We start from the raw sequence: 144,179 nt of genomic DNA, 5'->3' as shown, positions 1-144,179 counted from the left end.
ATAACCTATGGACTATATCTAAAAGGACTTTTGGCAACTACAAGCTCATCTCTGCTATGTATCTGAACCTCAAGAATTGAATTCAAGTCTGTATGTATATTGATCTTTTAACCAACACTCTCTCTCTTTTCTTTTTAAATAAATTTTAGTTTAGTTAACAAGATTTAGCTATGATCGTGTATTTTGGTTAAGATCTAAGTTATAATTGGACCTGGGTGTGTGGCTGATCCTTTGGGATTGGAAGAACCTTTTCTTTTATATGATGAGATAAGATTTTCTGTAATCATCATCATATCTGACGTGTGTCTGGATGGAGGCCTGAGGCTGGGCATTTTAAGGGAACTGTGTTGTTTGGACTTCTGAGTAACCAGTGAGGTAATACAGGAGCTGTTTTGTGCTGGCTTGGTAAATCTAAGTATTGGAATATCCACCAGCTTTTGGGGTTTGTCTGCCCCGTTTTGTTTGCAGTTCACCCTAATAGAGTGACCTCAGCTGGCTCCCACAGGCAGCATCGTCACAGTCAGTAACTTCAGATACTAAAAATGGCAGCTATGCACATTATTCAATGAATTACACTTAAGTATCTTGGTCCTTGCCTTTCTGACTCCTCTCTGGCATGTCCTCTTGGCCCCATTCATATTTGCATAGTTCATTTCAAGCATTGAGGCTCACTCATATTGCTCTGCACGATGACTAAGCCTCGCTATGCAGATACTGTGTTTTGGATACTTCAATGCAAAGAGTTTCATACTCGGCTATAAAAGGAATCAAAAATCCTACTTGATACTGAGCTGTAACGTATAGTGAATATGTCCCAGATGTGGGAAAAAAATATGGCCACCTAATGTTCAGAGAGTGAAATCTCTCCACAGGAATAAAATTATCTTGCACCCAATCCGGGGTGACCAGATGTCCTGATTTTATAGGGACAGTCCCGATATTTGAGGCTTTGTCTTACATAGGTGCCTACACCTACCCCCCCCCCCGCCCCCCACCACCCTTGTCCCAATTTTTCACCACTTGCTATCTGGTCACCTAATCAGATGTGAAGTATAGTATAAATGCACTATGTAAAGCAATCTTTTTTCAGGAGTGTAATAATATGCCTTTGGAATTCACTCTCTATGGCAATAGACCAGAGTTTTCCTTGGGTAAATATAAGGAATCAATGCACAATTGACCTGTTTTGGCCAGGCCTTTATTTAGCTGATATCATCCCTGCTGCAAGGTATTTTAAATTTAGTACATTTTATTTTTGTTTTTAATTGCTGTAAGTTGTCCCCATGCCAGTGCAATAGGCAATGTTTGTAAATCTGTAAATAAAACTGTCTACCATCTGCCAGAAAAATTTGAAATTAGAACAGTGACCATTTTAGAACTACATTACAGTATATGGGGGGAGTAATTTAAGAGAGAAGATGAGTTTATAGTCCCTTGGAGGCACCATAGATCCATAGATGTATAAATAACAATCTTAGTAGAAACTCTTCTGGCTGCTTCTTAGGCTCTTCTTTTGTGAAGATGTTTTTCTTAGAGCTCTTCCTGAAAGACCAGAAGAGTGACAATAGCATGCTTGACGGGATGGAAGGAAACTGTGTGATTCACTATAGCTTTTTGTAAGTAATGTTATGTAGACATGCTGAAGGTAGATGGTCTTTACTTTTCACAAAGAATTACCACCTTCAGTGCCTGGTAACTTGCTCTATAAAGCTACCTCTACTTCCTCTTCTATAAGGATAATCATTTCAGCTTAGAGAAATACTGTTTCAACCAACATGTTGGAAAAATTAGACATAAAATACTGTAGGTCCAGCACTTCCTGGGTAGACTGAAGCATGGAAGGCTGATAAACTTGGAGGCCACATTCAGCTCTCAATGGTTACTTTCTGGCAAATGCCTTTTTCTTGAATTGTAACAAAGGCAACAAGATACCTGTTACATCACCACCCAGAAACCGTTATAGGACACTCCTGTTTAGTTCTTCCTCCTCCCCCAAATTATGCTTAATAAACCATATCCCTTTGAGGATCTGATCCATCATGCTGGTGAATACTCCAACTCCCACCGAAATCCATGCAAGGTAGGTACTTGAAGATCTCTCCATTTATGTTGCGTCCAGGAGCCTTTTTATTCTGTTACAAGAGCCCGATGTCTGTTTTTCTCTCTCATAGAGAAATTTAACTTTTTTTCACCTGTTTTCCATACTCTAAAATAGAAGTAATTTTAGACTAAAAGTACAAGGTGTGTTCTTTATGTATAGACACATCACGCACCAATGCTGCCAGTGATATTTATTTCACGTAATAGGCATCTTCCCTGGTTAGCAAGAGTAACAGCTGTCCCATTCCACCTCTCGGCATTAAAAAAAAATAAATAGAAAATTGCACAATTTCATAACACATGTTTAAACCACATGTCTTCAAACATGACAAAGGTACTTGCCCTTACTTTGTCCTAAATTCATGGCAAAGTAGAAATGTTTACTAGAAGCTGATGCAGAGTAGTTGAAATAAAATGCATACAATGTTTTTCACCAGTGGGGAAAAAATATATATATATGGACTTGCATATCTCAAAAAAGTGGAATAGAAACTTTCCAGAGCAGTCCTCGTTTGGGCTGAGAGCAAGCACCAAAAATTATCCAATGTGTTTTTTCCCTTTAAGGACATAAATCAGGACTGATTTGGCAGTGTTCGGCAAAGAAAAGGTTAAAACCCTAATTTGACAGCAAGAAATGAACAGGTGTCTCCCACTCTCACAGCACTGCAGAGGGATTCAGGAGATTGGGGTTGGACATAGCTGGGCATGCTTATGCCCTCAAGAATGAGAATTCTGTAAGAGGAGAGGAGGAAAAACGTATTGGTGTCCTGGCAGCGGAAGTCTCTCCCTGATATAGAAGGACACTTAGAAACTCTGGTTGCAAGAAGCCTTCTTCCTATATGCTTGCGCTCTAGCTGTAAGGAAACCATCTGCTTTGCATTTGACTTTAGCCACAGGAGTCTTCACTGGTGTTTGGAAGAAAGTAACTGAATGTGAGTCAATTAATTCCCACTGGGGGTACACTGTAGGCTACTGATCCTTGCAAAGACCTTAAGATGAAACTGTTTCCTAATGCAACAATAGCATGATGCTAATGTGATTAAATGAAGAACATCCTACAGTAAGTTATTTTTATGCTACATTTTTTGCACTGAAGTGATGGAAGTGTGTGTGTTTCTGATCATGCTTTTGAAGGCGGTTATGCCTTTGTTCCTAGCATCTCTAAAACTCTAGTTTGATCAGTGATAAGTTTCCCACCCCAGCCCTGAGTTCCCTAATGAATTTGCATTAAAACAAGAGTCCAGTCCTAACCATCACCTAAATAGTCCTCCCTGCTATAGCTTACTAATGGGTTTTTTTTTTTTTTAACATGAGTCCTGTCTTTTCCCATTTATTTATAGCAGCAAACTCCAAGGAGGGCGTAATTAAAGATGTTTGGTCAGAGTTCAAATAAAGGGCATTAAACTTCGTCAGTGTCAAATCTTGGGTTATTAAAATAACAGACTTTTGCAGAAATGTACTGCTTAGCAAGCATGTTTCTGTATCCTGTTGAGCTGTATCCTGTTGCTCCCTCCCTCTTTTTCAGGCTGGGGAGGTAGAAGTGCTCTTTGGTGGCCTCTGAGCAGAGGAGTGCAGTGGGGGTAGCAGCCTGGAACTCATCAGAAAGGCTAGCAGACTTGTAAGCACCGCATGTGCTGGTGGTCTGTAAGGGTTGATGAGCTTATGATCTACAGTGAAATTTCTCTTGGTGAAACAATCTTTCCCCTGACCACAAAGTCCCTCAAACCTGTACCTGGGGGAAGAGAGGGGAGCTGATTTATGCATGTATCCAGTTTATGCATATTTAGGGTGACCACCTTTTCAAAAGACAAAATCAGGACACATGCAGGAGCCCCGCTCCCTGGCCAGGTTGGAAGATGAAGCCAGTCCATAAGAGCCACCCAGGGAGACTGGGCTGCTGTGGAGAGCCCTGAACCCTCCAGCTGACCTTGGTGGGAGGTCAGGGGGCTTAAAAGCAGCCCCTGGCCTGTGTCCCTGCCCTCCCAGAGCATGCGCCCAGGGCAGGTGGAGGGTCTGGGGCTCCCCACAGTGGCCCAGTCTTTTACCATGGCCTGGCTCCAGGTTCCGGCCTGGCCAGAGAGCGGGGCCTCGGCGGGGAGTGGAGAAACAGAGGTCAGGGCCTTCTGGCAAGGGGGAGCTAAGGCCCACCTCAGCCCCCCACCTCCTCCAGCAGGAAGAGGCTGGCGCTGCCCCTGATCCTTGTGCGGACATGGAGTGATGTGGCAAGGAATCCGGGACAAATGCTGTTCTGGAATCATTGAGCCCTGGACCGGGACTTCAACTCTGCATTTTGGGACTATCCTGCCCAGTTTGAGACGGATGGTCAACCTAGGCATATTCCGTTACTTTAAGCATTAGAAATGATCCTGAGTTTCTTGAAGTGAGCAGAGATCCCTATATTCCAAGCTTAAAAAATTAAAAGATCTGATCAAAATACTGGTGAATTCTCTCTAGGTAACAAGACAAAGCAATACAGGGCCTACTGCTGTGAGACCAATCAATTTGGTGATCAGAGTCCAATCACAGCTAGACTGAGTGCTATGCTATAATCATAACCCAAGTTATAATCACCTTTTTTATTGGGTCACATCTGGTATTTTGCCAGGAGCAATACCACTGTTGTAGTTGAAAGTTCCCTTTGTCTGTTCCTCTATGTGGAACTATTCATAACTATTGTGTATTTTTTGTTTTGGGCTCTTTTTTGTTTTGTTTTTAATTTTGCTTGTAAGATATTTACAAGTAGCCTATCATGGAAGTAGCTGAATAAAGTTTTTAATTTTTAAACTTAAAAAATGCAAATTAGGAGCGCAGGGGGTGTGGTATGGAAATATAATGCATTTCCATTGTTTGGTGTTCATACAAGTTACCTAGTTACCACTGACTCTATATATGACTTTCTGTATTTTCCCTCTTTCTTGTAAGGGTTTCCATAGTGCCTTAAAATACCATGTTTGATTCTCCAAACTATGTATTAACTTTTTCAGGATCTATGTCCTTCATTAGAGTCAATGCCTCTTGTGGTTGACCTGAGAGTGTAGTATCTAAGAGGATTATTTTTATACCATTAAAGGGGTTGAAACAGATTTAATCTTTGCACATGGCATATTTAATGGCATTAAATAGTCTACCAGAATGCACAGGATACTCTGACTTTGGGAAGTGGTTCCTAGTTCAATAAACCTACAGCCATCCTCATAAGTATTCATTTATTAGAGAGAGCAGTTTGGAAAATGCCAGAGTTAATAAGGCTACAGATATCTCTTTCGTAGGAATTGCTGTGCCTGAACAGACCATTGGTCCATCTCTTGGCAATGGCCAGGACTGTATGCTTCAGCAGATGCTATTTAAAAGTCCGTCACAACATGTTTTCTGTAAAACTGTATTGTTAAGAATTTTCTTCTTGACCCAAACTAGTCAATACATGTCTGATAGCCAAGATAAAATTATAAGGGCTAAGTGTAAACTTGCATTCTATTTCCAGCTGAGTCAAATATTCCATGGAAAGAGCCTCTCTGTGTCTTTTGATTCTCATCAAAACTAGAAAATGCATAGATATGCAAATGTGAACAAATACTTATTGAACTATTTAAACCTCAGGAAAGGTGCATTGGTCTCACATAGGTATGAATCAGCTTTCTTATTTTATCTGAGTGGATTCTCCTACCCTTAGCCATTTCTGCTTAGAATTGGGTGTGTACCTGGCCAGGTCAGAACAACTCCTTAAAATGTCATCCTGGCCTAATGAATGAAGTGTTTTTTTTAAAAAAAACACACTAAATCTTTTATTGGGAGTGTCAGATTACACATTTCCCTAATTCCACTCAAGGAACAGTGGATGTAGGTGATGGGTACTCCCTTATCTGTAAAATAACTAAAATATAAATTGAAAATTGGATATATCAAAGATCAAGCTTTTTCTGTACTTGCCCTAATGCACACAGCATTTTGTAAAGTTCTGTGACTTTCCTCCTCACTTAATTGTCTTCTACCACATGTTTAAATGGGACATGGAAACTTGATCTGTTTCATAGCAATCTAGTAGAGTGGGCTGAGTTTTTCTACAAGACTCAGGCTCCTAAACACTGAAAGTCAAAAAGCAGCAATCAAATGATCACATGACTCTGAGACTTTCCAAAAACAATCATTTAAAAAAAACAAAATGGGGCTGGCACTTTTCTCCCTTATAAACTAGCAGCAGATTTTCATGCACAAGTCTTCCAGCTTTATCTTCAAATTCTTCTGTGTTAGGCTATGACTGCTTGTTATGTGAGATCTGTCCGCTTCTGAAGACTTTTTAAAAGGTGAGCAGCAGCTCCTTTTCCTCCTGCAAATTAAAAAAAAGAGAGTAATATTTATAGGGCATCCTTTACAAATATGTGCATGGGAAAATCTCAATCCCAAATCATGAATGGTTCGTGCTTGAAAGAGCTCAACTCTGCTGGTTTATCAGCAGCAGCACAAAGCAACTACTTCACTGGTCACTCTTTTGACAAATTCTTAGCACTAATGCAGCATACTTTGGGTTTATGCACCACATTCAAACTCAGATGGTCTGACTGGCCACACAGTGCATGGCAAGGATATCATTAAAATAAATCCTAGAGGTGTGATCAGACCACATTACAACCAGCAGTAGTGACTTGAGCAGAACAGTTAGCTAGCATTCTGCTAAAGTGCCATACTGCTTACTGGATTCGCTAGTTTTATTTGACTCTTCCAATCTTTAGTTCCAAACAGTTAGAAAATGGGAGTCCCATGATGGCACTTTTACCTGAATCCTTGTAGGTTTCAATTTTATAATCAGAAGAGAAGTTGCAGTTCAAAACTAATCCCTTGTCATTAGCACAGTGCTGCTTTGCTTTTAAAAAAAAAAAAAAAAAAAACCTTGGGCGAGTCCAGCAGCTTCAGATGGTTTCCTTCAGAAATTTGCCTCCCACAACATCTGTTTTAAACAAAGATTCAAATTACAGGCAAAGTTAGTAATTACTGCACTCCTGTTTTAGCTGTATTTATCCAACTATCCTTTCAAAGTTACAAAATTAATGGCTTTCTCAAGTTTACTCCGCTCACAATAGTCCTAGGGGATGGAGATCCCAGTAAACATAAAATAATTTCCTTAGATATGTGGATTTACAAAACTGCTATTTCAATTAGAGGCTCTAGTAATACTTTGCACTCCTGTGGGGCCTTCCACGCAAAACACGTTATAACTAATTAAACATGGTGTGCCCGTAATTCTCCCTACCGCTCCCTCAGTGAATTGTGGAGGCCAGCCGAGGATGTCTGGCTTGCAAAGGGCTTCAAAGTCCCCTTGCATGTTGTATCTGTTCCTTTTGCCACTCTGTGAGGCAGATGAACGGTTTGAGGCCAGCCTAAGGTGCCTGGGAGTGGGTGCTTCTTGAAGAGCAATAATATATTTAACAGTGTGAATATACACTTGACAAGTAAATAATCACACATTTGACAGTGGCACAAAAAATATCCCTTTCTGGCTGCACATAATGCCTTACTGTTGAGCCATAATGCTGCACTACTGATTATCCTCATCAAAACATGAGAGAATGCATTTTGTTTATATATGAAGAACAACATTTGATAAACTGATTCACCTCCGGGATGACGACAAGCATGAAAAATAGCAGCCCGAAAGGGATCTGTGTTGAGAAAACTGCGAGCAGTTGAAAAAGATGATTCTACTAGGAATTGCATTTCAGCCTTAACTCTAGAATGCACTGCTATGTCCACTATAGTAATACAATACATTTTTTTTCTTGACATGTGAATGAAAAGTTTTATCTTGGGAACTGTGATCATGAATTTAAAGACTGATGCATACATACTCCAGGGGACAGAGTTAAGGGTGTGCATTTATACTTTTCAACTCTTGATGTTAGACTACACCATTTGGCATTCAGACTGTTGCATTTAGTATAGTTTTGCATTTGATTAATGTGAGAGGAATGAAATGAGGCATAGTCAATAAGTGATTTGTCATACAGAGGTCAGAGGAGCCAGGAATTAGAACCCACGTTTTCTGATTTCCTCTGCCTCAGCACTAGAATGCTCTCTGGTGTCTTCTAGTCATTTTACTGGTTCTTATTTGAATATATTTGCCTCTAATCCCCTCTGGAATTTTTTTCCAGGAATTAATAGATATAGAGCAAGCAATAGGAATTGTGAAGAGGTTGAAGAGTAAGAGTCTTTAGGAGTAGCAAGGACTGTCTGTTTGCTGAGGAAAACACACTGTAGGAATTTTAAGTTTTTATATCTAATAGGGACCGAGCAGCCTGTACTCTGACTGCTATGCAGGATTACTTGAATTAAGATTAAGGTGATTAAAATGTATTTTATGGACTGACCGACAAACATTGGAGAGATGGTGTAAATTCTGGATTACAAAGAATACTTTGTGTTTCAACAACACACTCCACCCTCCATTTCTAAATGTTAATTATGGTTCCCTAGATCAATATGACTTTATGAAAAATGATTTGCATAGAAGGCAAATTATTCTAGAGACAGATGTCTATAAAACAAAGGCAGAGAGCTTTGATCGAACAACCTGATAAATCCAATATTTACATTCTGGTGTCGGTGATCTTAACAAACACAATCCGGCTATAAAAGGCTATGGTGTGTCTCTGTGTGCTGAGGGATGGAAAGGCCTAGTACTTATATATGTCTCTTGCATAACTTGAAGGGTCTGGCTGAGTCCCACAAAAGACAGGAAATGCAGCATTAAACTTAAAACTGTCTCCTGAGTTTTGCCAATCGTGCCAAGTTCTTTCAGCTCATAGCTCTTAAAGAGGACTCTGCCCTTCAATAACCAGACACCAAGGGAGTGAGTTGAGGAAGGAATCTTCCCTCTGCTTTTCCTGGCTCTTGAGTTAAAGCCAGATCCGTTGTGTGTCTTTTTATTTTTTCAGCGAGAAAGTGTGTGTGTGTTGGGTTCCTCTAGTATGAAAAAACTCTCAATGGATACATGAGCCAGGGAAAAATGAATAGCAAACAGATGTGAAGTGGTTGGGCCAAAGGCAATGTGCCTAATGGAAAATGCCATCAAGGTGATTAGGCGCAGGCAAGTCTAAACACTGTGAGTGTTACATGAATAAGTGGGCTCATGGTAGTCCTTTGCTTTCTCTGATCCTTTTGCATGTCTTTGTCTGTCACACGTTTCCTCTTTGTCTTTCTTCACCTTACTTTCTGGCTTTTGGCTGCCAGACTCCCAGTGGCAAGGCCTTTCTGCTCTTTCTCTGCTACGTGCATTCTCTCCTCCTGTAACATTTGAAACCAAAGAAAATATTTTTCCTGCCAAGCCTACCAATGTTAATTCAGCAGCAAAAGATATTTTTTAAATGGTTTACAGTGCACAGATCTTACTTAAATGCTGCTATGAGAGAAACCCTCCTTCTAGCCACTAAGTTCATTATATATTTTATTTTATAATGTTCGCTCTCTAGGGGTATGTCTACACTACGAGAGTAGTTCGATTTTAGTTAAATCGAATATGTGGAATTGATATTACAAAGTCGAACGTGTGTGTCCACACTAAGGACAGTAATTCGACTTTGTCAGTCCACACTAACGGGGCAAGCGTCGACATTGGAAGCGGTGCACTGTGGGCAGCTATCCCACAGTTCCCGCAGTCCCCGCTGCCCATTGGAATTCTGGGTCGAGCCGCCATTGCCTTCTGGGTAAAAAAATTTGTCGAGGGTGCTTTTGGGTAACTGTCCTCATCCGTCCGTCACTACAGCCCTCCCTCCCTCCCTGAAAGCGCCAGCGGGAAATCAGTTCGCGCACTTTTCTGGTCAGTGACAGTGCGGACGCCACAGCACTGCGAGCATGGATCCCGCTGCGACCATCGCTGCAGTTGTGGCCGTTGTCAACGCATCGCAGCTCATCATCGACCTTTCACTGAGGCAGATAGAGAGAAATCAGGTGAGGAGGCTACGGCAGCGGGGTGAGGACCTGAACTCCGAGAGTAGCACACGCCTGTCTGAAACTACGACACCCAGTGCCGAGGACATCACGGTGGCAATGGGTCTTGTGGATACAGTGGAACGGCGATTCTGGGCCCGTGAAACAAGCACGGACTGGTGGGACCGCATAGTGCTTCAGGTCTGGGATGAATCCCAGTGGCTGCGAAACTTTCGCATGCGGAAGGGGACTTTCCTCGAACTTTGTGAGTTGCTGTCCCCTGCCCTGAAGCGCAAGGACACCCGGATGCGAGCAGCCCTGACTGTCCAGAAGCGAGTGGCCATAGCCCTCTGGAAGCTTGCAACGCCGGACAGCTACCGGTCAGTCGCGAACCAGTTTGGCGTGGGCAAATCTACCGTTGGGGTTGTTGTCATGCAAGTAGCCAAGGCAATCGTGAAGGTACTGCTGTCAAAGGTAGTGACCCTGGGAAACGCGCAGGCCATCATAGATGGCTTCGCCGCGATGGGATTCCCAAACTGCGGTGGGGCTATAGATGGGACTCACATCCCTATCCTGGGACCGGACCACCAGGCCAGCCAGTACATCAACCAAAAGGGCTACTTTTCAATGGTGCTGCAAGCACTGGTGGACCATAAGGGACGTTTTACTAACATCAACATTGGATGGCCGGGCAAGGTTCATGACGCTCGCGTGTTCAGGAACTCTGGTCTGTTTAGACGGCTGCAGGAAGGTATTTACTTCCCGGACCACAAAATAACTCTTGGGGATGTGGAGATGCCTACAGTGATCCTCGGGGACCCAGCATACCCGCTACTGTCCTGGCTCATGAAGCCCTATACTGGCGCCCTGGACACAGAAAAAGAACTGTTCAACTACCAGCTGAGCAAGTGCAGAATGGTGGTGGAGTGTGCTTTTGGCCGTCTCAAGGGGAGATGGAGAAGCTTACTGACTCGCTGTGATCTCAGCGAAACCAATATCCCCATTGTTATTGCAGCTTGCTGTGTGCTCCACAATCTCTGTGAGAGCAAGGGGGAGACCTTTATGGCGGGGTGGGAGGTTGAGGCAAATCGCCTGGCTGCTGATTACTCCCAGCCAGACAGCCGGGAGATTAGAAGAGCCCAGCGGGACGCACTGTGCATCCGGGAGGCTTTGAAAGACAGTTTCCAGACTGAGCAGGGTCACCAGTGAAATTTAAGTTTGTGGACTCAGAACCTGAACTTGCCACCGTTTCTTTACCCAGTTACCGTTGACTATCCTCTCCAGTTACATACCCCCTTCCCAAAAAATAAAATCTGTTCTGTTTTGTTAATGAACACCGTTGTCTTTATTACTGTTTTCGCGGGAATGTTTTAAACCTGGGACGCAGACTGTGGCGGGGTGCGGGTTTAGTGTTGTGATGCAAATGATGCTTCTAAACTCCAGGAATGACAGGTTCCGCAGTGGTGGACTGGTTGTTTCAACAGAGCCTGCCAGCCCTCCTGGGCGGGACAGCGTGTATGTGTCTGCTGTGTGACTGTCTGGTAGGGGGAGGAGGGTTACAGCTCCCCTGCTGCGCGGCTCTGTGATGCATTAGATCTGTAACTGCCCTCCCCCGCCACAAAGTCACAGAGAAACCCCCCCCCCCCCGAACATGAAAACCACCTCCCAGATTGACCAGGGTCACTAGTCACTGCACTGGGTATGTGTCCTGATGCTGGACCTGACCCCGCCTCTGTACCCTGGTAAAGGTGACTGTCCTGTCCAATTACCAAGCCCCTTCCCCTCGTTCAGACAGACTCTCCTCCAAAATAAAATCATGGAAACAGTAATTAACAGAAACGAATATTTTATTATGAACCAGACATGAAACGTGGGGGTTGAAACTTGCACGGGGGCTTCTGTGAGGTGTGTAGGAAAGGACTTTTAAATTTTGGGGGAATGAGAGCCTTCTAGTGCTAGAGCAGTCTGCAGGGGTTGACTGAAAGTTTTAACGGCCCTTGCCGCCCTCCTTCTTTGTACTTTGGGTGAGGGGGGTGTGGGACTTGGTGGCGGGGGAGGGCGGTTAGAGATAGACTGCAGTGGGGCTCTGTCCTCCTGCCTCCGGTCTTGCAGAACATCCACAAGGCGCCGGAGCGTGTCCGTTTGCTCCCTCATTAGTCCAAGCAGCTTTTCAGTAGCCTGCTGGTCCTCCTGACGCCACCTCTCCTCCCGTTCCATGACTGCTCGGTGCATTTGTGACAAGTTCTCCCTCCACTGTGTCTGCTGGGCTGCCTGGGCTCGGGAGCAGCTCATTAGTTCTGAGAACATGTCCTCCCGCGTCTTCTTCTTCCTCCTCCTAATCTGCGCTAGCCTCTGGGAGTGTGCTGACAGGCTGGGTTGGGAGACAGTCGCAGATGTGTCTGTGTGAATGGGAAAAATGGAGTGAATTCCTGAGACAGATAAATGAAGTTGTGTACAAAGAACCTAGTCTTTCTCTGTGAACAAGACCATGCACTGCACCTCTCACATGCGCACTCAGGACAAGGTCGAATTTTCGGCCCTCGCCTTCAGTGCCTGGGGTCTTGCAGTGGTCTTGCAGTTATCTGAGAAGCGTGGCAGGACACCTGAACTTCTCTAGCGTGCAATCATGGTAAGCCGTAGACTTCTGGCTGCTTAAAACTGTACTAGTAGCACTGGCCTCCTTTCACATTGAAAGCAATGCCAGTCTCTGCTGCCAGCAATCAGGACAGCATGAACTATGCCCCTGTCCCACCCCCTCGCGGCTGTCCCAGGGATAGATCCCTGTATGCTGCCCATCTCCCTCCACCGCGTGGCTGTAAAGCAGTCCCAATACTAACATTCCCCTCCCTAATTCAAAGCAGGGCGTCATGAGCGACATCACCCTGCTGAGGATCTCGGAGTCCCAGAGGGAAAGGATGCTTCGAGAAAGCCTTCAGAAACCAGGGCCGTTTGCCGCCATGCTCTGCAGGGCAATGATACCAGAGTATCTGATGGTGTCGTGGCGCGGTAACGTGTCCTACCACGGAGGGCCCAATAAGATCACCCTACCCAGGAACCTGATGAACAGGCTGGAAATGTACCTTCATGAGACCTACGAGGAGTTCTCCTATGAGGATTTCGCCTCTATCCCCGGCCATATTGACCGGATTTTCGCGTAGGTGCACTGGGACTAAAGAGTGGAGCGTCTTGGGCAGCATAATCATGACTTACCGGACATTGTAAAAAAAATTTTAAATACTTGGGACTAAATTGTGAAGAGCCTAAGGCAGACAAATCATGGAAAACCCTTTGTTACTATTGTAAATATTCCAGTTTTTTTGCAGATAATTGTTTACATGTTTAAGCACTTTAGGAAACAGCCATTGTTAATATTATAAATATTTCAGTTCTTGTAAAAATAAATGTTTAGATATTTAAAGCACTTACTGCTTGATCCTTCCCCTGATTCTGTCTCCGGGGTAAGGGATGGGGACGGTTGGTAGGGGATCTCGGTAAGGGTGATGAAGAGCTCCTGGCTGTCGGGGAAATCAGCGGTGCCAGCGCTGTCGACTGCCTCGTCCTCCTCATCTCCTTCTTCATCTTCCCCGTCCGCTAACATGTCCGACAAGGAACCTGCCGCGAACAATATCCCATCCTCAGAGTCCACGGTCAGTGGTGGGGTAGTGGTGGCGGACGCACCTAGGATGGAATGCAGTGCCTCGTAGAAACGGGATGTGTGGGGATGGGATCCGGAGCGTCCGTTTGCCTCTTTGGTTTTTTGGTAGCCTTGTCTCAGCTCCTTGATTTTCACGCGGCACTGCGTTGCATCCCGGCTGTATCCTCTCTCTGCCATGGCTTTAGAGATCTTCTCGTAGATCTTTGCATTCCGTCTTTTGGAGCGCAGCTCTGAAAGCATGGACTCATCGCCCCACACAGCGATGAGATCCAAGACTTCCCGATCAGTCCATGCTGGGGCCCTCCTTCTATTAGATTGCACGGCCATCTCTGCTGGAGAGCTCTGCATCGTTGCCAGTGCTGCTGAGCTCGCCACGCTGTCCAAACAGGGAATGAGATTCAAACTGCCCAGACAGGAAAAGGAATTCAAATTTTCCCGGGGCTTTTCCTGTGTGGCAGATCAGAGCATCCGAGCTCGGACTGCTGTCCAGAGCGTCAACAGAGTGGTGCACTGTGGGATAGCTCCCGGAGCTATTAGCGTCGATTTCCATCCACACCTAGCCTAATTCGATATGGCCATTTCGAATTTAGCGCTACTCCTCTCGTTGGGGAGGAGTACAGAAGTCGAATTTAAGAGAGCTCTATGTCGAACTAAATAGCTTCATGGTGTGGACGGGTGCAGGGTTAATTCGATGTAACGGCGCTAAATTCGACATAAAAGCCTAGTGTAGACCAGGCCTAGGTCAGAGACAGTGTCTCGTGTTTTGCACAGTCTGTCATGGCACTTTTAGATCTCGCATCACTGGTGTCTGAAAATCTACACTGAGTATGGGGTAAGCCAGTGTCCTGGCCTGTAGACCCCTTTTCAAATATATCCAATATCTAAGGACTTGAGCATACGTATGCCAGCAATTCACTTGGTTCTATTTTTAAAACACTAGATGCAGCTACTATCTGACTGATTGCTTAATAAGATTCACTATAAAAAGTACAATTGAGCCACTTTCTAACTTCGAATTAGCTATCCTCCCATCCATTTTTAAAGAAAGCATGTTCTTTAAATGAGCAAGAACCTTAAAATGTCTGCTTTCATCAACAACCAAAAGTTAGACTGACATCGTTTGCGGAGGGTCAATCAAAGCAGGAGTTTCTTAAAGTGCCAAGAGGCTGCTGATCATATTTAAACATAGTCAGTGAACTGGTTCAAGTGTCTACACAGTAGAAAGTGAGAGGTCCACAGTTTGTTTTCCAGTCGTGGTATTTGGAAACATTCTTTAGTTTGAATTGTGTTTCTCTGCTTTTCCTCGGGTTGCCACCTATCTGTAATCTGAAGGGGTGTTGAAGTAGTTTGTCCAGATTTTTAAATGCAGCATTTTCTCCCATTCTCTCTGGGTGACATGGAATATCACTGACCTAATTAACTGTTTGTTTCTTAGGCTATGTTACACTGCATACCTTACAGCGGCACAGTTGTGCTGCTACAGCTGTGCCGCTGTAAAGTCTCATGCGTAGCTGCTCTTTGCTGGCAGGAGAGAGCTCTCTGCCGGCAAAATAAAACCACCCCCAACGAGCGGCATTAGCTGCGTCGGCAGGAGAGCCTCTCCCATCAACAAAGCGCTGTCCACACCGGTGCTTTTTGTCAGTAAAACTTTTGTTGGTCGGGGCGTGGTTTTTTTTCACACTCCTGACCGACAAAAGTTTTACCAACAAAAGTGCAGTGTAGACATAGCCTTAGTCAGCACTTACACAGTTTGGATAATGTGAATGTCTTTTAGTGAACCGAAAGGATCAGTAGTCAGAAAGCCATCAGCCTATTCCTGGACCGGGGAACCCGCTAAGGGAGAGAATCTCTGAAGGTAGAAAATTAGGTGTTGAAACAGAAGACAAGTGGGCAGATAGGCCCGGCAGGCAGAGCATAGAAGATAGTCCCAGAGTTAACCAGCCAGATGATAACTGTGAGATGAGCTCAGGTGCTGGAGACAAGGATGAGGTCTGATTTAGATGGGGCAGATCAGTGAAATGGACATGGGAGGAGAAGACCAGAGCAGCAGGGAAACTTGAACTGGAAAGTAATAGGTGAATGGTGATAAAATCATTTCCTCTTTGTTAGTGGTGTCTGTTCCCATTTGCTCGCTCTCAGACTGGGCACCAGCAGCAGGCACCACGGGTGTCCGTAACAGTTGCTCAGTGGCCTGGGAGCCTGCATGAAGGGAAATCATTTGTAGTGGCAGGAAAAGATCCTCCTTTACCTCCATGGCCTTGGAGAAGTAGAAGATGGAAATGTTTTTACATTAGCCAAAACATCGGGAATATTTTCAAAGCCAAGGGCAGGAGTCTTGTTTATCCATGAAAATTAGTCCCTGCATGAGCCTCCACCCATTCTAGTAGGCTATGATTTAGTAACCCTTAAAGAGGGGAACCTCCCCAAACTACCAGCTTTAACAGGGATGGGTGGGTCTGCGTTCTAGCTACTGTGTGAATAACCTTTGTAGCTTGTGCAGGTATTTCATGTTTGTAGAACTTCATTTATTGATCCTCTTGTTTGACTATATATGTAAATAAGTCTCTTAAACTGTCTGAAGAGATGGGCATTGTCATGAGATGAATTACTGCTGAGAAACCACACGGCTACAGTAGCCTTATAGTGTAGCAGACGATGCAAAGGGAGGACCATTTAGGGTGTGTATCACACACAATTTATGGTGCAAACTGAAGTGTCTTGAATTTCTAGATACCAAACCCTGATTTAACTTGTGTGAATGTCCTGGTACCTGGACAGTTATTGTAGCCACTAACCTGACTAATGCAGAACCTTGAGCATTGATTCATACTCTTTGCCTCCTCCATTGAGCACTGTATGGTTGCACGTGAAAATGAGTGACTGTTGGAGCAGTTTTATCTCCCCGGGCCCCTGAAAACATCCCGTTTATAGTCACAACTGGCATATTTAAAAGCTGAATTTTCAGTTCAGAAAGACATAGTTTTGTTTAGTTTTCCCATGTAGGACTCTCGGTCCCCTGATGTTGACACTTGCATAGGCCAGACAAGATGCTGGTGTTACACCCTGAGCAAACAAAAATACAATAACGTTAGCCCATTGGAGAGTTTAGTTCCTAAGCTGGCGCTGGAACGGAACAGTGTCAAAACATGTCCACAATCAAACTTGATCGCATTAAAAACCCCGGCAGTCTGAATACGCTTCATAGATTCCAACACCAGAAGGGACCATTGTGATCATCTAGTCTGAACTTCTATATAACACAGGCGAGAGAACCTCCCCACAATAATTCCTAGAGCATATATTTTAGAAAAACATCCAATCTTGATTTTAAAATTACCAGTGATGGAGAATTCACCATAATCCTTGGTAAATTGTTCAATGGTTAATTACTCTCACTGTTAAAAATGTATACCTTATTTCCAGTCTGAATTTGTCTAGCTTCAACTTCCAGCCATTGGATCTTGTTCTACCTTTCTCTGCTAGACTGAAGAGCACATTATCAAATATTTGTACCCCATGTAGATACTTATAGACTGTAATCAAGTTACCCCTTAACCTTCTCTTTCTTAAGTTAAATAGATTGAGCTCTTTGAGCAGGGCCGGCTCCAGGGTTTTGGCCACCCCAAGCAGCCAAAAAAAAAAAAAAAAAAAGCCGTGATCGCGATCTGCGGCGGCAATTCGGCGGGAGGTCCTTCGCTCCGAGGCGGAGTGAGGGACCATCCGCCGAATTGCCGCCGAATACCTGGACGTGCCGCCCCTCTCCGGAGCTGCCGCCCCAAGCACCTGCTTGCCAGGCTGGTGCCTGGAGCCGGCCCTGTCTTTGAGTCTATCACTATAAGGCATGTTTTCTAGTCCTTTAATCATTCCTATGGTTCTCTTCTGAAACCTCTCCAATTTATCAACATCCTCCTTGAATTGTGGGTGCCAAAAGTAGACACAGGATTCCAGCAGCACATGCACCAATGCCCAATACAGACATAAAATAACCTCTCTACACCTACTTGAGATTCCCCTGTTTATGCATTCCAGGATCGCATTAGCTGTTTTGGCCACAGGGTCACACTGGCAGTTGCTGCTCATGTTCTGTTGGTTATACACCATGACCCCAAATCCTTTTCAGATCACTGCTTCCCAGGATCGAGTCCCCCATCCTGTAAGTATGGTTTAGACTCTTTGTTACTATGTGTCCACATTTACATTTAACTGTATTAAAACGTATGGTGTTTGCTTGCGTCCAGTTTACCAAGCGATCCAGACCGAACTGAATCAGTGACCTCTCCTCTTCATTATTTACCACTCCCGCAATTTTTGTGTCATCTGAAAATTTTCTCAGTGAAGATTTTATATTTTCCGCCAGGTCGTTGATAAAAATGTTGAATAGCATAGGGCCACAAACTCAGGCAATATAAAATATCTTCGTACTTGGGAATAGTCCCACAAAGGAAATAATGGAAGCCATGTTGCCTGGACTGAGTAAAGCACTAGAAAATGGACTGTAAGGAGTAATCCTGGGCTGACAGGATGATAGCCTTGGTGACTGGATAGGTCTTCTCTATGTGTAACTCATATGCCATGATCCCAATAATCCTGCTTTTTCTTGCCTCAGCTCTTGAGGCAAGACCAGGAAGTGGGTCGCAATATGTTCTGCACCCTACTAGCTGAAGGAAGAAATATTGGCAATAGGTTGGGGCTTCCAGGACCCAGAAGGACTGATGGGGGGGGGCTCTTTCCCTTCCTTCCTCTCCCCTCCTCCTGCTGCTGCCTCTGTCCTGCTCAGTCCCAAAGCTGCTCTGTGCTCCTCCCTTCCACCTCCCTGAAGGAGTCCAGGGTCTCTGCAGCTGGATGTCTGGCCTTTTTTTAAAGCAGCCTCACCCAGAGGCGAATGCTTGGCAAAGGATGGGAGAAGGGAAGAAGCCCGCTCAGCGCCTGCAGCCCCATGTGTACACAAGCTCCTTGCCCTTGGCAACCAAAGCAGCCTTAGGGTTTTTTGCTGTAACCTCAATCCCAAAATTGTTTGTGGCTGCAAAGGACTGTGGCATTGGATGGGTTGTGGAAAAAAACTGTAGGTAGTTTTAGAGTGGGTGAGGGGAAAACACACAAATCCCCCAAAAGCCTTGGACTAAGGAGCCCCGGTAAAAGATTTGTTTTGTGCATAAGCTGATGCCTTTTCATAGATTCTAGGACTGGAAGGGACCTCGAGAGGTCATCGAGTCCAGTCCCCTGCCCTCATGGCAAGACCAAATACTGTCTAGACCATCCCTGATAGACATTTATCTAATAACCTACTCTTAAATATCTCCAGAGATGGAGATTCCACAACCTCCCTAGGCAGTTTATTCCAGTGTTTAACCACCCTGACAGTTAGGAACTTTTTCCTGATGTCCAACCTAAACCTCCCTTGCTGCAGTTTAAGCCCATTGCTTCTTGCTCTATCCTTAGAGGCTAAGGTGAACAAGTTTTCTCCCTCCTCCTTATGACACCCTTTTAGATACCTGAAAACTGCTATCATGTCCCCTCTCAGTCTTCTCTTTTCCAAACTAAACAAACCCAATTCTTTCAGCCTTCCTTCATAGGTCATGTTCTCAAGACCTTTAATCATTCTTGTTGCTCTTCTCTGGACCCAATCCAATTTCTCCACAATGCATTGCTTTTGTACAGCATTATCTAATTTTCTTACTTTGGAGTAAGCTGTTTTCTTCCCTATGTGTGAAGGAGTGACTTAAAGAAGGATTAATAATTTCTATTAAAGCTAAAAAAAAAAATGCTGAGGTTCCAAAGAGTTTGGAATCCCTCAGAGTCCTTTGAGCCTCCCTGGTATTGTGCACAGTCCACTTCTGGAAGTCTCAAGTGGTTTCCACTCTATCTTAGGGCTTGTCTACACTGGGAAGTTAGTGTATGGCAAGCTAGGGTGTGAAATTACAGGTCGCTGCCAGTGTTCCCTCTAATTTTCCCCACCCATGTGCGGAATGAATTTGTTATGTGCACCAATATGGAGGTGATGTGTGACAGGGCTGGGGCAGCGGGTTGAGGTACAAGGGTGTGAGGGCTCTGGCTGGGGGTGCGGGCTCTGGGGTGGGGCCAGGGATGAGGGGTTTGGGGTGCAGTGGGGCTCCCCAGGGCTATGGTTGGGAGACAGAGGACACTCCCCCCGAGCCCTCTCTCGCCACAGCAGCACCTGGACTGGGGGGGGAGAGGCACCTCTCCCCTGGACGCAGCAGGTTCAGGCCAGGCTGGGTCAGAGCAGGGGCTGGGCTGGGTCAGGGCTGGGGGCCAGCGGCCTGTCCCCCGGCTGTGTCAGGTTCAGGGCTGGGTCGGGGCCAGGAGAGGGGCACCATGGCAGATTCGGGGCTTAGGGAGAGGCATCTCTCCCTGCCGTAGCCCTGACTGCCTGCTCAGCTCTTAATAGGCAGCTACATGGCCACGCAGCTTAGAGGGAATTTAGGTCACTACCTATTCCAGACCAACTCCCCATGTGGACACTCTTGCTGTGCATTAAAAGTGCCATCTGGCTGTTTAGCTTTCTATCCTAAACTGTCTGATGGCACTTGCAGTGGCCAGTAAGAGCGTCCACATGGGGAGTTGGTCTGGAGGTAGATAGTGACCTGTAAGTTCACACTCTAGCTTGGTGCACGCTAACTTCCCAAGGTAGACAAACCCCTAAGTACATATATGGCCCCCATTACCATAGTATCTAAGTGCCTCAATCTTTCATGTATTGATTCTCTCAACACCTCCACGAAGTTGGGAAGTACTAGTATCCTGATTTTTCAGAGGGTGAACTTAGGCACAGAGGACAAAATGACTTGGCTAAATTCCCCCAGGAAGTCTGTGGCAGCGCAGGGAATTGAAACAGGGTGAGTCTCTCGAGTATTAAACTAACCATGGGACAATCCTTTCTCCCCCTTGAGAGGTTATTTTTAGTTCTCTTAGACCTAGTTGTCAGGAAGATTTTTTTTTTCCTCTTTTCTCTCACTGCCTATATGCCCATGTAACCACCTTAAATAATTTATCCAACCTTATTGACACCCTTCAAATACTCCTATGTACAGTTATCATGATATTATCCCTGCTGACATCTACCCAGTTCAGCCAATGTTTAGTCAACCCTCACATGTTTAGTCCTTTCCCCATAGCTTCACAAATTAATCCCTCCAGTCCCTAAAGGTTCTTGTTGTTCTCTGACATCCTTCCATTTGTCATTATCTTTCTAGTATTCAGAGGCCCTAAACCAAATATATTATCCCAGACTCAGAGCCGTGTGAGGGAGGATTGTTTCCTCTTTGCTCTGTATATCCTCTCAATGCCACCAAGAACGGGACTACTTTTGCTGATAAGCATATTGCAAATTTCTTTTTCAGTCCAACACTTTCCAGGCAGGGATTGTATTCTCCTTTCCTCTAGGTCTCAGTAGCTCGTGTTAAATAGTTCATGAGAACCCATTTACCTCTGTAGCTTTGCCACCTTTGTATAATTTCCCTCCTCTCCAAAATTTTGCAGATAATTTGCTGTCTGCCTATATGGATATCTAGCTTATTCAGTCATGTAAATAACCTCCACTTGAAAATTCAGCCTTATTTCTGATGTTAGCTCCAGTTATTGCCCATTTCAGACCCACAATTTTACATTGTCAAATGTAGATACTAGCAGTTGGCACCTCCACTTACACATGCCTAACTTTAAATATGTAAATATCTTAATGTGTTTGTGCACATTAAGTATTTATAGTGCTACAACTGTATATCATACCTCACCTTCCAGGCCAATAAAATATGGTGTCTCTCCCAAAAAGCTTGCAGTCAAGGTAAACCTGACAGAAAAAACACCCCCAAAAGTGATGGGTCGGGGTAATGGAGGACAAGGGTTACACAAAACAAGACCATGTGGTTGCTTTTGTTTATTATGCAGGTATTTTGGTAGGCTGGGTTTTAATATTAAAAATGTTCACAGAAATTCTGAAATAGATTTTTATTTTTTAAAAGCACCTAACTAGCCAATTATGCTTGCAGATGCCTGACTTGCATCAATGCATTGGATATTTTTCTGCAAGCTTTGAAAATTTGCAGGGTGAACAAGGATCAGTTTATAACAATAGACAATTTGTGGTGTTGGCTTGGACTAATTTATAGCCAGTGATATAACTTGCTTAAATCCGAAACTGAACAAGAGCACAATACATGGATAGCAGAGTAAATGCTCTGAGTCTCCCTTATTGTCCTATACCTATAGACTTATACAGTACTGTTATTACCAGATTGCAAAAATCACATGTTGAATGACTTGGAATAATCACAGCTAGAGCCTTTATCTTATTTATTTTATTTTATTTATTGCAATACACAAAATATTCTAATCTAAATAGTCTGGAATATCTGTCCATGATCTTTGTTTGCAATTGAGTCCTTAAATCTCAGAAATACTTACGATTTTTTCAGTTACTTCAAAAAATCGTTCTGCTTTAAGAACATGAAGTTTGCACAGTTAAGCACTGAAAAATGAACTACCAAAGTCAAGGTTGAATCGAATACGTTTGTTGACCCCCTGGGCTTTTGACAGCTTTGAATTACGGAGCACATTCTATGTCTCAAATTATTCATTTTCCCTACAACTTTAGTTACACGTGAGTTGCATCTACTCTTACGTTACTACTCTGTGTATGCCATCCACTTATATACATTATCCATGGTGAATGTAGGAACCATGCTACAGATACCTTACACAATGTGCCTGCTTCGAGAGGTACAGGACAAGGCTGTAGGAGTTTGCTCAATTTGTATCTGAGCAATAACGTGTCGATTAAAAGTTACCACAGGGAGACAGAATGAAAGTTACATGAGCTGCTGTATCTTTGCCAGTGTGACCTTCGAGCAATGAGCTGTGCAATCTTAACATTCTCTTAGTGTTTTGAGATTTTCTCGTTTCTTTTAAAAGAGAAATGGCAATCCGCCAGTGTTTGCCTGTCCTATGTATGAAGCACACTTAATGAAGCAGGGCTCCATGGGGGCTTTGTCTTTTTCTACGTGCAACTTTGACAGTAGCACCAAATGAGTCATGATTTGGCTCCCAGCTTCCTTTTTGCTGTTATCCCTCACAATGGCAGCCTGTTATAGAGGGTAAGGGTTTTCCTTGGTGTTTGAGGCTTTGTGATGTGTATGGAACCCTTCACTGCTGGGCAAATGGGATTAAAATTCCCCATTTTAGACAACTGAAAAGTCCTAAAGTAGTTGACCGTAATGAGGCCTGTCCCAGGATTAGGTCTTGATTTTAGGCTATTCTTGATGTCTTATAAATTTTATAAGCAGCACACAGGTAATTCCCCTGAAGGGCGGGATTTGAAACAGAAGCAGTGTGTGGGTGTGGGGGGCGGGGGGGCGAGCATTTTGGAAACTGGAGGAGGCCAGATGGGTGTGCACCTTTAAATTGCTCCAATAGCTGACCTTGAGCTTTTGGAAGGTCTCACTTTATTTGAATTCTGGTTTTTGCAAGCTTCCCCCTCCCCGTTGGTGGACCGCAGCCTTGACTTTAGGACGAAGCCTGTTTTGCAGATTCCTTTTGCGACTAGCTGCTGCAGAAAGGGGCCTGTCTCAGGCTCTCTCCTCTACCTTTTGTTTAGTAGGAATTAATGACACTGGAATTGCAGTTCTGCCGAAACAGCAGTACAACAAGGTGTATGCTGTGGATGAAGGAACTGGTTTACATTGAGCAATTCTTAAATTGTGCAGTTCCCTCCCTGGCTTGAAAACACATGTTCCCTAGACATGCTATTATTACCTGGACTGATTGCTCTTGTTTCAGGGGCAGTGTTCTAAAGTCACTTTTCCCCCCCTCCCTAAACCTGCCTGGCAGGTGAGAAACAGGTTTTTCTTTTGACAGTGTCTGCCGCTCTACCAGGTGCAAGGTGTGGCAGCATGGGAGCTGAACTGCTCTGTGCTCAGTTATTAATCTTTGCTTGGAAACCAGGATATACTTGGTTGTGGTTGGGAGCGGAGGCATTGCAGATTAGATTACAAGGAAGTTGAGACACCCTATAGATGGGGCAGCTCTATCAATTTCCATGGAGTTGCACCTGTTTCCACCAGAAATTTGACCCATTATTTAAGAATCTGAGTTTGTCCTTTTGGAATAAGCTTTTTATTTCTCCTAGTGGTAAATAACAGAAATCATATGCACCAGAACGATCACCCTTTCAGTAGCAGTACCATCATTTCATGTATTTCCCATATACTAACTGTACCTCTTGGCTGAATATTCAGACTTGAGATGTATTTGTGTTGAGGAGTGCTGCTTGAAGACCTCTCTTCATACATTGAAGAGCAACAGCATAGCATAACACAATGCAGTCAGGATATATAAATCCTATAGTCATGTAAAACCTTGCAATAGCACTAATATTGTGTCAGGAATTTGCATGTGCCAATAGTTACTTGTATGCAAACATTCTCCTTCATGCACTACCAGTGTTGGGTGTGAGTGAGTCTCCAGTTTTAGCAAATGTCATGTTGTGCTAATGGAGTCCAGAGAACAAACGCACCTAAATTTTGCCATTTCTTGTGATTTTTATCATGAGCCTCAGGGCTTCTGGTGTGCTCAGTTCCTGGAGACATGGGATTATGTGAGAATCTCAGCTTTTTTTTTTTTTTTTTTTTTTTTTTTAAGTTTTGGGACCTTATGGTTCTGGAGAGAAGCTTGAAAATCCAAACCCTAAAGACAAACCAGAAGGCAAATAAAAATGACCCTAAATTTAAAAAATATCACTGATGTCTTTCCAAGTCAATCTCATGATCGTTAGGGACTTAACTAGTTACTTTTGAATGCTTGGGGGTGGCAATTCTGACTTTCAGGTCCTAATCTTGCAATAGGATCCACATGGTGTGCTGAAGTCAGTAGGACTCTGACCGGACATAAATCCATGCTATTGGATCCCATATAGTATTTTATTATGCTATTTTTCCAGTTCATTAAGCTTATAGCTATGTACATTTTTCTCTTAATCCCCCTAATTGAAATCATGTGGTAGAGGATGTTCAAGATTTCAGTGCTGCCTGATACTTTCTGCGTTCCAAGAGAGATGCAATCTGCTGGAATCATTTTAGACTTGCTAGCAGGAGGACCTGCCAGCGTGCTCCTTTATGGATTTCACCATTTCCATTTTGCAGTTTTCCATAAGAAGTTGGAAAAGCCTGCTTGGATAAAAATAAGTCACACACTTGAATTGAAACCAAAGTTGAGGAGTATTAAAAGCTGACTGGAGCAGGAACGTCTGCTTTCAGTTTGGGTCAAGTTACATGATCGGAACCGGAAGAAACAAACTCAGTCTGCAGATAATAGTAATCCCACAAGTTGAGTATTGTATTTTAGCCATGTCTGCTAATAATGCTTTGGGGGAAGTTCTGCCAGTTTGTTTGTGTAAGCTGTGTAACTTAATTTGGGGATGAAATATGGCCCCCACGATCATAGTTTTTGTGTTAAAATGTTCTTCCACTTCTTGCTTGATACAGACACACACAAATTCACAAGTTTTAGAAGCTTTGACTGCACTGACACTCCAAAGTGACTTTTTAAAAAAAGTGTCATTAGTCCGAAAACATGTTTTTATCCAACTCTTTAAATATGTGCATTGATATTCATATTTTGGTTAGAACTGAGTGAATAACTTTCAGCACATAACTTAATAAATCTAGTTTTTCTTGCTCATACAATCCATGAACAGAACACAGTATCTTCAGATAGCAAAAATATCTGAATTTATTCGAAACACGTTAGGAACTTTTTATACTTTGTGCATTAAACGTGAACAGTTTTCTTATAAATATTTGCTCAATATTCCAAATTTAATCTGTGCTGACAGTGTCACAAATACCATGTTGCTATTTCTGTTCCTTGATTGGATGAGTACACCCCTTATAATCAGGAGAAAGATCTGAAGAAATCTCTGTGGCATGGAGAAGAGGAAAGCAAGATTTGGAAATGCCAGAAAATTTTAGACCTCTTATTTTTCGATCCACACAAACCTTGCCTGAAGGATCATTCCTAGGAAACGTAGCCTGCTGTTAAATTCGCTGAAAGCGTGGCAAGTTAATGTAACTTTCTATATTCGCCAAATGCAAATTCATTCAACCATAGTTATATGTTGATAACTTTGTTTGGTTCACTTTAACTTCTTCTGTGCCAGACTTTGGCAAGAGATTTGGGGAACCCTGAAATTTAGAGTGGAAGGTGAGCCTGTCCTTAACTTACTCTATTGTGCCTTCACTGAGGGCTAGTCTACACTAGAAGCACTACAGGACTGTGCCGATGGGGGAGAGCTTTCCCACTGGCATAATAAAACCACCTCTGCAAGAGGGGATAGCTCTCCCGCCAACATAGCGCTGTCCACACTGGTGCTTAGGTCGGTGTAACTTATGTCGCTCGGGAGGAGAGAGAGGGGGTGGCTTATTCACACCCCTGAGTGACATAAGTTATACCAATATAACTTGTAGTATAGACAAGCCCAAAGTCTTTCAAAATGGTGTGACTTACCAGGATAAGCTCACTTTTCAATAAGAAATCAAAGCCTGCCTTAGACCATACATTTAGATAAACCCAAGCCCCCATATTGCTGTAGGACAAGGAGAATGTTACACGAGTGCTACTTTTACTTTTAATCCATGTATTCAGTCAGCTACTGGACACACTCATCTGTCATGCATGGTAGTGCAGAGCATGTCATCTACGTTGGTCTCATATTAACATTTTAAAATACGTTAAAGCCAAATCCTATTCAGCCTTTCACCTCATGGAGCAACTGCCCGGGGGGGGGGGGGGGGGGGGGGAGGAGGCATGATTGGCTGGTTAGTTTGTTTGCTCCAACATACATATGCTGTTTGGTATCATGTATTCTGGGGCAGAGGGGCAAGGTGGTGGTCTGCTTCCAGGCTCTACCGCAGAAAAAGTGTCATCCAGGTAAGCTGCAAGAATCAGATACTGCTCACAGCAGATTATGCAGATGTTCAAAATATGATTATGCACATTCACTGAGCTCCTCAGGGCTCCTTCAGCTTGGCCCCCACCTCAGTGGTGCTCAAATGTGCCCATGGGTTCTGCTGTTCTCCTTGGGTTTGGCTTGTTGATTGTGTGTGTGTGTGTGTATGTGTATGTGTATGTGTATGTGTATGTAGGGGGGGGGGGGAGGAAATAAATAGCATCTCTAAATGTCACCCTCTTGTAGCACCAAAATAAGGTGTCACGGTACATTATGTAAATCTGTGACTCTCCCTCTCCTGTGAAACCTCTCAGAGCTATTGTTCCAGGCTCTCTGCTGACTCTGACATCTCTGCATCAGTTACACTTGGTTTATATTTTTGAAGTTTTTTGGAACCATCACAGCTAGAAACTGACTTTTTAAAACTGAAAGCTGAGGTTCTGGAGAACATGATGGGAGCATGAGAGGTGGTGGTTCACCATATCATCATATACCAGTGCCCTGTGTATTAGAGATGGTGCATGCTGTGCCTTTTCAAAGCAGCAGTAAATTCTACTCCAGAAAACCTCCCATTGGCCTCTGAAGCATCCTGCAGGAATAGGTCACTGATCCTCCATACAGTTAAGATTAGTCTGTGCTATTCAACTCACTTGTAGGGTCAGAATGCTGCCCTTAACTCACACTATGGTTTAGAGTAGGTCCAGCATTCTTATTGGTATTGTACAAGAACAGTAATCTGTGGTCTAACTGTGGGTTAGTCTGCTGCAGTATTGTAACACCAACTAATTGAGGGTATTACCAAGGCACATCACCTCTGTAAGCTTCCACTGTAACAGCTTTTGAATTGCACACTTTCCTTTTCCTTAATGAGAGTGAGTGGGTGAAGAAGAGGAGGCAGTCAAAATGAATATCCGTGGCACCAGGAGTTGTATGTCACTGTCTGTGAGGCAGATGTCTCAGGTAACTGCAGTGGTTTGGAGTTGTTGATTTTTTTTTTCTGAGTTCCAAAACCAAAATGTCAGAATTGCTGTTTGCATTTAGCTACTCTAAGGAAGAAAGAATAAGTGAAAGTCAAGTCTGTACAGCTCAATGGGTGGGCCTCATTGGGTCAGTTTCATATGGCTCTAATTCAGAGAGGATTTCAGTGGATCAGAGTTGTCCAGCAAAAAATTAGATTGGAAAAGACAAGTGAAAGAATAGGCATTTAGCTACAAGTATAAACACATTGCACAGTTTGATATTAATTCATAGCCCTTAATAACACCTACAAACCCTGCAGCTGTTTATTTTGCCAGATATTGTCATGTTGTTCTTTTATTGAAAAGCAGTGTGAATAATCAAAAGACAGACATAGGTATTGTTGGACAGAACTGTAGAATACAAATAAGCTGAATACTAAGAGCCTCTTACTCGGTTAATAGGTGTCTTTCTTGAGTAAGGTTGAGTGAAGATCTCTGAACTGGCCCATTGTTTAGAATAGTACAACTTAGAAAGCATCTCTGTCCTTTTCATTGATTAAGGGTAAGCTGGGTATCAGATGTTGGGGGGGGGGGGAAATCTTGCAGGTCAGTTTCCCGTTTGGAGGGTAAATCAGTGGTGTGGATTCTGGGTATATTCTTGTTTGTTTTTCCACTTTATGACCAGCTCTGTTCAAAGACAGCTCTAAGCAACGTGCATTCAATGCCATCTTTCAGAAACCTCATTCAAAGCCCCAATCCCCAGTTCTCAGGGAGCAACTCAGGCCCAAGAATTGTCTCGAGGTGGAATGATTAAAGCAAAGAATGAGCTCCCTGCTGCTTGCCACAGCTCTAAGACAACATATTCACAAAGTTAACACAGGCCATTGTTAAAAAAACTGCACGGTGCTTGTGCGCTAAGAAAAGGAACATAAGACCTGTAACAGTGTAATACCAACAGACCCCAGTTGTTGTTAGGGGGGATTGAACCTGGGATCTTTGGAGCTTAGTGCATGAGCCTCTACCACCTGAGCTAAAAGCTGTCTGGCTGTTAGCTAAGGCTGCAGAGCAGACTCATTTTATCTCTCTCTTTAAATGGTCTCTGTGCCAGTAGATGGGACAGAACACCACACCCAGAAGGTGTGTGGGTTACAACAGCACCACCTGGTGACCCCCACCATAACAGTATTGTGAAATCCTAGTTGGTTGGAAGTATTCACAGATTCCAAGGCCAGAAGGGACGATTGTGATCATCTAGTCTGACCACCTGCATAACACAGGCCATGGAACTAGGGTGCCCAGACAGCAAGTGTGAAAAATCGGGACAGAGTGTGGGGGGTAATAGGAGCCTATATAAGAAAAAGCCCCAAATATCGAGACTGTCCCTATAAAATCGGGACATCTGGTCACCCTACATGGAACATCCCCAAATAATTCCTACAGCGGATCTTTTAGAAAAACATCCAAATGTGATTTTAAAATTGTCGGTGATGGAGAATGCACCATGACCCTTGGTAACTTGTGATCGCCTAGTCTGACCTCCTGAAAGAAGACATAGCAGGACAGTATTTATTAGTTAAAAAGTAATATGTCATTGTTTCTGGAACAGTTTTAGAGGCTGATTCTTTTGAAGTCTGGCCTAACATGCCTTGTGTGGTTTTTTTTGTTTGTTTGTTTGTTTTGGTTTGTTTTCTCTCCTAGCTTTTCTTTTGTGCATGGCTTATTTGAAAATAAATGTTCAATATCCATACACCGCCAGTGGTTTCCCTTCTATTGATTGGCTTTTAAAATACAGATGGGCATACTAAAATGGAACCGGATTCTGACACCTTACTTAAGTTGAATATCACCTATTGAAATCAATAGGACTATTCATGAAAGAAAGTACTACTCATTCTGGCTTTTAAAATCTGGCCTCCAGTATTAAGTAAAACTAGACTTTTGGGGGTGTGGAGAAGTATTTAAAGTTGTCCAAAAGGTAGGTGTGGGAGAGGGGGCCAATCTATCATTTTCTGCAGAAATGAAAGTGACATCACATCTCCCTGTCCTTCTGCCCCTTCAGTCCCACATCAGTTCTGCCCCTGCAGCATTACCTCTGCTCCTCCAGCAGCTCCTGGGGTTTTCTATACCCCTCTCCCAGGCCAAGGGGTGGGCTGCAGCAGGGGCCCCTCTTCCCAGGCCCAGGATTGCAGGGAGGGAGAGGAACAGAAGACCATCCCACTGTTGACAGGAGGCTGGGAAGGTGGGCCCCTGGGTGCTTACACTGCAATAGATGGGGAAGCAGGGAAAGAAGCCAATTTGAGGGGTTTTTCCTCAGACAGGGATGAAAGCATGCCCCTTCGCAACCCAGCTCCAGGTTTAGAAATTTTATTTGCCAGATCTGTGACCTCTTTCAACTAGGCACTCTTTAAACACCGGTTCCAGGTTTGAGACAAGAAATTTTACCATGCCAGCAAGGAAAACCCTGCAAAGACTTTGAAGTTTAATTTAACTGCTATGCCAAAAAAAAGAAAAAGTTTAAGGTTACAAATTGCAACAATCTGCTAAGATTAATAAAATAACCTGAGAAAAAACAATCACTGTGTGCTTTCCTGCTGAGTGATGGTGGCTTCTAACTGGTTACGAATAGTTACTACAAGATTTGGACTTTGCTATTTAAAAAAAAAAAAGCCACAGGCAGATGCTGCTCTCAGTAACTGGAGTAAAAACAGGAGAAGCAGTAGAGAAAATCAGAGGAATTCCTCTGGATTTACACCAGTTTCATAGACCGCTTGAATCTGGCTCCATACTTCTTTATCAAGCAGGAAGTTCACCTCTGCAACTGGAGCCTCTGGGAACTGCATGTTTTTTCTAGATTCCCAAAGGAAACAATGTCAACCAAAGTTAGAAATGGCAGAAGGACAAAGAAAGCAAAACTGCACACCCACTGGGTTTGGCTTTACAGAGAATTCTGTGCTGCACTGTGATTTAGAGATGCTTATGAAATGTAAGATATGCAAAGACTCTCTTCCAGATGAGAATAGCTTACATGGCTCCGGCGGGTTCCCTCAAGGAGAGGCTCCTTTAGGCCCACCCAGTTAGACCTGCTGTCTATAATGTGCAAGGGTCTGCGTTTGAGTCTTGCATGCAGTGACGTGCAGACTATTCACCCATTTAGTCCAGCCACCACTTAGGGAGCTCTACTAATTGGATTTGTGGGATAAACTGATTGAATGTTGTAAATCTGTCATGAGTTGAAATCTTCAATCAATAGGGGTTTAAGCCATTAGAGTCCCAGCTCAATATCCGACTGAGTCTAATTGGCAAATGCGGCAAATGCTTAAAGATACTTTCAAGATAACACTTGTCTCTGAATCTGTTAAGGGCAAATTAGGTAGCAACTGCTTCAGTGCAGTAACTAAATTCCGTCATGACATAAGCACAGCTCTGAAGTAGAATTAAAGCTAATTATACCAGAGTTGCACCAGCTTATATCAGAGGGGTAGCCGTGTTAGTCTGAATCTGTAAAAAGCAACAGAGGGTCCTGTGGCACCTTTAAGACTAACAGAAGTATTGGGAGCATAAGCTTTCGTGGGTAAGAACCTCACTTCTTCAGATGCAAGAAGTGATGCATCTGAAGAAGTGAGGTTCTTACCCACGAAAGCTTATGCTCCCAATACTTCTGTTAGTCTTAAAGGTGCCACAGGACCCTCTGTTGCTTTTTACCAGCTTATATGAATTTGACTCATCAACTCCTATGGGAACAGACCATTTTGTTTACCAAGAAAACTTGAATTCCCCAGACATAAGTCCATCATGGATGCTCAATAATCTTGTGACATGCAGAGTGCACATACTCCGCATAAGAACTGGGGGGAAACGAGGATGTTTTCTTTTTACAGAGTGAACCAATACCTCCAGTCTGGATAACACTTGTTTTAGATTTTAAAAAGACCCAATGAGTAAAGAGTCATGGGAGAGCCTAGTATTTTCTACATCTGTCTGTGTAGAACACAAATTGGCAGCCCACTTCTGCAGAGAGCATAGACCTTGCAGGTGAAAGGGACAGTAAGCACATTTGTTAGTGATATAGGTGTTTATTATACACCACCCTTTAGTGTATTGTGGGAAGAGCTAAAGTAATTTTGTCCAAAACAAATGCTGTAGAGCAGTTGGAGCAGGGAACACAGGAAAAGCTGTGAGAGATCTGTCGGGATTGAAGCGATAGGTTGAAGAGTGCTCCAGGGAGCATCATCTTAAAATTCTGCCACCAAATTGCAGAGAAGGTTGGGATGACTCCACTACTGCTGATGGAGGTCCCCCCCACTCTCTGAAAATTGCTAAATCATCCATGCCAGCAATTCTTGGGAACATACCAAACAATTAAACTTTTAAAAGGCCCCTGTGGGTACTTCTACACAGAGATAAAAGACTCGTGGCATGGCTGCAACTGGCCCAGGTCAGCTGACTTGAGCTCATGTGCACAGGCTGCCAAGCTAAAAATTGCTGGGGTTTTGGCAATTTTTCACCCCGGAATCCTGCAAGCCACAGTCAGCTGACCCAGACCAGCCCTGGGGTTTTTATCCCTGTGTGGACGTACCCTATTAGTTTGCCACTCCCCATTCACGATATCTCTTTGTCTAACAGTTTTCTATAAGAATCCATTGCCATAGTAACTAAGCGCTTCCCATGTAAATTACAACTTCATGGTGAGCACTCCATGGAGTCTCCTCTTCTCCCTTTTCTGGTATAGGAGACTGTGCTTGAAATAATACCTGTAATTCCCCACCACCACCTCTGTCAATCTAGTTAGGGCAGGAAAGCTTTTTCAGAGAGGAGAGTCTACCGGCATGCCCCCAGTGTGACCTGCTCCTTTCAGAGTTCGTTTTATAGCCAGACCTCCGTGACAAAAAAATGCTTTATCACCAGCTGTGCCACAGTTCCTGCTTATAAGCTGCACCCTCCCAGTGAAGAGCAGCTCACTTGGGAAGTCATGGAGAGGTTTGCAGTTTCTGATACCACTGGATTCTGACTGTTCAGCGCTGTCTACGCTAGGGAAACTTTTGGAAAATGTTTGTGTTGCTAACACTGGAGCTCCACCAGTATAGGCAGCTTTCGGAGCTGTAGTGTAGATGGGCTGCTTGTTTCCACCAGCGTTTTTAGCCTACCTCATATCACCACTGTGTTAAAACATTGGAGGGCCACCTACTCTAGGGTTGTCAACGTTCCTAAAGCTGGTGAAGCTGAATCAGTTTTAGCAACACTGGGAATTTTTTTTAAGACGGTTTCATTAGTGTTGATGGGCATTTGGCCTAGAAGATCAGGGCCTTCAACTTGAAACAGAAGTGCATTGGGGGCCTGTGGAGGAATGGGAGTTCTTCCAATTCTGCAAATTAAGAGCCATTATGCTATGAATATACACCTCTGCCCTGCTATAATGCGGTCATGGGGAGCCAAAAATCCCTACCGCATTATAGCTGAAACCCTGTTATATCGGGGTAGCGGTGGCAGGGCTCCGGCGGTGATTTAAAGGGCCCTGGGATCCCCTCAGCAGCCCTTTAAATCGCCGGCAAGCCCCGCTGCCGCAGCCCCGGCGTAGGGGCGGCAGGGCTCCGGCGGTGATTTAAAGGGCCCGGGGCTCCCCGCAGCAGCCGGAGCCCCGGACCCTTTAAAGCGCCGCTGGAGCCCCACTGCTACCGCGCGAAGCCGTGTTATATCGGGTTGCGTTATAGTGGGGTAGAGGTGTATTTGAGTGTATTTTGTTAGAAACAAAAGTATAACACTTACAGGAAGTGCCCTTAATATAAGCCAGAGTGCTCAGTGGTGCTGCCTCCCTCCTTGGTTATGAGAGCAGTGGTCTAAATGAGAAAACAAATTAATAGATTTTCTAGTTCCTTACCCTCCTCTTTGCAAACACACATTCTTATGGTACATGATTTTTATGACCAGCTAAGGGGGGAAATGTTTTGGGAGCTCTTTGTTAAAATATTGGCACCACATCCCAGGCTTATTTCCAGGGTTAAATAAAAATGAAAAAACTATTTTTTCTTAAGTTTAAATGTACAGTGTAGGCAGAGATCCAGAGAGCTGGATCCTAGTAGGAGGTATCCTCCCAAAGTTATGGTAACCATCAGAGCTGGTTTGTTTTAATGCCGCAATAGCCGGTACCAATGGACACTAGACACCTCACTATATGAAAGGCAGCCAAGGCTAACTGGACTCACTGACTCAGTGGAATTTGGTCACTTGAAACCCTGTATTCGCTATAGCTTTGCTTGTATTCTCAAGAGGCAGCCACATCAAACAGTAATTGCATTTACATGTTTCATTTAGACCTAGAGTTACACAACTACCCCAGCTAGGATTCCTGGATGTCAGCTGGAAAACAGAGTAAACAAGAAATATGTGCTTTGAATGGCTCAAGGAGATCCAGAAGTACTAAAACAGCAAACGCAACTTTGCCAGCCTCCCAAAAGAAGATTGCTCCTGCACAGAGTCTGAAATCATGATTTATCGTTATGGTGCCCGTTCCATGCTTTGGTAGACAGCAGTCTTTGTCACTGCATTGCCACAGTGATGTTGGCTGTAAGTTGTTAGATTTGAGTGCGGTTTCTTGAGACTTTGTTGCCATTTGGACTAAATGTTCCGCACGTAGGGAACGTTAAGTGTATTTTGGAAAAGCCTACAGTTCCACACAAACTGCGGATGTTGGAGAATATTTTAACACTTTTAGCTTCTAATGCTAAATTTTCCTCTTAAATTTTTGCTTTGGTGTCCTCTTTGACATCATTGTGGACATGCAAGGGCAGAATTTGGCCATAATGCATATATGATAACGATATGAAATGATAGATGGCTAGGTCTTCCATGTATCCCCACCCCCCATTGTGGTGATGGAGATAAATGTTTACAACAGGCCTTAGAATAAATAAATTGCAGGCTGACATTATAAAGGGGGAAGGGGCCAATATAGGTAGCATGTTTACCACAGTGCTCTCAAGCAGCAAGTGACAGTCTATTTTTCACCTTCAGTGACAATGCTGTGGTATTGTATTAAACGGTGGCAGGGAGTCCTCTACCTCCCTTAGAGGTATAAATTATAATACGTTACTCTCCCAAGCACTTGACTTGTCTCATCCTGTCTCAGTTGAGCTGTGACTGGGCCTTAAAATCCTCTGGCTTTTCTCAGACTTTAGTTGGAAGATCCTACTTTCTTTTTACTAAGGTTTTAGTTAATGTCAATATCCCCAGAGGCTTACCAGGTTGGAGTTGTTTTTGAATTAAGAATTTCGGTGCCAGACAGGCTGTATTTTCCCAGGCTGATGTTGCTAAATGGTGAACTTTAAGTGTGTTTGCACTTAAAACTGGGAAATGCTCTACTGATGGTGTTATACAATTTAGTAGCTGAGTCTGTGAGGAGCAGTTTCATCATTAGTCATCCATTTAACGGGAACCACTTGAACTTTTGGCTGCAAGTCCAAAATAGTAGTTCCCAAGAACCCAACAGCCTTGAAAAGTTTTAACTTTAAAGCCCTGCTCTTCCTATCTACACTAGAAAAATGTATAACCGTATTTAATAGGTATATGCCTCAGGTACAGCTATAATGGTATTATCTTTTTTTTCAACTCTAGTGTAGGCAGGGTGCATCCCTTTAATACCACATCAGCTAATCAGTGTAACACTATCATAGCTGCACTTCTGTTTAGCAAGTATCTAGCCCCCCAATTTAAGTGTGGGGAGCCTCAAACTTTAAACTCTAAACATGCTTAGTCTTGTAATCTGTGCAAAGGGATTTAGAAACCCAATTCACTGCTTGTTAAGGCAGCCTACCCTAATTTCTTATATTGAAGGCAAGTGTCCTAACAGCAAACTGTCTTGATGATTCTGGGCTGTTTGCGGCAGCCATGAAGTGGGGAAGCAGAGGAAAAGAGGCAGGAGATACATGCACAGAATTATATAATACAGGGCTGTCTGAGGATCATTATTTTATTTGTATTACCGCAGTACCTAAGAGCCTCAGTCATGGACCAGGACCTATTGTGCTAGGTGCTGCCCCAAATAATTTACCATCTAATGAATTAAATGTTAAATTTTACATTAGACTTTTAGCATAAATGAATCTAGCTCCACAGCATCCATGAGATAGGTGTTAACTTACAGATGGGAAAATTGAGGCACAAAAAGTCCAACTGACTTGCTGAAGGTCACACAGTAAATCCACGATAGAGCTACTAAAAGAATGCAGATCATGTAGTCCAGTGTCTTAACCATAGGGGTATCTTTCCTTTGCAGGAGATAGTAACAGAATAACTTAAAATGGCATAAATATAGGTAAAATATAAAATAAACAACAAGAAATGGGCAGCTAAACAAGATGAATTAAAAGCACACAAGAACACACTCAGATTAAACACATTATTATCATGTGTGTATTCTACCAGGTATATCAGTGGGGTTGAGTCTCAGAGTACATTCATGATGTGGCCATAACGGCCACCAGAGTTATCATTTAAATCACCTCAATTCCCAATGTCCATGCCAGTTTTTCCACATCTGATTTTTTTTCTCCATTACCAGATTCAAGGAGCAATGTCGATCAGTTTAGAGCCAAAATTATTTTACTGCAGAAAGGGAGGTTTATAACATTTAATAGGAATTGTGTTTTTGTTTTGTCTTTTAATTAAAAAACTAAAATTTTAACCTTCCCCTGCAGGGCTAGAAACTACTAGTACATGAGAACCAGAAACAGAAACAGCTTAGCCATGCTGAGCGAAGCGCAAAAACGATTGTGACCGAATGCCCCCGTATTCACACCCTATACTTGATTGTAATAATCTTTGTACAAAATATGCCTACTAGAAAGCATTCTATCTTTATTTCTCTTGTAACCATTTCTGACTTTAATGCCTTATACACCTCTACCCCAATATAACGCGACCCGATATAACACGAATTCGGATATAACACGGTAAAGCTGTGCTCCGGGAGGGTGGGGCTGCGCACTCCGGCAGATCAAAGCAAGTTCAATATAACGCGGTTTCACCTATAACACGGTATGATTTTTTGGCTCCTGAGGACAGCGTTATATCGGGGTAGAGGTGTACTTGTACTCACTTAAAATCTCTCTTTTTAGTTTAATAAACTTGTTTTATTTTTTAATCAAAAACTAATCCAGTGTAGTTTAAACTGAACTGTTTAGTAACTCCAGTTAAAGGAGCAAACTGTTGGATATTGACCTCTTATGGTGCAACAAACCTCTATCTGAACTGCCCAGGAGAGGGCTGGACAGTGCAGAACACATGTTTTGGGGAAAATTCAATACTGGGAGTGTGCTGGGGTCACCCTGCAGATAGTAACCAAGGCTGGTGAAAGCCAGAGTGTGACTGGAGTGTTGCTGACAGGCTGCTGGGGTCAGAGTTGCTGGAGCAGGACTGCAGCTATATACAGACCCTCAGGGTGTGAGCTGCATGCTGTTTGGCTGCTTGTGAGCATCCCAGGTTGGCAGCAACAACAGCAAAGCATTGTCAGTCACCCAAGGTTGCAGGGCAGGTGGTGACACAACCCCTCACTGGTCTGTATTGCACCCCAGAATACGCTATTTGTGCACAGCATAAATGGTGAAAACTAAATTAGATTTTTAAAATTTTTAAAATTTAAAAGCTTTAATAATGTGAGGTGTTAGTAAAAACACTGTCAAGGAATTTGAATTGAATACATATTTTTGAATTTTTCTTTATATTTTTGTATGTATCATAAAATCTTCTGGAAAAGGTTTATTGGAGATTAATTTAACTGCTTTAAAACAATCTGTACCAATAAAACTCTTTGAGATTCCCAAATCATTAACAAAATGCATGTGTAGATTCAAATTGCAAATCCGGTTTAAAAGTTAACATTGGAGTGCATGATCAAGTACTGTGGATTCTGTGCTTCTCAGTAGCAGTTGATGTTCCAAATTGTGGGGGGTTTTTTTGTTTTTTGTTTTTTGTTTGTTTTTTTTTTAGCTACCTTTGGAAAAGGGGGAGAAATCTCCATGTATTTTTGTTACATTTAGGGGGAGAACATAAAAATAAGGGTGTTTTTTAAAAAGCTGGTTTGCATCCTGTTTTTGTGCAGGAGCGTTCTGACCAATGTGATGAGGTAAGTTTGGGATTTTTGATTGTTTGTTTGGTCTGGTCTTAATTGAGTAGTCTGAGTTTCTATTAACAGTTTGCTTGTTATCTCAAAGCACTGAAATTGTGAATGGTACAATTTTAAACATGTCTTAAGACAACAGGTAAGAGAGAGATGCTGCCTTGATTAGGGATACAATAGCAAAGTTACCTTCAATTTTTGAACTTGGAATCATGTTTCAGCTTGTTGCTGTAAGATGACCCACACAATGAATAGCTACGCTTCATTGAGCAGATTCATGTTGGATGTATGCTATGTGTTCAGAAACTGGATGGTATTCTTATAATGAAGCGTGAGAGTTTGTCAGGTCATTTCAGCCCTTGCCAGTGGGTAATCTTGTGAGAAATTCTATAAAAATCACTGGTACCTCACTACTCAAAGTGAATGTATTTTAGCTCCTAAGGCACTGATGTATGTCAAACCTTGATCCAAGTTCTTATTGATAGAAGGGAATGCCCCATCTAGAGCTAATAAGTTTAGAGATGGTTCAGTCTAGGCCCATCAGTAATGGTTAAGGCTATAATTCTGGCCTGGGTATTTTTATTGAAAGTCATGGACACGATGCGGGAAATAAACAATGAATCACGGAAATGAACACAAAACCGGTGTTAGGGGGTAGCAAGCAGGGCAATTGCCAGGGGCCCTGTGAAGCTAAGTTACTGGTGGTAGGGCTCTGGCTTCAGCCCTGCCTAGCAGGGTTTTGGCTTCAGCTCTGGGCAGCAGGGCTCGGACTCCCGCTTCAGCCGGGGGTGGCAGGGATCAGGCTGAGAAAGATGGGTCCTTCAACCAAAGGGGGATTGAAGTCTCTGGGAACTGAATACATCTTCAACAGAGGCTGTACCTTGCTAGATTGTTTTAAACTTTTAGATGTCTTTTCACTTTTATTTCCTTGTAACCCTTTCTAATTTTATTCCTTTTACTTGGCTTCACTTAACATCTGCTCTGTTGTTAATACATTTGTTTTATTTTTACTATAAACCAGCTCAATGCAGTGTTTAAATAGAAGGGTGTATTTACCCCAGTTAAGTTACTAGGCTGTGATGTGCTTGTGGGTCTTTAGGGGAATAAACAAATCTTATTACTCCTCTGGACTGTCCAGGAGGGGGCTGGATATTACAAAGCACCTGGTTTGGGGAAAATTCAGGACTGGGAGGATGTTGGAGTCACCTTGCAAGCAGTAACCAAAGCTGGTAGAGACCCAGGAGCGTGACTAGTATGTTGCTGGCAGGCTGCTGGGGTTGCAGTTGTTGGACCAGCACTGAAATTATACACAGACCCTCAGGGTGTGACCTGCATGTTTGTTGCTGACTTTGAACATCCCAGGCAGGGAGTTACAGTAGCAAAGCATTTGAGGCATCCAGGGTTACAGGGCAGGCTGTGACTCAACCCCTCGCTGGTCTGGGTTACACTCCGAATCCTGTAATGGCTAACCACCACTCTTGTCTGGAATGGGTCTCTCTCTCTCTCTCTCTCTCTCATTTGTCATGGAAAACATTTGCTAGATCTCCATTTTGTCCAAATGTGGAATAAGACTTTTTAGAATCTTGAAAGATTTCATGGAATGGGAAAACAGTTTTTTGTCCTGCTCTAGTATTCACATCCCAATGCCTAAGCAATCCATAAGGCTAAGGAGAGAAATATAGGATAAAGTCATTATAATTAAACTGTTGTGCCAGTCTCTGAGTCTGGTGTCATGCGAGGAGGTTTTGGAATTAATTGATAAACTCAACATTAACAAGTCACCGGGACCAGATGGCATTCACCCAAGAGTTCTGAAAGAACTCAAATGTGAAGTTGCGGAACTATTAACTAAGGTTTGTAACCTGTCCTTTAAATCGGCTTCGGTACCCAATGACTGGAAGTTAGCTAATGTAACGCCAATATTTAAAAAGGGCTCTAGGGGTGATCCCGGCAATTACAGACCGGTAAGTCTAACGTCGGTACCGGGCAAATTAGTTGAAACAATAGTAAAGAACAAAATTGTCAGACACATAGAAAAACATAAACTCTTCAGCAATAGTCAACATGGTTTCTGTAAAGGGAAATCGTGTCTTACTAATCTATTAGAGTTCTTTGAAGGGGTCAACAAACATGTGGACAAGGGGGATCTGGTGGACATAGTGTACTTAGATTTCCAGAAAGCCTTTGACAAGGTCCCTCACCAAAGGCTCTTACGTAAATTAAGCTGTCATGGGATAAAAGGGAAGGTCCTTTCATGGATTGAGAACTGGTTAAAGGACAGGGAACAAAGGGTAGGAATTAATGGTAAATTCTCAGAATGGAGAGGGGTAACTAGTGGTGTTCCCCAAGGGTCAGTCCTAGGACCAATCCTATTCAATTTATTCATAAATGATCTGGAGAAAGGGGTAAACAGTGAGGTGGCAAAGTTTGCAGATGATACTAAACTACTCAAGATAGTTAAGACCAAAGCAGATTGTGAAGAACTTCAAAAAGATCTCACAAAACTAAGTGATTGGGCAGCAAAATGGCAAATGAAATTTAATGTGGATAAATGTAAAGTAATGCGCATTGGAAAAAATAACCCCAACTATACATACAACATGATGGGGGCTAATTTAGCTACAACGAGTCAGGGAAAAGATCTTGGCGTCATCGTGGATAGTTCTCTAAAGATGTCCACGCAGTGTGCAGAGGCGGTCAAAAAAGCAAACAGGATGTTAGGAATCATTAAAAAGGGGATAGAGAATAAGACTGAGAATATATTATTGCCCTTATATAAATCCATGGTACGCCCACATCTCGAATACTGTGTACAGATGTGGTCTCCTCACCTCAAAAAAGATATTCTAGCACTAGAAAAGGTTCAGAAAAGAGCAACTAAAATGATTAAGGGTTTAGAGAGGGTCCCATATGAGGAAAGATTAAAGAGGCTAGGACTCTTCAGTTTGGAAAAGAGAAGACTAAGGGGGGACATGATAGAGATATATAAAATCATAAGTGATGTTGAGAAAGTGGATAAGGAAAAGTTATTTACTTATTCCCATAATACAAGAACTAGGGGTCACAAAATGAAATTAATAGGCAGCAGGTTTAAAACAAATAAAAGGAAGTTCTTCTTCACGCAGCGCACAGTCAACTTGTGGAACTCCTTACCTGAGGAGGTTGTGAAGGCTAGGACTATAACAATGTTTAAAAGGGGACTGGATAAATTCATGGTGGCTAAGTCCATAAATGGCTATTAGCCAGGATGGGTAAGAATGATGTCCCTAGCCTCTGTTCGTCAGAGGATGGCAGGAGAGAGATCACTTGATCATTGCCTGTTAGGTTCACTCCCTCTGGGGCACCTGGCATTGGCGACTGTCGGTAGACAGATACTGGGCTAGATGGACCTTTGGTCTGACCCAGTACGGCCTTTCTTATGTTCTTATGTTCTTATTCTGCAAGGAAAGCTTTGCATCTTGATGATTAAGAATGTAAAAATGCAGTTCAGTGTCACTGAAGGAAATAGATTTCTGGCGTCTTACTGTTAAGTGACTCCTGTATATTTTGCAATGAGGACTATATCTGGTGATCTGACTCTGGAGTTATGGTCACGTGTGCTGGGAAACACAAAGTGATGACATCGTAGCACAAACCTAGAAACCAGGAATGCACATTCCAAAGGTATCTTTTACAAGCTTGCCTGACAGGACTGAGAATTAGGCCTCCAGTTAAGAAGTTACATTCCAACTCGTGGGCGGGAGGGAGGGGACTTGACTGCCTAAAATTGTCTCTAGGGAAATGGGTGTGGACTACCATATTGCGCACACCTTTCTGGGATAGCATTAGAAGAGAAAATATGTAACCAGCCTCTCGGAGTGGTGATGGTTGGAGTATCCAGAAAAATAGTGTAGACCGAGTGGAGGAGGACAGCAGAACTTCAGGATGAAATAAGAGACTATTCATACCACTATACATAGCTTAATTTCAAATAAGGACCACAAAACCGTTGGAGATGCCACTTATCAATTTTACAGTAAGGCTTTTATTCTTTTGTGGTAAAACACTCAAAGGGAAAATGTAAATGGATATTCTGAGGTGAACTGCTTATGTTTCTGATGCTTTTGAACAGAGAAGCAGGGTATGTGATCCAGAAGCTGAAGATGTGAGTGTATGTTGTTGTTTCCAGTCCTTGTTTTTATTTTCTTCTCTGGAATCTTACACCACTTCAATTGTCTCTTTAGAAACCTCCTCTAGAAAGTGCCCCCCCTCCCCATTGCTTATACAACTTAAACTCTCTTCCACCTTTAGTGGCATTGCGTATTTAACCTCTGTAAACTCCGTGAAGTTCTACAGGTATGTGCAGGGAATGCCGAACCAATAGTCAACACAACTCACAGGCTGCTCACATTGTAAAATACATCATTAGGGGAAAAGTCAGTTTTAAAGCAGTCTGTCTGGAGGCTTCCATGGAATGAAAACCAAGTCTCAGGCTGATCTGGTGAGTGTAGTGCAGTGGCTATGTATTTCAAGGCTCATTTGTCCCTTGTAGGGCGAGAATAGTGGGTCAAACTGTTGACATTTGGAAATTATCCCTAATTCAACCAAAGACACATAAGGAGTGAGAGGAAATCTATTTTGTTTTTAGTTAGAGATGCGGTAATACTTAAAACCCAACATAATTTTGGTTGATTTTGTTCAGGAGAGCTGACTGGGAATTTTCAGTCAATGATTTTTGATGGAAAATGTAGTTTCCACAAAATAAAACTTTGCATGGGAAAATTGATTTTTTCCCCCACAAATCTTTTGATTTTCTGTCGGAAACATATAAACAAAATATTGACAAAGTATTTATTTTCAAGTCATTAACATTAAACTGCATCTGCCTGAGATGCCTTTGTGACTCCTGGGAGTTGTAGTGTGTCATCCCTCCCCCCCATTCTCTCCTATGAGCCAAGCTCCTTTGCTGGACTACATCTCCCATGAGGCACTGCAGTCTCTTCTCTGAACTCTGACATTTCTGAATGGAAACTCTCTGAACTTCTCATTCAGATAGTTGAATATGGCTGACTCTGAAGCATACTCAGTATTGTAAGATGCATCAAAGGAGATGGTCCTTAGCTCTGGATAATTTAACCACTTAAAGGATGTTTTTGAAGCAACGAAATCCTTACTTATTTCACCTTCCGTTGAAAAGACACACCAAATTACAACAAGATGCTGGCTGGCATCTTGTGATAGACGTCACCACAAGTGTAATACTTCACTGGAGCATCTGAGGATATAATCCTTATAAAAGGAAATAGAACTGTATTGTCTGCCTTAATATTTGTATTGCCTTCTTTCCACTGAGGGGAAACTATGATGGAATTAAAAATGTTAGCATCATATTATTAAACTAATCATTTTGATCACCAGTCATTACCCCAATGCTAAGTTTAGTCTATAAAATATTATTCTGATTACTAGAGTCTGCAAAATCCAAAGTTGTTTTTCTGTGGAAACATTCCAGAATCTACTAGTTCTGATACCCAAGATGATATAAGCCCTAAATGTTCCAGTCCCCTCCTCCCTCCCCCCCCCCCCCCCCCCCCGCCCATACAAAGTGAATTCTAACTCTGAAAAGCTATTTCTTTTTCTCAGTTTAGGAATTTTCCCTAAATAAAAGTTGGTGAGTTTATTTTTAGTTCTGGAAATACATTCCTAACAAAGCATTTCAACTGGGGAGATGGGAAGGAATATATTTACACTTTATTATTCTAGTCAGTTAGCACAAGACAATTACTTTTCATTTATGTCCCTTTTAAAGTAACACTGTTTAAAACCACAGTTTGAGGAGACACATATTTGAAATAAAGGCAGATCCACCCTTAATTTTGGTTCAACAACCAGTCAAAGTTAATGACATTTATTTATTAAACAGTAGTTTTTCCAGTATCTAAACCCCCCAGGGAATCTCTTAGAGACAGCTGACGTAATTGCTGTTCCAGTACCTCTGCCTGATTTCATTGCCACTAGCCTTGTATTGCTGTTGTCAAGCACAAATAAAAAGGAGAGTGATTTGGATACCAAACGCCTTGGAGAATAACAAAAGGGAGATCTTTCTGTTTGGAGTGTGACATTGTCCAAGGTTGGGGGCCAGAAGTGAAAAGCACTCCAAAAGCAACTGCGCTAGCAATTGAACACAATAAAGCCTAAAATAAATCTGTCAGTTTGCAAATTCAGCTGGACTTTTAACTGCAGTTCTTAATCTTCAGTGCTTTAAACACAAATGTACAAAATAATTTCCCTTTGTGATCAGTGTCAAAACTTGACCAGCATGTGGAAAAGGAAAAACTTGCCAACTCCTGATGGAAATAAATTCCATTGCAATGGAGGCAACAAGAATTTAGCTAAAACTTAAGTGTCCCCTTCCACCTCTGCCAATCCTTTTCATAAAGATTTATCTGTTGCACATTCAAAACCATCTGGGAGGAAGCCCCTCCACAGACTGACCACTAGACTTTTCACAGGCTCCAGAGACTGAATCCCACTTAAAAAGAATCAGTCTTAATTGACTTAGGCCAGGTCTACACTACCGCGGTAGTTCGACAGCTGGCAATCGAACTTCCGGGTTCAATTTATCGCGTCTGGTCTGGACGCGATAAATCGATCCCGGAAGCGCTCGCCGTCGACTGCGGTACTCCAGCTCGGCGAGAGGAGTACCGCGGAGTCGACGGGGAGCCTGCCTGCCGCGTGTGGACCGCGTCTGAAGTAAGTTCGAACTAAGGTATGTCGTTATTCACGTAGCTGAAGTTGCGTACCTTAGTTCGAATTTGGGGGTTAGTGTAGACCAGGCCTCAAATAGTGCTTTCTTATCTTGTTCATAACTGTAACCCACCCACTCTTACAAGAAGTTCTTTCCATGGACTCCAAGTGAGCTAGTCCCAACTAGCCTGCACACCCCACATTAAGGAAATGATGTCTCTCTTTACTGGCAATAGTTCTTGTATTATAACTGAGTAGCTGGATCTGCTATATACCATCATGTGTCTCTTATAATCTCTCAGCTCTAACTGAAGGTGGGATTTTTACTGTGGTGCAAACAGGCCTGATTCATCCCTATTACTTCAGTGTTATGTGAGGTTACACTGGTGTAAAACTGCAGGAACAGTGCTGAATCAGGCTCAGTAAATTAAACTTTTACTGGTATGTAAGCATATGGGGGGGGGTTGTGTGTACTTGGTTTTGTTTTGTTTTGTATTCACAAATTATCTAAATTATTAGGTATAAATCCCTTGGCAGACACGATACACCACCGTGTACAAAAGCACAAAAAAGTCTTCTATACCAGTCAGTTCAAGAAAATGTGTTTGGGAGTGAAGTTGTGACCACCAGCACTTTCTCCTCGGCTCTGGAGAGGAAGAACACTCAATTTAGCTTCTAAGAAACATACTCATTCTTAAGAAAGATCAGTTTCTTGTTCGCATTCAACAAACTATTAAAAATACCTGCACAATTACATCTCCTATAATCCAGTACCTTGCATTTATCTATTAAAACCTGGATTGTTTGACAATGTGTTTTTTATCACTGCAGGCTGATTTTTGCTCATGATTCCACTATCTACCTTCTTATGCCAACATTTTCCAACTTGGGTGCCTGCAATTAGACACCTCAATCCCTGTATAGGCACTTAAATAAAGGTAGCCTTACTTCCAAAGGTACTGCATGGCCACAAATAATTTGGCTAAAATTTGTCCGCTTAAGGTGCTCAAAAGGGCACCCACTGGAAAATAGTCTTTAGACTTTTTCCTCTTAATGTTTTTCCTGTTTTACTAGTTGTCTAGTAAGGGCGTGTGTGTGGAAGTGTGAATGAATGGCAGAGTTAAGATGACAGGGTATGGGGCTGTAGTGTACAGTAGCTGTAGCAATGGTAATGCATGTGCTCATGGGTGGAGGAGTAAAGGGTATCTACTAAATGGCTTACCCTATATTGTGGCAAATATAACTATTTCCCTGTGCAGTTTTTTGTATGTAAATATATAGGAGTGGCTTTCATCACCATTATAATGCAACCACGTTCACAGTGCAACTTGGCAGCTGTTTAAAAGCACAAAGCACCATGATGTGATTTGGGACAGGGAAGTGAAGAATATCCTATCAAGCTGAAACTACAGAGGATATTGATAAGCAGAATATTGTCCCTAAACTTGAGTTTGATCAAGGAGCTGCCATAAACTCTCAGGCACTTTATGCAAATATAATGTATTAAATAATGTCATATTAGACTGTCTACAGATAACCTCGTAAAACATTTGGAAACCTTTGGATAAGGTATTATGTAAATAAAGGTGCAGCTCGTGTAGTATGTATATTGTTATGTACTTAATGTTTCTATAAGTATCTACTCGGCTGAAATAAAACATGAACATATAAGAGACTGCATTCTGTTGTGTATTAGTGATGCTTCAGGACAAGGTAAAGCATAGGAACAGCCTGGGAGGCAAAGGGGGAAATTGAAAACTATGAAAAATAAATTGAACATGCTTTTTCTTATAGTTCAGTTCAGTGTTAGTCACCCTTGTAACTAAGCTGTTTGGTATGTCTAGTGGATAAAATCTCTGGTGTGGGAAGTAAACAAACAATATGCTTACTGTGCACTGCCCACAATCATGCACTGAACAATGCTTTTCATATCTGTCTAGGCACACAATTTTGTCTCCACTTATTCAAGTGCGCAGTGCCTAAACAACTATGTGTGGTCAGTCTGCTGGAATGAAAATCTTCACTATGTGTTGTGACGGTGGGTTTGATGTATCTCTGTGATGAAGACCAGTGTAGACAAGATGCAACTTGGCAGCTTTTTAAAAGCACCAAGCACCATGATGTGATTTAGGACAGGGAAGTGCAGTAGGTTTCGAGGACACATGGAAAACACATGAGAGTTTGAGTTGCAGCCAGCCACTATGAAGATTGATCATGTATGTTTGTTTTTTTCCTTGAGGCCCAGGTTAACCTAAACGGAGTTGGGTGGGAGGAGGAGAACTTATCTGTAAATCTAGGAGCACTTTTCTAAATATCTGGATAAGAAATAATTACTGCTCAGTAGAAAGCAGTTTGATTTTTAAACTACACAAAGGTTCTCAACGTATAGTGAAACAAATTACTCCCATACAGAAATTCTTAAACAAAAGCTTTCAAATATCAATTGAAAAATATCATTAAATCTATTTTTCCTATATTACATTTATATAGAGTATATTTAAAACAGAAAACAAACCTAGAGTATTCTGCAGTAATAGCTCAATTCACTACAATAATAATCTTAACTGTAGTATTTTGGATTTACTGTAGAAATTACTCTACTATACATATTATTGCTGTAGCTTTTTTAAAGGAAATTTTTTATAGCAGGTGAGCCTTAAATTTTTAACATTTTAAACATTTTATCTGAAGTGTGAATTTATACTTAACTATGAGAATAATTTTTACAATCATTAACTATAGATGGACTTTATTTGTACATGTTCTATTTCCTATTAGATACCATTGTCAGTTTCTGTAGTGTTGTATTTTCAGCCTAATTAGAACTAACAATGGCCCACATTACTCCTGCAACTACTGGTATCTCTCTCAACATCTCAGCCTGAGCCCTGTAACCTACAGGTTATTTCCAGACAATTGCATAGCTATCATACTGACTGATGATAGTAGTTCTGCTGTTTGGAGCATGAATTCATTGAGCTCTTCTGGCAGCTGGTCTTGCCCCTACCCTTAGTCATTTCAGCTTTTTCAAAGTAATAAAGAACTCTCTGCTAAAATACAGTATGCCAAGGGCTAAGCCCACAGATCCAAACACTTCCATATTTCAAGGTATTTGAAATCTGAACTTGGGTTCACACCCAAATTTTGCAAATGCTCAAAAGCCTCGGCTCCAAATACTTCCACACTGGATAGCTCATCCCTCCATTTCAAAGTTGTGGTCTGAGCCTGTCTCTTATTTGAGTAATTCTTGTCAGGTGAGGGCTGCATACCCATGAGATCCAGTGCACCTACACTCCAGTCACATTCTTCCAAGCTTTAAAGATATATCTTCTAAAATCTCCTCTATGCACTTGTTGTTCCATATATAAATAGGTTTCACTTCTAACAACACTGGGGTTCCTTAAGTCATGAACCTGGCAGTGGGGTTCCTGTGTAGGATCCTTAACTTGTCTTTTTCCCCCTTGGTTTGCCAGAGCCCAAGTTTTGCTTCCTGGCATGCTGCAAAGATGACACTTTCTTCAGGGAAGTTGGAAGAGGAGAGGGGTCATGTGATGAGCTAAGTGTAAGGGATGGATTTGGCTGTTCGGTTAAGATCAGATGACAATGGTGGGAGGTTTTCAGCCAGTGGAATCTCTTCCTCCATCAGTATATTAACATTTTTCTATGGAGACTGACAGATATTGCAGCGTCATAGTACCTCTTACGGCCAGGATGTAGGCAGCCCGGTCTAGTGGTTAGCGACCTGGTTCAGGAAAGCCACATTCAGGTTATCAGGCAGGAGCTAGTCAAACTAATCCAGGCAGCCATGACTACAACGTAAGTGTTCTTGAGTTGAGGAAGGAAAGTCAGACTATTCTAGGGTCTCATAGATATTTACTGTACATATGTATTTGATGTGGGAGAAGTGTATTTTTGAACTTTCTTTCAAAGTTAAGTTTGTAAGAATTGGATGAAAATGAGTTTCTAAATTTGGGTCAGTCTTGCAGTTCATGATTTAAAAGCTTCTGAAAACAGTCTAGCCAGTAAATGACATTGTTTTACTGGAAGATATAATAGGGCTCCCTCAATCTGTGACCATTTAAATGAGAACAATCCAAAAATATGGAGTCAGATTTTAAACTTCTCACTGTAAAATCCTTCATCAGAAGAGTGAGATACTTTAAAATTCTCTCAATTAATCCACAATGAGTAAAATGTGGCAGATCTGATATAATCTGTGGGACATGTTATATTAATGAAAATCTGTAGAATTTTATATTTACTGGAGTAAAACAAAAGAAGAAAGGCTTTTCTACAGTTAGTTTTTGTGTCTCACTCTCTGTAGCCAACAGAATATAACCAATGTTCAGGACTTTGTCTAGACTGTACTATAAGCTTTTCTACCAAACCAGTGCCTTGTCTGGTTAAGTTAATTGGAACAAGGGGCTGATCACACTCTTCTGGGTGTAATATAGTAACATGGCTGTTGCCCATTTGAAGTCCCTTAGAACTTGGTATTAATAATCAGACACAAAAGACAGAAGGAATAAAAAGATGGGGGTAAAAGGAATCTTTTACAAATTGGTTACACCTTTGCGTTTAATGGTAAACACATTCTGTGCAACAGGTGTATTCCCTTCCCTATAATCCTCTTAATCTGTGTCAACCAATTAAAAAATTCGGTGCATGATAGTGAACTATTTTTGAGGATAGAAAAGCAAACCAGGTCAATCTTCAATAAAAGCTACCTCTAGGAAAAATAAAGATGAGGAGGCGACGCAAGGTGAAAAGTTGGTGTAAACTGCTATTAAAATCTTTTTTAAAAAATACACGATAGTCATGCATAAGGAGAGAGATTAAATGGCTAAAATGGAATTTCCGTTGGCAAGAGCATGTGGCAGGATAGTCAGACTGCCTAACCCCATGTAGTATCATTAATGGACAGCTGCCACAAACTGCTGTGGGGCTCAGTTCTGCTTTAAGTAACTCATAAATCTCACATTAACTTCAGTGGAACCAGACTGGACCTTTACAAACCAAAATGTACTTTTTATGGGTCAAAAGTAAAAATCTGGGCAAGATTTTCTTTTGCATCCCAGCTGGGAGTTGGGAGCTTTAGAGTTCCTATACTTAAGCTGCTCACCAGTTGGGAGAGTTCTTAATGCTTTTTCCTTACACGGCACTGCTTTTCTTTTGGTGCTGAATACCATGAAGGCTATATACTGGCTGAGCTGTACAGAAGGCCCTCAGGGGACATGCATGAGCGCATAGACAGAGTAGGGGCCCTCAAGCTTCACCTATGAAACACGTACAGCCACCTGCAAGTAATACTGGCTGATATTTGGTGCCAGTTATGGATCATAAGATAGCCAAGAAAACATTCCAAAAACCTTTCCTCAATGTCTGACTCACTCGCAACACTGTCTTAACTTCTATAACGCATTTAAGCTAACTCTCAAAATTAGTTATCTGCCAAAGAATATTTCAATTATTTGCTTTCATTTAAAGCAGAACCAATTTTCCAAGTCAATCTGTTTTTGTAACTTGCACACAGATCCTACACATCTGGGGTGAAGAAGGAGGAGGGGGAAGATTTACTATGGTTGTATTATATAGGAAATGTCATTTGGGGTAATGACATTGTCCTTGCAACAAAGCAGATCTACACCGATGTCTGAAGCCAAATATTCAGAGAACTAAATTTGGGTGGGTGTTTTGTTATGCACAGAGTGGTAATTAAGCATTTCAGCCAGGATAGCACAATCACTTTTACAATGACAGAGGTTCTCAAAAGAGCCTAAAGGAGTTAGGTGCTCATATCCTATTTAATTTCAAGTTTCCAAATAAATTATAGTTATTTTTCCTGCAATGTTTAACTCATGTTAATGGGAAATTTGTACAAAATGTCCATATTCAGATATCTTGTAGGTAGCATACATAGAGAAATACTGCTGAAACTAGGATATTAGAAAATCGCTTTACATCCTTTTCCTAGTTGAGCAACATCTTGGAGGTTTAAAAATGGGCAAGCTTTAAGCATTGTAAATATTTTCATTTCTTTCCAATTTAATCTTCTCTCGAATAACCTTGCTGTTCAATTAGTACTGAGGTTTTTGGGGGGTTATTTTCATAATCTAATCTTGAAGTCAACACAAATGCACATGAGAGACATCACAGCTCATAATTTCCTCCTTGTCAGCCTGTCTTGAGTGAGCTTTAAATTCATGCTCAGGGAGAGAAACTTGTACTTTATTGTTCTTCCAGTGGCAGAGGGAGAGCTGCCAGGTTCGTCAGACTCATGACGTTAAAGTCCTGCTATTTCTTTGGAGGCTGCCGCCAGGGCTCTTTCTGGCTGCCTATAGTCAGATTATTCTTCGTTAACCAGGACATGAGCTACAATATCTGTGTTCAGCTTTGAGACTGAACAGATCTGCTGCTTTGTTGTTGCTAATCTTGAATTGTCTAATCAGAAAAGTTGGAAGGTTGACAAAACTCTTGGTTTGAGACTTACTCCTACTTTAAATATATTTTACAGTAATTTGGTAAATTGAGGGGGAAGGACACAACCTCACCCAACTAGTCTCAAAATTATGTTAAGAGAAAACTGTGTGTCCTGGAATTATTACTAAGATTGAGTTCTAGAGGATGGGGGAAATGTTGTATTATTGTTAGCAATATTTAAATAAATATCCTTAGGCTACATTGGCCGAAACATGTATGAAAGTTACAAGTATCCAGACTTGGAGTTGGCATATGCTCAAAATTCATTAAGTTGAATGAAATTTACTTTGTGATATTAACTGTATCTGTGATCTGTTGACGGCAGGGATGGGCCCAAACTTAAACCTCTGATTTTAGCAGTCCAAACTTTGGGTAGGTTTTGGATCCAGATCTGAACTTTACAGCTTGGGCTATTGTCTCATTGGCAGCAACAAGAGAAAACCCATCTTAGGTTGTAAGCTCTATGGGACAGGAACTGTCTTATGTGTTTGTACAGTGGCAGAATGGGGCCCTGGTCCATGACTGAGACTCTGAGATGCTACTACAATATGAAGAGTTTTTCTAGCAATGTAAACTGCTAATGAATTATGGTAGGAGAAGGGGACAAGCAAGGGCTAGCCAAGAATCTTGGGCAGGGTGAGTGAGTCCTAACAGAAATTCTGTGTACTGAAGAAGACATACAGAACAGCTACCTCTAAAAATATCACTACATAGTCTGGGATAATAGTAAGTCTTTGTCTTTCTGTAGCACCTTTCATCCAAGAAACTCGATTTTACAAATGTTAATTTCTAGCTTCTTAGTTATTTTTGGTCATAGGAAATATCACAACTGAGCACTGAACTAGTTAAACTGAATCAGAAATTAAAGGTGATCCTCGTGGAGAAAGAGGGATGAATCTGTTTCATTTTAGGTTGAATTGTGAAGCTTGCTAGACTTATGAGTGAGGCTAGAAAATGTGTGGTGGGTTGGTTTGGGGAGGAGGGGAGCTGTTAGTTTTCTCTGCATGTTCTTTTACTTGAGAAATTCAGATATTGTTTGTCCTGTCTGTTTCCAGGAGACTGTGGCCAAATGAAAAATTAGTATATACCTCTTACTGAACTTGCCTCCGCTTCTGGTAGTTCAGGAAGAGAATGAAGGAAAACTACAGTGGAGAGGACTTGTATGGGGAACTGTCTGATTGGTGTTAGAGTAAGCAGTCCACAAATCTGCAAGCTACAATATTTGTGTAACCCGGGTCTGCCTGCCAACTTTTGTCTAAACAACAGTCACAATCCAAAACTTTTTCCATCGATCATTTTTCAGTGACTGCACCACAGCTACAAAAGGATCTTCACTAGACACAGCGTAAAGCCCAGCTTCACTCTTGGATCCAGCCACATTTGCAGTAGACCTGCTCATATCAGATCAAAAACCTGCAAAGTGTGCAAACGCAGGACAGAGTAAATCTCCTTTCTCCCACCCCTCACCCTACAAAGCACAAACTTCAACATTACCAGCCATGTCCTTTTCTCCAGACAAGGGTTTTTTGGGGAGGGTTGTTTGGGGAGGGTTTGTTTGTTTGTTTGTTTGTTTGTTTGTTTGTTTGTTTGTTTGTAGAAACCAACGATAATGAATATGAATTTTATGGGCTCGTACATGCTAAATACTTTTCTTAAGTCAAAAGGGTAGATAAAAAGCTTTTTAAAATTATCAATAGATGTGTCTGCCAGATGCTTTCCAGATGGTACAGTGAGGGTAGAGAAACCAGGGCCTTTGGCTCAGCACAATCCCTTTAATTTTTTCATATTTCTTTCAAAACAAGTTTTTATTTTTAGGAATAGAAAAAAAGAACTTGGCAAGTAAGAGGCAAATATACAAACTAAATATAAATTATGCAATGAGTAGACTTGACTTTACAAATGAAATAAGATTTAATTTAGGTAGTATTGTATAGAAACACAAGGCAGTTAAGCATAGGAAAGCCAGAAAGTCCTTAAGGCTTGTTCAAAACCTCAGATGGATTTTTTTTAAATAGATGGGTGTTTGCTTTGCGAACGTTAAAGAATGTTCTGTATGTGAGAGATCTGAAAATAGTAAAATCGGCATTTTAATTACTTGATTTGTGTCTTTTTTTTTTCCATGTCCAGTTTGTAAAAGGCTCCTTGTTCAGTGAACTCTGGAAATTGAGAGGGGAACAAGCTACTACTTTGTTTTCTGTTTACACCCTGACATTTATAAACAAGAGAAAAATGCAGCCCACTTGTGGAATAGACAATATTCTCCTACTTGGCAAGAAATAACCCAGGTAAGTTTGAGTATGTCCCTGCTTTGCTTTGGTAATTATGTAGTTCACATAAGTCATTTGGAACAATTAGGAATGCTCTGAGAGTTAGACATTTTAAACTTCTCTACCAGGAACAAATAAATCCCAGATCTGTTTTTCCCAGGTCATGAATATCATTAAGGAATTTCTTTTTTATGTGCTGGACAAACAGTTGTATCAGTGCATGGACTAATAGTGAATCATGATGTCACATAAATCATAAGCATTAAACTGATTAAAAGAGGACCAATGCATGGGAGGGCAACCAGAGAAACAAATCCCTGACACTGTACTCCCCTAGAAGGGCATTATTGCATTCATAGTCTGTAAACTTGTTTCCATTCAGCAGTGGTCACAAGAATGGTCTCTGCAACCTTCACAAATGATATAATATGAAAAGAGCCTTTCTTCCTGGAATGATAGTATCATATCTCATTTCCAAAGTCAAAATTAAGTCTAAACACTACATTTCTCACAGCATTATTTCCTCATCCTCCCAGTATTGGGGAGAGATCACCACTGTCATGTCAACTAGCTGTGATTATATATCTGGCCTTGATACTGTACATATGCAGGAAGGCTGACTTCTATAAATACAGGCTGAAGTTTGATACAAAGCCTTATCAAAACCTGCTTGTGAGTGAATCTCTCCTTGTACAATTACTCATCAAGGTCATGCCTCTCAATTTCTGTCCACAAGAGAAATGGGGCGTGTTTCTTCTTTTGTAGACTGAACTACAGGCCTTCAGTATCTTCCTGGGATACATGATAGGGAAGATTCATATGTGTTTGTTCAGTACCCCTGACAGCCATTGCAATTCTTGCAGTTCATCCTGAAGACATGGTAATAACATGAGTCAAACTTCACTCAGACTGCCCTGAATGTTATACACCTGCAGCAGGATCTACCCTATAGACTTCAGTAGGATCTACATGTCGGCAGAAGTGGCTGCAAAGGGATGGGATTTTGATGGTAACCATAATTCAATCTATTAAATTTCCCAATTTATCCTTATCTATAGTATTAAAATCATTCTCCTGCCTCTCCAATTACTCTCTCCAAGCTCTCCACTTTGCCTCTCTCATGCAGACCCTGAGCCTATGCCTCATTCTCCACTCTTCTGTTTCAGACCCTGAGCTTCTCCCCAACCTTCTGCTGCAACTCTGTGTGCTCTGTCTCTTGGTACACTGATAGCTTCAAGCCTCTCCATTTTTACTGAGTATTCTCTACACTTCCTTCTCAGCCTCCAGGTTGCAGCCTCAGGGCTGGCCTTATCATGAGGTGAACTGAGGCAGCCGCCTCAGGTGCCAGACTGTGGGGGGGCGCCACTAGGACCCAGAGTGTAGAAAATTGTGTCTGCTGCTGGTGCATATGTATTCTCTCTGCTCTAGATGCACAGAGATGGTGGAGTGCTGTGCTGGAGGAAGGAGGGCATAAGAGACATAACAGGCAGGCAGGAGAAAAGGTGAGAGGGAATAACAGAAAACAGCAGAGCTGTAGGGAGAGAGAGGAGGAGGAGCCTCTTATGTACCTCTCTAGCACCCTCAGGTGCCTGGACTGATTAACACCAGCTTCTCAGGGAGCTTCCTGTTTCCTGCTGCTTCCCTGAACCCACTTGAGAAGAACAGGCAGTCAACTGAAGTAGTAGGAGCCAGTTAGGTCCTTAAGACGCTGATCTCTTCCCTCACTCAGGCCCTGCTACCAGCCTGCTTATTTGTCCCTTCAATTGAGTGTTGAGAGCCACTATAGCTGGCACAGAACAGCAGTCATGAGTGAAAGAAGAAAACGCTCCTCTGGGGCAGCATTCAGAAAAAGAAAGAAAGCAAAGGACGCTTTTCTATCTAAAGCAGGAAGGAGCTCTCCTGAGATGCATGGACACAAATGTTCACAGTGAACCTTCCGGCCCCAGTGAGGATGTGAGTGGCGAGGAGATGCCTGATCTTCCAGTTAGTCAGAGTGCAGGTGACCTGGCAGCTACTGCAGCATCCATATCTCCAACTCAAATGGATGTAACCATGCACATTGCTGAAGAAAAGTGTAGAGCAGAGAAGAGTGTGGTGGAGGCACAAGAAACCGCTGCTGCTGAGTTTAGTTCCTTAAGTTTAGATGATCCAGGACTGTGGGCCCACTTGAGCAGTAGCCTGAGCGATTTCCTTGTACTGCATGGGCCACAGCAAGTGAAAAACTTCATGTTCCCCAAAGACAATGAAAATAGAAGTTTCCATCCAACACATGGAGAGGCCATGGCTTATGTACTCAAAAACCCAGAATGCTGCATACTGTTTTTGTTGGAAACTCTTCCAGTCTAATGTTCCAGCCACATTGGGTTCTACTGGAACAAAGGACTGGAAAAATCTGGCTAGAAATCTGGCATGCCATGAGAAGGCAGCATTCCATAGGTGGAAAGAGCTTGAGAGGAGACTAAGGTTAAAGGCCACCATAGATGATCAGCATCAAGAGAAGATTGCATCGGAGTCTCTTTACTGGCAAAATGTTCTGAAAAGGCTTATTGCCATGGTGAAAATGCTTGCTACCTAAAACCTAGCACTGTGTGGCACTTCAGATCAGCTGTATGTGCCAAACAATGGAAACTTCCTTAAAATTGTGGAGCTGATGGCTGAGTTTGATGCTGTACTCCAGGAACATCTAAGAAGAGTCACCACCCAAGAAATGTATACACACCACTACCTTGGAAAACAATTCAAAATGAGATCATACAGTTACTGGCAACAAAAGTCAAACAGAAGATTGTGGCAGATCTGAAATCAGCAAGATATTACTCTGTTATTCTGGACTGCACACCTGACATCAGCCATACGGAACAAATGACTTTAATGGTGTGTTTTGTAACAACAACAGAACCTAGTGAAAATGTCCCTGCAATGGTGACTGTCAGAGAGCATTTTCTAGAATATATTGACATTGAGGATACTACAGGAGCTGGTATGGCAAATGTGCTTCTTAAAAAGCTGGAAGATATGGGAATTGCAATAGCTGACATGAGAGGTCAGGGCTATGATAATGGTGCCAACATGAGGGGAAAGAACAGAGGAGTGCAGACACGGATCCAAGAGTTAAACCCTCGAGCTTTTTTTGTCCCATGCAGTTCTCATTCATTGAACTTGGTGGTCAAAGTCAGCTTCTAGTGAGGCTGTTGAATTTTTTAATGTAATTCAAAGCATCTATGTATTTTTCTCTGCATCAACTCATCGATGGCAAATTTTGAAGCAACATCTGGGAACATCCTCTCTGACACTGAAACCACTGAGTGCCACACGATGGGAAAGTCGAGTGGAGGCGATAAAGCCTATCAAACACAAATTGGGAAGATAGATGATGCCACAGTTGCCATTATGGGGGATAATGCTATGAAAGGAACTGTTCATGGTAGAACAGTGACGGGGGAAATGGAATCACCAGAAACATACATAACTTCAAATTTCTGTGTGGCTTAGTGTTGTGGCATGACATACTGTTTGAAATAAATGTTGTAAGCAAGAGACTTCAAGGTGTGGACCTTGATATATCTGGAGCAATGGAACAACTGGACAAAGCAAAGTCATACCTACAGTCTTACCGGTCAGATGAGGGATTTCAAAACGTTCTGAAGAGTGCACAGATGTTGGCAGAGGAACTTCACACTGAAGCTATTTTCCTTCCCATTCAAGAATACAGGAGTCACAGAAGACGACATTTTGATTATGAGGCACAGGACAATCCTATAAGAGACCCCAAACAACAATTCAAAGTTGAATTCTTTAACCAGGTGCTGGATTGTGCAATACATTCAGTTGAAGAACATTTCATGCAGCTCAAGGAACACAGCAGTATATTTGGGATGTTGTATGATATTCCAAAACTCCTGACTATACCTGAAGAAGACCTACACCAGCAATGCACGGCACTAGAGACAGTGTTGACACATGATGACATGCATGATATTGATGCGAGTGATTTAGGTGATGAACTGAAAGCCCTTTCAAGATGCATTTCACCAGGATCAACTCCAAAGGCTGTTCTGGAATATATGTGCACAAATAAGATGACCACCCTCTTTCCAAATGCTTTTGCTGCTCTGCGCATACATCTAACACTTCCTGTAACAGTTGCCAATGGAGAACGCAGCTTCTCCAAGCTGAAGTTAATAAAAACACACCTACGCTCCACAATGACACAGGAGAGGCTGGTCGGCCTTGCAACCATCCCAATAGAGCATGAGTTGGCCCAGACTGTGGACCTTCAGCAGGAAGCAGTTCAAATCTTTGCAACCAAGAAGGCGCGGAAAGCACCACTTTGATTATTCAAACAGATAAAAATGCCAGTGTTTACTATGCAGACAAGAAACGTTACATTTGCTGTTCAGGCGTTTGAAAAGTTAAGTGTTACTTTAAATTTTTGAACAAGGCATTTTAAGTTGTTAGTTCTCCTTTATTGGGGTAGGTAGCAGAGCAGTAACATGAGAGGAGTAGAACAGGAAGAAGGCAGAATTGAGACCTTCAAAGTTTTGGCCCAAGCGAGGGAGCATGGGGGCATCATTTGAGCTCCCTGCCTCAGGTGCCAAAATGTTGTGGGCCGGCCCTGCCACTGCTAGCTAGCTGATCATATACTCGGGTTTTAGTCCATATGAGGGACTAACTAATATGAGGCTCTTTTTCCATCAGCTCTAGAAAGTGAGGCCAGGAGAGTTTGAAATAGGGAAACAGTCACTTTCTTTGGAAAGCGAGAACCTTTTTTTTAATGGCTAGATTTGTGATTTTTAACTCATAACTCCAGCTCTGCCTTTAAATACCTAATATAGCTAGGTAGTTGTGTAATGAAAGGCCTTTCCCTGTTCCTTGTGAATTTTTTCCTGTTCTGTAGAAGGAAATTTTTTGTTGAATGAGCATGGTGCTGCTTTGGTTGTAGATAATGTAGTACGTACTTTTGGTTGTAGATAATGTAGCCAGCTCAGGCTATTTTTTCCACCAAGTACAAAGACATGTTGATGTCAGTGGCATGTATGATGAAACAGGAAAGTTGTGCAATAAAACCAGGAACTGTCTAAGATTAAAATTCAGTTTGTATTATAATATGTAACATGCCTGGGTTGCTATTTTAAGATTTGTACTCATCTGCTGCTAATGAAACTGCAGCAGGAAAAAAAAACCTTCTAGGCTTCAGGCGAGGGCTAAGGCACAGAAGCTTACTCAGCAAATAAAGAAGACTTTAAAATATTTTAATCAACCTCTGGTGATGGTCATGTTGCCTCGCCGCCTGGGTTCCAAGCTATTTCAGGAAATCTCCGTTTCACCTATTTTTGGAGTGTTTTGAAATCCAGCCACGGTTTGTCCCTCCTCTCTGCTGGTACTGGAAGCTGGTCAGAAAGTCAGACCTGTCAGTCACAACTTGTAGCAAAGCTCCTCCCCTCTTCACTATTTGCCAGAGTTTTTTTCTGCTTCCCCCAAGAAAATAACACATTGCTCCTGACGTCCTATTTCCAGAAATTGAGAGAACTAGAATTGTGCATATTTGTGTCCAGCTAATCAGCGAATTTTACTAATGTGTAGTAATTTAAAAATCAATTGTGCTAGTGAATGTGCTGAATGGTGAGGTTTCTAAACAAGAGCATTTCCCCTCAGGGGTATTTCAGATTCTGCTTCCGCACTCTCACTCAGCCTGTATCTTAAGATTCTGTCAAGGGCACTTGTACAGAACAGGAAGCGTACCGCCTGCAGCATCCCCTCATCCAGCCACGTCATGAGGGGGTTGCGCCGTTCTTTGTCTGCCTCCAACACACTCTAGTCTCATGTTTCCCCAGCTCTGTTTTGACAGAAGCAGGAGAGGAGAGTAAAGGTCCCCATGCAGTGAGGCAGACAAAGCCGTCACTTACCTCAGCCAGCAAGATGGTCAGGTCCTGGCTTGGCAGCCTGGAAAGCAACACTGGCTGCTGTAAGGGTTCCAGAGACTCAGCTCAGCTGTTTGGGATGCACCTAATCGACTTCAGGAACCTTGTGTCAGGATCCTGACAAGAGCATTCAGGACCAAGGGCGAGAGCAGAGTGAAACCTGAGGCTGAGAATAGCAGAGGAGTTTGCAGTCAAGTTCTAAACCAGGGTCGATACCAAGGATTAGAGTCCCAGTCAGGTTTCAGGGTCTGGGTGAGTGGGCAAGGCCCAAATCAAGCCGAGGTCAAAGCCAGGAGTTCAAGAGCAGGAATGGTCATGGCAGCTACAGAAGATCCACACCATTGCCTGGACATTTCCTGAAATGCCCCTTAAATAAAATAAATAAAAAATAAATTAATGGAGATATCCTCTCTCCTAGAACTGGAAGGGACCTTGAAAGGTCATCAAGTCCAGCCCCCTGCCTTCACTAGCAGGACCAAGTACTGATTTTGTATAGGGTAGGGCACCAGTCAGGAGCCATGAGGTGCAGCCTGTTAGATTTCCTGTGGTCTGTGTACGCAGCGGGTCATGGTTACAGTATCCAGTATCCTCTCTGACAATGGCCAGCAATAGATGTTTCAGAGGAAAGGGCAAGAAATCTTGCAGATGTGGGATAATCACATTGTCTCCTCCTAATCTCTAATAAAGGCTGGTTTAAGCACTGAAGCATGAGGTTTAATCTGTTAGCAAGATTTGAAAACAGATTGGACATTTATACGGATAACAAGAATATACTGCAATATGTTAATGCTATACTTTTGGCTTTAATTACATCCTGTGGCAATGAATTGCACCTAATACTAGTACTTTATCCATTACTTTGACATGCTGAAAGAATACTAATAAGATAGTGAAAAACAGTTTTCCTTTGCCACATCTGTTAGGTAGCCCCTGCTAGTGTTGTGTCTCAGGGTTCTTTGTCATGGTCTCGAGGTCCAGCCTCTCAGTCACACATCATATTAACCCTTCTACTTTATGTGTGTGCAGGAAAAACCATCACAAGTTTCTTAACTGGAACTGGTGGGAAATTTTCCAGTTAAACAGATTTTCTTGTTTACAATCGACTCAGCATTTTCCATCGAAACGTTCTGCAGCAACATTTCGATTCCATCAAAATTTTCAATGGAAACTGAGAAGGCCGGGCTGGCCAATCAGCCTTCCTGCCTGGTTTCCTGTCAGCCTGTCCTGGCTGTCCATTAAAAATGTTGAGCGTTTGTCCTCTCATCCTGAATCGGGACGAAATTTTTAGTGGGAAGGAAATTCCATTTCCCAGCCAGCTCTATTCTTAACCATTGTCTTGAATGATGGAAATGCAAATGTTACAACCAAAAAGTTCTGTTCTTGCTTACAAAGTTGTGAGTTCTGTAAAGTCAGTTTCCTCCAACACAGAAGGTTTGCGAATAGGTGCTCTTTGTGGTCTGTGATAGAATCATAGAAATGGAGGAGTGGAAGGGACCTTGTTAGGTCATCTAATCCAGTCCCCTGTACTGAGGCAGGACTAAGTATTATAGACCATCCCTGACAGGTGTTTGTCTAATCTGTTCTTAAAAACCTCTGATGATGGAGATTCCACAACCTCCCTAGGTAATTTGTTCCAGGCTTAAGTGTTTAGGTTAGACATTAAGAAAAACTTCCTAAATCTCCCTTGCTGCAATTTAAACCCATTATTTCTTGCTCTGTCCTCCGTGATTAAGGAGAACAATTTATCACCCTCATCTTTATAACAACCTCTTATGCTCTCGAAGACTGTTATGATCCTCAATCTTCTCTTCTTCAGACTAAACAACCCCCATCCCCCCCCCCCCGTGCTTTTTTCAAACTTTCCTCTTAAGTCATGTTTCCCAAAATGTAGGGCCCAGAACTAGACACAGAACTCCAGTTGAGGACTTATCAGTGCTGAGTAGAATGGAAGAATTACTTCTCGTGTCTTGATTGCAGACAGAGAGACAGACAGACCCAGTGCAACCATGGGAAGGGGCATTGACCTGGTGAGCTATTCCCCAGAGTGACCAGGAGGAGGTGCCATCCTAGCCGTGAGTAGAGCACCCCCATGATACGGAGTTATGAATTTAAGTTCCGAAGCTTGTCTTTTGAAGGTGTTGTGCAGTTTTTCTTTGAGGACAAGGACTGATAGGCTCAGATATAGAGTGATCGCCTTTTGAAAAGTGTTCACCCATGGGTGATGGGAATTTTTGTCTTTTATCATTTTGCGGTGTGAGTTTGTTGAGAATGTAGAGATTGTCTGTCTGATTTCACCCACATAGTTGTTCTTGAGGCATTTGATGCACTGGATGAAGTACACTATATGTTGTGATGAGCATGTGTAGGAGTAGGACGCCTGGATCTTGAAAGGGGTGTTGGGTGGGGGGCGTTGTTGATTAAGACATCTCTACAGGTTTTGCATCTGTTGTCTTGGCAGTCTGGTGCCACTTTGAGTTGGTGTGTCCTGGTCTGTGTTGAGCTTGTTTCTGATGATAAGGTTGTGGGGGCGGGGGTGTTTGAAGGCCAGAAGAGGCGGTTTTGGAAATATTTCTTTCAGGATGTCACCTCTGTCTGGCTTGTCCTCATCTGTCCCTCCATGGACGCAAGTTGACACCACACCATTCTGTTTTGTTGCGAGCATGTTCTTTCCATTTCTGGCCAAAATGTTTGTCATAAGATCAGCCTAGCACGTTTTCGGTCTGCCCAGTGGTTGCTTGTGGTCTCTGGGGATCCAGTCACTGATGCGGGTGGTCCACCTATTGTCTTGCCTGCGGACTACATGACCCGCCCATCTCCACTTTGCGTCGTACATCGCCTGCACTACATCGGTCACCTCTGTACGCCTTTCAGGATGTGGTCCCCATCAAGTGTGGCTTGTAATTGTTTCATGATACCCTGTATGGGTTCCAGCATGGGGTGGTAGGTGACAACTAGGAGTGTGCAGTTGGTGGGGCGGGAGGTTTCCTTCTGTATTGAAGCCAGTTCTCTCGGTATTTGGTGGCGCATTCCATGATGCAATCTACTTCTCTGATGGAGTGTCCTTGTTTGCTGAAGGCAGTTTTCAGTGCGTGTGTACACTGGACTTTCTCCTTGAAACATATTATGTGGTATCTGGTTGCTTGGCACTAGATAACCGATTTCCTGATGGGTCTGGGGTGGTTACTGGATCTGTGGCGGTAAATGTGGTGATCGGTGGGTTTCTTGTGTATGTTCTTTTATGTTGTAAATATAATATGTTCAGAATGTTCTAACTGATGATGATAAATGTAATGAAAAATGCAACTAAAATATGATGCCATGGACATAGACGAGATACTGTTCTTTGCAGCACCATAGAAGCCAAACAAGCTGTTTGGAGGCAGGTGGACAGATGGACACATCTGTTGTGATTGCTTACTGTAGTTAGCACTTAACAGGAAATAATTCTTTCAGGTAAACAGAATAAGTCAAGACTGATAGTCACCTTATCTGGGACCTCATTGCCATAAAGAGCTTGATAATGCAAGCTAATATCACAATTTTTCTGTATTAAAGGATTTAGTGGAGGCAAAAGATAACAGATCTATAGCACTGGAAACACAGGTCCTTATTATAGCCATAGGCATACAGTAAGATGTTGAGGCTTACGCTCTCCCTGTGCTTATTCCTCACTTGTGACCTGGAGGGGATCGCCTGTAGGACTGAGAAGACAAATCCATCTCTCATTCAGTTTTTGGCTTTGTGAACAAGGGTATCTTAGATCTGTGTACTGCACTAGTGTGCTAAGAATGTACAATTCATTTCATAGGGACTTTCTGGGTAGTTGTGGTATCTTAAAGGTCATCAGATGATGACTTCTGGTATCCACTTACCTGAATTGGATTTGAATCAGTAACCTAAAGTTAGAATCCATATTTAATTACCATTCTCATTCCCCACCTACTATCTCAATGGATTCTCTTTAAGAAAAGACAATAACACATCACTCTGCTTCTAAGGTAATTCCAGACTCCTGAAATACTCTTCTTGTTTGTTCCCTTGACTGAAACTTGAGGGGCTTGATGGCTTGTCATTCTCATTGGAGGGACCTCCTCTCTGGAGCTTGCCCTTATTTAACCAAGCCCAAGTTGTACTGACTTTCAGGCATAGGACAATATGGCTTTTAATTAGCAGGGGTTTTATTTCAATAGAGGGTGTGCCTGGGAGGATAGTGAGGAGCTGTTTGATATGTGTGGCCACATTGGCCATTTGTAATTAAAAAAAAAGAAAATGTTTGTTCTCAGGCCTAGTTATATTTTGATTAGGCATGTTTTAAGTGTTCATATGGGTATAAATTAATAAAGAGCACCCCAGAAATAAACATTCAGGTTTATTGTTTTTCTACTAATATGTTTTCAATTACATCCCTAATTTTATAGCAGAATAGCAGTTTGGCTTATCTATATTTTTCTTTAGAGTTTTATTACCCTTTTTTCGCCTCCCCTCCCCAACTCTGAGTCCCTGTTGTGGTACTCAGCCTTTCAATAGTTCCTTCATAAACCGAAATGTCTGTAGCTCTTCATAGATTAGTCAGCAGAAGAGCTGTAAGTGCAGCCATATCTCACAGGATAGAACTTGGACCTTTGTTTGTTTGCTTCAATAGTACAAACCACTAATGCCTGAGGAAAGGAGACTTGCCTTTAGATGTCAGTATCATAAGGTATATGACATGCAGTCGAGCAGCTCTGATTCCCACTGGCAAAGATTAGTGGTACGTTAAATGCACTAGCCAGTTCATTACAATTAAATGATCAGTTAATTCTTCTGGGACAGATAATGAATTGGTGGTGACAGAACTTACATTGGTTTCATGAGAAGCTGTTAATCTCTCTACCACTGGCATCATTTCAAGAGAAAATGAAACCGTGAACTTGTCTAGCGGTCATGTTTTAATGTAAAGCTTAAAAAACAGAGAAGTTAAATATGACAAGAGACGAACCACAGAGGGACCTCTAAGATCTCTCACTATGACAGTTACAGGCCTTCAGGGGATTGCTGTTTCACTTCAAGGCCTGTCCTTGTCCTTGACTCGATTTGTGAAGAAAAAATTATACCACCGAACATGAGGGTTATCTTTCTCGTTTCCTCATATCGACGCTGAAAATTTCCCTTGCCTTTACAGAGTTACTGATCTTTGCAGTTATATGGCAGCCAAAATATTCCATGGCAAAGAACAAAGGAATAAACGTGTAATATCTGCAGTGCATGACTTCACTGCTTTTTGGTAGGCAATAAAAATAGGCTGTTAAATATCAGAACTCTCCTAACTGCAGCTAACCCAAATGTTCTCCATTGTGGGATGTCAGCCCTACGTTTTTGATATCAGTGCCAAGACTCTTGAGTTAACTTTAATTAAAATGTTTTTTTCTATATTAAACTTAAGATTTTTTAAAAAGCAGTCCCAGGTTATTCACTTAAATTCCATCTCAGTGCTACATAGCTTTTGAGAATGGGGCGTCTTTTACTGTTACATAAACTCAGATTCCAGATAACCTGTTTCTCACCATCTGTAAGAGTTGCAAACTAAGTCAGATGGGTTAAAGGCACTATGGCAGAATAGGGAGGGCAGGGAGATCATTCCACCCCTTAGCCACCTTCTCGCTGTTCAAAAGTCTCTGGAGTGACATATTACCAAGAAGCATGCTGTTCTGAAAAGATGCCAGTAAGACCACCTGGTCCCAGAGCACAAAATCAATCAACTACCTCACCATTTTATTATTAAAAATAAATTCATTGCTTTTAGGTTCCTTGTAAATCAGTCTTAGCAGTTTTTATTCCCTCCCAATAACTTTTTGGCATGTAAATTACTCTCACAGCATCCGGCAAGTGTTGCAATTGTTTTTATTTAAAGAATGAATTTCCCTCTTATAGCAAAGGTTTAGGATGCAGCATTTGCCAGTTGAAAAAAAACACAACAGTCCCTTTATCAGATTCCTTCTGTTTTTATCATCGATCTTTCAGCCTTCTTTGCTAGCCACTTATCTTCCCAGCCACTGGTAAGGGACCAAAGTATCTAATCAACTTCCCACACAAGTTGATAACTCACCTAAGGGCATCTTTATTATCAGTGAAAGGTAAAATATGCACAAAGTCAGCAACCATTGTTCCAGAGAATGAAGTCAGGCACTATTAAATCTCACCCTACCTAGCATGGGAGGACTTGACTGTTATGCTAGCTCCGATCATAGGAATTGCTATTCTGGATCAGACAAGTAGTTCATCTAGTCCGTATCTAGTCCCTCATGCTGACAAAGTACTTCAGGGGAACATGCAAGGAAACCTACAGGGTAGCCTGCTGGCAAATAACCTCACCAGAGGGTGGTTTTCTTCCCAATGCCCACTAGTTACAGGTTGGTTTATGCTCTGAAGCAGGAGGATTTATACTTCCTAAAACTCTTGGTTATATTTTGAGCCTTGTTATCATTCATACAGTGAGTGTGTTGGTACCATGCTACTGGTGGGCCAACATATTTTCAATGTAATAGCGCACATCAATGCTATACAGCAGGAAGCAATGATACAAAGTCAATATCTCCTGTAGCTGTGGGTTCAGAACAGGAGAATCTCCCATTAAATGCAGCCTTCCCCTTGCTGTCCCACCAATGTGTTACACCCTTGACCTGAAAAACACATTACAAGAGAAGAAATTTAGTTTGGGTTTCATGCCTGTTTGCTAAGACTGACAACCAATGAGTCCATTTTAGTGCTGGTTTGTGTGGCTTTAAACGTGAGCAGATGCATTGTATTGCAGTCAAGAGTAACAATTCTGATACAGTTGAATCAGTACACATCACACTGACAGATTTAAATGTTTCTGTTACCCAATTTAAAGTTAAAGGTACGGGTTGTAAAAATAGTTGGCTGTGGGATAGTGCTTAGATTATGATGTACTTATGTTAGTGTATTTGCCCAAATCAGGCACAACTTAAATCCTACATTGCTGAGGACTTGAGTGACCCTGCTAGTGAAAACTTGTGCAAGTGTCACAGTTCTAGGCGGATCCGTGAAGGTGGTAAGCCCCACATCTTTATGAATATGCTAGCTTAATGTACCGAGGCAAAACTGACTTCACTTTATTTTAAAGGCACTGAAATTAATCTCTGCTTTCCCAACATATAGTAGGGAAAAGGGAGAAAGTTGACCCATCAAAAGGCAGTGTCACCTAGAGGTTAGAGATCAGCACCCATGCCTGTTTCCAGCTTTGCTATGGACTCGGTTTACAAATTCCTTTAATTAAAAAAAAAAAAGACCTGTACTGCCCTCTCTCATTCTGATGTTGAGTATTACTTGATATTTGTGAAGTGCTTAGAAAGCCTTAGATGAAAGGTAAGCATGACGACTTGGGGAATATCTGTTAATTTATTAATTTCTTTGTGCTTCATGAATAGCATTTCTGATTGGGGCCACTCGTGAATTAGATCACCACTTGATGGCCAGCACCTGGCTCAGTGAGGAGGTATGTCTGCAAAAGGATGACAGGGCCATCCAAGGGGAATAGCTCTACCCTGGTAGAACAATGGGGTTGCAACTGGCAGAATCACTGGTGTTTAACAACTATTAGCCCAGCACTCCCAGAGGGGGATGGAAAACCCCCAGCAGAAGAAGAGAGACAGAAAACGGTGCAAGACCCTGCTTTTAAGAGCGACAAGTGCTCTAAGCAAGGACGCTAGTCCCTGGGGAGCAACAGAAAACATGGCTGGAGAAGTGAAAGCAAGAAGGACTTCTGAGGCCCCAGGGGAGGGGAGGGTTGCATTCACAAATTTATTTTGCATAGATCTGTAAATCTCTCATGTGCTTTCTAAAGGCTTGTCTACAGGGTGGGGTAATGCGCACTCTGGGGTGTCATTTCTAAAGCAGATTAACATGTTTTGGATTAAATGGTCAGTGTAGCCCCTGCTGGTGTGCATTAAAGGTTCCCCAGTGCATTTTAGCATAGTAAAGCACTATGTTAAAGTGCACGAGAGTGCACACCAGCAGGGTCTACATGGACAAATGAATGAGCAGCATTTTACTGTGCTTTAGAAATCACATACCCCTAGTGTGTGTAGCCGCAGTATGTAGACAAATCCTAAAAGGGGTGTGTGGGTGGAGAAGGATTGTTTAAGAAGTTGCTGGGAAAGCCTCAGTTCCTCACTTTACTTGCCAGGTGTCCCTGAAAACACCAGAGTGCTCACAGCGGTGGAGCTGTGGAGGAGCTTGCGTAAGCAACAGGGCAGGCTTGGAAGCGTCAGCATTGGTTTTGAAGCTCCAGGCAGTTGGGCTGCAGTGTCTTGCATCCCAAGGAAGGGTTGCAGACAGGGAGTGTGCACTTAGGTGTGTGCCCTGCAGAGCCAGAGACTCTGTGATGCCCAGATCCAGCTGTCGTGGGTTATCCATATGTACATTATCCGTATGTACATCTCACAATGATTGTGTCTTGGCAAGTTATGAGCTTTCTATAGATACCTCAGATAATATCCCTTATGGATAAATACCCTGCAAGCTATGTGTTTGGTGTAATGAGTTTGACAGGTCTGAAGTGAGAGCTATTTACAAAGAACAGGGGACTGTTTGTCAATGGGGTCGTTGTGTCACACCTCCCCTGTGATATTGACCCAGTAGGGCTACCCCGGCTATTCCACAGGGATCAGTTCTGGACTTTTGCTACCATGGATAGGGCTTTTGCTACCATGTTTTCTTTCCCTTTGATAAGCACAACCTTTATCTCATATTCCAGCAGCACTGTGCACCACCGCAACAGCCTATAACTGGTACCTTTGGTTCTGTGTAACCACATCAATGGAGAGTGATCTGTTAACACCCTAAATTTTCTGTTGACCACATAATGTTTTAACTGTTTGCCCACACAATTGCATAGCACTCTCACTCTGTCAGAGTAGTTTTGTTCACTGGAGGTTAGTTTTTCACTTAAGAATGCAATAGCGTGTTTCTTGTTGCTTTCCCCTGTTTGCATTACAACCGCCCCTTGCCCACCCACCCCATCCCTGTCCCCACCCCGCCCCATCCAATATTTGGCTGCAACACTGCACAGCTCAAACACTTTATTAAAATCAGGACTTGCAGAACTGGCTTTTCTGACAGGATCTTTTTCTTTTTTTTTTTTTTACTTTATCAAAACTCCTTTTGATGGGTTTCAGAGCAAATGACTTTTTCTGGTTTATTTGTTTTACAAACATCTGTGCTCACTGATACAATTATCACTAAACCCCTCTACAAACCTGTGATAATTAGCCAATCCTATGAAGGACTGTATTTGCTTTTAAGTTCAGGGTACAGGCCACTTGACAATAGATTCCACCTTTAGGGGACTAGGATGACTTTGGCCCCCTACCCAATGACCAAGATAAGGGATTTTAGCTGATCCTATTTTGCATTTTGACACCTTAACAGTCAAACCTTCACTTTGAGTTTTTGCAACACAATACCACATGATTTTTGTGGTCTTGCCAAGTGCTTCAAAAATGGTGATGTGATATCGATATATGCATGTGCGAAGTCCTGTAGCCCATATAACACCTGGTTAACAAGCCTCTGAAAGATAGCTCCTGCACTGATAGTCCAAATGGTAACACTGTAAATTCATAAAGCCCCAAATTCATTATGAAGTCAGACTTTTTTTTTCTGTGCCTCATTGCCTAATTAGTGCCATTACTTAGATATGCCTGGGCCCCAAAAGTCAGGTCGAGGTCTTGAACCATCCCAAAGTGTTCCCGTTGCATCTGGGGTCCTGTGTCAGGCCCAACTCTAACAGATGTATCGGTTATTTGTTGAAGTTTGCTAAGTATCTTTATTGTATATTCCTATTGCAGGAGACCAAAACAAGGCATATTCCGCAAACAGTACCATCGTCATGGCTTGGTTACAGGCTGGCTGTGGTTGCTAGTGAGGTTTAGGGGGTGTAGGATGGCTGTAGTATCCGTAATCATGAAGCACTTTTCAGTCAAATTGGCCTATAGAGCTCCCTTCTTCTACTACAGACTGCACTAGCTCAATTTAGATACAAAACATTAAGCAAACAGCTCAATGTGTTCTTAAACCAGAACTCTGGAGAACTAGCCAAAGAAACCACTGCCTCTGATAATACTCCACAATCTTTATACCACCTACCCTGACCACACTTGGCTTATAGAGCTAAATTCCCATTGATTTAGATAAGACTATTTTCACAGCTGCTTGTATTCATTTAAAAATTGGTTTTCACATGCTGAATTTGGTTGTGAATACGTATTTCATAATTGAGAGTTCCCATCAGAAATCCCCCTTGTTTGTTGTCTAAACATATTCCCTTGCTGACTTTCATCTTGAGATTCCACTCAGTTTAGAGACTGCCTGGATAGTAATACTACAGAGGATGCCTCTTTTCACCACTACAAGCCTTATTTGTTATGTAATATTTGTCTGCTTTGTTTGCTAAGGTTAAGAATGGGCATTGGAAATCTTAGGTGTGAGGATACATCATTATCGGCACTGATCTCCTTGCCCACAGCCAGCAAGTAAAATGCTGCAGGAGTGCTCATAAGTCCTAATTGAACATCAAAAGTTCAAACCAGTGCTTCGACCCACCTGGTTATTTGTCTGTTAGGAATGCAGGAATTGTATTTGGTCTTTTTTAACAAATAAGATCACAGGCGATTAAAGGAGATCACGTATGTGATGGACAAACATTATGGATCCAACACTCATCTGAGCTGAGGATTCCAAATAACTTTAAGGGAATCCCCATTCACCAAACGATTTTTTTTTTTCTGTGCTCTGACTTGTACATTATTCTCCTGACTAAATTCAAAGTGACAACTTAAGAGCAGAAAGCAATGCATGTATTAGGATTTTCCGCAGGCCTCAGGCCAGAGAACAGATCTGAACTGGCAATGCACATAATCAGGAGGCAGTAGTTATTGTTATGACTCTAAGAAAAAACAGGATGCATGTTCCTACATGCTGCGGGAACATAATTCAGCAGCAGTGAAACCGCTACCATTTCTTAGCACTTTGTCTCCTGTGGTTCTCATTTTAACTTTAGGCCCAGTGCTATCAGCACATGCCTACTTTTACTCATATGAGTGTTCTAATGGGACAGCTCATCACGTGAGTAACCTTAGTCACATGCCTATGGGTTTGCAGGATTGGGGCTTCAGGTGTGAGCTCTTTGGGGCAAGGAAGTCATCTTTATCATGATTGTCAGACGCACTTCCCCTCTGTCGTGCTAAATAAGGGCTTGTCTATATAAATCTACCCCTCAGTAGCCTGCCACACACTAAGTATGCACGTGGATCTGGCTAGCATGCACTAACAGTTCTGTAGTGCACTTTAATCTGCTTCTGTTTCAAAGCAGGGTGGATCAAAGCACACTAGGAAACTTTTAGTGTGCCTCAGAAAGGTCCATGTGAAGCCTGGATGTGCATCAGGCTAGTGTGGGGTAGATTTACACCCTAGCTTGCTGCAAGCTCAAGTGTTTGACTAGACAAACCCGAAATATCAAAAAAGCCAAGCTGCTGCTATGTTTGTCAGACTACGGTGCTCTTCACCCTAAATTACTCACCCTGTGGCCCAGCACTGAGGCAATCATTAATGAAGTTATTAAATCCTTTGTTTTCATGCTGTATGCTAATATTGAGTCCATTCACTTTTATGAGCTGTGGTTACATAATTTAAAGGAAATATCTTGCCTGAAACTAAAATAATCTCATTGTTTGACACAGGCAGGGGCAGGTTTTAGTCTTGCCTGTGTTAGCCAATTTGTTATAAGACAGATCTTATCTTCTGAGCACCAGCTCTGGGTGCTCATTAAACTTCTTTCATTAAACTTCATGAAAATGTGGTGGGCCTACTTATTGAAATCTGTTGTTTCATGTATGTAAATGAGGGCAAAATTTGGTTCATTAGCAGAGATTCCAAAAGTTAAAAAGCTGCACAGTTTTTATTTTGATTTTGATTTTATTGTATCTGAGAACCTCTCCAAAAGCCAGGAATGAGCATCTAGTTGTCCATTCGGAACTGGATCTATTTTACATAGACTAGTATCCACATCACAACTGGAATTCATTGGCACCACTCTTGGTAGTTGTGGAAGAAGTACCACAGGCTGAGTAAAAACGGAAACTGAACGTGGCACCGTCATAGCTAGAGACTCACTCCAGCTCAGGGTGGAGGAATGTGTGGGGTAGTGGAGGAGAACTGTTGATGCTGCCCATGCTGTATTTTTCCTGTGGACTGAGTTAGAGGACTTTGTTCTCCCAGACTCACGTTCTGGCATACTTCGTAATAGTACTTTGCTTTCATGGAGCACCTGCCCTCCACCAATCTCAGTGGTGTTCAGAGGTAGCGATGTATCATTATCCCTATTTCACAGAGGGGGTAAGTAAGACACAGAAGTGAAAAAACTTATGAAGAACACACAGAAAATCAATAGCAGAGCTGAGAATACAACCAAGGTGTAGCAGGGTGGTTACCTGCTCCTGCCCTGAGGAGCTTAAAACAGTCCTGGAGGAGGGCTGTGGAAGGGCAAGATGCCTGGGCTGATTGGGAGGAAGCAGGCTCAGCTGGGGCCACACCCCAATCAGGGCCCAGCTGGCCCTATAAAGGCTTGAGCCAGGAGCTCAAGCAGACAGACTGTCTCTCTGCTTTCAGAGAGAGAAGGGCCTGGCTGCAGGGAGCTAGAGACAGGGTACCTGAGTGGAGCAGGGCTGGGGAAAGGCAGAGGAGCTGGGGAGCTCCAGTCTGGAAAGCCCCAGGCTGCGGCCTAGCATTGGGCTAATAGGTACTGGGGGTTGCAGAGGGTAGCCCAGGGGTAGGCAAAGGCAGCAGGTCCAAACACAACCTTGCCTGTGATGAGTGGCTGATACTGCAGTCTGCCCCAGGGAGTGGGGCTAGATGGTGACTGGCAGTAACCTTACACTGAGGCGAGGTGGGGTTAGTGGGTGGGGGTTCCCCTGGGTGGGGAGACCCAGAGTGTGGGGGTACTGCCAGGGGGGCAGCAACATGGAGAAAGGGGCACCGGGGTCCTGGGAGGGACATGGGGGCCAGCAGCGGTAAAGCGGATCACTGGCCTGCAGAGGGTGCCCCAAGGCTGGCAGAGCTAATTCCCGGAGACGACCAGCAGGAGGTGCCGCAGGGGTGAGTCCCACACTATTACACAAGGTTTCCTGCCTTCCCCATCCATTGGCTCATGATACCCTACATTCATTTTTATGAAGCAAAAAGTGACTTGTCTTTTTCACCTAAACCTAGATACACATGCTTCAGGCATTCCTGTTTTTGTACAGGCGTGTGGTCTAAGCATATGGAAGTCTCTCTCTCTTTCCTCCCAGTTAGTCTGATGAGAACATATCCTGCCTGTACCCTTACTTTACAAAGAAGGTACTTGCATTCCTAAACTTGCTGTATCTCAAAATTACACTGATAGGAGCATTTTGTTGGCAGAATTGTCCTGGTAGGGTAACATCTAATGTCTTCAAGTCAACCCAAGTTTGCTGGGGAAGAGAGAGATTTTGTAAAGTGCTGTCATTTTTACAGTGCTCTGTATAGGTTTTTGTAATCTATTCTGGGGAGTAATACTCAAGGGATTTCTCCCACCCCCTCCCCAAGATGGTGGTCTTTAGGAAAGTTACCATCAGCCCCCCTCAGGGCACAGCAAATGCATATGACAGTCCCTTCTGCGAGAAGTTCACAGTTTCATTCAGACAAGGACAATGTTATTTAAACACAGATGGGGTACCAGGTGACAGCCCTATGTAGAAGCAGACCAGAGCCTTAGAGAGATCACTGTTGAAGAAGTGGAAGCACTGAGGAGTTTGATTAGCTTTAATTAGAAAGGAATTTGAACATATGATGGTTAGATCCAGTGTCTGAAATCCTCCTCCCCCCTCCCCACACACACATACACAGTTCAGAGTGTTCTAGGTTGACCAGATAGCAAGTGTGAAAAATTGGGACAGGAGGTGGGGAGGGTAATAGGTGCCTATATAAGAAAAAGCCCCGAATATCGGGACTGTCCCTATAAAATCAGGACATCTGGTCACCCTAGAGTGTTCAAATCTAGGGTTTTAGTTCAGGCCTACTTCTATTTTCATTGAAATGCACCTTTTCAGGCAAAGATAGAGTCCCCCTCCTCTCTTCTCCAGAGACAGAGATCAGAGCTCATCTCTTTTCAGAATGTCACCTTGTTTGCTACGTGTTTCAAAATAAGAGTTCTTGGCTTGAGAGAGAGAAACTATTTCTAGCCATTAGTAGTTGTATGAACTGGGGAAGCCTCCAATTTTCCTAAATTTATTTTAAGGCTTGAAATGGGACAAAATTTCTAAACAGTGTCTACTCTTTCACGTGGTCAACTGGCAATGTTTGGTAAATGGGATGGGATACTATCAGCATTTAATAGTTTAAGACAAACATCTCTCTCTCTCTCTCTCTCTAAAACAAGTGCCACCAAATTCTACTCTTTTATCCCCTAGTAAGATGGGCAGCAACAGAAGCAAGCAGTGAGATCCCCTCAACCTCAGAGCACAGGGAGAAAGCCGTGTCCATAGAATCAACTTCCCTTTCTGACACCCAACTCAAGGAGAGGAGCACAATGAGAATTCCGCATTCCCCCAACCCAAGGACATGTTGAAACAGGAGCCTTATGGTTAGGGGTGTGCTAGGGAGCGTTTCACAATAGGATACAGTGACATGCTACTACTAGCCCAGAGAGCAGGCTACTAGTAAGGACTCCAGGAACAGAACTTCTTTCAGATCTGGCTACAGATAGGGGCAAGAACCCAGAACTGTTCCCCATCCTCAAATCACAATCCAAGCAACAATGAGATGTTGCAGCCTCTCCCAAGGATGAGGGGGAAATCATCCTTAGGAGGCCACTGCAACCTGGTTAGCATCAGCTTGTTGGACTTGCCTACTGCTCACTCCACAATGGCGATGCAGATATTATCCTCATTTTAGAGATGGGAGAACTAAGGTACAAAGTCCTACAGTGTGTGTGTGCCAGAAGCTGAAACAGGAACAGACCCAAATCTCCTGGCTCCCAGTCCTGTGCGCCAATGATTCAGCCCTGCCCTCTTCATCTGTAAAGTGTTTTTTTTTTTCTTTCAGATTTTGAATCTTTGAAAATATAACATCCTATTTGAGTGCAAAGGGAGATTTAGTGACATGAATTCTCACAATGGCCACATGACACAGATAACTGTTTTTTATTTGAAGAAACTGAGGGGGACTTTGTGGCCTCGAACAAGCCACTTTAGAGTTAGAATCAGGATTAAACTTCAAGAGTTGCTTCCTGATTCAGTCCTGCCACTCGCAGACCATGTTACTTACTGCAATGGTTAGACTTAGACCACAGCTTAGAAGACAATACAGGGAATAAGGAGCAGAGCAGGTTTATACAGTAGTCTTCCAACTCTGGCTTTGGTCCCAAATTTGGCTTTGATACAAAGTAAAATGGATTTTGAATGTTCATGGAGAACTACTGTCCAACTATGCCATAAAACTCCTATTCCTCAGGTTACTCTGCAAAGAGGCATGAACAAACCCAATAACTGGAAAAAAAAAAAAAAAAAATTCCAGGGAAGAAATAATTATTCCAGTGGAGTGTTCTTTGATGCAGCTATTTCCATCCAAACCAATCGGGCTGCAATGTAATAGTCGAAGAAGAAAAGAGCTTCCCTTTGTCTAAGAAGAAAAGCGTGTGCCAGAGCTGCCCAGATAACCAGGAAACCTGTTTAGATTTGGCAAGCTTGTGACTTGCACATGCTTGGAGCAGTCCTCACCTTAATGAAATATGTAGTTCTATTTTTATTTTTTTTTGCAAAGGAAAGACAGTGTCTCTGCAGTGGTTGCCCTGAATATTAGCGCTCCGAATGAGGAATATAATTACAATTCCTAGTTGGTTTGCAATCACTGGAGTTACACCAGAAACAATTTTGTCTCCTTATCCGTAAGCTACAGTTTCTTTGGTTCTAAACAAACATGGTACTTATGGAGTCTACTTTCTAGGGTTGTCAGAAAAAAGTACACCACCCTATTCTTAATAATTAGATAAAAGGATAGGTTCCCTTGCCATTCTGGACTCCTAGCAATTATCTATGTAATGTAAATCCTTTAAATTGAACCCAAATTTGCAATCAGGGTGATCTATAGGTTTTGCATGGCCATGTATTAGGATTTTGTGGCCTCCTCCTGCTGTCTCCACACCAGTAACTGGGGCTATAGCAGTGTGTTTCTGGGCAGAGACGACCCTAATTATATCGTTTAGTATCAACAGTTAGCTTGGTGCTGATCAAGACAGTACCTACCCTAAGACCTTTACAATCTAATAACTACCCAGTGTGGCCACATAGGTAATGTAGGCCTATAGCCTCCTTGCTGGGAGGATGCGTACTCTGTCTTTAAAGCTGTAGTAAGAAGCCAGACCGGCAAGGGGTGTGGAGAAAGTCTGAGGCAGAAGTTCTCTAATGAACCAGCAGCTTTTTCCTTACTTTGACAAAGTCCTTTGTTTAAATAAACCAGCTCTTCCTGTGTTTCTTTACCATTGTCACAGGGCTTGAAAACTTGCTCACCGTCCAAGTCTATCTCAATGTAGCCCAGATAGTGGAATATAAATTCTGGGCTATACCTGGGTTTCAGTCAGGAAAGGAAAATGACTGCTTTTTGGCATTCCTCCTATACTTACAGGGAAGCCATTCCAGGAACAGTCAAATTATGCCTTAGAGATTAAGATGGAGCTCTGTGTTATTCTGTGCTTTCCCAGAGGATAGGGTACTCGACTGGAGATCCCAGACTGCCTGTACAGTACTTAGCACAGTGGGATCGCCAGGCACCACAGTAACATATATTAAAATGCACCACAATGGAAACAGCATTTGAGCCTCAGAAAAAGTTTTAGTCACAAAACAACTGTCTCTGAAGCTTCACTCTGAAAGCCACCAATTGCTGTTTGTTTGTAAGATCTGGATTCAAGGCTTGTATTGAGGATCATCACCATAGCAGTGGCCCAAAACATCACCAATACCCCTCCTACCAGAGGAGAATTGTTCCCTACAGGCCATTCATGATTGATGGCTTCCACCATTTCCCTTGGTGAACTATCCCATAGTTCAATGGCTCATAATTGGAACGTTTTCCTTTTAGTCTAAATGTTTTCTTAAATTCAACTATTCATAGTAGTTAGAACCATTTGTATAAGCTTAATTCGTCTCACACCGTGGCATTTATACTCTTTCGATACCTGTGGATAGTTATATCCCCTGCTAGTCATACTTTAGACAAGCTTAATGACCCATTAACTGTGCATAAACTTGATAACTACAGGAGTAAGATGCCTTGCTTTCTGCAGCAGGAAATTCTTAGGTATCTTCAGCTGATTTTAAAAAATGTAAGGCTTTTATTGAATTAAATAGAAAATAATTCCGTAAAAATAAAATCAAACAAATGGCTAAGCAGCAATGGCAGTGTCTGCCCACAAAGAGCTTACAATTTTACAGATTCATGTTCTGCTGCCCCTAAATTTTCAGCATGCCACAGAGTTCTATATTGAGAACACAAACTGCAATAGAGAAGTTGGCAAAGGGACGCTGAAGGCACAGGCAGCTTGGCAGAGGACAGTTGTGGCTTTTGGCCCTTGGGCAGTAGGAAGATAAGCACACTCAGGGCTTGTCAATATGAATGCTTAGTTCACAACAAGCTGTGTTACTAATCTGCGCTGCACTAGCCTGGTGCACGCTAAATGTCCTCCTGCTGTGTGCTAAAATGCCTTTTTCAAAGTGGGGTAAATCAAAGCGCACGGGAACTTTTAGTGCGTGGAGAGGGCCCGCGCAGGCACACAGTGCATGGCAATCTAGTGCAGAGTAGATTCATGCCCCAGCTTGCCGCAAACTGTTTGGTATAGACAAACCCTTAGATTATGTCTACACTGCACAGTTAATCTGGATGATTGGCAGCAAGGCTATCCTAGCCTGGTTGTGAGCATTCCCCCTGCAGTGCGCTCCCCCATGTTACTGTGTCTTCACTGTTTCTGCACTCCCCGTGTCTGTGGGTGTATCCGATGGTTCTTTGTGCTGAGATGCTCTAGGGCTCTCGCTGGAGAACATGTCTGTACTTTGGGGGAGGGGGAACTGTGGGAAGGCACAGGAGGACTTATCAATACTTGGGTGATTTTCCATGTACTCTCACTGCAAATGGGCGGGTTCCAGCCCGAGTTAAAGCAGAGCTTGGGTTCCAACCCATATCACCACCTTTGTAAACTAGCCTGGTCTTAAAGCACTTCCAAACCCAGGTCAGAGGTTTTTCTGTGTGGATGATAGGAGGATTAGGACTAAAACCTAGCTAAGAGCCTGGGTTACCTGGCTATTTGTTCCCAAAAGGATCAGCAATAGAGAGTCAATGTTGACATTTCATATGTTTTGTTTTGGAGTTAACGTTCTGAGCTGAATATGTACAGTTCATATTTCTGAATATTTATGCCACCTGCAGACTCAAACAGATATCACTGTATCAGTCACACTCAGTTCATATGTAAAATATTTTCTTCATATCCACGTGATCAAGAAACTTAATTTTAAAAATTAGGTTTAGATGGAGTCGGTTGGTTTTCACCTCTAGGTGACCAATTTCAGATTCCAAGGCCAGAAGGAACCATTGTGATCATCTAGGCTGACTTTCTATATAACCCAGTGTGATGGGTTGGACGCACCTGTCCGGGATGCCAGCTGATGTACTGGGGTTTCACTGAGCCTCTCCTGCTCCACCAGCCTGGATTCCCTCTCCCTGTTTTGCTGAATTAGGCCCTCCGGCCTCTTGCAGTACACACACAAGTAGGGCCACACCCAGCTGCAGACACAGACTGAACTCCACCTCTGTGTGAGAGGACTCACCCAGCACTCACGTGCACGCCCCTTTTGGGAGATAAATCCAAAATAATACCGTCTTACACTGTATAGAAAAACCTGCACAGCGCAAGCTCATAAAATTTCACCCTCTTCCTATAAAAGGCAGATTTTAAGTGGTCAAAGAGATTACTAAACAAATAAAACAAAACACGCAAAGTAAGTTTGATCGACTAAAGAAATTGGCTACAAATAGTAATTTCTCACCCTAAATATTGTCACAGGCAGATTACAGAGAGTCTTGAAAGTCAGCTGCTCTACCTTCAGCCTGAGACTTCAAGTATTATTACTCACAAGCTAGATGCCCTTCTAGCCTGGGTTCAACTCTTCTTCCCCCAGTTCAGTTCTTGCTTCCAGGTGTTTTTCAGAGTCTCTTTGGGTGGGGAGGCAGAGGAGAGCCACAATGATGTCACTCCCGTGCCTTATATAGCTTTTGTGTATGGCGTGATCCCTTTGTCTTCCAGTGGAAAAAACTGGCAGGGGGTCCAGTACCAGGTGACTCAAACCCATGTCTCTGCAGGGTTGTAGCAGCCATTACTCGCAGGCAGTCTGGTGTATCCACAGGAAGACTAATCTCTTTTTTACAGTCCATTGTCTTTGCTAATGGGCCATCAGCCCTGCCTGGCTTTGTCATTGTTGTACCTGAAAGGCTAGTTCTGGGTGACATCCGAAGTAGTACATTTGAAATACAGATACATGGTTAAAATTCCTAACTTCAGATACAGAAATGATACAGGCATACAAATTGGATAATCGCATTCAGTAAATCATAACCTTTCCATGATATCTTACACAAGCCATCTTGCATAAAGTATATCTGTTATGCCATATCCATATCATAAGCATATTTCCATAAAGAATATGGAGTGTAACGTCACACCCAAGCCATAAAAATTCCCCAAAATAAATTTCAATCCTGCCTAGGTGAGCAGTGACTTGGAGTCATTGCCTTCTAGCTGTTCTGCAACCTGTATGAATCAAGCTTGGTTCATCTGACTCTAGTTCCCAATTGACAGATGTTCACATCACTATAACACTAGATTTGGCAACCATCCGCACCTTTCACCACCAATACATTTACACGCAGATTTTTTTGGACTGTTTTCAAGTTTATCTGCTTCTGTCTGAAATGGTTTCTCATCCTACTACACAGACTGACTGCAGCTGCTGAGAACGAGTTGCTGTAAGGAACGCACTATGACAGTTTTGGTTTTGCTATGTTTATTTCTATTGGGTTGTGGTTTTGTTTTTGTTTTTTTTAAAAAACTAAATGAAAAGTATTTCCTTCATAATTTGCAACCTTTATGTCACATACTGAAAGGATGTAGGAAGACTCGGGCCCTTTCAAGTGTAGCCAACGAGCCGTGGGGTGCTGGGGAAGGTTTTGCGCATGTCCATGCACTTCTTGTCAATGAAGAGGGAATTGGCCTTCACAGAAAGGTCGTGCTCCAGTCTTGCTTTGTTAAGGACCAATAGCTGAAGAGTATCATGGGCCTCTCGCAGGCGCAGCTTCAGGGTCTGTAATGTGTCATCTATAGTAAACACTTCATTGACGAGTCTGAAAAGGGAAGAGGAGACAAGTTACCCAAATGCCTAACAAACCCTTTCCATGGTCTGTTCTTCAGGGTGATGGATGGCCAGGTTTTGCCTGCAGGACTTAGGGGATTTAAGTGTTAAAAAGAAGCTTTTGAATTGGACTGAGCACCTGGTAGGAAGGGGAGCCCCTTCAACAGCAGCTTGGGCTGCCCTGCGTTGAGACAGTTTGTGAGAATAACTTTCTCTCTCCCCCGTTGCCAATTGTCAATGCAGCATTTCCAGGGATGTCACTGCAGTGTCAACCCCCTATTAGCTGGTGTTGTAGTGCAGTGGTTCTCAAACTAGGGCTGATGCTTGTTCAGGGAAAGCCCCGGGCGGGTTTGTTTACCTGCTGCGTCCACAGGTTTGGCCGATTGCGGCTCCCACTGGCCGCGGTTCACCGCTCCAGGCCAATGGGGGCTGCGGAAGCGGCGCAGGCCGAGGGATGTGCTGGCCGCCCTTCCCGCAGCCCCCTTTGGCCTGGAGCGGCAAACCGCGGCCAGTGGGAGCCGCGATCGGCCAAACCTGCGGACACAGCAGGTAAACAAACCGGCCTGGCCCACCAGGGGTTTTCCCTGAACAAGCGGTGGCCCTAGTTTGAGAATCACTGTTCTGGTGTATTTCTGGGCTGGATGTTGTTGAACGTGTGCAGCTTTGGAGATCATACAGGATAGCCCCTCGTCAGTCAATTCTGTCAGTTGCTCAAAGCACATTTCTGTTTTCTTACTCTGTAAAATAATAAACAGCAGTTTTCCCAGGATCCACCTTAATTTACCATATAAGAGTATTCCCAGTTGCTGCAGTAAAATGTACAGCAAAGCTAACTTTCCTTTATTAATTAGTAGTTTATCTAATTCCTTCAGCTGTACTGTTGGCAGCACACCAAGTCAGAGAACCAGTGCCAATATTAACACTTCCTTCTAAATAAACAGCAAACTCTGATAACATTTTCAGCTTTTAAAGGGTGTTTCAATGGGTATTTTCTTCCTCTAGCTATATCAGTTGAGCTTTTGGGTTGAATTATCCTTGTTTTTAACCATATGAGAGGAAACAACCAATACAAATTATTCCAGGAGCATAAATCCTTCAAGTAGGGAAATAGACAGTAAATGGTTTTACATTAGCTAGATGGGAGTTCACGAGCTGGATTGTATAATTTTTAGCCCAGTAAATCTCTGTTTAACTCAGAGTTTTGCCCATGTAAGGACTTCATGACTTGGATTCAGATGATTGTATGAACAAAGGCTGGGGGAGCAAGACTGGGTAAAATGACTTGCAAACCTGCAATTGTACCTCAAACTGACAACCTGCTACTGATCCTTTCATGGAGGGTCAGGATATTTTCCCTATGCGTTTATACTGCTACTGGTTCAGATTGAGGCCAGAAGCTGAAGTGATGAATACCGTAAGAATTGCTTCCTTAGCAATAGTTTGAGCCTTTTCAAGTGGGGGGGGGGGGAGGGGGAAACACTGGAAATCTCTTGCAGACCCAGATTATGTGGATAGCTCAGATATACTTTGGGGAAGCATCTAAATATTTGGGTATTTATCTGCAAATATCCTGAGTTTGGGGGGTTTGGAACCTCTTCTATCTAAACTGGACTTGGACAAGAGAACAGACTCATGAACTATCCAGTGCTTCCTGATTTCTCTCAGTTCTTAAAGCCCATGACAATTGAACATAAGAACAGCCATGTTGGGTCAGACTAAAGGTCCATCTAGCCCAGTATCCTGTCTTCCAATAGTTGCCAATGTCAGGTGCCCTTGAGGGAATGAACAGAACAGGTAATCATCAAGTGATCCATCCCGTCACTCATTCCCAGCTTCTGCTAGAGGCTAGGGACACCATCCCTGCCCATCCTGGCTTATAGTCATTGATGGACCTATCCTCCATGAACTTATCTAATTCTTTTTTGAACCCTGTTATAGTCTTGGCCTTCACAACATCTCTGGCAAGGAGTTCCACAGGTTGACTGTGCGTTGTGTGAAAAAAATACTTCCTTTTGTTTGTTTTAAACCTGCTGGTTTTGGTGGCCCCTAGTTCTTGTGTTATGAGAAGGAATAAATAGCACTTCCTGATTTACTTTCTCCACACCAGTCATGATTTTATAGACCTCTATCATATCCCCCCTTAGTGATCTCTTTTCCAAGCTGAAAAGTCCCAGTCTTCTTATTCTCTCCTCATACGGCAGCCGTTCCAGACCCTAATCTTTTTTGTTGCCCTTTTCTGAACCTTTTCCAATTCTAATATATCTTTTTTGAGATGGGGCAACCATATCTGCGTGCAGTATTCAAGGTGTGGGTGTACCATGGATTTATATAGAGGCAATATGATATTTTCTGTCTTATTATCTATCCCTTTCTTAATGATTCCCAACATTCTGTTCACTTTTTTGACTGACACTGCACACTGAGTGGATGTTTTCAAAGAACTATCCACAATGACTCCATGATCTTTCTTGAGTTGTAACAGCTAATTTAGAACCCATCATTTCATATGTATAGTTGGGATTATGTTTTCCAATGTGCATTACTTTTCATTTATCAACATTGAATTTCATCTGCCATTTTGTTGCCCAGTCACCCAGTTTTGAAAGATCCTTTTGTAGCTCTTCACAGTCTGACTGGGACTTAACTATCTTGAGTAGTTTGGTATCATCTGCAAATTTTGCCACCTCACTGTTTACCCTTTTTCCAGATCATTTATGAATATGTTGAATGGGACTGGTCCCAGTACAGAGCCTTGGGGGACACCTCTCTCCATGCTGAAAACTGACCCTGTATTCCTACCCTTTGTTTCCTGTCTTTTAACCAGTTACCAATCCATGAGAGGACCTTCCCTCTTATCCCATGACAGCTTACTTTGCTTAAGAACCTTTGGTGAGGGACCTTGTCAAAGGCTTTCTGAAAATCTAAGTACACTATATCCACTGGATCCCCCTTGTCCACATGCCTGTTGACCCCTTCAAGGAATTCTAGTAGATTGGTGAGGCATGATTTCCCTTTACAAAAACCATGTTGACTCTTCCCCAACAAATTATGTTAATATGTGTGTCTGACAATTTTGTTCTTTACTATAGTTTCAAGAAGTTTACCCAGTACTGAAGTCAGGCTTACCGGCATGTAATTGCCAGGATCACCTCTGGAGCCCTTTTTAAAAATTGGTGTCACATTAGCTACCCTCCAGTCATTTGGCACAGAAGCTGTTTTAAATGATAGGTTACAAACTACAGTTAGAAGTTCTGCAATTTCACATTTGAGTTCCTTCAGAACTCTTGGGTGAATACCATCTGCTCCTGGTGACTTATTACTATTTAGTTTATCAATTTGTTCCCAAACCTCCTGTAGTGACACCTCAATCTGGGACAGTTCCTCAGATTTGTCACCTAAAAAAAATGGCTCAGGTTTGGGAATCTCCCTCACATCCTCAGCCGTGAAGACTGATGCAAAGAATTCATTTAGTTTCTCCACAATGGCCTTATCATCCTTGAGTGCTCCTTTAGCATTTCGATCGTCCAGTGGCCCCACTGGTTGTTTAGCACGCTTCCTGCTTCTGATGTACTTAAAAAAAATTTTTGCTTTTACTTTTTGAGTCTTTGGCTAGTTGTTCTTCAAATTCTTTTTTGGCCTTCCTAATTATATTTTTACACTTCATTTGCCGGAGTTTATGCTCCTTTCTATTTTCCTTACTAGGATTTAACTTCCTCTTTTTAAAGGATGCCTTTTTGTCTCTCACTGCTTCTTTTACTTTGTTGTTTAGCCACAGTGGCACTTTTTTAGTTCTCTGTTTTTTAATTTGGGGTATATATTTAAGTTGAGCCTCTATTATGGTGTCTTTAAAAAGTGTCCATGCAACTTGCAGGGATTTCCCTTTTGGCACTGTAGCTTTTAATTTCAGTTTCACTAACTTCCTCATTTTTGCGTAGCCCCCCTTTCTGAAAATAAATGCTACAGTGTTGGGCCACTGTGGTGTTTTCCTCACCACAGGGATGTTAAATTTAATTATATTATGTTCACTATTACCAAGTGGCCCAGCTATATTCACCTCTTGGACCAGATCCTGTGCTCCACTTAGGACTAAATCAAGAATTGCCTCTCCTCTTGTGGGTTCCAGGACTAGCTGCTCCAAGAAGCAGTCATTTAAGGTGCCAAGAGACTTTATCTCTGCATCCCATCCTGAGGTGACATGTACTCAGTCAATATGGGGATAGTTGAAATCGCCCATTATAATTGAGTTTTTTATTTGTATATCCTCTCTAAACTTCCTGAGCATTTCATAGTCACTATCACCATCCTGGTCAGGTGGTCAGTAATATATCCCTACTGTTATATTATTATTAGAGCATGGAATTACTATCCATGGAGATTCTATGGTAAAGTTTGGTTCGTTTAAGATTTTTACTTCGTTTGATTCTACTCTTTCTTTCACATAGTGCCACTCCCCCACCAGCATGACCTGTTCTGTCCTTCCAATATATTTTGCACCCTGATATTACTGTGTCCCATTGACTATCCTCATTCCACCAAGTTTCTGTGATGCCTATTATATCAATATCCTCATTTAATACAAGGCACTCTAGTTCACTCATCTTATTATTTAGACTTCTAGCATTTGTATACAAGCACTTTAAAAACTTGTCACTTTTTAGTTGTCTGCCATTACATGATGTAATTGAATGGGCCTCTTTCTCATTTGACTGTTTCTCGTCAGATCCTACCTGTATTTTATCATCTTCCATCTTCTCCTCCTTACTAAGACATAGAGAATCTCCATTCATAGATCCTCCCCTAAGGGATGTCTCTACGCACCTGTCGGCTTTCCCTGAGCCCTTAGTTTAAAAACTGCTCAATGACCTTTTTAGTTTTAAGTGCCAGCAATCTGGTTCCATTTTGGTTTAGGTGGAGCCAACCTTCCTGTATAGGCTCCCCCTTTCCCAAAAGTTTCCCCAGTTCCTACTAAATCTAAACCCCTCCTCCCTACACCATCGTCTCATCCACGCATTGAGACCCTGCAGTTCTGCCTGTCTGTCTGGCCCTGTGCATGGAACTGGAAGCATTTCAGAGAATGCTACCATGGAGGTCGTGGACTTCAATCTCTTACCTAACAGCATAAATTTGGCCTCCAGGACATCTCTCCTATCCTTCCCTATGTCATTGGTACATACCAGCACCTCCCTAGCACTACACACAAGTCTATCTAGATGTCTCAAGAGATCCGCAACCTTCGCACTAGGCAGGCAAGTCACCATGCAGTTCTCCTGGTCATCGCAAACCCAGCTATCTAGGTTTCTAATGATTGACTCCCCCATAACTATTATCTATCTCTTCCTAATAACTGGAGATCCCTCCCCTGGAGAGGTATCCTCCGTGCAAGAGGATACCACAACATCATCTGGAAGGAGGGTCCCAACTATGGGATTGTTTCCCTCTACTCCAGTTGGATGTTCTCCTTCCCTGAGACTTTCATTCTCCTCAACAGCACAGAGGCTGTCAGACCAGGCAGGGGTGGGACTGTTCTACTGTGTCCTGGAAAGTCTCATCTATGTACCTCTCTGTCTCCCTTAGCTCCTTCAGTTCAGCCACTCTGGTCTCCGAAGCCCGTATATGGTCTCTAAAGGTCAGGGACTCCTTGCACCAAATGCACACATACTCCACCTGCCCATAGGGCAGGTAATCATACATGCTGCATTGGGTGCAATAAACTGGGTAGCCCCCACTCTGTTGCTGGACTTCTGCCTGCATTCTTTTTTTACTCCTGCAGCTTGTTCCTTTGTTGATGTTTTATTTTTATCAGGGGGTGTTTTTGGCTTTAAGTTTAAAGAATGTTAAGATTATCTAGCCCCCCCCCCCCCCACACACACACACACACACTCTCCCATTTCCTTTTCTACTTCTGCACCAAACACGAAGCACAACTTCCTAGTAGATAAACCACTTCAGACGATCATGCAAGAAACCTTGGCTTTCTGAGGAGGCCTGATATAGTAGCAAAAAAGAGGGGGGGGGGGATGGCAGATGCATGCAAGCAGGGAGATGTCCAAGAACATAAAAGGATGATCTATATCAAATCCCTGGCCGACAGAATCAAGGATTGCCTAAAGTACATCAGTCTGCGTCCTGCCTACAGAGCTATCACGCACCTGGCTGGCAGCCATGAACAGCCTTCTAACATCCCCATAGTGAAACCAGATGGCTCTCCCTGCTCATCGATGGATGAGGTCCGGGATAGATGGAAAACACATTATGAAAGCATGCTGAATCCAGACCTGGTGACAGCTCTCCAGAGCTACGTGACCTGGCAACCCACACAGCTGTGGACCCAGGGATGAACATTGATCCTCTGTGTAAAAAGTCGTACAAAAGCTACTAAATGGATATGCTGCTGAAGCCGAGGGTGTTCCAATCGAGTCACTCAAAGATGCCTCTGAACCAGTGAGCATTGGCCTGCCTCAACTGTTCTTAAAAGTGTGGGCATCAGGCAAAGTACCAGCAGACTAGAAAGGTGCCCTCATAATGTCCCTGTACCAGGGCAACGGATCTCACATTGAGAGTGACAACTACAGATTGATCTCATTGCTGTTATGCCCTGGAAAGGTCTTTGCTGAGCAGGATGCAGCCTCTCCTTAACAGACATAGTTGTCCACAGCAATCGGGTTTCACAGCTGGGCGGTTGACAATGGGCACTGTCTTTATCCTTCAGCTCCTGGCTAAGCTGCACTGAGAATTTAACCCCCCCCACACTCCCCCCGCTTCATGTGGCATATATTGAAATCAAAACAGCTTTTGATTCAGCTGACCAATCAGCACGTTGGCTCGTAGTGAAAGGAGCTGGCATTCTAAATCTGCTGATCTTCACAAAGGTGCCACTGTGAGAGTGCACGTTGGTTCCCAGCTACATTTCTGCATGACCTCAGGTGTGCCGCAGGGATGCATTCGCACCCCAGTACTATTCTGTAGAGCCATCAGCTGGATATTAGAACTTGCCGCTACTCCTGTCTGAATCTAGGTTGGTCAAGAAGTGCTCACTGACCAAGACACTGAGAACTCTGCTTTGCTTGTGGAGAAGTCAGAGAATTTCAGTCCCACCTCCAACGTCTCAAGACACTGTCCCCATGCTGGGGCTGAATGTTTCATGGCAGGAGATCAAGGGTCAGAACCTCGGGGCTGGGCCATCAGAACCCCTGGTGCAGGCAGGGTCATGTAGCACAGAGATCCCTGACAAGTTCATCAACCTGGGCTGCAAGCAGAGTTCAGTCACAGCAAACCAGATGTTCTTCGATGAATAGGTCTTGCTGTCTCCTGCATGAAGTCCATGTCCTGCTGTGAGGTGGGGCATCAGTACAACAGCACCCCACTCTGGCCAAGCATGGCACAGCCCCTGCACTCTCAGCCCAGTGGGGCTGTCAGTCTATTCCTGGTGCCCAGGAGTCTGAAAACCCTTTCTTCACTCCCAAGTCTGTCAGGGGGCTGGTAGGGGACCCCAGGCCCGCCTACTCCCCTGGGTTCCAGTTCAGGATACTCGAGCTAGATAAGCAGGATAGGGCTGATTGACTCTGACAGTGCCCCCCTGAGTTTCTCCCTACCTGCCCCTGGATTCTGCAGTCTCTCCTGCCTGTCGGTCAGTTTGTCCCCTCCTGGGCTGTTGTCTCTGGGCGGCTCTTTAATAGCTTGCTGGCAGGAGCTCCTTTCTCCAGCCTGCTTACTTGTCTGGTGTCCACCCCGCCCCTCTGCTTCCCTGCCCTTTTATCCTCCAGCTGCTGTGAGGCTTCCAATCAGCAGTGCTTGGCGTGCCTGTATTAGCCCTTTGGTTGCTGGGCTAGCATGGGGTACATACACCCCATGACACTCGCTTATGCCATTGTGCTGAGACAAAGTTCAGGATTTATCAAATGTGCATGTACAGCCTATATTGCTATACAGATCAGAAACCTGGGCCCACTTACAGGCAGACTTGAAGTGGCTAGAGGCATTCCATATGCTCTAGTAGTACCAAATCATGAGCATTAAGTTGTTTGACTTTGTGTCAAAATCTCATAGAGACTGGCCTTCTTTCAATCACTCATTATATTTAAAAGCAGCAGTGCTGTCTGGCTATGTCACCAGCACACCGTGCTCTCAAACTCTCCATCAATGCGTGTACGGGTGCATGCCCTGAGCCTACCTGGTGCCACCCATAGGGCTGCCTCAGAGATTGGTGGATTCGCAGGATTGAGCCAGATCTGGGAACTTCACTGCACAATGCCTGGCGTGATGCACCAGCCAGAATGATGACAGTTAATTGCAACAGTCCTCAATAGACTGTGCACATTTCATGATGACAGTCTTTGCCAGAGATATTTATTAAGCTGAAAATAAAGTACTATGTGGCCTATCTGATCTCTTTACAGTATTTCCACCATCCAGGAATTGAATTACTAGAAGGCCAGATTTCATTTTAGCTTCATAAATGTCTCCCAGAAAAATCTAAAAAGGCTTTGAAAGTTTAATATATGAATACTAGACCCTGTGCACACCCTTTGCAAAGTTGCTGAACATTTTCTAGTGTCCAAAATGAAATGGTGTTTGGGTTGAGTTTGTCACGTTCTGCTCAGCTCATTTCATCAGAACCAACCAGCGCAGCTGTGGTTTTCATGAATCTTTTATGATCCTATAACTGTGTTTGAAATGCAGTAATTATGACTTCAGCATGTTTACAATCAAATTGTGATAGAAGCTAAAAAGCTTCCTCAACTGAGTTACATCTCTAACTTTACCAAGCATAGTTAGTGTCACAGCTCACCAAGGGTGGACACGGTTGTATCATTATATAAGTGTTTATACTTGTACAGCTTATACTGTGAAAGTGGAATTCTTCAGCTATCCCTTGATGCGAGGATGACCTCTGCTAAGGGGGTTCACAAGTGGCTGAGGAGCCCAATTAATGCCCTCTAGATTTTCCCATAGAAGTGACAGGTGTAATCTTGGAGGAGACAGTTGTTGGCTGGAGCGTTGTGCCCTTTCTTTCCTCCTTTGTCGCTTCTCTGTCTCATGAGCACGTCTGTTCCCCTCGAAGTGAGCTGTGGCATGGTGTGGCGCCACTGTGTTCTGTTCCATGCCGAGTCCTCCCAGTTTGTTGGGTGGATGCCTCCCTTTTTAAGATGTATTTTCTGTATGTCTTTGAAGCACTTCCACTGCCCTCTGCGAGCCCTTCTTCCCTGACTTAACTGAGAGAAGAGAACTTGCTTCGGGAGGCGGGTGTCAGGCATATGTACACAGTGGCCAGCCCAGCAGAGTTGGTGTTTCATGACCTGCACTTCTATACTGGTGATGTTGGCTACAGAGAGAACACTGATGTTAGTGCATCGGTCTTCCCAGTTGATCCTGAGAATTCTCCTGAGGCAGCGCCACTCCAGCCCCTTGAGATGTCATCTGTAGGTTACCCAGGTCTCACACCCATAGAGAAGGGTGGGGATGACAACTGCCTTGTAAAACAAGAGCTTGGTGCCTGTTTGCAGATCCCTATCATTGAAGACTCATTTGAGTAGTCTTCCAAAAGATGTGCTGGCACGGCAGATCCTGTATTCAATTTCTGTGTTAGTGATGGCTGTTTGGGAGAGGTGGCTGCCAAGATATGGAAAATGGTCCACATTCTCCAGGGTTTCTCCGCTGATGGTGATTTGTGGAGTATGAAGAGTAGTTTGTGCAGGTGGGGGCTGGTAGCATACCTTGGTTTTCCCAATGTTGAGAGAGAGAGAGACCCAGGCTGTGATAGGCATCTGCAAAAAAGGTTTAGAACTTCATTCTGTAACTGGCAAAATGATTCCTCTAACCAACAAAAATGTGAGGCTTATCACATGCTCAAATCCAAAGTCTAAAGGAGGCTACATGACATCAAAAATAAGTGGTAGCAAGAGAAGACCTCTGAGATCGAGGGTTTCATAGACCAGGATAACTTGAGAAGCTTCTTTCAAGCTCCAAAGGCCCAACCCTCTTACATTTCCAGGATGGCTCCACCCTCCTCAATGACAATGCAGCTGTTAAACAATGCTGGAAGGAACACTTTGGGAGCCTACTAAATCGTGAATCCACAGTCTCTGAAGACACCATCGAGTCTATTCCACAACACTCGGTAATGGAACACTTTGACGATCCCCCATCTTCTGAGGAAGTCCGGCGTGCCGTCACCCAGACACAAAAATCAAGACACCAGGCCCAGACAGCATCCCAGCTGAGGTTTTTAAAGCTGGTGGAACAATGCTCAAGCACATACTTTGCCAGCTCCTCGACAAAATCTGGACCTGCGAAGAAATTCCACCTGACTTTAAGAATGCCAACATGTTACAATATTCAAGAAAAGGGACAAATCTTTGTGCGGGAACTACACAGGTATTGCCCTCCTCTCCATCGCAAGGAAGATCTTTGCCTGGATCCTACTGAACCGCCTTCTCCCCCTTACCAAGGAACTGCTCCCGAATCACAGTATGGCTTCAGGCCATCCCAAGGCATAACTGACGTGATCTTCATGGCACGACAGTTTCAGGAGAAGTGTAAAGAGCAACACCAGGAACTGTTCATGGCATTCATCAAGCTAACCAAGGCCTTTGACTCTGTCAATCGTGATGCCCTATGGAAGGTGTTGTGTAGGTTTGGCTGTCCACAGAAATTCATTTCCATCACCAGATGACTACATGATAGGATGACTGCCACCATTCTGTGCAACAGCTCAGAGACTGAACCATTCAACATGCACACTGGTGTCAAGCAGGGCTGTATCGTTGCTCCAATGCTCTTCTCCATTTACCTTGCCATAATCCTGATTCTCATCCATGGAATTGGGATTGAGTATCGTATGGATGGTCAACTCCTCAATCTCTGATGTCTCCAAACAAAATTTAAGAGCACGAGAATTGGCATCAATAAGCACATGACTGCATCATTCGAAAGTGGAATAAAGCTATACAGTAACTCCTCACTTAACATTGTAGTTATGTTCATTTCATTTAAAGCTGCATTTTTCAGGATGTTGAGTGAATTCAATTTCCCCATAAGAATTAATGTAAATAGGGGGGAGTTAGGTTCCAGGGATTTTTTTTTTTTTTTTTGCCAGACAAAAGGCATTATATACATTTTAAACAATTTTAAACAATCAATTTAATACTACAATCATCACTGCTGAGTATGAAGCTTGGTTGAGGTGGTGGAGTCAGAGAGTGGAAGAGGATGGATTGTCCGGCTGCTCCTCTTGCTGTTCTTGCAAGCACAGGCACTGACTTTGCCGGGGGCAGGGGGCTCAACTCTTGGCCCATCCACTCCACCCCTTCCCCCAAGCCCCCACCCTTGACCCGCCTCTTCTCCCCCCCCACCTCCTCCCCCTTTACTTCACACGCTGTATCCTCGCTCCTCCCCCCTTTCCTCCCCTCCCTTCTGAACGCTGCTAGCCAGCTGATTGCCATGGGCAGGAGGGAGGGGGGAGGCGGGCCGAGTCCTCGCTCCTCCCCCCTCCCTCCTGCCTGCGGCAATCAGCTGGCTTGCGGCGTTTAGGAGGGAGGAGCAAGGATTCGGCGCGCAGGCTCCCCCTGCCTCCTAAACGCCGCAAGCCAGCTGATTGCCGCGGGCAGGAGGCAGGGGGAGGAGGGGGAAGGTGCTGATCTGCGGGGTCTGACGGCAGATGGGAGGCGCGGGGGGGAGGGCATAGGGAGGCTGCCAGCTGTGGAGAAAGCAGGCAGCCAAACAACGTAAGAGTGGAGCATTGCACAACTTTAAATGAGCATGTTCCCTAATTGATCAGCAACGTAACAACGAAACAAGGTTAACCGGGACGACTTTAAGTGAGGAGTTACTGTACTGTAATAAGGCACCTTCATACCATAACTGCATCCACTAGGCATAGTATTGGTATAAGTATTTTGTTGGTTTTTTTTTTTTTTTAAATCCACACTTATCTAAAATAATTGTACTGGTACTAAATCTGTGTATAGGCCAGGCCTAAGTTGCTTTAGCTGAGTCTGAAAAGCCAAATATTGTGAAGCTCTTAATCTGTGACCCAGGTTGATGGGGCTTTGAAACAATCTGGTTTTGACACCCATCTGAATTTTGTCCTCTTAAGTTTGCTCATTTGTCACAGTCTGGCTCCGATTCAGCAAAGCAGCTAACCACATGCTTACATCCCATTGAAGTCAATAGGACTTGAGTGCTTTGTTGACTCAGGAACCATAGTTGTAATTCTGGAGCATCAATAGCATGCCTGATGCAGTGGAGAGCCCAAAGGATGAAGTGGCCCCTCTCCAAAGAGCTTACGTTCGAAATCAGGCAAGCCATGCAGTTCAGATACACAAAGCCCCGTTGGAGGTCAGTCTTAGTGATGCAGGGTTTTGGAGGGAAGAGGGACGGTTGATAAATATTTTTCTCTAGTGGACTTTCATCAGCAAATTTTCAAGGTGTGTGTTTAAGGAATCATTTTAAAGGAGAAGGTGGTGGTTCAATGCTACAGAAGATCAAAAGGTTTCAAGTACAAGGAGGCAGTAAAGAAAAATGGCACAAAGAGTGGAAGAGAGATGAAAGGGACCTTCAGGAGAGTAGCTTGCGGAAAACAAGCACAAGCAGTGAGATCCTATCATCTAGGTATGGTAAATGGCAAATCATTATCATCGCTGTGGGCTATCTTGGCAATCACCCAAGGCCTCTGAGTAAAGGCACGATTTGAGCTAGAGGTGAATGTTTATGCTCACCTGTTTTTCTTGTAAGGGGAAATACAGAACAGTGGCTGATCCTATGAGACTGCAGCTTATCTGTACATGTAATAAAAGTCTAGTTTGTTTCATATGACAGCAGCTGCAGAAAGGAAACTCTTGCTGAGGTAATATCCAATTCTAGAGCCAAAGCAGTTCCCCCACCCCCCTCTTGGATTTGTGAATTTCATAAGATTAAGCCGCCTAATATGTGGACATGCTCAGAAGAATTTCAAAGCCATCCATACCGATGCCTGAGGAGGCATGTACCGTTGAAAAAATATACTATATTCCACAATTCATGGGTCAGTGAGTTGGAGGGAAAAGTATGAAGGTGATAGTATAATGAACGATTCACTACTACATCCCAGTTTGAAAAAAGGCTATTTGATCTGACACGGTACAGTTTTAAAAAAATAACTAAATACCTATGCCCAACCACTACATGTATTATTAATCCGCTTATCCTATGTGAAGCTGCTGCATACACCATTTGTTTTTTTCCTTTGGACTAAAATCAAACAGGCATTGTTGCACAGCTTTTAATAAAAACCTGCAAAATTCTTCCTGCTGGAGTCTGAAGTGCTCTCTATCTACTGGAGAAATACTGAGTGTTGGTATCCCACCATTACTTGAGAAAACCAGGACTGCCTGTTCTGAAGGTAACATTTAAAGGTTTTAGATACTGGATGAAGTTCAGCAGGAAACTTTTTGCACATAGATGGTGTGCTCCAAATGAGCAGGAGAAGAGGGAAAAAGTTGGACCGCCTCATGAGCCTCTAGAGAAGGAGTGGAAACCTCCTAGGTTGCACAAATCTATGACCACAGAAAACACTGTACACAAAAGTAACTGCATATGCAGAGCATCTGTTTAAAAGGTGATCATTAAAGTGACTAGATAATGTATAAAAGCATTGGAGAATTACTTCAGGGTTTTGAGAGCTGATCTCATGCTATTATGTATAGCTAAGTTTTAGATGGGGACCAGCTATCAATCATTTGTAATAAGTTTTTTTTAGTATGGTACAGAGATACAGGCTCACCAGGATAAATGTTATTTAAAACTTAACATTTTTAAATTAAGCAATTGTTGAAGAGAACCTAATATTACCTATTGAATAGGCTTGCAAAACAGTTCAGTAAACAGAAATCAAATACAGGACTGAATCTCAAGACAGGCCAGCCACCTGCAACACACTGAAGGTAGGAGGACTTCAATGGGAATTGCACATGCTCAGAATCTCAAGTTTGGGCCCATGGTTTGAATTTGGACATACTTGGTCTGGATTTATACCTCTTTCTTCTAGGTCTTACAATTTTAATTAGTTATTATCATCTAACCAACATCATTCTAATCTTGAAGTATTGTGTGACTTCTCTCTTTGCGGGAACTGCATTCATGAAATAGCCCAGAGTTAATCCATCCCTAGAACTACCATCTGAGAAATGGGTAAACCAGAGCATGCACTTACTTAAATTGAGGTATGTCACGGCAAAGTTCTACATTGGGTCGTCTTGTTCTTCCTTCTAGACGGGTCTGAGCTACTTTCAGTGGGCACTCCTTTGCCATTATAGCTCTCTCCAGCAACATGATTGTATTTTCTGTCTGGAAGATTTCTTGAAGTGTCTGAATAAAACAGAGCATTTTTATAGGCCTCACCATATACTTATTTGGAATTCTACACTATTACCCTTCCCTACTTCAGTTTATATGTAAGCATTTCTGTTGAGCTATATATGAGCAGCAAAATTAGCCCAACATATGGACAGCAGCTTCCAGAGCTAAGGGGAATATTTTCCACTGTTCTCAAAGGGATAATGAACAGAAGATAGGAATCCCTATGCAAATATGTTTGTCCCTTTTCTGTGTAAAGATCATGATTAATGGGAGCTCTGAGCCTAGAACAAGAGGAAAATGTGCTCATAGGAACTTAGAAACATGCTTTCTGGGAACATTGTTCCAATGTTTAAATATCCTCACCAGTAAAAAATGTATGCCTAATTTCTGGTCTGAATTTGTCTCACTTCAACTTCCAGCCCCTGGATCATGGCATGCCTTTCTCTGCTAGATTGAAAGGCCCATTATCATTTTCTGCCCATGTAGGTACCTATAGACTGTAATCAAGTCACCCCTTAACCTTCTCTTTGTTAAGTTAAGTAGATAGTCAGTCATTATAAGGTATGTTTTCTAATCCTTTAAACATTCTTGTGGTGGTTCTCTGAACCCTCTCCAATTATCAACATCCTTCTTGAACTGTCGACACCAGAACTGGACACCATATTCCAGCAGCACATGCACCAGTGCCAAATACAAAGGTTAAATAATCTCTCTACTCCTACTCAAAATTCCCCTTCTTATGTAGCTGGAGGATTGCACTAGCCCTTTCGGTCACAACACTTCACCAGGAGCTCAAGTGCAGCAGATTATCCACTATGACCCCCCCCCCAGAAAAAATCTTTTTCAGAGTCACTGCTTCCTAGGATAGAGTCCCCCATCCTGTAAGTATGGCCTACATTCTTTGTACCTAGATGTATACATTTGCATTTAGTCATATTAAAATGCATATTGTTTGCTTGCGCCCGGCTTGTGTATCAGTGAACTGATCTCTTAATTATTTACCGCTCTCCCAATTGTTGTCATTTGCAAACTTTACCAGTGATTATTTTGTTTTCTTCCAGGCCATTGATAAAAATGTTCAATAGCTGTTAAATAGAATGTTGGGTTCTGTTTTGTCCTTGTTTTTCCTAGGTCTGACGTCACATTGCCTCGCTGATTACAGGACCAACTATAAACCTTTGAAAAGTCAAAATGATCATGGAATGTGCACTGTCTCAACCCCACGCCATCAGCAGGAAAGAAGCCCCTCAGCAACATGAGGTCTATAGGCCTGGGGGTTGGAATCCACAGATTCCTCTTTGAAACTGATCTCCTCTACCACAGCAGAAGTTGCTGCTGGAAATGACAAAGCTAGTGAACAGTTCAGGGTTATCAGACTCTGGTTTTATTTTTAAAATGTGCAATTTCTAATTAAAACTAGCTAGTTTCTGACATCACTTGTTGTTAATCAGTAATAAATCTCCTAAATTAAGGCAACCAGGTATCTTCGTTCCATATTGCATTGGTTTAATACTGAAGAGAGTGTCTGTCCCTTCCTCTGAGGGACACATGAGAACACACACAGAATAGTCAAGTGGAGGCCCCTACAATTGCATCTCAGAAAGCTATGTCAATTATTTGCAGTCATTTCTAGCAACACCAGAGCACTCTGGTAAATCCACCTGAAAACAAGCCATATCTTTCCAATTGCAGACTGGGAGTTTTGTAAACAAAATGGAGTGTAAGTTCCTTAGACTGGCTCCTAAATGTGCAGAAGTAAAACACAGAGCTTTTCTGGGAAACAATTTCTAATAATGTCATACTGTCTAAAGCCAGTTTCAAAGAGGACTTCGTTAGAGTAATGGGTTAGAGATTTACAGGAATTTATTTCCCTTTTGCTCCATTCTCCAATTTGCTCCCACATCAAAAAGATGCAGCTTGAGCATTGGAAGTGTTGCACAGGTGCTCATAGACATGGATAAGCTACCATTTTCATTCCAAGCTTACCCTGATTTCCTTATTTCTACCCGTGTCATGGTGTCAGAAATCTTAGGACAGTGACCCAATTTGGCCCCTTGAATACCACTGCATACTCCAAATGTTTCAGCAATCCCTTGTGCAAGAACACATGAATCACATTCACTCTTTCACACTGGAGCTGAATTCAGAAGTTTTCGAAAACTCCTCTCTAAACAGAGCAAAAAAAAAAGCAGTTTTTGTGCAAAGCCAACCTTTTTTCAAATGGAAGTAGCCCTAAAGGGGAGATGCCAGTGCAGTTAGAGCAGCATAATTTTAAACTGTAAAGTAGCATGATTGCCTCCAATAACAGTATCTTTCATGCCTTAGAGCCTGTAGGCTCTTTGATTTAAACTATAATAAAAATAGGAAAAACAGCAGGGAAAAATCGAAATTTTGTCTTGCCTGTACAGTGGCAGATGCAATTATAAGTAAGGTAACATGTTCTATCCACTGCGTTATGATGCATTAATTTCACCGATCCTAAATCTTCATAGCCAATGTGATCAACCCATTACTTGACACTCTTATAATCTGTATTGAGGCATCAATGTGACTAGTAATTGAAGTCCTTTTTATCCACAAAACGGGTACAGCACATGCATTGACCGTACAATCTTCTTCAGGTTGCCTCACCCTGGACCTGGAGGTGACAGTCTTTAGCGGTGGGAGGATATGTAAACTTGAGTGCCCATTTAGATTCCTTGCCTCTTTTTGGCTGAGACTGCCAAGCGTGAGTGATTTTTGCAACCCTTAGCCCAATTTTACACTCTAAATTAATCCACATGGCCATGGGTACCACTTATCTGATCTTGTCCTCTTTAGATTACGTTAGAAGGGAACTGGTACAAAGCCAGTTATTTATACATCCAATCTTTAAATGAAGACAGTTACCTGAGAGGAATCCCCATTATAAAAATCACTAACCTATAACTGCACTGGTCGTTCTGTCATTGTAAATTGTCTGTTTGAAACTTAGCTTCAAGGAACCTCAGACCTGTTTGGGTGGTCATGGTTGGTACACATGGGACTACACAGGGAGAATCATATGATTCCATCCCAAGAGAGATGACGGCCTGAGGCCTAGCAGTGGGGTGCTCTCAGAGACACCAGGTGTGGCCAGAGGTGCACTCTGTCTGGTATCCGACAGTTGCCACTCCGTGCTCTCCATTATCTGATAGCATGAGATGAACAAAATAAGGCTGGTAGTTGTAGCACATTCATAACCTTTGGAAATGGCGATGCTGATAAGGACTTAGATGACCCTGAAAAATGCCTGGATTTCTCCTGAGGTAGTAGGCATGTTATGGGGATGTAAAGGAAATTTTCAATGCAGATAGACGTCCCTATGTTTCAGAGAACTCCTACCTTCTCTAGGGCTTGTCTTCCCACAACAGTTCCACCAGTTTAACTGAAGTCTGTTTAAAAACTAGTTGATCTAAACAAGTGCAAACCCCTGCCTGGACATCTATACCTCTTTTACAGCTGGCTTATGCAGGTTGAGTACAGACCACTATAAGTTATATAAACTGCTGTGGCCACTCAGAGATTTGCATGAGTTTAATCAAATGGGTTTTAAACACCCTTCAGTTAAACTGGTGCAACTTTTATATTTAGAGCAGACAAAGCCAGGTCAAGCTAAACTAAAATAAGCCACATAGGCCTTACCGACACACGAGTTGTATTGATTAGTTGTACAGTTTAGAAACTGACATAGTTACATCAGTGCAACCCCATGTGTAGCTACTTATTTCAGTTTGAGTGATTTACATGATTTAGCTTAAGAGTCATTATCACTGAAGGTTTGTTCTTTAAACTGATTTAGTTTAAACTGGTGCAAGTTTGGGAATAGACAAGAACTGATATATGTGGACGCATAGCTGGTGTCAGGAGTGTCAGGATGGCAGGCGGCTGCCCAGAGACTTTGATCCCTAAGGAGGCTTTGTCTGTTTGTAAAGTGTTGCAGGATTTTCCCTATAGCAAAACAGTCTGATTCTAGAACGCAAATTGTACTGAAAGGAAGTGAAGCTAAGATTAGCATGTCTCTCCTGCTCATTTTAGCATTGCCTTTTGTAATTTAGTAATCACCATATAAGTAACCTTGTATATACTTACACCACTAACAGTATGAGTTTTGTAGCCACCTATTCTGCAAAAGAAAAACTTAGTGATAAGATTGTAGTGTTATATAAACAGACATTGTACATACTGTGCTACCAGCTACATATAGCTTATTTTACCCCTCAGGATAGAAATCAGGGCAAGAGACCTAATGAAGTTAAGTGGATTGTGATTCATGCTGCACAAAATCCACATCCTTGTTCTTCCCATGTAGCAAACGCAGTAGGTCCAAAAGGTTTTGTTTCTGATCTATTGTTGTTGTTCAAAAGGTAGAACTTGAGTAGTTTCCAATGTCAGCAGAATCTCCTTCGCCCTTTGTAGCTCAGTGCTGCTAGGGTTGTTTTTAATATTACAAGGAGCTCTCCCTCCTTCTACCCTGACAAAAGATCTGGTTTCTAGCTATGTTGCCAGTGGTTTAGCAGATGTTTGTGGGTGAGATCTTACAGAGCCTCTTACTACTATGCCTTGCTCAGGCTACTAAAATCACTATTTACCTTTAATGCAAACCAAAATATTACTTCAGCCTGCATAGGTGTAACAGGAATCTGAGGGGAAAAAACACACACTACTTCTAGAGGTCAGCCATTACTTATCAGGGTCCTCCTTTCCTGTGTTTGTATTGCAGCTTCTGTCTCTACAGTAGCTCTTTCCATGCTATGCCTGGTTGTGTGCCAGTGGGCCAAATTCACTAGGGTGTAATTCCTTTGCCTCCAGCAGTGCTACGCTTGGGGTGATGTTAGTCCAGCATATTAATCTCACTTTCGTGAGTACTACGATTCATTCCAAATATTGTTGAATTAAAAAAAAAGTGTGTAATGCAAATAAAAAATCTGGCCCAGTCTCCTCAGCACATAAAACATCAGGCAAAAATGTATTCATAAGTAATTCTTTACCCGCTGGTGGGTCCTGGGTTTCTGCTTAAAATGGAATGCAGGACTTATGCATTCTGAGTGAGGCATGCCACGATAGCGCCTTTTCAGCCAGACCCAACTACCAGCCCCTCCCTTGTTTGTCTCATGAGCAGGTGGATGGGATGATTCAGGTTAGCTGAGCAAGTGGTTCCTGCCTGCTTTACTGAGCAATTGAAGCAGCCCAGAGTAGACTAGGCACCACATCCTGGAGGAGAGAGGCAGTTTGAAATGTATTTGTGAGGGAAAAGAAACAGGGGGACCCAGTGGCCCCTTGTTCACTGCGGTGACTTAGTCTGGGTGAGCACATGGGAGGTTGTGGGAGGAGCAGGGAAGGGGTGGGGATATGCCCAAATGTGAAAAGTGCAGTTCCACTGGCCACAGTCCCAGAGAGCAAAGCATGGCCACTACTGTAACCTATAGCTGTGATAGTGACTGGGTCCTGCCCCCTCTCCTCCAGCTTGAGTGAAGTATTCTATTAAAAGCACAGAGCTTTTAATGATGTGGAAGGCACAGAGCAGAGCCCACTATTATCTACTATGGACAATGTTGAGCAGATCCAATATATGGCAGTGCGTGTTTTACAAATGTCTAAGCTTGACAGACTCCATCCCACAACTCTGTTCTTAGTCTCCTGTGAAAAGCCCATTGTCTTGAATTTCACCTTCAATGAGCAAAGAGAACATTAGGGCCAGATTCTCACTCTGGCCCCATTTCTACCCTACCTCCACTTGTGTGCAGGAGCAGTTTGTACCTTTGTGTACAAGTGTTAACATTTTCAGCCCTGTGTGTGTGTTGGTATGTGTCAAACCCATGACTCTTGAAAAGCTGCTTTTATTTGTATTAGTATTCTTACACTCCACTTCTCACCCTGAATGTGCTGGTGCTGGTGGAAGGAGGCAGGAGGTTTCCTACACACCAGTGGTTCTCACCCTGTGGTCTACGGACTCCTGGAGGTCCACAGATTGTCTAAGATATCCAAAGGGTCCACACCTCCAAATGTTGTAGGGGTCCACAAATGAAAAAAAAAATTGAGAACCATTGTGATACACAGAGCCCAAGGTCCCATCAAGACAGGAGGGGCCATATCACTTGGATCACAGCCATATTTCCTACTGGCTTCCAACATCAGCTGAAAGCCATGGAGGGAGATGTAGTTCTGAAGTTTGATAGCATTATCTTATGGGTATGGCCCTACCAAATTCATGTTGCATTTTGGTCAATTTCACGGTCATAGGATTTTTAAAATTCTAAATTTCATGATTTAAGATATTTAAATCTGAAATTTCACGGTGTTGTAACTGTAGGGGTCCTGACCCAAAAGAGGGGAGTTGGGGGGAGGGGGTTGCAAGGTTATTGTAGGGGGGTTGGGGTATTGCCACCCTTATTTCTGTGCTGCTGCTGTTGGTGGCACTGCCTTCACAGCTGGGCAGCCAGAGAGCGGCAGCTACTGGCTGGGAGTCCAGGTCGGAAGGCATCACTGCCCCAGCAGCAGCACAGAAATAAGGATGTCATGGTATAGTATTGCTACCCTTATTTCTGGGCTGCTCCCTTCAGAGCTGGGCCCTCGTCCAGCAGCCACCACTCTCCAGCCACCCACCTCTGAAGGCAGTGGAGAAGTAAGGGTGGCAATACCACGGACCCCCTACAATAACGTTGTAACACCCCGCTCCTGCAACCTCCATTTAGGTCGGGATCCCCCAGTTTGAGAAACGCTGGTCTCCCCTGTGACATCTGTATAATATAGGGTAAAAATATACAAAAGACCAGATTTCATGGTGGAGACCAGATTTCACCGTCGGTGATGCAGTTTTCATGGCCGTAAATTTGGTAGGGCCCTACTTATGGGTAGTACCTAGATTAGTTATGGTGTTTTTTTGTTTTATGTACCGTGTTCTGGGTAATAATGGGAGATGACTCCATGCTTGTAAAACCAAAGTGGCTCTTTACTAAAAAAGCTACAGAGGTGCTGCAACTGCAGCTAAAATTCTAGCCATGTGCACACAGACTGACTTCCTGAGACCTCCTGCAAACTGTGCTCCTCCCTCCAAGTTCTGTACAGTTTTCTATAGAAGCACACTGCTGCTACTGCAGTTCTTCCATCTCTCTGCCTGGCAGCAAGGACCCCATAACTGATACTTTTCTCTAGAGTCACATTATTGGACTGGAGGTGCTGTGAGTGACAGCTCTAGGGTGAATGAAACATACTGTATAACCACATCTGCATAGGCCACACAGCCTCCTGTATAGGCAATGAACATGCATTTGCTCCCTTCATAACATGGAAGGCATGGGATTATCTTGTTCTCTTATAGGAAATTGAATGAATGCATGTTTGTTTTTCCCCTCAAGTAATATAAAGTGACAAGTACAGGAAAATCATTTTTCATGTTTAGACTTCACTCAAGCTACATGGGGCTTGTGCAATTTGCATTCTTTCAGTAAGCAAACTTTTAAAATTTGAGAAGGGTAAGATGTGACTCTACTTGGGAAGCATTTCTTTTTATTGTGGCTGTCTTTATAGAGCAGTCGTCACTAGAAACGCTCAAGGAGTTGTGAGAGTTTTATTATACAAGTAAATCACTTACATTTTTTCACTGTTTTATGTGTTCAACTATAATTCTCCTTTGAATTAGCACAAAAAGCAATAACTACAAAGCACTCCTTATACCATATGGCTTCAGTAAATGTTCAGATGTATTGCTCACAGAGCTGAGAATATTGTGAAAGCATATTATGCTCAGTCAAGGAAACTGGTTACTGCCACTGAGCAAAGAACTCCCTCCCTGTTCAGTCACTGAAAAAATATTATTTGAACCTGCCTGTGAACTCACAATACAAACTGAAGACATGCAGCCATCTTTAAACTTTGACTGCTCATGTTTCTAATAGATGTGGTTTAGGCTTATTCCGTGTTCCTGGCCTCTTTTTTTTTTTTTTTTTAAACACCATCATCTAGAACACACAAAGAAAAATGCCCTAGGGTAATCACCTCCAACGCATGGTAGCAGCTCTATACAAATAGCCTTTGATTACACATGCTGGCTACACATTGGATTAAATCATTCAAATAATCTAAAATGCATAACCGGATTGGTGGGGAGAATCACCAGATAGTGTTGCACCAGTCCACGTCATTTCTGGAGGACCTCCAAAGGCAGGAAGAAAAAACAATAAATCCTGAATTGTGTGTTCCTGAAAGAGTCTAACCGGAGATTGGCTTCAGCAGCTGCCCATCACACACCCTTCACTTACAGAAAATAAGCAGAATTTTGTGCTGTGGCATTCCTGAGGGTTTATATAAACTGCTGTTCACTTCCACCTCATCAAGGCTGTGGCTATTACTGGCTGGATTCAATATTACTGGGAACAAGAGCTGTTGAAATCTCACTCATACTTCATGGTGTGATCAGAATAACCTTACACACAACATATTTTTAAAATATTATGCTCAGTCCCTAGCTGTGAATGTCCTTGTTTCTGTGTTTTTTGCTAAATGCCTTGGAGCTGAATACACTAAGGTACAGTCAGGTAATAACAAGTTAGCTGCAGCATTGTGCCTCGGTGTTTTATAATTTCCTCTGTTTGTTTCATGGTCTGATCTAATGTTCTAGTTCTACATATTTCATGTTTAAGTAATTTTTTGCTAGTTATTTCATTTCCCTGAGTGATTAGTGTAATTATGGTTGACTTCACAATTAGTGTTACGACACATGAGCATAGTATTTCAAGGTTTAATGATTATATGTAATAGTCTTTGACTAAATTTATCCCTGGTATAACTCAGAATTTAAATTAAGTCAAAGCTGGATGAATTTGGCCCAACATCTTTTCAACTGTATCTATCTTAAGGTTTTATGCTGCTGCTGAGATCTGAATGCTGTCCTCTATGTAAAATCAATTAGCAATAGAAAAGTTCCTAGGAAACTTCATGGTGTCTCTGGCTCCTCTCTTTTCAGGGTCAAAATAACTGCTTGGGGGTAGTGTTTTGATTTGGTTGGTTGATCTGTTTTTAGTTTCAGGTCACTTTTTGTCTTCTGGCTTTTTAAGTTTTGTTTTGATGGGGGGGGAGGATAGGGGCAGTGAAGGGGGTAGAGTCCCGAGGTCCATAAAGGCAGGTATATTTAAAACACACTTTGTAGAGGAGTATTATAATTATTTATCATCAGCCTATAGAATTCTTTGCCAGGCAGGTCATGCAATCAAATATTTTAGCTGGATTGAAAAGAGGTTTGAATAAGTATGAGTAGTAACATTTGTACAGTAGTTGTGCATGCTAAGACAGGGGTAATCAAATTTCATACTTTAGAGCATCAACTGATCAACATGGAGCCTGCCTGGAAGATTTTTTCCCCCTCCATGTACAGCATTACACAAGTGATTAGGCACAGTGTGTGTGTGGAGGGTGGTGCTGTGGACTAGATAGACCATTGCAAACCTTTCTTTACAAAGCTTCACAATAAAACTAAATGGGCTGAAATAAACACAGTAAACAATCTTCAGAGTTCAATACCAGAGCAATCTTTGAGCTGTAGAGACGCCAAAAAGTACCCGTGAAATCCTAATAGTTTTATTTATAGCTCAGTTATGCAAACTGATTTTTTTGCATAGACTAGAAAAGACTGTCAGGTTATAAATATATTTAAAAAACAAAATGAGACTCACCTGTATCTTAACATGAGGCTCAGAAATTCTAAGTCTTTAAAGGGAAAAGACATCTGTCAACAGGGAAATTAACTGGGAGAAATATTTATACAGACCACATAATAACTCTTTACATTTTCAAGAATATGACCCCCAGCTCAAACTAACGTTAAATTTTGAAAACATTATTCTAGTTATATTGAAAGAGGTACAAAAGCTGTATCTTAGTAATTTAACAAAGGAAAACAACCTATTGGAAACGAGACTGTAAGAAAGGTAGTCCTGCAAAAGAGTTAGTAATGTGGAAAAAAAGTAAGAAATTTAGTTGATTAAAACTGTACTACTCTTACTTTATTTTTCAGTTGTTCACTAAACACACACATTAAAGTCATTCATTCTTGGAGATCAGATATTCTTTTCATGAAGTTTGGAATTTTTGTTCTTGCTAATTTTGAAAAAATATTTCTCAAGCAATCAGACTGGACTGTTAAGAACCAGACTTTAATCTATATTACACAAGTACTGTTAATACAATTAGAGAAAAGGTTGCTACTCAACAGCTCGTCCATAAAATTAGTTAGCCAGTCCTCTGTCATCAGTAACCTTAGACAGAGTTCTGATCATTGTTTACTTCAGATTCTGTTGAAGCTGAGATATAAGTTTCAGAGTAGCAGCCGTGTTAGTCTGTATCCGCAAAAATAACAGGAGTACTTGTGGCACCTTAGAGACTAACAAATTTATTAGAGCATAAGCTTTCGTGGGCTACAACCCACTTCTTCGGATGCATATAGAGTGAAACATATATTGAGGAGATATATATATACACACATACAGAGAGCATGAACAGGTGGGAGTTGTCTTACCAAGTCTGAGAGGCCAATTAAGAGGGGGGAAAAAAAAACTTTTGAAGTGATAATCAAGATAGCCCAGTACTGTCTGTACTGGGCTATCTTGATTATCACTTCAAAAGTTTTTTTTTTCTTTTTCTTTTTTTTCCCTCTTACTTAATTGGCCTCTCAGACTTGGTAAGACAACTCCCACCTGTTCATGCTCTCTGTATGTGTGTATATATATCTCCTCAATATATGTTTCACTCTATATGCATCCGAAGAAGTGGGTTGTAGCCCACGAAAGCTTATGCTCTAATAAATTTGTTAGTCTCTAAGGTGCCACAAGTACTCCTGTTATTTTTGAGATATAAGTAGTAAGATTACTGTGGTTTCTCAGGTGAGGCAATCAATTTGAGATAACCTTAGGTAGAGAGCTGAAGAAATGTACTTTGATCTTCTAATTTAAGCCAAATTATAAAATGTAGGACCATTAGGAAAGACATGTGTTAAGTATACTGTCTTCAGTCTCAGGAAAAAGGTTCTTTGCAATCATTAACAACGTTTTAATTTTGAATCTCTTACCTCCAGCACCTCCAATTCACTCTGGTTCTAAACTGATGAAGAAGACCATTTCCCCTGTCTGAAAATACTACATCCCTAAATGCTTCTCTTCTAGGTAACTTACTTAATATGTCCATCACTGTATTTCCTACCATACAGCCCTTGGTAAGTGTAAGGGAAGGTTTTACTATTGCATATTCAGAAGATTGACATTCCCTTGGGCCAAATTCTGGTCCCTTTGCCAAGCCTGTGTAAACCGGTTTGGCACTGATGGGCTCTGCAGTGGTTGTAGGGGAGGGATTTTCCCTCCAGCCACTGAGCAGTAGCAGAGCATCAGCAATGCCAGTTACAGATTTCTTGCATAATAATGCCACAGCCGTGTGTGTGAGAGAGAATGTTTTCATCTCCATTACAGTATTAGCAAAATTTCACTCATGGTGGATGGTCAATCCAATCTGTCTTCACACAGCAGCTTAGCAAAGTCCCTCTATGAGTATGTCGACACTGCAGCTGGGAGGGATCTTCACAGCCTAAGCAGACACACTCACGCTAGCAAGGCTCAAGCCCACCCAACCCTCTGCACTTGAGCTGGGGTGGCTAACCCGAATCTCCGCCACAGCCACGATTCCCACACAACTATTTTTAGCCTGTTAGCCCTAAGGCTATGTCTACTCTGGAATCCAAGATGTTATTGCAGGTTGGCTAGACATACCCGCACTAGCATGGCTAAAAATAGCAGGTTAGATACAGGGGTGCCATCTTCAGCAATGCAGGTCTGAACGCAGGGCCCCTGGTGTGCTTGTACAGCCTACACTACACTATTTTTTTAGATGTTCTAGCGCTGGTATGTCTGCCTGGGCTGCAATCACACCTCAGATTGCAGTGTACATATACCCTGAGTGTGAGGAGAGTTCATATTACATTGCAAATCAAATCACTTAGATTCATACCAAACTGAACAGACCCTTGTAGCCATGGCAATGTCACTCAATTGTGGTCTCTCTGGCCATGCTCCCAACTTCCCCTTTCTCCCATGCTCTGTCATGAAGTGCTTTACTATGGAGTACTGCCCCATGGCATGCTGAGAGGGCAGGGTTCTCCTCCATGGCCTGTCTGTGAACCACTCCCTTCCTTCTGCCCCACACGCAGGAACCACGGTGGTTCTGCTCACCAGTGAGGGCAGGAGTCGTTCCTCCAATATCATGAGATTAATCATTCGTTCCAGTGAGAGAACCCTGCTCTTCCTCACAGGGTAGCGTTCAGGGGAAATGCATGAAGTGACTTATTTTTCACCTCTACATGTTTGTCGGCACAGGCCTAATATGTATCTATTTGTGGACAAAAATATATATTTTCCCCTTTAAACAGGTTTTGCTGGGCAAGTTTGAGCTGATCGTACCAGCACACACCTTTGCAATCACTTCTTAGTCACAGTTCACTAATCATCTGAGACTTTTATTCTTAAACAGGTTCCAATATTAAAGAATAAAATTAACTGTTTGTTCAACTATCAGGAATGGGTGTGGAAAGCTGTAAGAGCCTGAGATATGAAGACTGAAAATACCCCATGTGTGTAACTCAGGGTCAGCGGTGTAACCTGTTGTGGGGAATGAGTCCCACACCTGCCCACTCCACCCCAACTTTTTACTACCCACTGTATGTGCTTTTCAATGTGACTGCAGGTCCAACACATTTTCGCAACCACTTCTTTCCTCCCCCATCAAGCTTTAATATGTTTTTATCTAAGCCTATTGTAAGCTAAGTGCTGAGGTGTCAGGCCCTGCCCTTGTTACTAAATTCATGAGCACTCAAATCAGCCTCAATGGTTGAGCTGAGTGCTCATGAGCACTCAGATCTATAGCAGCTGACCTCTGAAAATATTTCGAAGGAGGTATCCAGATTCTGATTTTTACTGCAAGGGAATGTGTGGGACACCTTACAACTATCATAAAATCTAGAACCAGGAGTGAAGCAGTGCAACCTCCTTTGATCCCCTTAATAAAGAATGGGGGCATAAGAATGTAAAATGTATTTGTTTTTTCTTTCTAGCCACCATGTAAGCATGTTCTATTGTTGCTAAGGAAGGAAAAAAGCCCTTCAGCTTTGTCTAAAAATAAATTATTTGATCTTGGGGGGTGAGTGATGGAAAATCTTATTTAAAGAAGTTGGAGGGGAAGTGGCTAGATACACAAAATCAAACTGAAGGTGTGATTTATTAAGCTTGCTTCTGTGGCTGACTTTGTGTTTTTGTATTGTGATAGTTTTTGTTTGACATGAAGGGCCCAGGTGAAACAGTAATGGACACCATCTAAATAAATAGCCTGGAGCCTTTTGACTTCTTCCAAAATACAATCTGTTTACTCTTTTTGAAATGGCCTTTTATTTCTTCTCTCCAGTGTTCTCCAAAATGTTGTCCTGACAAACCAGCACTTGTTTGTTTTTAAATCAAACCAATTTGGCAGCAGGGAGAAATAAACCAACTCTTCTAGTTGTAAATGCTTTTCTGCACTCATATAAAGTAAAAATGTCCAACTCAAAAACGCAGTTTACTCTCCAGGATCAAGTTCTGTACTGTCACTCGTGCACTATGCTGTGTTTTACCATCAGAAAATATAGAGGACTGTGACCTTTAGTCACAAAAGTTCTCACTGATCTCAAAGTGTCTACTCACATGAGTTACAATTTGTTGTGAGCAGACCAATGAATGGGTATGGCTGAGACATAAAATCTAGCTTGAATTGGTACCTTAGGCATGTGGCTTACCAGCTGCAGTTACTTATTTATATTTTCATAGTTTTACTAATCGTGTCTGATTTTATAATATATTTTATATCCACGTACAGATGAGTGGCAGAAAGGCAGTGTTGCAGGAAGGGTGGGGCTGTGTTTTACCTTCGGAAATACAAACACTCCTGAAAATGTTACAAGTGTTCTGTCTTGTACTTTGCCGACTGAAATATTCAACTGTTTAGGTATGGTATAAAACAGGACTATGTAAACATGTCACTTGTGGTCAGATATGACTGCTTCCCACAGTGACTATAGGAACCTCCCATATGCAAACATCCTACTCCGTTGTTGTTTTCTGGGAGAGTGAAGCCAAAGTAATTATTCATGTTAATGTATATCTTAGAGAAAAGAGATGCAAGCATTTTAAGGAAGGACTGGCACTATGATAAGACTTTCCTTTTCTTTCCTGGTGCGAAAGGGTGGATGTATTCCCCCCCCCCCCAATTCTAAAATGAGCCTCTCTCCGAATCTGGCACGGGGTCCTTAAGGCTATAACTGGACAGTCTCTCTTGTAATGAGGAATGGTGACAATTACATCCCAAGGGTTCTGTACTATATTCCATGGCCTATTCAGTTCACTAGCTTCAAATTCTGGTCCTGGGGCACTACAGAACCCAGCTTGAGAACCCAGTAGGCTAAGGGACATAATCTTATTTTTTTTCTTGGGGGATATCTATGCTGAAAACTCAAAAAAGGCCATTTAGACCCCATCTACAGACCTACTTCCTGCGACAGTTGCTAGAGAACCACAGAGGTACTTCAGACTTTAAGGCCAGAAGGGATCATTGTGATCACCTAGCCTGACATCCTGTCTAACCCAGGCCATTGGACTTCCCTTAATTAATGCCTGCTTCCCGTCCAAAAGCTGTAGTTGAACAAGAACACATAGTTTAGAAAAAGATCCAGTCTTGATTTTAAAATGTCCAGGGGTAGAGAATCCACCACGACCCTTTGTAAATTGATCCATTGGTTAACTACTCCCATGAATAAAAAATTGCACCTTATTTCTAGTCTGAATTTGTCTAGCTTCAACTTCCAGCCATTGGTTCTTCTTATACCTTTGTCTGCTAGGCTGAAGAGCCTTCTATTATCTAATTTCTGTTCCCCCTGTAGGTGCTTATAGACTGCCCAAGTCACCCCTTAGCATCTTTGAAAAGTGGCCTGTGCCTCTCCCCATTCCCCCATGTGTAAGGAAGGAGCCAGGTTCCTTACCACTATATGATTTGTAAAATGTCTTAGAACTGTAACAGAAAACCAGGCTGGAGGGGGTCTGGGGACTGTTCTACACAGAAGCTCCACAATGAACGAGAAGGAGTCTGACTGGATGTCAAAGGACCATTTTTCTTGTCCTAATAGTTTCCTGTTCCATGCTGTAAAAAAGCAACTTAGTGAGTCTGTACTATTTCCCCATGCAAATCAGCTCCTGAAAGACTCCTGTTGGACTATGGGTGTGTTAGCCTCACCTGGCAGCTTCCCCAAAAGAAGTACTGGGAAGGAGCAGCTAGTTAGCACCCACTGAAAATCCCATGGATGGGAACCTATGGCTCACTTCCAGAATAAGTCAGTGATGAGGGAGAGTCCCAGGTGAAGTAAAGGTAACAGGAAACAGCAGCTGGACAGAAAATGTAAGAATGAAAGCGGACTTACTGACCGCCTACAAGTGTTCTTATGAGACCTCCCTCCTACTGGCTTGGATGTTTGCTCTGAATTTGGATCCTGACCATTTTTAGGTTTCAGACAAATAGCCAAGTCTCCAACAGCATAAAGGGTAAGTACAAAGCTGATCTTTGCTAAGACAAGATGTCTGCAAATTCCTCTCTTGTTCCCCTGACTGAATGCAAATTAGTTCAGTTTTTACAGTCAAAAATGTGGTGGAACAATTGATATATCCTGTAAAATGATACAGCATGGATTATCTTCATTCTGTGTGGTGTCTGATGACTAGAAATTGAAAGCACTTGATCCTGCTGAACTAAAGTAATGCAGCAAAGAGGCAAGGGCTGTGCCAGTAGATTTGGTGTATTTTTTTCCCTCTGTGCTCTTTATATAACATCAAATCCACACAATCTGTTTTCCAAAACCCACAATAATAAATTCTTAGATGCGTTCCTTGATGTTACAACCTTAAGGATTTTGAAGTTGATTTAAGGTAAACTTTGTGAAGTCTGTTGGGAACAGCTGAGTTTAACTGAGCTACATCTGAATGGAGAGGGCTAGTAGCTACACTCCCGTGATGTGAACCTACCTGGGTTGACGTCAATGACAAAACTCCCACGGGAGAAGGAGTGCAGTTTTATTGGCCATCTTTTAATTGTACTACAGGATCATTTTCTCACTTCCTAAGAGGGAACAGATTGTACAGAGCACTCATCTTTGATAAGAGACTGGCATGCCTGGTAACATACCAGCAGTGCTGGTAGGAGACCAAATACTTTCAAATACAGATGGGTTACTGTGTAGTCATTACTCTGAGCCTTGTATAGGTCGTTACCTTATGGATGCCAGAGTTGGAGATGTTGTCACTGTTGGGCAAGTTCCTGGCAAAACTTTTTGGCACTGCGCTTGACATAAGAAAAACTGGAGGAAAAAATCTTCATTACATAGATACAGTAAATGTCCCGTTAGCGTGTAAGGAACTAGAGTAAATGAGGTCTCCTTTGCAATAGTGTGCGCAGGTCTGGTCTTTGTAGAAAAGGATATTCTAGAACAGGGAAGCTAAACAGAATACTAGAGGAGCCCAGTTTGTCTCCACACTTTGTATTTTAAAAACACAAACTCAGTATTCTTTTGGAAGGAATCAGAAGGCTCAGTCTGCAGCTGCTGAGTTCAGTAGCAGAACTGCTATTAACTTTGACAGATCTGCATTACTGCCCCACATTGGTGTGTCAGTAGAAGAGGGTTTAGAACAAATTCATGAATTAAATGGTAATAAGTCACCAGGACCAGATGGTATTCACCCATACTGCAGAACTCCTGACTGTAGTATGTAACCTATCATTGAAACAAGACTCTGTACCAGATGACTGAAAGGTAGCTAATGTAATGCCAGTTTTTTAAAAGGGCCCCAGAGGTGATCATGGCAATTACAGGCTGGTAAGCCTAACTTCAGTACCAGGAAAATTGGTAAAAACTATAGTAAAGAACAGAATTATCAGACACATAGATGAACACAATTTGTTGGGGAAGAGTCAACATGGCCTTTGTAATGGGAAGTTATACCTCACCAATCTATTAGAATTCTTTGAGCGAGTCAACAAGCATGTGGACAAGAGTGATCCAGGTGATATAATGTAATTGGATTTTTGGAAAGCCTTTGACAAGGTCCCTCACCAAAGGCTCTTAAGGAAATTAAGTAGCCATGGGATAACAGGGAAGGTCCTCTCATCTATCAGTAACCGGTTAATAGGTAGGAAACAAAGAGCAGGAATAAATGGTCAGTTTTCACAATGGAGAGAGGTAAACATTAGGGTCTCCCAAGTATCTGTATTGGGACCTGTGCTGTTTAACATATTCATTAATGATCTGGAAAAGGGAAGGAATAGTGAAGTAGCAAAGTTTGCAGATGACACAAAATTATTCAACATAGTTAAGTCCAAAGCTGACTGCAAAGATTACTGGGGGATCTCACAAACCTGAGTGACTGGGCAACAAAATCCCCTAATGTCGGCCCTGGCTTTTGTATGCAGAAAAGCAATGGTTGTGACACTTGGTGGGCTGTGGGGTTTTTATTGCATGTTCTGACCTCTTTACATCTTAAAATAACCTGTTAAGGGATTTACCAGCCTACTTGCATTGTAAAAGAATTGGCCCTCTCATTCTCCTCTCCAAGTCCTCCTGTCAGGGAGACTCTGTACCTGGCCAAGGGAGGTATGAGGCTTTGATTCAGTCTTGTGACCTTAAGCATACCTGCCATGCTCCAGCCACTGACATTGCAGGTTGCTCAGGATGAGTCAGGAACTAAACATCACACAGAATCACAGACACTGGAACTGAAGACGTCTTAGAATATCAGTCCATCTCCTGACCAGCGCAGGTTTGTTCCCCTTTGTAATTTTCCTGTGTTTTTGACATTCCGGTATGAAAAACACCTAAAATGCCAGCCTATGCCAAACCACTTAAATGCTTTGGGCCAGATTCTTCCACCCAATCTAGCACTAAGTAAATAGTACCATACTTGGGAAAGAGTCCTAATACCTCCTCCCTTGTGAAGCACGGTGCTGTCCAGCATGAGTAAGGGTGGCAGAACATAGCCTGTGCACATTTGAAAAGCAATGCTGTAACGCATCATAACAATGTCAGTGTGCGTTTTTGTAGTTGATTTCTCTAAGCAGTGGGTTGGGGCAATGACGTTCTTCTTGCACACAAATGCCAGGGATGTAACGTGATGGTTACAAAGCCAGCCTTACTATGGAACAGGCAGGCGCTGAACAGGTTTCCCACTCGGCTCTACTAATGCACCTCAATCCCATTTACTTCAATATTCCCTGGTATTATCCCCAGTTTTATGGTCCAAAAGAAAAGAATCATGCCCATTGCAATGTTCTCTTTACTAGAACGCAGAGAGCTTGTATGTAACATTATGTTTATCTAAATGTTACACAATTCTAATAATAGCAACAAAAAGCTGGTGTTAGCTGCAACCTGCAGTACAGAGCTCCACCTTTCAAATGGAGGATGATCTTCTGTCCCTGCAGTTATTCTCCAGCTAACAATGGCAACCACGCTGCATGCTCACTGAATTGTGAAATAGTGCACAGTGCTCTTGTGATGAGGTCATGGGCTAGTTCCACTGACCTATGAGCAGAACTGGTAACATCTGCACATGTGAAGATGAAGGGTAGTATTTTGCCTTCTCAGTGAAGAGACAAGATATAAAGGCAGGTAGAAAGTGACATGTTGTGTCCATGCAATTTAAATGGAAAAGTGTAATACGCAAGTGAGACTTTGTACAGGGCAAAAGGAAAATAGCCAGAATTTCCTTGTGGGATTTACTTATTTAGATTAAGTTGGGGGAAAGATCCAATGGGTGCAATTTTTACGAGTTTGAGTTTTTACCAGTTCAACTGGTATTCCCCATTATTTAAGGAATATCAAACAAGTAAAAGCTTTCAGACCAGTAGAAACATTTTGAAGGCAGACACTGTATGTACTAACCACAGCACAGAACATAGTCACCACTACAGTATCAATTACAGACAGCCCTATGCCAGTGTAATGCATTGATCCAAGATTTTATACGTCTAATTAGATCAGTTTTTACAAGAAGCCTAATTCCGAAGGAAACCAAGTAAGTTTTCAGAGGCATTACATGAAGTTCACAGAGTAAGATATAAGCTATTCATCCAGGACTGTGTGTTTAAAACACACCCAATGGCCCAGGGGTTGAGAGATTAAAGCTCTTTATGGGTCTGAATTTTCACTGACTGACTTTTTTTTATTTTTTATTTTTTACACAAGTGATACAAAACAGAACACAAATGCAACAATGCATCAGAGTATCAGTTGCATGGATTATCATCTCCACAACCATGGTATTGGCCCTTTCAGATAATTTTTGGTCCTTTCCTCTGTCAAGGAAGTGGTTTTAGAAAAAACACTGAGAGATTGGTTGTGTTTGTTTGGAAGAGATTCTGACACTTTGCAAAGACGAAAAATATTTGGGATTCAGAAATGGGTTCCAGACCTCATTAAATAAATAACTCTTACTGGTTCCAAGATAGCAAACCTTTTCAGAGAATACTCTCCTCCCCATTTCATAACGGTAGCCTGCTTAGCTGGGGAAAGAATTTGGCACACAAGCAAAGGGCTTTACGGTTGTATTCATGAATGCAAAAACAAACTGAAAGGAGAAGGATTTTTAACATGAAGGGTCTCTGCGACCCATTGTCTAATGACTAGTAGATTTAAACAGAATCATGAATAACTGCTTTTCAGAAGAATCATAGACCAAAGGCAGAACAAAGGCAATGAGGAAGCTTGGTCATTCATAGGTTTTGGCGGCTGTTGCTTAGTGCCCACCCCCCTTTGTTAGCTTGTCAAATGACTGGTAGCCCCTAGGTCCAGTTCTGACGTCATTGTTTTATGACACATTCTCAGGGTTCAGGAGAAGGGGCATGAACTCTCAAGCAGTCTGCTAGCCTTAGCTACAGCTAAAATATACCAAACTGTTCAGCAAGTAGCTCTTTTTCATCCCGGCTCTCACTTTCCCTCCTCCTTACATCTACGCCCTCACTCTGGAGATATTGTCAAAGCCACCATCCTTAAGGACATAGATCATGGACAGCATCCCCATCAAATCCGATCAACCATCTTTACCAAAGGATTTGTTGAGTGACCCAGGCACTTTCCCTTTCCTTAAGTGCTGTCTTTGGAGCAACGCACTAGGGTCAGGTATCAAAGCTAGAGTTCTTAAATGGCAGTGCAGTGAATTACCACTAGGCTAGAGATTCTCTGAAGCTCTGGTGAGTTGTCCTGAAATACGTAATGACAAATTGGAAAGATACATTGAAACTGTGAGCGGCTTCACAAAATAAGCATATGAAAATGTCAAGCTAAAGAAAAACAGAAACATAACCTTGAACCCAAACCTGGCACCAACTACCAGTTTTCTTTGATATATCCCAAGCACATGTTGTACTTTTCTCTTGTATTCTCTTGTAATTACCTTCAGCAAACCTGGGAGATTATGGGATGACTAATCTATTGGTGCTATGTAAGCGCTAATTATTAGCACTATATCTCACCAACTCTTGGTAACGCAGTACTTACACCAGAGGGATTCTTTAAAGAGAGAGAAAACAATGCAGTTTTCTAAGGAGCTCTGCAGACTTTGCTTACCAACATGTAACATACAAAATAATAATTTCCTTATGTAAACTGAATGTTACTTTCTTCCGATTTCATATAGCAAGTTACTGAAAAGAACTGTACTGTTACAGGGACACAAATCACAGCTAAACTTGATTTAAAAAAAGCACTTCAATGTTAAATTTTTCATCTAGACTGTAGTGAATGTTTCAGGTATATTTCAAATGTAGGAGATTATTTGATAATATCCCTATCACTATGGGACATATTTCCTGTTCAGATTGCTGATATCATACATGGCACTTTATACTCCTATGGATACTCTTTACTCTACTTTAATACTAATAATTTATACAACTTCAGGCAAACAGGATGGCAAGAAAAGCCCTATTGTTTCCAAATGCACGTTGAAGCAAACTTGTCATCTTTGCAAGCGAAAGAGGCTTTTCATGGAGAACCTAGCTAGTCTAACTGAAGTCAGATGAAAGGATCCCAGTGAGTCTAGACAATTTAACGAGATTCCAGTCAACATGTATCTATCAGTACAGAGGGAATACCTCTTGTTGACTTTGTTCTACATGTTTTAGCTAATCAACTAATACTGTCGGGTCTCTTCTTAAACTTCAGTGAAAGAATTACTGCAAAGCTAACAAAGATGGAATTTAAATACAAAACTGGCTATTTAAATGCCATCCATGGTTTGTATAAGTGTGAAGAAGAGAGGTATAATGTATGTTTGAAAAGTCAGATTGTCTGATCCACCAAAGAACAGTAGACTATTTTCCTTGAGCATACCCAAGCTGTAACTTAGGTTAAGGATGTGGGAGATATTTATATCAAAGGGGATGAAACAACTTTGAGCATGAATCGCTGAAGACTGTAGTGGCATTTTATAATCCTATTAAATGAGAGGGTAGTCTTCAAACAAGAGAAATGTAATATTTTTATTCTCCAAAACCTAGAAAGGCCTCAAGCTGGCTTCTGATTTGGGTGAGAAAATTGAGGAAAGTCTCTACCCAGTTTGTTTGGCATATGTGCTGCAAGTGTGTGTTTTTGCAGCTACAATTTACAAACCCCTTCAGGCCCCTTGAAAGCTTGACCCTAAACAATAATGCAGATTTTGTTATTGTTGTCAACAAAACAACCAAAAAAGATTCCTGCACAGAAAAATGAAACTTCTCTGCTAGCTATTACATCATCTGTTTGTCTTTTGCAAAAATTCAAGAAGAAGTCTCTTTTAAAGAGGATTTATTGCTCACTTAAATTATTCACTTTGGGTGCTAAATTATTAATGAAAGAGTGAAGGATTAAATAATTCAGGTCAATATAAGAGCTGTGAGAGTCTGGAGCTAAATGAGATAGCAAGTCACAAGGGTGACTTGACTTGCAGAAGAAAATAAAAATGGGTTGATCTCACAATCATTACACAGGCCACCAGGCAATGGGAATTATGGGTGCAGAAAGGTCTTCGGGATAAGGAAAGTATGTGGTTAGTGGGCTAACCTTGGTCTGTCATTCATAATCTTCTTCCATCTGTTTTACTAGTCCCAGGTATAAAATGAAAGAAATCTACAAAGTTAAAAAGTCCACATGGACACTGTTTTTGCCTGTACAGAATTCTCAGTTTCCCCTGAACTAGATTAATGAAAATTCTTAATTAAAATTTAAAAATACTTAAGTTAAAATAAATGTTCTGTGTGGGCTCTCCCCTTGTTGCTTTAAAATAAACATGCAATATTAAAATCTTCCCCTTCTTCCAAAATTGAGGCATGCTGCTTGTAGGATTTTTAGTACTTTCTATTTGATTTGTCTCCAAGGTTAATGCACCACTAACAAAGAACAAAGGAAACGATTAACCAAACAAAAGCCGTTCAAAAAATGTACTCTGCCAAGGCCTTGAAATCCTTAAGGTCCTAAAATACCTTGCATTTGCTTGTGTTTTTAATTACTGTCAATTAGCAAAAAGAGGCGGTTCTTAAGTCACCTTCTTACTCCTCCTCCTTCCTCTGACATTCCAGCTTCAAGCAGCATCACAGTGCACCTCCTGAGGCACGTTTTGCTTTATGGCTTTGTGGTGCAGCAAAATCTTATTTTGCTGCTATGCTAACAGCTCTTCTTATGGCTCTAAATGCAACTTGTGCTCCCATTTGGAGAACATTAGTAAAGCTATTTGGTAATGTGCCAACAAAGGTGCTTTTAGTTGAGTATTTAACTCACCAGTGAAAACTCTGGTTCTTTCTGTGCTGAATCATACCTTGTAGCTTCCAACCCCTATTACTTCTGCAGTCATTTTCTTACCTTAGCCAGGTGTGTTTGTAGTTTGTTCTTTGTATCAGCTGTTTCAGCAATGCGATTGGTAAAGGCCAAGTTGGTATCGGTAAATTGCTTCCACATTTCCTCAGATACATTCTCCAGTGTGTTTTCTGTTTCTTCACGGAGCTTGATGGAGTTGGCCCGTGCATTCTGAGAGTGCCTAATATTGTCATCACTGAACTTTGCCCAGGTCTCAGGAACTGAAACTCTGGAAGAAAACAATTTGAACTGAGAGGAAAACAATGAAGTACTCAGCCAAAATGAAGCTTGCATTCAATTACCACAACTGCAAAGCACAAATGAATTAAACACTTAATTCCATGAGCTAACTGTGTATGTGGGGGGGGGGGGGGTTATTCCATTATCTTATTGTTCCACATCAGAACCAGTTTGTGCAGGAGGAACAGAAAAATGTTTTCAACTTTGAACAAACTTTCAGAAGAGCTACTGCTTTTACAGTGTTCCTATAGCTTTCTTGGATTTTGTAGTAGATATCAGTTAAAAAAAAATGCACAGCCATTTTGTAAGATTCTCAAGCCAATGACAATTATCCTTTATCTGATGTACCTTAGTTCCAAAGGACAAGCTTTAGAGATGAATTGTCTTGTAAAAGTATAAATGTGTATGAAAGTGACTGACATACAAAGGAGATATATTCATTGAGTGCACCACCAGAGATGTACAATTTGAAACAGGTCAGAATAAAGGGAAAGAAGGATGTTAAGCTAGTTCAGGCAGCAGGAGTAGGAGGAATGGAAAATTTATCCAACTTTCAGGAAATTAAGTGATTTACATTAATCCCACAGACAAATCTTCCTTTTCCAGCCAACACTTGTGAGACAGGCAACCTAAGGTCTCATTGCACTTGGCTTCATTACCCGGCTAAGTTTGTTTTTGTTTTACTTTTTAAAGAATGACCTGTTCTTACATAATTTCCTCCATATACTTAAGCACAAAATTACAATTTTTCAACATCAGGCACATATGTCAACATTATACGCCTATCCGGCTCTTTAACAAGTGTATAGAGCAATCTGAGTTCATGCCTGGTGTATCTGAGTTGGCACTTGGCACATTTTGTCCAACATAAAGAATCTGACTTTGTTTCCCCCACCCAACATGCCATTAAAGTATCTCAGAATAGTGACAAAGTATAGGGTCTTTTCCTCCCTTGGTAATTATTTTAGGAGGGACAGATTTGAAGACTACATTTTAGTGAAACAACTGGTTCTGTGACCTTTTGTATTTCAGTCTTTTTTGGACGCCTGTAGGAGGAGTTGGTGGGGTGCATAGGTGAAGTAGCCCCTCCCCTTCCCAAGGCACCACATCTAAGAGACTTTGCTCCTGGAATAGCACTGGTACGCAACAATAGGGTAGCCTCCAACTTCTTCTCCAGTCATGGAGTTTCTGCTGACTTATCCCCCTCTTTAACAGTGTTTCTGATCTCTCACCTCAGGTCCCTGAGTCCTTGTACTAACGAGTGCAGCACCACCCCTGAAGCACTGCTGCAATTAGTGGAATGGATTCTAGGTCACGTTTGGATGCAGGAACCAGGCATTACCTGACTCAGCCTGACATACGATTCAGGGGAATCGATGAGTTGTTGGAAAGGACGGAGAAGTGAATGATTGTATGGTTGTATTCCTGTAGGGCAGTGGTTCTCAAACTTTTGTACTGGTGACCCCTTTCACATAGCAAGCCTCTGAGTGCGACCCCCCCTCTTATAAATGAAAAACACTTTTTTGTATATTTAACACGATTATAAATGCTGGAGGCAAAGCGGAGTTTGGGGTGGAGGTTGACAGCTCGCAACCCCCCATGTAATAACCTCGCGACCCCCTGAGGGGTCCTGACCCCCAATTTGAGAACCCCTGATGTAGGGCACCCTACATGCTTCCAATGCCTGTGCTAGTCTGCAATTGTTATACACAGACTGGAGTTGGAGGAGAAACAAGAGTATTGTGCTTAAGGCCCTGAACTGGGATTCAGAACTGGATCCAATTCTCACCTCTGCCCCAGACTTTCTGTGTGGTCTTGGGCAACTCACTTAATTCCCCCATGCCTCAATTCCCCATATGTAAAATGGGGATAACCTTGGCAACCCTCAATCCAAACTACATCATGGTATATGTACACATAAGACTTCTGCTCAGGTGCCTGTGGAATCCGCTTCTGGCTGACAAGCCCAATTCGAGAGCACCACTTGCCTAACTCACAAGGGTGCTGAAGAGAAATTCGGTAATATTGGTGAGGCACTTGGATAATACAGTGACTGCCAGAGAAAAGCCGGTAAATAGGTTGAGTGGAAGTGTAGATGAGGCTGCTTAGAGCCAAAGTTCGGGCACCCATTAATATTCCTTTTGCAGTGTACTGTACATGCCCAAACTTTAGGGAGGTTTGGTTTCATGTCAAAACTTCACAGCTGGTTTGCATCTTCACAGTGTGAACCAAAATCCCAGATTCAGACATCACTAAACTCTGAGTGTGTGTGGATCTGGATCTAAATTTGCAGTCTGAGCCCTTCCCAAGCTTTGCGTGTTGCAAATAGAGCTGTGTGGAGGACAGAAGTTCTCTCTCAGAAAGGATATGAGATTTTGAAATTCGATGTAGTTCCAAATAGGCACAAAACCTGAAAATTTCAAAATTCTCCATGAAGGAAAATTCCCCATAAAAATTAGTTTCAGGTTGATCAAAACCTCATTTCAAAACTATTAAAATATTTCATTCATTTTTATTTTGTATTAATTATAATATAATACAAAATTTACAAAATGTGAAGTGAAATATTTTAAAATGAAAGACTGAAATGTTTCATTCTGAGACTGTCAATATAGGACGTTTCAACATTGTTGGAATTCTTTTTCCCCATGTTTTCTTCAGAAATTAAATTATGACTAAATTGACCGGCATTCACAAAGTGTTTGTATGTCATTAGAACCGCATAATCCAACAGAATACAGTTCCAGCTGAGTTTCTCTGACCAGATATAGCTGCAAACATATGTATTTAAAATTGGTGGGAAGTTGTGTGCAGATGATGTGCCTAGATACTGGCATGGCTTCCCAACAAAAATCATAGGTGTGTGAGGGAGAAGTCAGAACAAGATTGTAGGTTGACTTTCAGTATCCAAACCTCCTATACCCTGCAGATGTGGATTTTCAACAGGCTCTCCCCTTCATTTGGATTGTGACCTCCCTCTACCCCCATTGTAAATGTGTGTTAGGAGCCATGTCAACCAGTTCTCTCTCCCACATCATTACTTTTCTGATCTCATGTGTTTTCAGCATTAGCTTCTCAGCAAGGGGATTAGTTGTAACTCCTTCCTCTGACTTCTCCTGAAATATGACGATGATTCAAATGAAAATTGTTAAGAATCCTCTGCAGTTACAGGGTGATTGGAATGATGCAGCTAGATCCTCTTGTGGAAAACCACCGTTAGCTTGATTAAAGAAAATCCAACAAGGAAAATAAGTCACCAACAAGGCAAAAAGCTGGAAAGTTGCAGAGCTAACATGGCTGCACAGTTACAACTCATCCTGCTAACTACTAAGAGTGCAACTGCAAATGTTAAAGGCTATTATGGAAAGGTAAACATGGAAAGCTAGCCTGGATGTGGCAGCATTACAAAGGACACACCCTACAAAGGGGAACTACACCACTGCCTTCCTTTGAATTAGTTTAATCCATTTATGTAATGCACTGTGGAGCCTACTTGATCTTGTCTCCATCAAAACAAAAATGAACAAAGATCTTCATGACTAAACTGAAGTGCCAAGTCAAGCTTCTGTTTGAGTTCAGATCTACCTTCCTCTACCCCAAGCTTCCCTCTAAAGACATGTTTGAATCTAACCACTTAAAGAACTGTTCACTATTGCTAGAGTTCCAGTCATATTTTTTCTTTAATATTTTAGCTGAAAACTAGGGCTAAATGTTAACAGCTGAAGGGGTGGGGAAAAGATAATCCTGTCAATTTTTGTTTTTTCAATGGATATTTTATGGTTTTCCTTGGGGTTTCTCTCTCTCAGATCTGAAATAATAAATTTACAAAGCCAGGGGATCTGGCAGCTCTTGTCACTGAAAACCACCCAAATGCCACACTTTTATTTAGGCAGTTGTCCTGAAAAGCTTCTGTCACACAATATGACATCACAGTATCGTGCATAAATCAGCATGCTAGATGCATGAGTTTATAGGTTAAACACCATGCTCGTTTGAGCCAACCCTGCCTGCAGCTACCGGTCTGGATCATCTCTGTGCACTTTCTCCTCTTTTGTGCTCTGATGGAATTATCATAAAAACAAACTTTCCTAGAACGTCTCATTCTTGACTGAATATCTTAATTGGTTCATAACACTATTTCCCCAGCCTATAATTTATCTGGTGGACTGTGCTGAATAGTCCAGGTAGAACAAACCTGCTATGCTCCTGAATGGAACAGATATGCTTTTTCAATCACGTTAATGGAAAATGGCATTGCTGTGGATAACATGGGGGCATAAGAGGGAAATGGCTATATGGTAACAAGAGTATAAAACTTACCCATTGGACTGTTTTTACCTCAGTTAGCTAGAATATTCTTATTCACTTCCAATTCCCAACATGTGTCGTGATGCTAGAGCCAGTGGAATGATTGCCAAGTTCCACCTCAGAGATGCCTGCATTTCAGTAGTAAGTGTGATCCCTTATAAAAAGCACTATTTAAATAAATAGACTCTCTCACCAACAGAAGTTGGTCCAGTGCAAGATATTATCTCACCCACCTTGTTTCTTCCTCCAGGAGCAGACAGCAGCAGGTAGTGCTACCTATCATTCGTATGTATGAAGTAGACTCAGAACCACAAGTAATGCTGCATTGCAAATTGATCTCTACCAGGCAGCTAACGTGCCTTTAGCACAACAAACACTGCCCTCTGTTGCATGAAGTTATTTTATTCCTGTCATTTTTAAGCCAGATGTAGGTCTCTCGATTACATCTAAGGCTACCCTCAGGACAGATTCTCCTCAGTCATCAGTAGTTTTCTCATTAACTGACTAGTGCCAGGGTTTGTTTGTTTTTTTATTAGCTTTTGAAAATCTAAATCCAGACAGTAAAGGTAGAGCTATGCCGAACTTTCTCAATGTTACCAATTTAATGGAAAGGTTTAAAAAATTTTGACAAGCCCAGAGACCTAATTCTCAAGTAACCCTGGGCTATTTTATGGCAACGTGTAGTACAAAGCTTGGTGTGTGTTTGCATGGTTTTGACCCAAATCACATCACACTTTGCAGTTACAGCGAAATTTTACTTTGATTTTTGTTTTGTTTTTTTAATTGAAGGGTGCAAATATTTATGAATCAAACAGTGGAGGAAAATCTGCATGAATCCCTGTGAAGGTTCCCATGGCTTTAAAGGACCATTCTAGCTGGAAGATAAAGCTCACTACAGGCTAAGTTATGTACAGGCACCAGAGATGACCAACTTCCCACACGTCTCCAAGAATAATGTTGACCGGACTTTCATGACAATTACTTGTTCAAATCATGTTCTTTAAAAAGAAACAAAGAGTTTCAAATATGTGGAGACAGGGTTGAAGGTAAAAGGGATTCAGCTCCTCATTGGGCCACCTCTGCTTTTAAAGGGGCCTTGCCAGCAAAACCTAGTGGTGTGGCCTATTATTGGTAAATATTTAATCTCCCCTCTGCCAGATGAATGAAGGGTGTTGATAAGCTCCAGAGGGACCTAGATCCAGTCATAGGTGTGGTCAACACTACAAAGTTAGGTCGACTGAGTGACGTCGCTCAGGGGTGTAAAAAATCCACACCCCTAAGTGGAGTGGGTAAGCTGACCTAATCCCCAGTGTAGACAGCGCTAGGTCAACAGAAGAATTCTTCCATTGACCTAGCTACCATTTCTCAGGGAGATGGATTAACTACACCAACGGGGAAACCCTCCCATCGGTCGAGGTAGCGTCTACACTGAAGTGCTACAGTGCAGACCCTCCCCCCTTGCGGGGTCCCAGAGCCCGGGCACCAGTGCGAGTCCAAACGTCTACACTGTAATTTAATTGTACTGCAGCCTGAGCCCCATGAGCCTGACACAGGCCAGCTGCCTGTATTTTGTTGTAGTGTAGACATTCCCTGAAGCTTCTGAAGGAATAAATAAAAAGCAAGGAGTAACTGAGGGTAATGGAGGGTCTCCAGGGCAAAATGTGCAATCTTAAGGAAAAGGTCACTTCTTTTTCTTTCTCTGGGTATGTCTACACTACGAGAGTAGTTCGATTTTAGTTAAATCGAATATGTGGAATCGATATTACAAAGTCGAACGTGTGTGTCCACACTAAGGACAGTAATTCGACTTTGTCAGTCCACACTAACGGGGCAAGCGTCGACATTGGAAGCGGTGCACTGTGGGCAGCTATCCCACAGTTCCCGCAGTCCCCGCTGCCCATTGGAATTCTGGGTCAAGCCGCCATTGCCTTCTGGGTAAAAAAATGTGTCGAGGGTGGTTTTGGGTAACTGTCGTCATCCAACTGTCACTCCCGCCCTCCCTCCCTGAAAGCGCCGGCGGGAAATCAGTTCGCGCACTTTTCTGGTCAGTGACAGCGCGGACGCCACAGCACTGCGAGCATGGATCCCGCTGCGACCATCGCTGCAGTTGTGGCCGTTGTCAACGCATCGCAGCTCATCATCGACCTTTCACTGAGGCAGATAGAGAGAAATCAGGCGAGGAGGCTACGGCACCGGGGTGAGGACCTGAACTCCGAGAGTAGCACACGCCTGTCTGAAACCATGACACCCAGTGCCGAGGACATCACGGTGGCAATGGGTCTTGTGGATACTGTGGAACGGCGATTCTGGGCCCGTGAAACAAGCACGGACTGGTGGGACCGCATAGTGCTTCAGGTCTGGGATGAATCCCAGTGGCTGAGAAACTTTCGCATGCGGAAGGGGACTTTCCTCAAACTTTGTGAGTTGCTGTCCCCTGCCCTGAAGCGCAAGGACACCCGGATGCGAGCAGCCCTGACTGTCCAGAAGCGAGTGGCCATAGCCCTCTGGAAGCTTGCAACGCCGGACAGCTACCGGTCAGTCGCGAACCAGTTTGGCGTGGGCAAATCTACCGTTGGGGTTGTTGTCATGCAAGTAGCCAAGGCAATCGTGAAGGTACTGCTGTCAAAGGTAGTGACCCTGGGAAACGCGCAGGCCATCATAGATGGCTTTGCCGCGATGGGATTCCCAAACTGCGGTGGGGCTATAGATGGGACTCACATCCCTATCCTGGGACCGGACCACCAGGCCAGCCAGTACATCAACCGAAAGGGCTACTTTTCAATGGTGCTGCAAGCACTGGTGGACCATAAGGGACGTTTTACTAACATCAACGTTGGATGGCCGGGCAAGGTTCATGACGCTCGCGTGTTCAGGAACTCTGGTCTGTTTAGACGGCTGCAGGAAGGTATTTACTTCCCGGACCACAAAATAACTCTTGGGGATGTGGAGATGCCTACAGTGATCCTCGGGGACCCAGCATACCCGCTAATGCCCTGGCTCATGAAGCCCTATACTGGCGCCCTGGACACAGAAAAAGAACTGTTCAACTACCGGCTCAGCAAGTGCAGAATGGTGGTGGAGTGTGCTTTTGGCCGTCTCAAGGGGAGATGGAGAAGCTTACTGACTCGCTGTGATCTCAGTGAAACCAATATCCCCATTGTTATTGCAGCTTGCTGTGTGCTCCACAATCTCTGTGAGAGCAAGGGGGAGACCTTTATGGCGGGGTGGGAGGTTGAGGCAAATCGCCTGGCTGCTGATTACTCCCAGCCAGACAGCCGGGAGATTAGAAGAGCCCAGCGGGACGCACTGTGCATCCGGGAGGCTTTGAAAGACAGTTTCCAGACTGAGCAGGGTCACCAGTGAATTTTAAGTTTGTGGACTCAGAACCTGAACTTGCCACCGTTTCTTTACCCAGTTACCGTTGACTATCCTCTCCAGTTACATACCCCCTTCACCCCCTTCCCAAAAAATAAAATCTGTTCTGTTTTGTTAATGAACACCGTTGTCTTTATTACTGTTTTCGCGGGAATGTTTTAAACCTGGGACGCAGACTGTGGCGGGGTGCGGGTTTAGTGTTGTGATGCAAATGATGCTTCTAAACTCCAGGAATGACGGGTTCCGCAGTGGTGGACTGGTTGCTTCAACAGAGCCTGCCAGCCCTCCTGGGCGGGACAGCGTGTATGTGTCGGCTATGTGACTGTCTGGCAGGGGGAGGAGGGTTACAGCTCCCCTGCTGCGGGGCTCTGTGATGCATTAGATCTGTAACTGCCCTCCCCCGCCACAAAGTCACAGAGAAACCCCCCCCCCCCCCGAACATGAAAACCACCTCCCAGATTGAACAGGGTCACTAGTCACTGCACTGGGTATGTGTCCTGATCCTGGACCTGACCCCGCCTCTGTACCCTAGTAAAGGTGACTGTCCTGTCCAATTACCATGCCCCTTCCCCTCGTTCAGACAGACTCTCCTCCAAAATAAAATCATGGAAACAGTAATTAACAGAAACGAATATTTTATTATGAACCAGACATGAAACGTGGGGGTTGAAACTTGCACGGGGGCTTCTGTGAGGTGTGTAGGAAAGGACTTTTAAAATTTTGGGGAATGAGAGCCTTCTAGTGCTAGAGCAGACTGCAGGGGTTGACTGAAAGTTTTAACGGCCCTTGCCGTCCCTCCTTCTTTGTACTTTGGGTGAGGGGGGTGTGGGACTTGGTGGCGGGGGAGGGCGGTTAGAGATAGACTGCAGCGGGGCTCTGTCCTCCTGCCTCCGGTCTTGCAGAACATCCACAAGGCGCCGGAGCGTGTCCGTTTGCTCCCTCAGAAGTCCAAGCAGCTTTTCAGTAGCCTGCTGGTCCTCCTGACGCCACCTCTCCTCCCGTTCCATGACTGCTCGGTGCATTTGTGACAAGTTCTCCCTCCACTGTGTCTGCTGGGCTGCCTGGGCTCGGGAGCAGCTCATTAGTTCTGAGAACATGTCCTCCCGCGTCTTCTTCTTCCTCCTCCTAATCTGCGCTAGCCTCTGGGAGTGTGCTGACAGGCTGGGTTGGGAGACAGTCGCAGATGTGTCTGTGTGAATGGGAAAAATGGAGTGAATTCCTGAGACAGATAAATGAAGTTGTGTACAAAGAACCTAGTCTTTCTCTGTGAACAAGACCATGCACTGCACCTCTCACATGCGCACTCAGGACAAGGTCGAATTTTCGGCCCTCGCCTTCAGTGCCTGGGGTCCTGCAGTTATCTGAGAAGCGTGGCAGGACACCTGAACTTCTGTAGCGTGCAATCATGGTAAGCCGTAGACTTCTGGCTGCTTAAAACTGTACTAGTAGCACTGGCCTCCTTTCACATTGAAAGCAATGCCAGTCTCTGCTGCCAGCAATCAGGACAGCATGAACTATGCCCCTGTCCCACCCCCTCGCGGCTGTTCCAGGGAAAGATCCCTGTATGCTGCCCCTCTCCCTCCACCGCGTGGCTGTAAAGCAGTCCCAATACTAACATTCCCCTCCCTAATTCAAAGCAGGGCGTAATGAGCGACATCACCCTGCTGAGGATCTCGGAGTCCCAGAGGGAAAGGATGTTTCGAGAAAGCCTTCAGAAACCAGGGCCGTTTGCCGCTATGCTCTGCAGGGAAATGATACCAGAGTATCTGATGGTGTCGTGGCGCGGTAACGTGTCCTACCACGGAGGGCCCAATAAGATCGCCCTACCCAGGAACCTGATGAACAGGCTGGAAATGTACCTTCATGAGACCTACGAGGAGTTCTCCTATGAGGATTTCGCCTCCATCCCCGGCCATATTGACCGGATTTTCGCGTAGGTGCACTGGGACTAAAGAGTGGAGCGTCTTGGGCAGCATAATCATGACTTACCGGACATTGTAAAAAAAATTTTAAATACTTGGGACTAAATTGTGAAGAGCCTAAGGCAGACAAATCATGAAAAACCCTTTGTTACTATTGTAAATATTCCAGTTTTTTTTCAGATAATAGTTTACATGTTTAAGCACTTTAAGAAACAGCCATTGTTAATACTATAAATATTTCAGTTCTTGTAAAAATAAATGTTTAGATATTTAAAGCACTTACTGCTTGATCCTTCCCCTGATTCTGTCTCCGGGGTAAGGGATGGGGACGGTTGGTAGGGTGATGATCTCGGTAAGGGTGATGAAGAGATCCTGGCTGTCGGGGAAATCAGCGGTGCCAGCGCTGTCGACTGCCTCGTCCTCCTCATCTCCTTCTTCATCTTCCCCGTCCGCTAACATGTCCGACGAGGAACCTGCCGCGGACAATATCCCATCCTCAGAGTCCACGGTCAGTGGTGGGGTAGTGGTGGCGGCCGCACCTAGGATGGAATGCAGTGCCTCGTAGAAACGGGATGTGTGGGGCTGGGATCCGGAGCGTCCGTTTGCCTCTTTGGTTTTTTGGTAGCCTTGTCTCAGCTCCTTGATTTTCACGCGGCACTGCGTTGCATCCCGGCTGTATCCTCTCTCTGCCATGGCTTTAGAGATCTTCTCGTAGATCTTTGCATTCCGTCTTTTGGAGCGCAGCTCTGAAAGCACGGACTCATCGCCCCACACAGCGATGAGATCCAAGACTTCCCGATCAGTCCATGCTGGGGCCCTCCTTCTATTAGATTGCACGGCCATCTCTGCTGGAGAGCTCTGCATCGTTGCCAGTGCTGCTGAGCTCGCCACGCTGTCCAAACAGGGAATGAGATTCAAACTGCCCAGACAGGAAAAGGAATTCAAATTTTCCCGGGGCTTTTCCTGTGTGGCTGATCAGAGCATCCGAGCTCGGACTGCTGTCCAGAGCGTCAACAGAGTGGTGCACTGTGGGATAGCTCCCGGAGCTATTACCGTCGATTTCCATCCACACCTAGCCTAATTCGATATGGCCATTTCGAATTTAGCGCTACTCCTCTCGTTTTGGAGGAGTACAGAAGTCGAATTTAAGAGAGCTCTATGTCGAACGAAATAGCTTCGTGGTGTGGACGGGTGCAGGGTTAATTCGATGTAACGGCGCTAAATTCGACATAAAAGCCTAGTGTAGACCAGGCCTCTATCATTTCTTAAAGAAGCAGAGAGACCCTGATGCACATTAAGGCATGCACAGGAATCTGCCCCACAGATATGTGGTGGTGTCATATAAGGGATAGAGAGTACAATAACTATTCATACTTACGTTCCATCTATTTTTTCCACTCCATGATAGAAGCTGATGCTGTCCGATGTGTTCCTCAGATTATAACACTTCTCATCAATAAAATGTGCTGAGTTTTTGTCAGAAAGATCTCTCTCTAGCGCGTGCTGTGCATCTCTGTTGATACTGCAAAGAGCAAGTTCTTACATTAAAATATAATCCATCTTTAATCAGCACATTTACTTTGGCATTGCTTACAGATTAATTGGTTCCTTTCATTTCAGTCCGTATAGCCTGACTTCCGCCCACCTGATCCTACAGTCCATTGGCCTCTGCTGGGTGGCATGGACACATAAGCTTATTGCACTGACAATTGGGTTAGAGAGCATGTTTAGGGAAGTGGTAGCTATGGCATATTCTCTCCCCCATAAGAACATAAGAAAGGCCATACTGGATCAGACCAATGGTCAGTCTAGCCCAGTATCCTGTCTTTCAACAGTGGCCAATGCCAGGTGCTTCAGAGGGAATGAACAGAACAGGACAATTAACAAGTGATCCATCCCCTGTCATTGAGTCTCAGCTCCTGGAAGTCAGAGGCTTAGGGACACCCAGAAAGAACACAGGGTTGCATCCCTGACCAGCTTGGCTAATAGCCACTGATGGACCTTTCCTTCATGAACTTACTTCTTTGAACCCAGTTATACCTTTGACCTTCACAATGTCCCCTAGCAATGAGTTCCACAGGTTGACTGCGCATTGTGTGAAGTACTTCCTTATGTTTGTTTTAAATCTGCTGCCTATTATTTTCATTGGGTGACCCTGGGTTGTTGTGTTATGTGAAGGGGTAAATAACACTTCCTTATTCACTTTCTCCACACCATTCATGATTTTATAGACCTCTATCATATCCCCCCTTATTCATCTCTTTTCTAAGATGAACAGTCAGGGGTGACGGCAGCTGTATGGACCCAGAATTTCCATGATTGGAAGTATCAGGAGAGCAAGCCCCCAAGGTCTCAGGTATTCGATCTGATGCACCTTGCTCGGAAGTGGCTATGGGCTTAGGCATGCAGCTCGGAGAAAATTTTGGAGACGTTGGTCATAGACCAATTTATGCAGAGACGACCGCCAGACCTGCGTGCGTGCATAGGCCAGCACAACCCGTCCACCTATGATGAAACAATCGTGCTGGTAGAGAGACAATTGACGGCCAGGGAATTGACCCATCTACCTAGGGAAGACCCCATACGAAGCAGGCGACCAACGCCAACACCAGGGGTTCAGGTGACCAGACACCCGGGGATCCTTACGTGGAAGAAGAGGGAGGCCGAAGACCAGACGGGAATCCAGGAGGATGGGAATGGATTGGGTGGGGGAAACCTCAAGGCTAAACCTCCTAACCCAGGAGAAGTAATTATAGGTGTTATGGGTGTGGGTAGCTGGGTCACATAGCGGCCAAGTGCCCTAACCTCGAAGAGCCCATGCAGTGTAATTTTGGGGACCGGAGTGGCCCATGCTCCCTGCTCAACCTTGTGGGGGTCGCAGTCACCCCACACAAATATACAAGGCCAGTAAAAGTGGATGGGGTAGAAACCATGGCGCTCGTAGATTCCAGGAGTGCTATTACCCTGATCTCAGGTAAACTAGTAAAGTGCAGCCTGTTAACACAGGCTGAATGTACAGGGATAACATGTGTCCATAGGCCTGTTAGCTACTAGCCCATCATACCAGTAAAGCTAGAAGTTCAGGAAAATGTCATTCAGGTGAAAGTAGGGGTGGTCCCACACCTCCCTGTCCCATGCTCATCGGAAGAGATTTTCCCGGGTTTGGAAACTTGCTCCCACTGGAGGGGTGGGAGGAAGTGGAGCTCCCCAAACTGAGGGAGGCCTCAACAGCAGAGTGTTCTCTCCCAGTGTTCATGGAAGTATCCCAGGAACTATTCCCCACCCCCGGGGGAGGCCGGAAGACCAAAAGGGAAAGAAGGGCTGCCTAGGTGTTGGGTACCTGAATCCTGCTATAAGGACAAAGGGCTGCCTGTGTAGGCGGGCAGACACAGGCTACTAAAAGGAAGGACCCCGAGACGCAGGAAGGTTCAGAAACTGGTTCCGACACACACACACCCCGCTCCCACAGAGCCGGCCGAGAGGGTAGAAGAAGATCCCTCAGAGTTCCAATTGATAAGTCCCGGGAGGGCGACTTTCAGACGGGACCAGGTGGAGGACTCAAGGTATGAGAGCACCAGGAAGGAGGTGGCCGAGATAGATGGGGTACCCATAGCGGGGAAAAACTCGAGTGCCCAGGCCGTACTTCATAATCAAGAAGGACCTCCTGTACCTGGTTGTGTGCCTGCAGGAGCAAGAGGTACACCAGCTCCTAGTACCCTGGAAACACCAGAGGGCAATATTAAACCTTGCCCACAGTCACCTTTTTGGAGGACATGTGAGGGCAGAGAAAACCCAGGCGCAAATCTTGCGCAGGTTCTTCTGGCTGGGGGTACATGAGAATGTCCACCTCCTGTCCCAAATATCAATTGCACAGCCCTCATCTACATCTAAGAGTCCCTCTGGTACCCCTGCCGATCATCAAAGTTCCGTTTGAGCGGATCGCCATGGAAGCGTTACGTTACTACCTGCTTGGGCATAGATTTGTCCTTGTAACTGACCATGCCCCTCTTCAATAGATGCAGCGAAACAAGGAGAAGAACTCCAGGGTAACCAGGTGGTTCTTGTGTCTCCAACTTTTCCAGTTTCACGTGCAACATAGAGCAGGGAGCCGCCATTGCAATGCCGATGGTTTGTCATGTGTGCACTGTATGGCGTCCCAAGCTGCCCAACCTCTTGGTGTTGAGCAGGGGGAAGGGATATATGACAGACCCAGACTGGTTGGGTGCAGGAGTCTGGTAGAAGGAAAACACACTGGATGCTGGATGAATAGTTTTCTGTTCCCTGAGTGACCAGGGCAGGTACTGCCACAGAGCAGTCAGGAAGGTGCTAGAAACAATTAAGTCAGGCAGACTCCATGAGACACCTGTAACCAATTAAGAACTGATTAGAAGCAATCAAAGGAAGCAGGCTAATCCGATCACCTGAAGACCATTTAGAACTGGCTGGGACTAGTTTAAAAGGAATCCCCTTGACAGAGGCCAGCTGGTAGGAGCTGGGAGTAGGAAGGTGTGCTGTGGGAAGACTGGGAGAAAGAAAGTGTGCAGTAAAAGACCCTGGAGAACAAGTGTGGTCAGGTACCTAGGAGGGACTGTTTGGGGAAGTAGCCCAGGGAAGGGCCGTAGCTCCGGTAGTATAGGCAAACTATCTGTTTCTGCTGCCAATTACGGTCCCTGGGCTGGAAGCTCGGGTTCCCCCCAAACCCTCCCTACACACACAAACGCTCCCTGAGAAGGAAAACAGGGACTAAAGAGGGTTCTTACACCAAACCTGTTGACTGGCCGATGATGAAGGTGACTCAGTAAGCTGTAACCCTTGCCTCTAGGAGGGGAGAGAGGCTACATTGAGGGTCACAGCAAACCTCTGACGTAAACTCTAACCGCCTAGAAGCGCAGGACCTGCCCCCAAGGCAAAGCCAGTGCTCTGCCACAATATTTTTTTTGAGATGATGTGACCAGAACTGCACACAATATTCAAGGTATGGGTTTACCCTGGCTTTATACAGTGGCATTCTGATATTTTCTGTCTTATTATCTATCCCTTTCCTAATGGTTCCTAACATTCTGCTAGCTTTTTTGTCTGCTGCTGCACATTGATTGGATGTTTTCAGAGAACTATTCACAATCACACCAAGATCTCTTTCTTGAGTGGTAACAACTAATTTCGACCCCATCATTTTGTGTATATATATAGTTAGGATGTTTTCCAATGTGCATTATTTTGCATTTATCAACATTGAATTTCATCTGCCATTTTGTTGCCCAGTCACCCAGTTTTTTGAGATTCTTTTGTAACTCTTCGCCATCTGCTTGGACTTATCCACCTTGAGTCATTTTGTATCATCTGCAAACTTTGCCACCTCACTATTCACCATTTTTTTTTCCAGATCATTTATGAATATGTTGAACAGCAAGGGTCAAGTACAGATCATTGAGGGACCCTGCTATTTACCTGTCTCCACTGTTAAACTGACCATTTATTCCTACACTTTGTTTACTGTCTTTTAACCACTTACTGATCCATGAGGGACTGTCCCTGCCCCACCACTTAACCTCTGGTATTTCCATTTGGACAGCTCAACACATTTAAAAATAATCCTCATTTTGGTGATGGGTGGATGGCCAGAAGGGATAGAGATAAAGATTTGCTGTTTTATGCATTATGTATCTGTAGCAAAGTCCTGTAGCTGGCATGACAAACTAGCTTTTGAAGTTTCTATCCTCCTGTCTTGGAGAGGAAAAGGTAGGAGACTTGCAGTGGGAACACCTGAGCCAGCTATGTTGCTATGGGTGGGAGGCAGAATGGAAAGACAAGTAGTACAGTGTTCAGATCTCCCAACCCTGCAGATTTTGGAGTCAGATTGACCTAAAGCTAGTCAAGTTTTGGGTGGGTAGAAAGCCACACTCTGCCTCTCCAGTGTTACTGCTCATCCTGCCCACAAGGAGGGGATATGTGGCTCCATTTTTGCTCTCTTAGCCACATGGAACCTTTGTAATAACTTCTCTTCCTTTTGATTCTTCCACAGCAGGGGACACCCTGCCCTTTGACTTCAGTGGGAAAGATCAAGACCCTATTTTTCTCAGTAGTAAGAGGTTTGCTAGTACCTTGGCATTTAAACTCAGCAATATATCTGCTGTCAATACTTTTCAGTTGAAACATTATAATCTGTGTCTTCCCTATTTGGTCATAAAACTGTATAAAAGTTAACTTAGAAATCACAGCCAATAGAAGTGAGTAGAATTCATGCCGCCAAAATATAAACTTGGCTTTTATTTGATCAGTATTAAATACAAAAATATTTTAGGTGTTGCAATAATGAGTGTCAGAAATGCACCTCAACTTGACTCATATAACTGTACCATTGACAAGAACAGTAATTATAAAATCTATTTATATATGTCTTTCCCATGTGGCCTAACCATCATGTATAATCATCTCCCTTTGATGTGTGACTGCTTCCAGTTATACTAATGGCAGTTTTGCACCTAGCAGGGAGAGAATAGAAACATGTATCTTTTTGTCCATATCATTATTGAGTAGTTGAAGGAAGTGAATGTAATCAGACTTATCAAATCAGATATTATTTATTCTAGAATAATTTACATTTCCCAAGGAAACTGGATTCAGTTCCCCTTTCTTTTAAATGGGGTTTAAAAGCAAACACTTACCCCAACTGTTGATCAATTCTTTCTGCAAGTTTTCTCATTCTTTCTTGACAAGACTTGAACAAGTCAACCTCCTATAATGAAAAATGTCCAACTGTTAATACTGTGATTACATTAATTTGCTCCAGTGTATATAAAATAAACTTAACTATTCTGCAGATTACATACACATCTGATCGTCTAAACCTGGACTTAAGGGTGTAAAAATCATAAATGTTGCAAAGCTGGAAATTCAAAATCAAGGTCCCCAGTTTAAAAAAAAATAAAAAATGATAGGAAAATAAGAAAATGCACAGTCAGTCATCTGAACAACTTTAACTCTGCCCCAAACCTCTGCCATGACAAGCCTAGAAACTTAGAGGCAATGTGAGTCTCTAAGAACACACATGTTCATGTTCACAGATGCTAAAACATCAAGAGCACCTCTTAGGGCACATCTTCACTACCCGCCGGATCGGCGGGTAGCAATCGGTCTATCGGGGATCGACTTACCGCGTCTAGTGAAGACGCGATAAAATCGATCCCTGATGGCTCTACCGTCGACTCCGGAAATCCACCGCGGCAAGAGGCGGTAGCGGAGTCGACGGCGGCGTGGCAGCGGTCGACTTGCCGCCGTCCTCACAGCCAGGTAAGTCGACCTAAAATACGCCACTTCAGCTACGCTATTCACGTAGCTGAATTTGCGTATCTTAGGTCGACCCCCCGCTGTAGTGTATACCTAGGCTACGTCTTCACTACGGGGGGGGGTCGATTTAAGATACGCAAATTCAGCTACGCGAATAGCGTAGCTGAATTCGACGTATCGCAGCCGACTTACCCCGCTGTAGGGACGGTGGCAAAATCGACCTCTGCGGCTTCCCGTCGACGGCGCTTACTCCCACCTTCGCTGGTAGAGTAAGAGCGTCGATTCGGGGATCGATTGTCGCGTCCCAACGGGACGCGATAAATCAATCCCCGAGAGGTCGATTTCTACCCGCCGATTCAGGTGGGTAGTGTAGACCTAGCCCTAGCCTAAGTAGACCTTCTTCTGTCTTAAAGTGATCGCACACTGGCATAGACTTTGAACAAAATGACAGTTGTATTCACACTGCAAATTCCTAAGACTGGTTTCTTTAGGTCCAAAGGCTACCAACAGGAAAATATATATGGGGCCAGTTTGAATTTAAAAGAGCACATGACTGTAATAGTAGTAGTAGTAGTAGTACTGAAGTGCCTAGGAATCCTAGTCATAGACCAGGACCCTCTTGTGGTAGGTACTGTACAAACAGGACAAAAAGACTGTCCCTGCTCCAAAAAACGTAATTAATCGGGTAATTCACTCTTCCTCAGATTGAAACATGCCTCCAAATGCTCTAAAAGCAATTCCAGTACTTTCTTAGGAACCCTTCCCAATAAGGTGATTTTTTTTTTTACCCCGAACTCCAGCTCTGACGCTGCCCACTATCCACTAAAGGTATGTCTGCGCTGAAATCAGGAAGCGTAATTGCAGCTTCGGTAGACCTACCCCGGCTAGCTTTAATCTAGCTATCTCATGTACTGATACAATGAAGCCATAGCAGTATGGGCTTCAGCAGGGCCAAGCCACTTGAGTAATTACCAGCACCCCAAGAAGGTTTGTACACCATACTGAAGCCCATGTTGCTGTGGCTTCACTGCTATCAATGCATAAGCTTACCTAGACTGAAGCTAGCTCACATAGGTCTACACATGCTGCAATCATCTACTCTATGGTTTATGTAGACATACCCTCGGGAGCAGCTAGTTTTTGTTCCAGATGAGTCAGTTAGCCAATCAAGGAGTGTAAGGGGGCCTGATGGGACTAAGTGCCAAGTAGAAAACCTGTGACTTGATTGATTGGAGGGCCAGGAGGGGGGCCAGAACTAGGATAGGATCATTAGATTCCTGGGCCTTACAGTCAGGTGGGTAACTACAAGGGAGAAAGCAATCTTTTGTAGAGAGAAATCCACAGAGTGTGAGTCATCCCCTAAAGGGCAGGAAAGGGGTTAGTTCAGCAGAGAAAAGAAAAGCTGTAAGGACCTAGGGAGAAGCTAGAGGCCTGAGAACCAAAGGGAGGCTGAGTTAAGCACAAGCTGCGGGGAAGCAGCACAAGGGAAGTTGGAGGTAAGAAGTGGCCCAGGAAAACAGTAGCATGTATGAAGCAGCAGACCTAGCTGCTTAATATAGGGTCCCTGAGTTGGAACCCAGAGTAGAGAATGAGCCTGGGCTCCCCTGCCACTCCTGAGGAAGAGGCATGCAAGCCGAGTAGAAAGAATGTTGAGTCCAGGTTGGGACTGAAGCCTGACCCTGAAGGGTGGGCTGAGGAATAGTCCAAGAGGGGACTGAAGGCTCTTTTGTATTGGGATGTTTTGTGAATTTTCAAATTGGAACCCTGGAAGATAGCAGAACTTTGTGACTTGGCTGGAGGGCCAAGCTATGGAGCACCTGGTGAGAGGCAGATGGCCTGCAGAAGGTGCTGGAGACAAGGGCTGTTTGCAACATCGCACCGTGACACAAGAGGACAAGATGGGTGGTAAGTACACTACCTTACAGGTGGCTACGCAGATGAAGCCCAAAGATAGCTCCAGAGCAGTGATTGGAGGAACCACCAGAATGAAGCTTTCTTTCCTGGCTATTGGGGTGAGGAAGAAGGGGTATGCTTTCATCCCTCCACCCTAGCTTCCCCTCTTCCATGACCCCTGCTGCATTCACATAAACGCACATAAGCGCCCTCCCCCGTAGTGTTTATCGCCGTCTCTCCCTGTCGACTAACTTCCCACAGGATAGATTGGCCTGGGTATTCAATTATATGGCGAGACACTAGAACAGAATTTATGTGATGTAGTATCTAAAGCTTTCTGACACCTTACCCATCGTGGCCAAAAGATAACAATCATGTTCATGATTAATTTCTCAAAATTACTAGGGGTTCCTTAACTTAATGTGTTTTCCCCCTCCTCTTCAGTCTTGCAACTGAATTCCAGAGAGAGTCTGCTTTGATTTTTAGCTATTTTCTACAGATTAATTTATCAAATAACAAGTCTCATCATACCTGTATGAGGTTCTTTTCCACGTCATCATGTACTAGGTCAATCCCCATCCGCTTCTCACGGTTATATAAGCATTCCAAGGCTACCTGCAAGCAAACCAGAGGAAAATTTGCATCAAATTCAGTATTGCACTATACAAAAGAACTTCAATTTATTTGTCAAGGGACCGTTGAACAGATTGGTAAGAGGTGGCCTTCTAATAAAGATGGAATAGAATTGTACTTGATACTTTGGGGTGGTTTCATTGTATATAACGGATGCATGTCTATGATTTATGCTTATCTCTGTTGGTGTTTTCTTTCTAAGGGCAAGCTGCAGGACATGATCCTGAATTTTGATTTTTATATTTGTACTTGCATACAAGTTTCTTTGATAGAAATAACTTTCACAGATAATATTCTACAAGTTTTTATAAACTCTAACTCTAGACTTCTGATGTTTTTAGTGTTTGCTGACATCCATTCCTAAACAGCAAAACTTAAATACACGTTAGTGCAATTTTTCTGTTGGAATTAACTTGCACCTTAGATCTTCAAAATGCAATCTCTAGGGCTGTGTTTTGGTAAAAATAAGAGCTAGGCTTAGACATACTAATATATTCAGTATTAAGCTAGAACTCCATCCATTTGCTTTGCCTGTTCCCCAAAGCGGTTTAGAGAACAGTGGCTACCTCTGACCCACCTTCAGTGGCCTTTGGGCCTCATCAGCAGCACACTCCAGCCGCCTCTTGGCTGTTTCCAGGGCACGAGTCTCCGTCAGCAGACGCTCTAGCTCATAGGTCAGCTCCGACCTCCAAAAATCGATATCAGAGAGTCTCTGTCCTAGGCTCCTTCCAGTGTTGTCCTGTGTCTGCTGGGTCAGCTGGTTTTTGTCTTGCATCAGTCGCAAAGAATCAGCATTCAGCCGGCCAGCCCAGTGCCGGCAGGACTCCGATCCTTTGTATTGAACTGTGTTTGCCTGGTACCAGTCACGGGGGGAATAGCGAGCATATAAAGCAGACCGCACTGAGGGCAGTATAGTGGGTGGCCGTAAAGGGGCACAGATTCGCATATTCCCCTGCTCACCTGAGTTGGTGGGGACTGCTGATACTCTGTAAAACAGGCTGGGTCTCCATGAGTTGAGGTAGCGGTAACCTGGCAGGTAGTAAGACTGGTAACTGTCCTGAGTAGTGCTGGTGGAGACTGGCTCAGGGAATAAGTAGCTCTTTTTGGGGCCACAGTAGCTGGCTGTCTGAGTGGTTCCAAGGAACTCCATCCTGCTCCTTACCTCATACACCCACCCTTACTTTGTTTGTAACCCAAACACTGCAGCCTGTGTAGTTTCAAAGCCCAGAGAGGAATGGTTGTATCTCCTGGCCAGTGCTGCTTTTATTGCAGATGCTGTTTTATCCTCTGTGACTCAGTGATGTTGTCATAAAGCCTGCTGAGGACATCATTATCCACAAAGGACCCTTAAGCATGCTCAGGTTGGCTTTATTAAGCAAACAAACAAACTGAGGAAGCAGGTTGCTTTGAAAGACTGCAGAGGATTGTTATTAACTGCATAAGCTCCCAGTGCAGACATGTGCTCAGGTTCCTGGGAACATCTGGCTCACGCCAGCCATGCTTAAAGGCTTAACACGGCCTTTGGCATAGTCACCCCCAGACAAGTAACTGTATAGTTATCTGTACAATTGACTTAGAAAACTGGCTGAGTGTGTATAAAGTAAAACTGAGTAAAAACCTCAGGCTTTGCCTCTGTTTGTGCATTTACATGAGGTTTCTTTTTGTAAGGTGGAGAGCCCTCTCTCACACCTCCTTTTAACTATCTTATTCCCTCCTATTTACAAATATTTACTAAAATCCCATACTGGAAATGCATTTTTCCCATTTCTCCTCTCTATATTTTGTCCTCTGTCTTACATCTTAGTCTTTCTTAAATCCACTGCTTTGAGACCTCCATGTGGCTCATCCCCATACAAGGAATTTTGCAGATAAATCATTTGTTTCAATAGAAATAATATTTCTCTCTCTTAATATTCCTTAAATTGCTGCAGATTGGTTTCAAAATTGTAGGTGTTCAATTCTAGACAATGACCATCTTCGCTTTTTATCTACAGCATATGAAACTGTTTAATTTTCAATTTGGGGAAATATACTGTATATGAGCATTAGTTACACTGTGGCACATTCCTGTCTGGGAAAACTAGAGAGACACTGTCAGTTAATTTGGGATCAAAATTAGGAGGGATGGAGGTTGGGGTTTTGTTTTTTTGTTTTTAAAGATGACTTCTTAATGTAATTTCCCTGCAGTGTTAGGAACACATTCAGCAGCATTGGGTTAGCATGCTAAACCCAGGGAATGAAGCTACATCAACTTAACTGGAAATTGGATTGGGCTTTTTAAGCAGAGAGGGCCTGATTCTGCAAAAGCTTGTGCATATAAGTAATTTCACTCCTATGAGTACCCCCAATGAACTAACACATTGCAACTACTCATTGGTGTAAAGTTATTCATGTGCATCATTGATGGCAAGATTGCTGTCAGAATTCATCACTGACTTCAATCCCAGCCAAACACTGCAAAGCCTATTCCCAGCCAAGATGCACCCATGAAGGAGCTCCTAATGTCCAAAGAGAGGGACGGTTCTGTGGCACACTCCTTCCCTAGGGTTTCTGTGGCACACTCCTTCCCTGGTGTTCCCTAGGGGAGAGCCTCTAAATGATCTCTCAGAAGCAGAGAAGATAACCTGGGCCTGCTGTTTACTTTTTAAACTGGGGTAAGGCCCCAGTTCAGAAATGTATTTGAGCACATGCCTAACTCGTAAAAAGTCCCACTGAAATCAATGGGACTAATCACATGTTTGAAGCTAGGCATGTATTTACATATCTTGCTGAACTGGAGTCCAACATGAAGCCAATTGTTTCATATGGAAGGTAATGCATAAACTTCCCAGATACTTAATTCTCCTTTTACTTTGGCCTGGTCTACATTACCCGCCTGAATCGGCGGGTAGAAATCGACCTCTCGGGGATCGATTTATCGCGTCCCGTCAGGACGCGACAATCGATCCCCGAATCGACGCTCTTACTCCACCAGCGAAGGTGGGAGTAAGAGCCGTCGACGGGAAGCCGCGGAGGTCGATTTTGCCGCCGTCCTCACAGCGGGGTAAGTCGGCTGCGATACGTCGAGTTCAGCTACGCTATTCGCGTAGCTGAATTTGCGTATCTTAAATCGACCCCCCCCTGTAGTGTAGATGTAGCCTTAGTTTCCACTTGCTTGAACATTAGCTCCAACTTTTTTTCTTTGGTTTTCCATATAAGCAGAACAAGCAGCCAGATAATTACATAGCAATAAATGCAGAAAACATGTAATTATCATATGGCAATAAGCATATCCCTGTTGTAGGTATATTTGAAAGGAAAAAATATAGAAGGGAAGAACGTCTATTGATGATCATGTAGACACAAAGCTCTACTGAAGAAGTTTAATGTTAATATTTTAAGAGGTTTCCTTCTAGTGTGCCTCTTTTTAGCAAATCAAGAGTTATTCAGAAAGCCTGTTTATTTTGATTGATTTGTTTTGGTGTCTTTTTGGTTTTGTTTTGTTTTTAAATCAGCAAATGTTAAGTGGAAAATGCTTGTGTTTGGTAGGAGATAATTTGCAATGTTGTGTTTAATTTTTTTTCCCTATAAAGACCAATTTGACTCTGAGCTGGGAGACCTAAGCTGCAAACATTGACAGATGCATGCTATTCTCTATATATAGGTTTGGCAGAATTAGATTTTTATTTTTTATAATTTTGATGGGTATTGAGATTTATTTTCAAGCATTTTTCTTATTTGTACTGATATTAAACTTTCACAGTTGCAGAAAATTATGGGGGGACCAGACAATAATTGACAGGAGATGCTGAAGCTTTAAAACTGTTAAAACACAAATTGTCAACCTCACATGTCAAAGTATATAAAGCAAATATCCTTAAATCAAACTCTTAAGTTCTCAAGCAGCATTTTTCTTATTTTCCTATATGTAAATTTTGACGATCAATGGAACTATTTTTCGTTGGTTTGAGTACGTATGGTAAAATCCTTCCAAACTTATCTGTATAACACTTTGCCAGGATCAGACCAGCTGGAAATGTTTCCTGTATCCAAAGTGTTAACTAAAATATTCCTAAAGTAAAATGAACATATTGTGGAATTGGCCTTTCAGTCTAGCAGCAGTGCAACAGGCTCCAGTGTTGGGTATCTGAGGGCTTGTCTACACTTACCGGGGGATCAACGAGTGGCAATTGATGCATCGGCAGTTGATTTAGCAGGTCTAGTGAAGACCTGCTAAATCGACTGCAGATCGCTCCCCCGTTGACTCCTGTACTCCACCAGATTGAGATGAGTAAGGGAAATCAACAGGAGAGCGTCTCCCGTCGACACTGCGTAGTGTGGACCCCGCGGTAAGTAGATCTAAGCTATATCAATTTGAATTATGCTATTTGAAGGCATATGACTCCTTTGAGGGAAAAAAAGAGTATAAAAATCAAGCAAATTAAATTACTGTTGGGGGATTCCTTAATTAACACCTGAAGAAGCTAGCCAGAGTAGCCAAAACTCTGCTCCGTGGGCTCGAGTAGGACTGTGAGCCAGAGGGGTTTCCAGTCAGCCAAGGCCTTGCCTCAAGGAAATCTGAGATAGACCAGAGAGCTGAGGAGACCAGACCTGGAGAGAAGAAGTTGCCCCTAGAATGGGTAACCACCTTCTCTGTTTGCCAAGCAGGAACTGTGTGAGGCTAGCACAGGGCCTGTTTGTGTATGTTTGTGAAAGAGAGGCTCGCTAAGAGGAATGTATAGCTCTTAATGTATAGTTCTTTAATGTCTAACATAGGAGTTATGTGCTTAATGTAACCCTTTACCGCTTGTGTAATTCCTTCTCAAATAAACTGCAGTGTATGCAAGTTAATTACTGTGGACCTTTTTCACTGGTCTGACAGTAATCTGCTCCACTGGGAGCCAGTAAAGATCCATTCAGGGGTAGTAGCCCCCTGGTGCCAACACTCAAGTGAAGGAGGAATAATATTGAAAATGGGACTTCCCTAATGAAATTCATTGGAAGGCAACCATTATATGCTAGTCAGAGAGGAGAAAAATGTGTTCAGAACTTCTGTGAACAATAGCAATGCCATTTTATTATCTAGACTGAGTAATACATGATCTCTCATGTAGCAAACTTTCGTTTTCAAAGCCAAAAGGTAATAAATATTATTTAGTGGGCCAGTATAACATGACAGATAATCTATATATGTACCCCACCTCTTTATTGGGTAGACTGGCTCAACTTTTTGAGTATGTCACCCTCTAATGGCTGGCCTACAGAGTTTAAAAGTTGCACTACTTTTAGCTCCTGGGTTCTCTGCTTTGTATGCAGACACAGTGATGGGGTGAAGTGTGTCAGGATTATGGTAGCACTCACTGTTTCTCGTTTCACTGATTACTTTAGTAAGACTCTTTTTAAACAATTTTTTTACAGTTAAAAACAAACGCTAATGACAACTAGTGACAATTCCTATTTAGCTCATCTGCTAGAGACCTATGCTTCCGTTTCCTATACTGCATGTGAGTAGTTCAACTGACCATAGTAGTGCCTACTGATTTCAGTAGGCTTACCTGTATGGATACTTGCCCTTGAATGGTCAGAATGCATCAGTAGGCTAACAAACAATTCCAATATTCAAAGGCTTTACCTTTCTTCACTCAAAGTAACTTTGGTAAAGCAGTTTTATTTGTAAATAAATCCATGCATAGATATCACAAAGATAGCATAGGAATTTAGAAAGTAAAGGAAGTTTCACAGTAAACAAAATAATCTCCCAAAGGTAACATGTTACAGGACAATTCAGAAATAAATCACAGTGTAAAAGTGGTAATGACAGATTAGTAGCAGAATCTCTCACTAAAGATGTGCATTCGTGGTTCATCTAGTCCCATCTGGACTAAATGAAGAAACTTCCCTTGAAATTCCAACACCATCTTCTTAGAACTGACATTTCATTTGTTTATAGGGTTGCCAAAGACAACCAAATAGAATGCAAGGCATGGCTTCCTCAAATTCCTATTTCCCCATTACCAATAATTGTCACGGATATGTCCTGTGCTCTGAAAAGTCCATTATGGTAGCCTACAGTTATTAACTAAACAAACTAAAGTTGAAAATCTTTGAACATCCATAGTGAGGAAATGACTTTTTTAGCGCTATACACTAGTACTACCCAGATTGGTGAAGTAGGAAGTTTGATCACGTGACACATTACAAACACTAGCTGCCAAAACCCAAAGGGTCAGGCAGGTAAAGTAATTTAGAAATAAGTCTTACATCATTTTAAGTTTTTTGTCTCACCTCCCTGTAAAAGAGAGCAGGTTCAGAAGTTACAGTGGGGAGTACAGACTGCCACCATCCTACCAGAGACAGAGTAGGAAGAAATAGAGGCTGATTCTTTACCTTATGCTAATGGTAATGTATCTATTCTTTCTGTATAGTGCTGTACTAATCTGATTGGTAATCTTTGATTAAATAATTATATCTGAGCCTGTTATTTGACAATCTCAAATTGTTAATTTCAAACACAGAACAGAAGATATGTATGCAGAAAGTGCCCCCTATGTGTGAATTTTGGAAGCACAATCTGGTCCTTCCTGTGTAAGAACCTTCAAGATGTTTGACAATATTTACTATTTCTAACTATTTAAAAACTGATGTCAAGAGTTCTGTGGTTGAGATCAGCAATTTCCCTTCTCCCTTTGGAGGTACTTTAGCTAGATACGCTGGCATGAGCTCTCACGCTGATGTGAATTTTAATTTCTCATTTAATCAGCCTTGCTCTGTAAAAATATGAATGAGCAAGTTTTATGTGGCTCAGTATGCACAAAAGAGTATAATTTCTCCAACCCTATGATTTTAGGAGTTGGTTTTGGTTTTAAATGGGGTTACTGAAAAGCTAGTGACTGATTTGGATAAGGTATAATGTAACATTGTCAAATTGTAGTCACTGCTGCAGCCTGTCTCTTTCACATGCAGCAATTTGGGGTGGGGGAGGTGTTAATGTTTCAGTTTGTATTATAAGAACTGTCTCCAGGCACAGTTGGGATTGCATTTCCAGATCTCAGTATAAAAATCAAGGACTTGGAAGGAAATAGGTTAAGGGAGACTGAACACCACACATTTTTCCAGCTCATTGGCTAGATTAAAAATCTATCCATATAATAAGAATCCAGGATTGTCACTCTGAAGCCTATAATATCTGTTGAGGCAGTGTGAAGCGATGGAAACAGCTATAAAAATGGTTGAGAGCTGGTTTTGTTCAGAATATCACCACATTTAATCATCAATCGGATCTGTGATCTGTTACCAGCCAATTTAAGTTCTCAGCCATTTATGAATTACACCTGTGTGGCAGAAAGGCTTGCATTTATGCCATGCCAAGAGTTCTAGACCATTGTGATCTCAGAAGTAACTTAACCAATCACCACCCTTCCTCTACAGGTAACTTTCATGCAACAATTGCATTGGGTGTATGAGGGAGACTGCACAGATGGTGGATTACTTAGATCAACTGCCACAGTTCTTACAGCACAGGCTTTCAGTTACTAGTTGTCCATAATGTGTGGCGCTGAAGCAAATAAACCAGCCAACACATTAAGGACAGAAGAAAGAAACACCTGAGAGAAAGCAGGGAATGTTGTTCACCATATGTTTGCTGAATATATAACCCCATGGGCCCCTGAATTGGCTAAAGGTTCTTCTAGG

The 144,179-nt window shown here is 42.9% G+C and overlaps 1 protein-coding gene across 1 annotated transcript; it reads right to left on the bottom strand.

Moving 5' to 3' along the window:
- Positions 1–79,346: 79,346 nt before the first annotated feature.
- On the bottom strand, positions 79,347–137,658 carry TEKT5 (tektin 5). The gene is made up of 7 exons (XM_065412166.1): positions 137,086–137,658; positions 136,407–136,490; positions 133,361–133,431; positions 128,074–128,217; positions 116,857–117,079; positions 93,757–93,911; positions 79,347–79,560 (listed from the first exon to the last, which is right to left on the bottom strand). Exons 1-7 carry the CDS (start codon positions 137,656–137,658, stop codon positions 79,347–79,349), a joined length of 1,464 nt encoding a protein of 487 aa, XP_065268238.1.
- Positions 137,659–144,179: the final 6,521 nt, after the last annotated feature.

This window comes from Emys orbicularis, chromosome 10 (assembly GCF_028017835.1).
Source record: "Emys orbicularis isolate rEmyOrb1 chromosome 10, rEmyOrb1.hap1, whole genome shotgun sequence".
NCBI classification, from domain to species: Eukaryota; Metazoa; Chordata; order Testudines; family Emydidae; genus Emys; species Emys orbicularis.
The sequence above is the reverse complement of the archived record's forward strand: the minus strand, read 5'-3'. Positions and strand labels throughout refer to the sequence as shown.

Excerpts from the sequence above, each read along its gene's own strand:
- TEKT5 (XM_065412166.1), bottom strand. The coding sequence starts at position 137,658 with ATGGAGTTCCTTGGAACCACTCAGACAGCCAGCTACTGTGGCCCCAAA. Across the intron at positions 128,218-133,360 it reads AGAATTGATCAACAGTTGGG|TATCAACAGAGATGCACAGC; the intron begins GTAAGTGTTTGC and ends TGCTCTTTGCAG. Across the intron at positions 79,561-93,756 it reads CGTGACATACCTCAATTTAA|ACTCGTCAATGAAGTGTTTA; the intron begins GTAAGTGCATGC and ends TTCCCTTTTCAG.